The sequence below is a fragment of the Pan troglodytes genome, chromosome 16 (assembly GCF_028858775.2).
Source record: "Pan troglodytes isolate AG18354 chromosome 16, NHGRI_mPanTro3-v2.0_pri, whole genome shotgun sequence".
NCBI lineage: Eukaryota > Metazoa > Chordata > Mammalia > Primates > Hominidae > Pan > Pan troglodytes.
Window position 1 is genome coordinate 28,132,112 of NC_072414.2, and position 144,179 is coordinate 28,276,290.

At 36.7% G+C, this 144,179-nt stretch overlaps 1 long non-coding RNA gene across 1 annotated transcript; it reads right to left on the reverse strand.

The window, feature by feature from the left end:
- Nucleotides 1-25,721: 25,721 nt before the first annotated feature.
- On the reverse strand, nt 25,722-109,649 carry LOC107968584 (uncharacterized). Its single transcript, XR_001709861.3, has 3 exons — nt 109,562-109,649; nt 107,124-107,232; nt 25,722-25,970 (listed from the first exon to the last, which is right to left on the reverse strand). It is a non-coding gene; the product is annotated as an uncharacterized LOC107968584 (long non-coding RNA).
- Nucleotides 109,650-144,179: the final 34,530 nt, after the last annotated feature.

Sequence of the window (144,179 nt, forward strand, 5' to 3'; positions counted from 1 at the left end):
GCATAATTTTGCATGTAACCGTGGGCTTGTTTTTTGCATTCATACGGTTGTATATTATTCCACTTTATGCATATAGCACAATTTATGTATCCATTCTATAGATATTTGGATTGTCATGAATAGAGTTGTTTTGAATATTATTAAACATGTTTTTGGGTGAATACACACACACAAATATACACACACATACACACGTCTACTGAATATAAGCATGGGAGAGGAATTGGTGAATTATTATGTTTATATTTACTACTTAATGTAATTTCGTATGTTTAGTTTTACAAGAAAAAGGTTTTAGATTGCTTTTGCCAATTTACATTCCCACTAGTAGTGAACGAGAATTGCAATTTCTCCATGTTGTCATCAATCCCTAATATTACCTGTCTTTTTTTTTTTTGAGACGGAGTCTTGCTCTGTCGCCCAGGCTGGAGTGCAGTGGCACTATCTCGGCTCACTGCAAGCTCCGCCTCTTGAGTTCACGCCATTCTCCTGCCTCAGCCTCCCGAGAAGCTGGGACTACAGGTGCCCACCACCACGCCTGGCTAATTTTTTGTATTTTTAGTAGAGACAGGGTTTCATCGTGTTAGCCAGGATGGTCTCAATCTCCTGACCTCGTGATCCACCCACCTTGGCCTCCCAAAGTGCTGGGATTACAGACGTGAGCCACCGAGCCCGGCCTTACCTGTCTTTTTTATACTTTAGCCATTCATATAGTATGTGTAATGGTATCTCAATGTACTTGTCATTTGCATTTCCATAATGACTAATGAAATTGAGAACTTCTTATGTCTCTTCAACATTTGTTAATTCTCTTTTGTGAAGTGCCTACTTGAACATTTTGCTCATTTGCCTACTGGGTTGTTTTCCCTTTTCTTAGAGAGTTATAGATATTATTTGTGTATAATGTAATCACTGATATATTTAGAGTTATTTCTTCCATTCTGTTACTTGTCTTCTATTTGACCTACTTGTCCTATGTTTTTTTCTCTTCTCTTGTCTTCCTTTGGATTAATCAATTTTTTCTTATTCATCCTGCAATATTAATTTGTTTGCTATGTATTTTTAATTACCGTTTTAGTGATGATATTAAAGATTGTAATGTTTTAATATATTCTTGACCTACTACAAAATATTGCAAATTATTACTTTTACCTCTGTCTGCAAATGCTAGAACTTTAGAATATATTACATTTATTTATCTCCTTCCTGTCTTTTGCATTTTTATGTTTACATCTGAGACAATTTTTTTCTAGTCAAAGAATTTCCTTTAGTAGTTGTTTTTAGTAAAGTTTACTGGTGAAAATATCTCTGAGTTTTTGTTTTCTTGAGAAAACATGTCACTAATGATAAGACCTTTTCAACTATAATTTTACATTTTACTTTCACAATTGATAGATCTTGTATTACATTTATTCTATTTTTACTTCTGATGAAGGATTTGGCAGTTTTTTCTCAGCACTTTCCATTTCTATCAGCTTTCATAGTTCATGTTGAGAAGTCAACTATAAGCTTGTTATTTATATGTAATGTCTTTTTTCTCTGCATATTTTAAAGAATATTATCTTTATTTTTGGTCTCAAACAATTTAATTGTAACATTCCTGAGTTGGGCTCTCTTTGCATTTATTTTGCTTGCAGTTTTGCTGGGCTTCTTGAATTTGTGGGTCATTATGTTTAGTATGTTTTGAAATATTTTCCACCATTAGCTCTTCAAATAATGCTTCTGCCTCATTCTCTCCCTCCTTACCTTAAGGTACTGTCATTACATGTGTACTGGAGTTTTGGAAATTGTCCTAATGTCTCTCATGCTCTTTTCCATATTCTCAATTATTTGTCTTTCTATGCTCCAATTTGGATATTTTCTATTAAATTATCTTTCAGTTTACAAATCCTGCCTTCTGCTGTGTTGAATATGCAGCTAAATATAACTGTTGAGTTCATTTCAGATACTGTGATTTCATATTTAGAATATCTATTAATTTTATTTCATATATTCTAAATTCTCTCATAAAATTCCCTTTCTTTTAATCCATATTTCTTCATTGTTTTGTTGATGTCCTTGAAACTGTTAATCTTTGCTAACTTTAAAGTTCACATCTGCTAACATCAATAGATAGATTGCTTTTTGGTTAAGTTTCTTATATTCTGATTATTCTCTTGATTTCTAGTCTCATGATTTCATCTTTTAACAGGCCTAATGACTTTTGATTTAATGCCATACCTTTTTCATAAAGACATTGCAGAGGCTATGGATGAGCTCATCCTTCAGAGTGGTTCCACCCTCTCCTCAGCTAGGCAGTGTGAAGACTTACCAGCTTGGGAGTTAACTGAATTCAGTCTAATTTTCATTCACTTCTTTACATGGCATAGCTCTCCAGGGCTTTCAAATGAGAGTCATTTTCCCTGGCAGGACATGAAGTCCTTATCTCTTTGCCAGGAGATTGAAGAAAACTCTACTGTTTTCCCATTTTATTCTGATTTTCTCACACCCCCAAATTTCAGAATTCAGCAAATATCTTTAGAGGAAAAAGAACCATAAATTTAAGGTCTCTCAAGTGTCAAATTTTGTTAATGTGGTCCTGCAAGACTGTCAAATGTTTGGTTGACTTCTCCATTTAGCAGCTGCTGATTTCTGCATGGGCAAAGTCCAGAAATGTGACTTCTTGCTCATACCCAGAGTTTGCAAATATAACTATAGAAAATAAACTGCAAAATGCCAGCCTACTTCTCTATGACCCTCTTCTCCCCATATTCCTTAGCTCCCTTATTCTTATCATTTCAACAGCTCTCTCTGATGCTGTTAAACATGTGATATTTTAATGAATCTATTTTTTCTAGTTGTTTTTGGTGGAAGCTTTGGTATGGCAACAGCTATTCCACTTATTCGTATATGGAAGCCCATACAATAATGTTTTTGAATGAATTAAAATACCTTTTCATTAAAATATAAAATTTTGTTTGAAAACTTGGCAGATAATGCCTGTCCATATGAAAATAAAATATTGATGTGGAATGTACAGTGGTAGTAAAATATTTTCTTTTTTAAACTCAAAAGTAATGAGCTTTTAAAAATTAAATATTAAACAAAAATGTAAAGAGGTCAAGAACTCTCATTCTTTTTCATTCTACTTTGTCACTCACTTACAGAGCAGCAGCAAAAGCATTTGCAGAAGTAAAGGCTTATTTTGTGAGAATATCATCTTATATTCTGAATATGTGTTAGCAGTTTAGCTTTCCTAGGTGCTAAGCTATGGGGTCAGGTGGACTAAACATTCTTAAGCAATAATTGAATGGGCGCACATTCATGGCATTTTTCAGAATTAGATATGTAAGCAGGAGTCCAGATGTAAGATGACTAAATAAATTCATTATTATTAAATTTGAAAACACAGCCATGGATCAATGTCGTTTAACTACATGTGGAGCTTCAGTTAAATTAAGCTTGAACATATGACAAAAATGTTGAGATCTCAATCATGTGGCAAGACATTTGGCCAATGACATGATGGTGGTAGCTGGCAATTGGTTAGACCTTATTAGAATACTATGTCAAACCAGCTAAATAAATAAGCAACATATTACTTATTTATTTTCCTAGAAATCTTAGCCAGACTGTGTTCTACAAGTTAAATATTTAAGATACAGTAAGTAACTCAAATGTGACTGTTGAATCCCGTGGATTCTCAGCTAGATTCAAAGTTCAATTGTTGATCAACTTTTCCTTAGATTCCATAAACCCAACAAATTCTTTTCACAAAATTGAATTTGCTTTGATTTTCTGTTATTTATAAAACAAATAGCCAAAACCAGTGGTCATCAAGTCATACATGAAAAATTAAGTGGTCATATATGAAAAATACAGTGGTCATATGTAAAAAAATAAAGTTGAAATAATCAATGGGGAAAGAAAACATGTATCAGAACCTGTATTAGTCTGTTCTCACACTGCTAATAGAGACATACCCAAGACTGGATAATTTATAAAGGAAAGAGGTTTAATGGGCTCACAGGTCCACATGGCTGGGGAGGCCTCACAATCATGGCGGAAGGCAAAGGAGAAGCAAAGGCGTGTCTTACATGGCACAGGCAAGATAGCTTGTGTAGGAAAACACCCCTTTATAAAACCATCAAATGTCATGAAATTTATTCTCTATCACGACAACAGCATGGGAAAGACCCACCCCCATGAGTCAGAATCCCTCCCATGACATGTGGGGATTATGGGAGCTACAACTCAAGATGAGATCTGGGTGAGGACACAGCCAAACCATATCAAAGCACAAGAACCAATCATTAATAAGTGGGACAAAGCTGCTGAGAACTTCCAGAAATAAGAACTTAGACAAGTAGATAAATAGTGCTTGTCTGTGATTGAAAGCAGGGCTGTGGCCTTTTGAGGTATGGATTCAGGGACTGCTGGCTGTTCCATTCCTTTCTTCAAGGGACCTTTACCCTCACTGAACTGAGAATCCCTCTGCCTTTGACAAGAATTTATTCAGAGGACATTTTTCCTAGCTATTAATTCAGGGTTTTGTTTTTTTTGTTTTTTGTTTTTTTGGTGGCATTTGCGCATCTGGTAATCTTCCCAACTTTAGCCAGCTTGATTGTTAGCAGAGAAATCTAGATGGGTGGGGAATAGGAAGAGGACTAGACACACTGAGAATCAACATTTTGTTGACAACATTTTGGCACTCTTAAAGACCGCCAAATCATTGGTTCTGCTGTTTTCACTTTGTCTCAAAATATTATTTTGTAACAGCTACATAGATATAAGATGCAAAGAAAGACAAAAATATTAAAGGCAAACACTTTCATTGAGTTATTAAGATTATTTTGATTTACTCTTAAAACACTGAAAAAGTAAGAATTTTAAAAAACAGTTATATTATTTTAAGGCTCTTAATTGAGCTTTTTCTGGAACTGGCAATGAAAATTTAGGCTTGGAAGACTCACTTCCAATGATCCTCTAAAAACTCTTTTCCCATAAAAGAATTTGGCGACCAAAATCTTCATTTTTTTATTACATTAATATATTTATTAACCCATCATTTCTTAATCACTTTTGTTGGAAGAAGTAGAAGACACTTATTTTTACTACAGACTCTCCAAGAATGTACACAATAAAAAGAGAAAGGAATATACTAAGGTATAAAGATCACTGTATTCTTTCTACTTTTGGTCTGCCAGAAATTGGACCTATGACCTAGGGAAAGTTATTTATTCCATCCTAGTATCCTCTTCTGATTAACAACAAACCCCTGTGACACGAGTTTACCTGCATCATAAGCCTGCATATGTATCCCCAAACCTAAAATAGTTTAAAAAGTTAAAAAAATCAAATTTTAAAAATAAAATTAGGAAAAAAAAATTGATGCGGCTCTGAAGTGTTATTTTAAAGACTGAGATAACAGTTTTATAATGTTAATACAAGACTACACATAATACCTGTTCAATTAAACTTATTCCCTTTTTCAAAAACGCACTCAGATATCATTCTAGCATGACAATCTATTAGAAAAGCCCTGCAAATGTGTGTTTTATTACCCTTTAGATGACAAATTTATATTTTCAAAATCTTACCATATTGGAGGAGCCAAGATGGCCGAATAGGAACAGCTCCGGTCTACAGCTCCCAGCGTGAGCGACACAGAAGACGGGTGATTTCTGCATTTCCATCTGAGGTAGCGGGTTCATCTCACTAGGGAGTGCCAGACAGTGGGCGCAGGTCAGTGGGTGCGTGCACCGTGCGCGAGCCGAAGCAGGGCGAGGCATTGCCTCACTCGGGAAGCGCAAGGGGTCAGGGAGTTCCCTTTCCTAGTCAAAGAAAGGGGTGACGGACGGCACCTGGAAAATCGGGTCACTCCCACCCGAATACTGCGCTTTTCCGACGGGCTTAAAACACTGCGCATCACGAGATTATATCCCACACCTGGCTCGGAGGGTCCTACGCCCACGGAGTCTCGCTGATTGCTAGCACAGCAGTCTGAGATCAAACTGCAAGGCGGCAGCGAGGCTGGGGGAGTGGCGCCCACCATTGCCCAGGCTTGATTAGGTAAACAAAGCAGCTGGGAAGCTCGAACTGGGTGGAGCCCACCATAGCTCAAGGAGGCCTACCTGCCTCTGCAGGCTCCACCTCTGGGGGTAGTGCACAGACAAATAAAAAGACAGCAGTAACCTCTGCAGACTGAAATGTCCCTGTCTGACAGCTTTGAAGAGAGCAGTGGTTCTCCCAGCACGCAGCTGCAGATCTGAGAACGGGCAGACTGCCTCCTCAAGTGGGTCCCTGAACCCTGACCCCCCAGCAACCTAACTGGGAGGCACCCCCAAGCAGGGGCACACTGATACCTCACATGGCAGGGTATTCCAACAGACCTGCAGCTGAGGGTCCTGTCTGTTAGAAGGAAAACTAACAAACAGAAAGGACATCCACACCAAAAACCCATCTGTACATCACCCTCATCAAAGACCAAAAGTAGATAAAACCACAAAGATGGGGAAAAAACAGAACAGAAAAGCTGGAAACTCTAAAAAGCAGAGCGCCTCTCCTCCTCCAAAGGAATGCAGTTCCTCACCAGCAACGGAACAAAGCTGGATGGAGAATGACTTTGACGAGTTGAGAGAAGAAGGCTTCAGATGATCAAATTACTCTGAGCTACGGGAGGACATTCAAACCAAAGGCAAAGAAGTTGAAAACTTTGAAAAAAATTTAGAAGAATGTGTAACTAGAATAACCAATACAGAGAAGTGCTTAAAGGAGCTGATGGAGCTGAAAACCAAAGCTCGAGAACTACGTGAAGAATGCAGAAGCCTCAGGAGTAGATGCGATCAACTGGAAGAAAGGGTATCAGCAATGGAAGAGGAAATGAATGAAATGAAGCGAGAAGGGAAGTGCAGAGAAAAAAGAATAAAAAGAAATGAGCAAAGCCTCCAAGAAATATGGGACTATCTGAAAAGACCAAATCTGCGTCTGATTGGTGTACCTGAAAGTGATGGGGAGAATGGAACCAAGTTGGAAAACACGCTGCAGGATATTATCCAGGAGAACTTCCCCAATCTAGCAAGGCAGGCCAACATTCAGATTCAGGAAATACAGAGAACGCCACAAAGATACTCCTCGAGAAGAGCAACTCCAAGACACATAATTGTCAGATTCACCAAAGTTGAAATGAAGGAAAAAATGTTAAGTGCAGCCAGAGAGAAAGGTCAGGTTACCCTCAAAAGGAAGCCCATCAGACTAACAGCAGATCTCTCAGCAGAAACCCTACAAGCCAGAAGAGAGTGGGGGCCAATATTCAACATTCTTAAAGAAAAGAATTTTCAACCCAGAATTTCATATCCAGCCAAACTAAGCTTCATAAGTGAAGGAGAAATAAAATACTTTACAGACAAGCAAATGCTGAGAGATTTTGTCACCACCAGGCCTGCCCTAAAAGAGCTCCTGAAGGAAGTGCTAAATATGGAAAGGAACAACGGGTACCAGCAGCTGCAAAATCATGCCAAAATGTAAAGACCATCGAGACTAGGAAGAAACAGCATCAACTAACGAGCAAAATAACCAGCTAACATCATGACAGGATCAAATTCACACATAACAATATTAACTTTAAACATAAATGGACTAAATGCTCCAATTAAAAGACACAGACTGGCAAATTGGATAAAGAGTCAAGACCCATCAGTGTGCTGTATTCAGGAAACCCATCTCACGTGCAGAGACACACATAGGCTCAAAATAAAAGGATGGAGGAAGATCTACCAAGCAAATGGAAAATAAAAGAAGGCAGAGGTTGGAATCCTAGTCTCTGATAAAACAGACTTTAAACCAACAAAGATCAAAAGACACAAAGAAGGCCATTACATAATGGTAAAGGGATCAATTCAACAAGAAGAGCTAACTATCCTAAATATATATGCACCCAATACAGGAGCGCCCAGATTCATAAAGCAAGTCCTGAGTGACCTACAAAGAGACTTAGACTCCCACACATTAATAATGGGAGACTTTAACACCCCACTGTCAACATTAGACAGATCAATGAGACAGAAAGTCAACAAGGATACCCAGGAATTGAACTCAGCTCTGCACCAAGTGGACCTAATAGACATCTACAGAACTCTCCACCCCAAGTCAACAGAATATACATTTTTTTCAGCACCACACCACACCTATTCCAAAATTGACCACATACTTGGAAGTAAAGCTCTCCTCAGCAAATGTAAAAGAACAGAAATTATAACAAACTATCTCTCAGACCACAGTGCAATCAAACTAGAACTCAGGATTAAGAATCTCACTCAAAATCACTCAACTACATGGAAACTGAACAACCTGCTCCTGAATGACTACTGGGTACATAACGAAATGAAGGCAGAAATAAAGATGTTCTTTGAAACCAACGAGAACAAAGACACAACATACCAGAATCTCTGGGATGCATTCAAAGCAGTGTGTAGAGGGAAATTTATAGCACTAAATGCCCACAAGAGAAAGCAGGAAAGATCCAAAATTGACACCCTAACATCACAATTAAAAGAACTAGAAAAGCAAGAGCAAACACATTCAAAAGCTAGCAGAAGGCAAGAAATAACTAAAATCAGAGCAGAACTGAAGGAAAGAGACACAAAAAACCCTTCAAAAAATTAATGAATCCAGGAGCTGGTTTTTTGAAAGGATCAACAAAATTGATAGACCGCTAGCAAGACTAATAAAGAAAAAAAGAGAGATGAATCAAATAGATGCAATAAAAAATGATAAAGGGGATATCACCACTGATCCCACAGAAATACAAACTACCATCAGAGAATACTACAAACACCTCTATGCAAATAAACTAGAAAATCTAGAAGAAATGGATAAATTCCTTGACACATACACTCTCCCAAGACTAAACCAGGAAGAAGTTGAATCTCTGAATAGACCAATAACAGGATCGGAAATTGTGGCAATAATCAATAGCTTACCAACCAAAAAGAGTCCAGGACCAGATGGATTCACAGCCGAATTCTACCAGAGGTACAAGGAGGAACTGGTACCATTCCTTCTGAAACTATTCCAATCAATAGAAAAAGAGGGAATCCTCCCTAACTCAGTTTATGAGGCCAGCATCATTCTGATACCAAAGCCAGGCAGAGACACAACCAAAAAAGAGAATTTTAGACCAATATCCTTGATGAACATTGATGCAAAAATCCTCAGTAAAATACTGGCAAACTGAATCCAGCAGCACATCAAAAAGCTTACCTACCATGATCAAGTGGGCTTTATCCCTGGGATGCAAGGCTGGTTCAATATACGCAAATCAATAAATGTAATCCAGCATATAAACAGAGCCAAAGACAAAAACCACATGATTATCTCAATAGATGCAGAAAAAGCCTTTGACAAAATTCAGCAACGCTTCATGCTAAAAACTCTCAATAAATTAGGTATTGATGGGACGTATTTCAAAATAATAAGAGCTATCTATGACAAACCCACAGCCAATATCATACTGAATGGGCAAAAACTGGAAGCATTCCCTTTGAAAACTGGCACAAGACAGGGATGCCCTCTCTCACCACTCCTATTCAACATAGTGTTGGAAGTTCTGGCCAGGGCAATTAGGCAGGAGAAGGAAATAAAGGGTATTCAATTAGGAAAAGAGGAAGTCAAATTGTCCCTGTTTGCAGACAACATGATTGTATATCTAGAAAACCCCATTGTCTCAGCCCAAAATCTCCTTAAGCTGATAAGCAACTTCAGCAAAGTCTCAGGATACAAAATCAATGTACAAAAATCACAAGCATTCTTATACAGCAACAACAGACAAACAGAAAGCCAAATCATGAGTGAACTCCCATTCACAATTGCTTCAAAGGGAATAAAATACTTAGGAATCCAACTTACAAGGGATGTGAAGGACCTCTTCAAGGAGAACTACAAACCACTGCTCAACGAAATAAAAGAGGATACAAACAAATGGAAGAACATTCCATGCTCATGGGTAGGAAGAATCAATATCGTGAAAATGGCCATACTGCCCAAGGTAATTTACAGATTCAATGCCATCCCCATCAAGCTACCAATGACTTTCTTCACAGAATTGGAAAAAACTACTTTAAAGTTCATATGGAACCAAAAAAGAGCCCGCATCGCCAAGTCAATCCTAAGCCAAAAGAACAAAGCTGGAGGCATCACACTACCTGACTTCAAACTATACTACAAGGCTACAGTAACCAAAACAGCATGGTACTGGTACCAAAACAGAGATATAGATCAATGGAACAGAACAGAGCCCTCAGAAATAATGCCGCATATCTACAACTATCTGATCTTTGACAAACCTGAGAAAAACAAGCAATGGGGAAAGGATTCCCTATTTAATAAATGGTGCTGGGAAAACTGGCTAGCCATATGTAGAAAGCTGAAACTTGATCCCTTCCTTACACCTTACACAAAAATCAATTCAAGATGGATTAAAGACTTAAACGTTAGACCTAAAACCATAAAAACCCTAGAAGAAAACCTAGGCATTACCATTCAGGACACAGGCATGGGCAAGGACTTCATGTCTAAAACACCAAAAGCAATGGCAACAAAAGACAAAATTGACAAATGGGATCTAATTAAACTAAAGAGCTTCTGCACAGCAAAAGAAACTACCATCAGAGTGAACAGGCAACCTACAGAATGGGAGAAAATTTTCGCAACCTACTCATCTGACAAAGGGCTAATATCCAGAATCTACAATGAACTCAAACAAATTTACAAGAAAAAAACAAACAACCCCATCAAAAAGTGGGCGAAGGACATGAACAGACACTTCTCAAAAGAAGACATTTATGCAGCCAAAAAACACATGAAAAAATGCTCACCATCACTGGCCATCAGAGAAATGCAAATCAAAACCACAATGAGATACCATCTCACACCAGTTAGAATGGCAATCATTAAAAAGTCAGGAAACAACAGGTGCTGGAGAGGATGTGGAGAAATAGGAACACTTTCACACTCTTGGTGGGACTGTAAACTAGTTCAACCAGCGTGGAAGTCAGTGTGGCAATTCCTCAGGGATCTAGAACTGGAAATACCATTTGACCCAACCATCCCATTACTGGGTATATACCCAAAGGACTATCAATCATGCTGCTATAAAGATACATGCACACGTATGTTTATTGTGGCATTATTCATGATAGCAAAGACTTGGAACCAACCCAAATGTCCAACAACGATAGACTGGATTAAGAAAATGTGGCACATATACACCACGGAATTCTATGCAGCCATAAAAAATGATGAGTTCATGTCCTTTGTAGGGACATGGATGAAACTGGAAATCATCATTCTTAGTAAACTATCGCAAGAACAAAAAACCAAACACCGCATATTCTCATTCATAGGTGGGAATTGAACAATGAGATCACATGGACACAGGAAGGGGAATATCACACTCTGGGGACTGTTGTGGGGTGGGGGTAGGGGGGAGGGATAGCACTGGGAGATATACCTAATGCTAGATGACGAGTTAGTGGGTGCAGCACACCAGCATGGCACATGTATACATATGTAACTAACCTGCACAACGTGCACATGTACCCTAAAACTTAAAGTATAATAATAAAAAATAAATAAATAAATAAAAATATTTTAAAAATAAATAAATAAAATAAAATAAAATTAAGCTATGGACAGAAAAAAAATTCCAATCTCTGAAATTCTCTACATTAAAAAAAAAATCTTACCATATTATCTAGCAAAGCAGCAATTATGACACAGGGTAAAAAAGACTTGGTAAATAAGAAAAGACAATTTCTAAAAGTAATCTAGCCATCGGGAGGCCTATAGGTGCCATATGAATGTCATATGACATGCATATCTATGACTTAAAATTCTGACAACAAAAGTTGATGCTTATTTTGTACCAAACACTATGCTATGTGCTTTAGTTATATTTGCTTATCTAATATTTAAATTAATGCTCCTGGGACGGTATTGTTACTTATCCTCATATTACAAATGAAGAAAATGAGCCTCAGAGATGGAAATTAATTTGCCCAAGATCACATAGCCAGTAAGTGCCAGAGCTTGGGTTCAAATCCAGGCAGTCTGCTTTCTGAACTAGTCCTCTTCACATTATGCTGCTTCCCATAGACAGGAAACCCTAGTTGCCACCAGTTCCATGTATTTGCTTCTCTTTGTTAGCTGCATGAACCATGTAGGAGCCTGTAGATCCTCTCTGAAAAGAAGGTCTTAGGAGATATCAGCAGAATAATGAGAGCCTTGGATGATGAAGGGGACAAAAAGTAGTACAAAACAAGAGTGAAAGGGTGGAAGATGCAGTCAGTGCCCCACAGCATCATGCCAGTTTCGAGTGAAAGGAATAGCTTTCCAGTTATTGGTGTCTTCTTCAATTTCTTTCATTAATATTTTGATATTTTTAGTATACAGATTTTTCACCTCCCTGATTAAATTTATTCCTAATTATTTAATGCTTACAAATGGGGTAGGTTTTTTTTTTTTTAATTTGGGAGGAGATGGTAGTTTGTTGTTAATATACAGAAACACAAGTGATTTTTACATGTTAACTTTTTTTTTTTTTTTTTTTTTTGAGACAGAGTTTCGCTCTTGTTGCCCAGGCTGGGTGCAGTGGCGTGATCTTGGCTCACTGCAACCTCCGCCTCCCGGGTTTAAGCTATTCTCCTGCCTCAGCCTCCTGAGTAGCTGGGATTGCAGGCATGTGCCACCACGCCTGGCTAATTTTGTATTTTTAGTAGAGACGAGGTTTCTCCATGTTGGTCAGGCTGGTCTCAAACTCCAACCTCAGGTGATCCACCTGCCTCGGCCTCCCAAAATGTTGGGATTATAGGCGTGAGCCACCGCGCCCGGCCTACATGTTAACTTTTTATCTTGCAACTTTAATTAATTAGTTTATTAGTTCTGGCAATTTTTGTATAATCTTTAGGATTTTCTAAATATAAAATAACATCATCTGCAAACAGATAATTTTATTTCTTCCCTTTTAATTTGGATGTCTTTTTGTTTCTGGCCTAATTGTTCTGACTAGGACTTCTTATACTATATTGAACAGAAGTGGAGAGAGTGGGCATCCTTGTTTTGCTCCTGATCTCAGAGGAAAAGCTTTCAGCTTTTCACCACTAAGTATGATGTTAGCTGTGGGCTTGTCACTATTGCCTTTATTATGTTGAGGTACATTTCCCCTATATCTAATTTGTGAGAGTTTTTAATCATGAAAGTTTGTTGGATTTTGTCAAATACTTACTCTATGTTTATTGAAATGATCATAAAATTTTTTATCCTTCATTGTTATGGTGCATCACAATTCTTGGTTTGCATATGTTGAAACATACTTGCATCCAAGGGATAAATCTTACTTGATTATGGTGTATGATCATTTTAATGTGCTGTTGAATTTGAATTGCTAGTATTTTGTTGAGTATTTTTTGTAGTTATGTTCATCAGGGATATTGGCCTATAATTTTCTTTTCTTGTAATGTCCTTGTTTGCCTTTGGTATCAGGGTGATGCCTCATAAAATAAGTTTGGACATGTTTCCACTTCTTCAATTTTTTGGAAGAGTTTGAGAAGAATTGGATTATTTCTTCCTTAAATGTTTGGCAGAATTTACCAGTAAAACCATCAGTTCCTGGGATTTGTTTGTAGAAAGATTTTTTTATTATTGATTCAATTTCCTTACTCATTATTGTTCTGTTCATATTTTCTATTTCTACATTATTCAGTCTTGGTAGGTTGAAATTTTCTAAGAATTTATGCACTTAATATTAAAATTTCCATACTATCCAAATGATCTATGGATTCAATGCAATCCCTATAAAAATTTCAATGAAATTTTTCAAAGAAATGGGGAAAAAATCTTAAAATTCATATAGAACCACAAAAGATGCATAATAGCCAAAGCAATCTTGAACAAGAAGAACAAAATTAGAGGTATCACACCACCTAATTTAAACATACTATGATGATATAGTAATGAAAACATCATGATACTGGCATTAAAACAGACATATAGACCAATGGAACAGAATAGAGAGCCTAGAAATAAATCCACACATTTATGATCAATTGATCTTCAACAAAGATGCCAAGAACATACAGTGGGGAAAGGACGGTCTCTTCAATAAATGTTTTTGAAAAACTGAATATCCACTTGTAGAAGAATGAAATTGGACCTTTGTCTCACATCATATACAAAAGTCAACTCCAAATGATTTGAGACTTAAATGTAAGACCTAAAAAGGCAAAACTACTAGAAAAAAAAAAAAGAAAAAACTTATTAGTATTGATCTGGGCAATGATTACTTTGGATATGATCCCAAAAGCATACACAACAAAAGCAAAAATAGACAGATTAGATTCCATCAAACTAAAAACTTACGCACAGCAAAGGATAGAATCAAGAGACTGAAAAGACAACCTACAAAATAGGGGAAAAAATGTTTGCAAACCACACATCTGATGAGGGGTTAATATCCAAAATGTGTAAGGAATTCAAACAACTCAATCACAAGAAAACAAAAACTCAATTTAAAAAAGTGCAAGGGGTCTAACCAAACTTTCCCAAAAGAAGGCATACAACTGGCCAATAGGTATATGAAAAAACTGTTCAACATCACTAATCACTAGGCAAATGCCAATTGAAAACTCAGTAAGACACCACTTCATGCCTGGTAGAATAGCTATTAGAAAACAGACAAAAGCTAACAAGTGTTGGTGAGTATGTAGAGAAAGGGAACCCTGTACACTATTAATGAGAATGTAAATTAGTACAGCCAATATAGAAAACAGTATGGAGGTTCCTCAAAAAATTTAAAACAGTACTACCATATGATCCAGCAATCCTACTTCTGGATTTATATCCAAAGGAAACTAAATCAGCATGTGGAAAAGATATCTGCACTCCCATGTTCATTGCATCATTATTCACAATGGCCAAGATACAGAATCAACCTAAGTGTCCATCAGTGGATGACTGGATGAAGAAAATGTGATATATATACACAATACAATATTATTTAGCTTCAAGAAAAGAAAATCCTGTCATTTTGACAACTTGGATGAAACTAGAGGACATTATGCTAAGTGAAATAAGTGAGGCACAGAAAGACAAATATTGCATGATCACAGCTACATGTGAAATCTAAAGAAATGGAACTTACAGAAGTAGAGAATATGAAGGTGATTAATAGAAGCTGGGTTGGGGAAAGGGGGAGATGTTGGTCAAAAGGCACAAAGTTGTATGGGATGAATAAATTCTGGACATGTAATGTATAGCATAGTGACTATAGTTAATAACATTGTATTGTATACTTGAAATTTGCCAAGAGAGTAGATCTTAGATGTTGTCACCACAAAAAAAAAGCATTTTGTCATGTGGCAGATATATTATCTTGATAATGGTAATCATTTCATGATGTATGTGTATATCAAAATATCACATTGTCTACTTTAAATATATACATAAAATTGCTACTTGCCTATTATACCTCAATAATATCTGGCAATAATATTGAGAGGCCCAGAGACATTAGAAATAACACCCAAAGTCACGATGCTCAATTTGAATAAGAAATAACATCTATCAGTCTGGTATGTTGCATTTGGAGGCCATAATATAGACAGATCCTTGCAGGAGAGAAGAATGTGTCTTGAGACCAAGAGAATACATGGCTTTCTAAGATGAACACTATTCCAGTAAATTAACGGATTGTATTTATTGGAATGACAGAAAAAAGCCTAACAAGTTTTCCAAAACTTTCAGGATAGATAAAAACCAGCTGAAGGAAAGCAGAAGCAGGTTTTAACTACAAGAAGTAAGTTTTAAACACAGTTTGAGAATATTGGTTTGGGACGTGAGTGAAGGAAAGGGTGATCAGTGGTGCATTTAACAAGGTTCTTAGACTCTCTTTGTGGTGAACTAGAGAACCGATGAGGATTTATGATAGAAACTGATTAACTAAACATAGTAACAATACTAGGCCTGTAGAATAAATAAGAATTTTAAAAAAACATATGGGTACAAGTAAACCTGGGGAAATCCAAATAAGATCATGAGAATGTATTAATGTCAGTATCCTGGTTGTGATATTGTATAATAATTTTGCAAGATATTATCATTAGGAGAAACTGGAAAAAGAGGAAACAGAATTTCTCTTCATTATTTCCTATAACTTGCATATAGATCCATGTTTCAAAATAAAATGTTTAATCTTTAAAAATAGGTTCCTTATTGAAGTGTAAGATGCCAATACCTACAACAGTGATAAATATTGTGGAATTAATTAATTAATGACATTGTCAGGTCATTATGTGTTAATTTAAGGTGCTATATTGAATGTTTGTGTCCCTCCAAAATTCATATGTTAAATCCTAAGGCCCAATGTGATATTTGGAGGTGGGGCCTTTGGTAGGGAATTAGGTCATGAAGAGCCCTTATGAGTGGGATTAGTGTCCTTACGAAAGAGGCCCCAGAGAACTCACTTGCCCCTTCTGCCATGTAAGCTACAGCAAGAAGACAGTTGTCTATGAACCAGGAAGCTTGCCCTCACCAGATACTGAGTCTTCTGGAGCTTTGTTCTTGGACTTCCCAGCCTCCAGAACTGTGAGAAACAGTTTTCCATTGTGTATAAGCCACCCAGTCTATGGTATTCTGTTATAGCAGGTTCAACAAACTAAGAAGTAGGTCACCCTATGTCATTTCCTTTTATCTTCCTATTATAGTAGTCCCCCTTTATGTGTTAGGAATACATTCCAAGACCCTAGTGAATGCCTGAAATCAAGGATAGTACCAAACCCTATACAGTCTTCTCTCAGTATCCTGGGGAGGGGACTGGTTCTAGGACCCCCCCACTGCAGATACCAAAATACAAAACAGCTCAAGTCTCTTATATAAAATGGCATATTATTTACATATAGCCTAGGGTACATCTTCCCAAATACTTGAAATAATCTCTAGATTACTTATAATACCTAATGCAAAGTAAATGCTATGTAAATTGTTGTTATACTGTATTATTTATTTGTATGATTTTTATTGCTGAATTTTTTTAAAAATATTTTTTATTTGCAGTTGGTTGAATCTGCAGATGTAGGACCCACAGATACAAAGAGTTGACTGTTTATATTATGTTTTTTCCAATACACATATACCTATAGAAAGTTTAATTTAGGCACAATAAAAGATTAACAATAACTAATCATGAAACAGTACAATGATAACAACGTCCTGTAATGAAATTCATTGCCCCTCTCCCTCTCTGAAAATATCTTATTCTGCTGTAGTCACTTGTTTTCAGACTGTGGTTGACTAAGGGTAACTGAAAACACAGGAAGCGAAACCATGGATAAGGGGGGCTACTGTAGTATCATTTCTGGGCTATTGTAATAGTATTTAACTTGGTCTTATTGTTCGCAATGTCCACTTTGCACAAGACTCCCAGGCTTCTTTCCCTAAAACACAACTTCGATGACCCTTCCAATCTTAAAAAGCACCAATAATTCCTCATTGTGTACAGAATAAAATCAAATAATTTTAATGCAGCATTCAGGGTTTCAATCTTACTAGGCCCCTACCTCAATATTCCTTATGAAATTTCCCCTCCAGACAAGTAAATTGACTTCCTGTTGCCAGTGTGTGCCTTAAGCTCACTTGCTTCTGTAAGCCATCTCTTTAGACACACCTGGACACGTTCCTCATCTTGACTGTTATCTGCTAAGTAACCTCAGGGAAGTCCCTTGTTCTCCTAGTCTTAGTTTATTCGTCGGAAAAGTGAATATAATTAGAATGACTTCCACAGCTTTATGAAGAATGGGATAACATGTTCAAAATTTCTTACACAATGCCTGGTACATAATAGGATTTTGGTAAATAGTCATTTTCTTCCTACCTTTTACCTTACAACCAAACTAATTGGTGCCCTTTTCTACCCACTGTGGTCCTTTCACAATGTATTTTATACCTACCAGCCTCCAATAGATTGTCTAAATCACTTTCATCTTTAATAATCACTTATTTAGGAAAAAACTGTTAAGAGAAAACAATGATTTTTCTTAAAGCACTCCAGTCCCATCATCATTTGCAGTAAAGCTTTGTATGGCTGAGTCTCACATCCATACAACGTCAATCCATAAAGTCAAAAGTTGTAACCCCTCATTGAATGGGCATCTGATGGGAACAGGAAACACATATTTGTGTGTTTATTAAAGCAGGTTATGTTTGCTGAATGAATAACATTGAATAAACACTGAGTGAGATGCTCAGCTTTCTAGTATTACCACTCAGCCTGCTTTAGGGCTATTTCAAAGATAATAAGGAGATATGACCTGCATAAATCTAAAGAACAGTTCGGACGTAAATGGTGCCTGAGTGAATGAAGGAATTGATGTCTCCTAGTGCAGAAGCTATAAATCTAGATAAGTAAAATAACATTCAATTGTCCTCTTACTAAAACAGGACAAAAAGACAGACAGTCCTCCTCCCTGTTCCCCTTTCCAGGCCACTAGTTCCCATACCTTCTCCTCTCCTGAGGGAAATGGACAAAGAAGTTGACTGTTGCCGATCCTTTCTCAACCTAGGCAACTTGCTTTTTCAGGAGGTGAGAGGCAAGAGGAGTGATGAGAGGCATGGAGGAACAAAGATGCCTGTAGGGAGGTTTATGTTTTTTTAAATGCCATTTAAAATGTCTGTAGCCCAGGGGCAGAAATATGAACTGTGCTTCTAGAAGGTGCATTTTGCAGGAAAATAATATTTGACCACGGGTTGAGAGGCAGGTTTTGTTACTGGCTTTGCTATTGACTGATTCCATGGCTCTAGATGTTTCACTTCTCTCTGTGTCTCAGTTTCTTCACTTGTAGAATCAGGGAATTGGACTGGGTCATCTCAAGGCCTTGTAGCAATGACTTTATCTGCCTTAAATCTTGGCCCCTTGAGTTGAGCTGTGTCATTTAAAGGGTCCATTCTATTTCATATGGGAAGAAAATAAAGAATTTCTCATAATCTTAGTTACAAATGTATTAGTTGAAATGAAAAGACTAAGACTAAAAAGAGATACACAGTAAAGGTGGAATAGATGTGGAGCAGAACAGAAAGGAATAAAATCAGTTAGACATTTATATATGAGGAATATGTGCTCCTCTCTGGAACCTCTTTGATGGGAATGTAAGACAGACAGAGGCACCCTGTTTGCTGGCTTGGAGAAGACTGGCTTTCCTCCTGAAGCATTAGAATGTGACTGGGGTGAGAGATGGCCCTGAGCCCGGGGGTGAATGAAGCAAAGTTCAACAGTGAGCAAAGAGGAACTAGGTAATTTTTCCCTCCTGTGCTACCCAGAAAAAAGTTGACTCTACAGACTGCTCGTGGTCTTGGTCACATTTTTTAATGTTTCTCCTCCATGGAGGTATTTGGAAAAAGAAGATAAGTCATGTTTGATTCCTTTATGATAGTTGAGGCAGTGCTTGCTCAAAATTAACAAACTCCCCTTCCTTGCAAAGGATTTAATTTTATTGTCAGGTTTTTCTTCAAAACATCTTGGTGAGAACTGTGGGGAAAAGATTATTCAAAGAAACAGTGGATGGCAGTATTGGTTTGCTGCTCTAAAGCAGAAAGCAATGGAAAGTACAATTTTTTAAAGAAGAAAAGTAACATATACTCGATCTTCTGAAAGAGCTTCACACAGACATGGGTCTAAAATCATGAAAAGTTCATATTTGCAGTTTCAAAACCAAATAAGGGAACTATGTCAGATGATTTGAGAATATTGCCTTAAAAAATGTGAAGAAGGGAAAATGTTGACCTAGAAGAAACAATGGCCTCTTTAATTTGGTTTTACATATCATCTTCACACAGGTAAGTGTTGGTTAACATACAAAAATAGCCAGTCAAGAGACTACAACCAAAGTAAATGGCATTCTAAAGCATAATAGCAATTGCATGTCTTTTGTAGAGGTGGAAGATTTTAGATTAAAAGGGAGGTGAAGATAGAGAGGGAAGAAGGATGGGATACATACAGTCAACTAATTATGAATGTCATTTTTAGCTATGAATATACATGTTTCACTACTTAAATAGCACTTATCACCTTAAAAATTGCAGGTCATTTTTGCCTAATTATTCCCCTTTTTGTGTCCCTCACATCTCCCTTGGTATACTGATTCAAAGAGTGACTTATTTGTACATGTTATCCCCCATTAATTCAATAGATATTTTTGAGCATATATGAAATGCAAGGTACTAGGGATACAGAGACCCTGGCTAGGGAAATAGACACGTAAGTAAAAAAACATCATACAGTGTGGTTAAGTGATAACTAGTTTCTTCAATTGTCTCAGAATGGTGGGGTGAAAGTACAGTTTTTTGTCTTTATCATTGCTCCTCGCACTGTGTCAAGTTTCCCTATCTCGTGGACCTATGCTAAATCACATCTTGGGCAGATTTCAAAATCTCCCAAGCACTTCCAGTTATTAAAGTTACAATTCTTCATTTTCAGTTTAAAACTTCTTTTTTTCTACCACATTTAAAGAGATCCACTGCAGCCCAGCTGTATGGCTGCGGAGACCTGAAGAAGGAAAGCTTAAGTCCCCCTTTTGATTTTGTTTCTGGGGCTATGATATGCTCAGAGACACAGCTCCACCCACAGACACATCCTGCACCTTCCCTTTTCAAGGCCTAATTCTATATACATCTCTTGGGGCTGCTGGTCTCTGTTCCTCTGGCTGTTGTGAATCTCTGTGTATAGACACCAAGCAGCTCCATCTCAATGTCTTCCAAATCTTTTAGTTCCTGCCCCCATCAAATTATCACAGTCCCTTTGTGAGTCATTTGCTCCAGCCTCCGGGCCTCTGTGATGCCCCTTGACCCAAAGAGAACTCATGCACTTTCGTGATGGCTGCTCTGCCACTCTTCTTTTGCTCTGTGCTGTCATCTCTTTCTCTCAAATTACTTTTGCTCTGCCCAGGTAGATGCAGGGCAAATGAACAAGTCAGCTGCCTGGCCAAATGACCAGCTGAGAAAAGAGATGCCAACATCCCTCCCACAAGCATCTTCAATCTTTTGGAACTCCCTTTACACAGCTTAACTCTATAAAGATTACATCTCTGGAAGTGAGGGAAGGATATGAATTGAAATGGGAATGTACAAGCCAAGGCTGTGGCAATGGGGATGCTGACCCATTGGAAGATGAATAGGAAAGGAGAGGCTGAGGGTGTTGCCAAAATTTCTAGCAGCAAAGACTGTGGATAATGATATTATTATCTAAGAAAAAAAGAAATGTTGGGGTAGTCTGAAAAAATTAAAAGGAAAATGAGCTGTTTTCTTCTGCTTTCACACCACAAAAATCATCACAAAAGACTTCTGAATGCAGGGGTTTCTCCCCATACACCAAGCAAGCCATCAGTTCTGCAGCACACCCAGCTGGTTGTCCTCCAATTCAATTCCAACACTATCTACCTGGAGATAGTGTCAGATCCCATAGGTTGAGGGCTCAGTCCTGCAAGACTGTCCTCTACCTCACTTCCTACCAGTTGCATGTACCAGTTGCATTCTCCAGAACTGACTGACCTACTTCAAGTTGAGGTTCCCATGACGCCATCTTGGGGTTCAATTAATTTGCTAGAGCAGCTCACAGAACTCAGGAAAACACTTATGTTTACTGGCTTATTACAAAGTATACACATGAAGAGATGCATGGGGTGAGGTATGAGAGAAGGGACACAGAGCTTTTATGCACCTGGGCACACCACACTCCAGGACCTTTTATGGAGACTTCATTGGATAGGCATGACTGACCACTGCGTAGAAATGATTGAACAAAAAGGGTATGATCTAATGTTCATAGGCTGAGTGGGGAAATCCAGCAAGTTCTGTCCAGATTCTTCTTGGCCTCTCTATGCAGCATTTCTTCCTCTGGGGCATGGGAAGGACCCTTTCTGAAATGAGGGTCTTATTACTCACAATCAGAAAGTCAGAGAAAGATTAGAGTCCTGCTTTGGGCAAGCAAAAGGAGGGCAGCAAAAGTTTAGAGAGAGAGAGGTTATGTTTTCGAAGGCCTCCTTCTGGGGCCTAAAGTGCCCCCAACATTACAACAGACTGCAACAAGGGCTATGGAAGTTATGAGCCAGGAACTGTGGATGAAAACCAATATATATAACCATATGTCATGGGTGGGAAGGGAATACATTTAGTTCTGGACATAAGGTAGTGGACATCCAGACATAAATGGACTAAATGGAATGTTATTTAAACCTAAGAAATAAATAAGAATTACAATGTAAGTTGGAAGAGATTCCAAATCTGAATAGAGAATTTAGGCCTTGATGAATATGCAATAAAGAAAATGCAAAAAGAATAGGGTGAGCAGAATGTTGATTTCAGAAAGATCTTCTCAGGATGACCATGGACAAAATGGAACATTATGAGATCAAGCAAACAAGATCAAAGTCTAACATAAGGCATTCCAAACTCGGAGAGATCAGGAAACAAAAAATTTTTAAATGCGTTTTCAATTTAGCAGTCCAAAAATAATAGGAGAAAAAAATGGGGTCAAACAATAAAAGAAGTAAGAAAAGGATTAATTCCAAAATCGCTCATATTCAGACTTTTTAAAATTCACTTTAAAAAAGGCAACAAACACAAGAATGGGCAATCAGAAAATGGTAAGGACTACACAAAATTAGCTTCGAGTAACCACGAGCTCATCTGAAAGCTTGGGAAATGCTTACGAAAATACACAACTCATAGATTACTAGCAGTTAAGAAAATTTGAGATTTGAAAGTATTTACAAATTGAACTCAATCTCTTCAACATCAAACTCACATCCCAGGCAGTGTAAATGAATTGCATAGCTAGCGAGGAGCAGAGGCACAGGAGAAGCCAAATGTCCCATGCCAGGACCAGCTCTCCTCCACTAGCCATCAGTGTCACTTTTACTAACCAATTTAAAATGCCACTGAAAGTCGCTCTTGGAAAGTCATTAGGTGTCTTTGAGAAGAATGGGTGACACGGCCTTCTTTTGAAAGAAAATGTGAAATCATCTAGGTAATCTTCCCCACCATACCCACCCTGGATTCCCATGACATTAGTAATCCCTCAACATTTTCACCCATCGGCTGACTCAATTATATGGAGAAACACATTAAAGACTACAGTCCTTTGGAGTACATACAGACACCTTTTGAAAGCTTGGTTTGTACATTATGACCAGTATCTATTCCTACTATTTCTGAGGAAAATGAAGAGTTTTAATAATACGTAAATATCCAGTAGATGCAGTCATATTTTCCTTGTCTGTATCAGGATTATTTAATAAAAGAGAGAACTTTCTGTAATTCTTGATGAGACTGTCACATGGAAAGGAAGGTAGCAGCTATGGTCTGGGACCTTAAGATCACTACATATTCTGGCAAGAATCTGCCGTCTTTAAATATCAAATAAAAGAATAAAACATTTAAGAATGCTGTAAGTGGCTGCCTCCCATGATTTTTTTAAATGTCTGTTCAATAATTCAATTCCACGATGTAAATAGCTGGCAGCAGCAGTGTTGTGTGCTAAATATCTCATTACAAAATGCTAGAAAACTAGAGAATTACTGACAATTAAGGGTTGGTACACACAAGTGGCCAAAATTGTAGTTTACAAAAGAATGATAACTGCTCAAGAAGATAGAATTGATGCATATAATTGGATTTGGTCATTTTACTTTTATCATGAGTTTGCATTACCTCAAATGGATGAATGCAGTTGCTATATGAATTAACATGCACCATTTCTATCCCAGCTTTCCTTTCTACACCATTGCCCCCTAACCCTCAGCCACAACTACACTCAGAGTTTTTACTTTCTATTTTTATTTCTGTATCAGTGCTTTCTTTTCTTTGTGCATTCTGGGATAGCATTGGCAATCTAGTTAGATAGCAAATTTCAAAATGCAATAAAGTTACAAATATTTGAATTAACATATGTAATGGAACATGATTGATTGATTGTATTCAATTACTGGTGAATTGCAAAAACAAATTTCAAAGTGTAGTGTGAGGACCACAGGTTATATTAATGTTTGTAGTATTTGCAATGCTCACCCTTTTATGAGTGTCACCAGTAAAATATTGCACTATTCATTCGATTCAAAAGCACCATTGTTCTTAATACTTATTCTGGTGAGTAGACTCATGATTTTCAAGAAGAAACATAAATAAATTTGTTCATGTGGCAAATTTAAGGGGTGTGATAGTATACTACTGCAGAGGTTTAACAAAACAAAAATTGTTGAAGAAGGCAAAGAATATCAGGACAAGACAACGATTGATCTTTCAAAAAAGTTGATCCTCATAATTTTTTCTTGCTTCCATTTCCTACCAAGATGAAAAAGTTTCAATGTTAAGACTGTTAGGGAAACAAAGAATCCTTACTCAAACATACTTGCCAATTTGCATAACTGGTTTTGTGTTAGTCTGTTTTCATACTGCTGATAAAGTCATACCTGAGACTGGGCAATTTACAAAAGAAAGAGATTTATTGGCCTTACAGTTCCACATGGCTGGGGAGGCCTCACAATCATGGTAGAATGCAAGGAGGAGCAAGTCACATCTTAACGTGCGTGGCAGCAGGCAAAGAGAGGGTGTGTGCAGAGAAACTCCTGTTTTTAAAAACATCAGATCTTGTAAGACCCATTCACTATCAAGAGAACAGCATGGGAAAGACCCGCCCCCATGATTCAATCATCTCCCACTGGGTCCCTCTCACAACATGTGAGAATTATGGAAGCTACAAGATGAGATTTGGGTGGGGACACAGAGCCAAACCATATCAGGTTTCATGTACTGAAATCAGTTCTACACATTTCTGACAATTGCAGACATTTTTTTCATTATATATATATAACTTTGGACATTTAGGAGACAATTGAAACTTGGGTGGCTGAGGTGGGCTGACCCCAAGTGATGGTTAAAATTTGTGTATCAACTTAACTGAATGCCCAAAGAACTGTTAAACTTGATTTCTGGGCATGTTCATAAGAGTGTTTCTAGAAAAGATTAGCATTTGAACTGGTAGACTGAATAAAGAAGACTGTCCTCACCGATACAGCTGGACATTATCCAATCCACTGAGGGCCTGAACAAAATGCAGAGGAAGGGCAAGTTTGCTCTCTGAGCTAATGCATTCACCCTCTCTTGCCCTTAGACATTGGCTCTCCAGGTTCTTGGGCCTTTTGGTTTGGTCTAAAACTCTACCATCCACTTTCCTGGGCATCCAACTTGCAGATGGCACATTGTGGGACTTCTCAGCCTCCAGAATCACATGAGCCAGTTCCTAATAATAAATATCTTTGGGTGTATATATACATACATGTGTGTGTGTGTGTGTGTGTCTATGTGTGTGTGTGTGTACAAAAGCACACATACACACAAAAAGATATACGTGTGTATATATACATATACACGTATACACAAACGTACACACACACATATATATACCATTGGTTCTTTCTCGAGAGAACCCTAACTAATACAAGCCACCCCCAACAACACTGTAATTATCTATATAATTATCTACATAAATAACATTTTGTTTAAAGGTATTTTCTGTATACTTGAAGGCTTTTTATCTTCAAAATGTTTTAAAATTTGAACTTTCCCACAAAGGATAAAACTTCAATCTCTTAAAAGCCAGCTCCAAATACAGGTAAAAAGAAGAAACTGCTGAGAAGGAGGAAAGAATGCTGAAAGATATCAAGCGGGTGGGAGGTTGTTGGCTTGAGATTTGGAATAGCATTAAGTGGACCTCCTCTGGGTCTCTTGTCCTTTGCAAACACTGATTTCAGTGTTCTAAGACCTCGCTCCTAAGTAAAGGGCATTTTCTCCTCCAAACTGCTATTAAAGACTTTGTTCTTACCTTTTCTCCTCACACCGTCATCTGTCTTCCATCACTCCTTTTATTCCAGCAGCACCACCAGTCTTCTTACCTAGAAGTAAAAGAAAATCAATTTCGAATACTATCTTTGTCATTTCAGTCCAAGGTTCTATTAACACAAAATAATGACAATTTAAGTCATTTATTGTGTGTTTTTTTGTTTTGTTTTTTTTTTTGAGACGGAGTCTCGCTCTGTCGCCCAGGCTGAAGTGCAGTGGCGCATCTTGGCTAACTGCAAGCTCCCCCTCCCGGGTTCACCCGAGTTCACGCCATTTTCCTGCCTCAGCCTCCTGCGTAGCTGGGACTACAGGCGCCCGGAACCATGCCCGGCTATTTTTTTTTTTTTTTTTTTTTGTATTTTTCTAGTAGAGACGGGGTTTCACCGTGTTAGCCAGGATGGTCTCGATCTCCTGACCTCGTGATGCACCCGCCTCGGCCTCCCAAAGTGCTGGGATTACAGGCGTGAGCCACTGCGCCCGGCCATTTATTGTTTTATTGTAAGCCTGTGCACCCAAAGACAGTGTTAGTTCTTCCGTTTTCCATTAAGTGTATTGTATTTTTGTTGTGATCATTTTTGTAATTTAAATATAATTGAAATAGTTACAAAGCTTGTGAAAAATAGCAGCTCAAAGGCAAATAACATGTAATTCTCATTCTATTTGGCAAACCCGGCATCATCATGAAAAGTTACACTTTTTGCACAACAAAGTTCACTTGAAATTTACACCAAAAATTCAAAGTCTTTGAATATTCAAAAGGAAGAGATGTAACAAATGGTTAACATTTAAAAGCTCTCAGTATCTGATTTTCAGGAGTATGTTGTCTTAGGCTACAATGTGAGACATTCAGTGTTTACACTTTCTTCATACAACTTATAAGAGCATAATTAAAACACTCACTTCACAGCTCTACCTTCCACCAAAAAAAATCAGTTTGATATAAGAAAAATAAATACCTTTGACTGGAGGAATTCAATCATAATGAAATCATAAAGGACTAAATGTAGCTTGAATGGGTGGACATTAAAGGAGTGTATGACTAGGCAACTAGTTTTTAAAAGAAATAAACACATAAGAAATGTAGCAGAGGGTGAATAATTGGGAATAATTGAATGAAATCGAGCAAGAGAATATTAGTTGCATATTAAGAAGTATTTCCTAACACTGAGGTTTGATGGAGTCTGGGAAAATCACCCTTTCAAAGGAAATGGTGGAAACTCTTTTTCTTACCTCATTTAAACTAGATTGGCTCAAGCTTCCCTCTGTGGGTATAGGCCTATTTGGACAACTGTAGGTAGATGATTCTAATAAATTGTTTTTACTCCTGATTTCTATGAACCAAACATTTTAAGTCATCTGGTCCTTGATTCTGAAAATAAGTTATTCCCCTTCTAACCCTCTATCTCCTTTTTCTCCTACCATTTCTTTGACCTACTTTTAAAACAAACATCAGGAAAATGTACTATATCATTCTTTTGACAGAGTAAAATGAACTGAGTAAATAAGAGTATTTAAATGTGGTCCAGTTTTAGTTTGGAATATTCTTGGAATGGAAATTTGTATCTATTAAATAAGAACTAGCTGTTTGAGCCTTGTTAAGAAAATGTTTACTATGATTATTGTAACTCTAAAGTAATACAGAATTCAGTTCTAATTACAAAAGTGTTCTATTCAACCAACCACTCAGAACACCCTCCATTCAAATGCTCTTGTTATTCCATAAAATTTATGGTAAAACCTCAATTTTTATTTCACATATGTAGTAAAAAATATATTTATACAATTATACTTATAAATAATATGAATACATAAAATATATTTTTATTTTCTATAAGTACTATATATTATTTTACAATAATATATAACAATTTCCACATTTAATAAGCTAAAATTCTGTAAGTATAGTTGTTACAACAAATAGCATTATTTCCTTGGATTTATTAAAATTACATAGCTTTTCTATATAAACAATAAGAAGTTTCCAGAGACACAAGTTGGGAAATTTATTTGTTTGTAGTAGATGACAAATTTTGTATATTGAAATATAAATAGCAAGTAGAATTTTCACATTTTTCCTTCAACTTAAATGCCTGTGCTATGGTATATAGGAAAAGGAGATTTCTCAAATATGAGTCAGAAAAGGTTACCTTATTTTTTCCCCAGGTAAGACTAGTGATTTTGATGGGGTCAAAATTACCAAAAATGATTTAGGATGTAGAATGAAGGGCCACATCTTGTAACCAAACAACAATTGACTGAAGTTTCTCATCTATTCACGTTGCTGTTGGAGAAGCTGTTTGGGAAACCCCTTTCCATATCTTCTTGTTGACCAGTTTGAACCAAGAACATTATTTGATCATTCTAGGCAAAGAGCAGTCTTGTTTCCATAAATGTTGTTTATAGAGCCGAGTACAATGGTGCAATTGGCCTCCTCCTTATAATGAATGAAACACTTGGTAATCTTGGGGGTTTCTAATCTGTTTATCAGATGGACTGATGAGCTGGATTTATTTAATTGTTATCACCAAGCTGACCTATGTCATAATGACAGATAATGTTTCAATGAACAAAAGTATCATCTGTCTCAGGTTTTTCTTTTCTATGAAAAGAGAAATTTATGTTCAAACATCCCACTTTTCCCACTTTTTAAATGTAAATATGTCAGAGATATATTAAAATGGCATTCAATATAGACTACTATTTTTAAAACAAAGTTGTCATTTGACTCCTGGTGAATTGCTCATAAATTCAGGACTGAATAAAGAGATCAGATTACATTAAATGCATTTTGGTATCTATAACTTTCTGCAATGAATTAAAACCGGCTGATTGTGTCTCCAGTGCATTTCATTTTCCGTTGATTCATGTACTGTAATATAACCTTCAAAATTCCCTTATGCCAACAAACTCACTGAGATATGCTGAGTGCAGGAGGAGATTAAAGTGGCTATAAGATTGAAAACTGTATGAAGGCATCAGATAATGCAGTAGAGGTATAATGAAAGTGTAAACAAAGCTGGCAAATGTAGAAATTACTGTTCATATAATCCACTGTTGAATTCAATGGAGAGTTTAGCTCACTGCCAAATATATATTAATATCCAACAAATTGGCAAGATCAATACACCAAGCCCGTTTCATTCTTATTAAAGTATTTTTTCTCTTTGAGGTTAAGCATAAGTAAGGCATGCCATTCTTCCTTGGAAAACGTAATATTTCCCCAATAGGAATTTAGCATTCAGGTATACGCAGACTCCTAACTCTGAGACACTCACATCAGAAGATTTTCTGCCACTCTTTAAAATTGAAGTTACTTATAGAAACAACCTCTCATATTTTCCTGAGCAGTAGCTTTTTGTTTCTGCGTTGTGAAAGCCAAACCATCCCTTAAAGGCTCTTTAAACTGGCCAAAAAACAAGGCATTATTACTGTGCTAGGAGCCTCTATTGTTTCGGTAGTAGCTACAGCTATGGATGAATGCTTTCAACAGAAGTTAAAAGAGATAATGAGTCTTTAATGATACAAAATCAGAGCCTTGTGTGCCTAGTGAAGCCTGACACAAGCTCCAGCTTGCAGCTAGCAAGGAGAGCTCATCCGCTATCTGTTTTATAGGCCAAAAATACCCACAAAGTGCCTTATTGGAAAATTATGTATCCCTTAAGATAGGATCAGTGGTATTTGTCTGTTAGGTTAAACTCTTCTGAGATGCAAAACAAAATAGGAAGGTAAGCCTATATTCTTTTCATCTCCATATATCTCTTTGAAAGTTTAAGGTGAATACATCTCTACCCTCAAAGCAGCAGTTTCTGTTTTATTCCAGAGTTTTTCAGTATCAATTTCCGTTTGTGTGCATATGATTCTCTTTTCTCTACCAAAAATGCAAACAAGAAACTCCAATGTCACCTGCCCGCACATACTTTCTGTTATGCTGACCAGAGAGTAGATTCCTTGGCTCAGTCGAAAGAGATTTTTGCCCATCAAGTATTAGGAAACTGGGTTGAATCTTAACTCTGTAAATGTGTTAAGTAGCAGCCAAAAACTTCTGGAGATCAGTCAGGGGAAATCTCCTCTGTGAGCTCAAGCCAGGCTCCTTGATGTTAAATCAGATTTGCTTCTGAAAGGATTGGCATGTTTGATATGATTAGGAAGTGTCAGTTGTGCTGATTATAAATTTAAAAAAAAAAGATCTGGAAAATAAGAAACATAAGGCCACATTGCTGTGCTCTACTTCTTGCAATGATGCTTTAAAAGTGATGGAAATGGGAATTATTTATTGTAGGAATACTAACTAGGTTATTGTATAAGGATTTGCGTGTTATCATCACTGTATTAAGGTGCCAAAATCAGTTACAGGAGTGAAGAGAGAAAAATATCAACATAACATGACTTGGTGTGTATTTAGTATGCATTTTTCTTTTATTTTCAAAAATGATTAATGAGTGTGAGTGAATTTGGGGTCTTGGAGGAAGATCAAATTAGGTACGCAAATAGCCCATAATTTGTTGAAAGGAATGAAATTATCCATTTTTTTTTTTTAAGAAAATGTGTTGTATTTTTGCCTCTCTTCTCATTTATTGTCCCTCATTCCTATTCCAGCCATTTACTTTCTCTCTTTTGGACACAGTGGTGCCAGTGAGGGCTAATCATTAAAGTTGCCACTAGAGAAAGCAGATGTGGGGAATGTTTAGAAGAGCTAGAAGATAGGGGGTGCCAGGCGTGTTCACTCATACCTGTAATCCCAGCACTTTGGGAGACTGATGTAGGTGGGTCACTTGAGGGCAGGAGTTCAAGACCAGTGTGGCCAACATGGAGAAACCCCATCTCTACTAAAAATACAAAAATTAGCAGGCCCTGGTGTGTGATGTTCCCCTCCCTGTGTCCATGTGTTCTTATTCTTCAACTCCCACTTATGAGTGAGAACATGTGGTGTTTGGTTTTCTGTTCTTGTGTTAGTTTGCTGAGAATGATGGTTTCCAGCTTCATCCATGCCTCTGCAAAGGACATGAACTCATCCTTTTTATGGCTGCATAGTATTCTGCGGTGTATATGTGCCATATTTTCTTTATCCGGTCTATCATTGATGGGCATTTGGGTTGGTTGCAAGTCTTCGCTATTGTGAATAGTGCTGCAATAAACATATGTGTGCACGTGCCTTTATAGTAGAATGATTTATAATCCTTTGGGTATATACCCAGTAATGGGATTGCTGGGTCAAATGGTATTTCTGGTTCTAGATCCTTAAGGAATTGCCACACTCTCTTCCACAATGGTTAAACTAATTTACACTTCCACCAACAGTGTAAGAGTGTTCCTATTTCTCCACATCCTCTCCAGTATCTGTTGTTTCCTGACTTTTTAATGATCACCATTCTAACGGGCATGAGTTAGCATCTCATTGTGGTTTTGATTTGCATTTCTCTAATGACCAGTGGTGATGAGCTTTTTTCATATGTTTTTGGCCACATAAATGTCTTCTTTTGAGAAGTGTCTGTTCGTATCCTTTGCCCACTTTTTGATGGGGTTGTTTGTTTTTTCTTGTAAATTTGCTTACGTTCTTTGTAGATTCTGGACATTAGCCCTTTGTCAGATGGATAGATTGCAAAAATTTTCTCCCATTCTGCAGGTTGCCTGTCCACTCTGATGATAGTTTCTTTTGCTGTGCAGAAGCTCTTTTGCTTAATTAGATCCCATTTGTCAATTTTGGCTTTTGTTGCCATTGCTTTTGGTGTTTTAGTCACGAAGTCATTGCCCATGCCTATGTCCTGAATGGTATTGCCTAGGTTTTCTTCTAGGGTTTTTATGGTTTTAGGTCTTACATTTAAGTCTTTAATCTATCTCAAGTTATTTTTTGTGTAAGGTATAAGGAAGGGGTCCAGTTTCAGTTTTCTGCATATAGCTAGCCAGTTTCCAAACACCATTTATTAAATAGGGAATCCTTTCCACATTGCTTGTTTTTGTCAGGTTTGTCAAAGATCAGATGGTTGTAGATGTGTGGTGTTATTTCTGAGCCATAAATTTTAAAATTGAGACGGTGGTTGGTCATTTTGTCATTCTATTTAGATACTTTCACTGTTATTGAGAGTGGCAGGAGGCAGCCAGATGCCTAGGCAGATAGGAACATCCCCAGAGAAACCCCACCTTCAAGCCAAAAACAGCCTGAATGCTGAAAGAGACCAGACTGCTGGTCCCAGATGAAACCTGCCACCCAGAGTGAGAACTTCTGTTACTGTTTGCCCACCCTTTCCCAGTTGATTCTTTCTGAATAATGCCTTCTAACCAATTGAATGTTGCCTTTTTCAATATTAACTATGGGCTACCCCTCCCCCATTCTGAGCCCATAAAAAGCCATGCACTCAGCCATGTTAAGGAGACTTTTACACCTTGAGGTAGGGGGACCACCCCTGCATCCTCTCTCCATGGAAAGCTGTTTCATCACCCAATAGAATTCTCCACCTTGCTCATGCTTTGATTGTCAGTGCATCCTCATTCTTCTTGGGCGTGGGACAAGAACTTGGGAGCCAGTGCACAGGCCAGACTCAGACCAGGTGGGCCAAGTGGGTGGCCATCTCCTGCAGCAGGCAGCATGGCTGAGTGAGGCCCAGGTGAGGCATTGCCAGCCAGAGGTCCCTGGCTTGCAGTGACTGAGAAGAAAATCCTGTGTCATTATGATTTTTCTTTATGTTATATTGTTAATAATGCAAACAATATACAGGATATATTGATTCATATAATTTCCAATTGTTTGTAGTAAATAGAGTTATGTTGAAATATTGCAAATCATTCTGTATTATACTTAATAACAGCAATAAAATTTTAAAAGTTAATCAACAATTCAGTAAAATACATAATGAGACTTAAAATGCTCTTTGTTCAAGAATTAGACCATAACTTCCAGCAGAATTGCAGATTTGTTTCATTACCTGAATGTCAGTTTGACACACAATAAAAACTGTTGGTTTCATTGGATTACATAGAGAAGCAAACAAACTGATGAAAGATAAAAGAGAATAACACTTTCTATCAAAGCAAATAATTTAAAACTATTTTTGCTTTGCTTTTCTACCACCAAATTTGATAATATATCCGTTTTAGTATTTTTGAGCAGTATGGATCCTATACTGCTCCTGTTTTCCTTCCTGTTTAACTAACATTTTTAAAAGCTTACGTGTGCACTTTTACTAGAATATTATTTTTATCTTCATAATCCATTGCTAAATAAATAAAGGCACTTTTCTCTATAATCCAATGCCTTAATTTATAGTATTAATAAATTTTCTAGTAGATAAAATGAATATATATACACTTGTGTCTGTGTAATCAGAACTTGATTATTAATCAACATCAAAAAATGTTAATAAAGTGTACATTTAAAAGAGAACAGGCAATATCATTCTCATACACAAAATATGTATTTTTTCCTACTACAGTATATATCAGGTGCTTGTTCTGCTCTAAGAAAAAGATAAAAATGAATACTAAGTTCTTATTTTAAAGTTAACGCTATAATATATTGTTATATTAAGGAAGGAAGTGGCAGTAATAGCAGACTTTACTAAGGCCTTGGTAGCAGTAGCACTTGATCTTGAGTCCTCATTTTGACACCTACTATTTTTCTGACTTTTCTTTTGCTTCTTCGTTTATCAATTCTAAAAATTTAACCTTGGGATCCAGGCTGGGTGGACCAGCAAATGAACTCAGGAGAACTGTTATGGATCAGAACAGGGGAGAGTTGGGAAACTGGTGGTTCCCATAATGACAAAGAGCAATTGTAATTTAAAAAAAGGGATAAATTAGCCAAAAATTAAACATATATTAGCTTTTATTTTTTACTTTGTAGGCTCAATGCATCAATATTTGCATGTATATGAGTATCACATATTTTTAAAAACTTAAAAACTTTTAAAAACTGAGAGAATATATTGATTTATTCATTAAAGTTTCCCTTAAATGATTCTCCTCTTACATCTTAATTTCCATGTCCTTCATCTCTAACTATAGTTGATTATCAAAGAGCACATGCTTCATACTCTACTGAAGGAACAACACAAGACAGAAGTAGTGGTATTTAGCATTCTTTAACATTTCATTGTTTTGAATTAATATTCCATTACCTGAGACATCTTAGCACACATTTTATACCCGACCTCTGTATAATGAAACATTCAATTGTAATGGAAATTTCTTCTTCTGCAGACTTTACAAAGAACATCCACACCAAAGCTGAACCAAAGACAAAATTATTACACACTGGTATCCTGAAAACATCTACTATATCATAAGGTAGCCATTTCCAATGAAAACATTTGTCTTGTCAGAGAGCACCTAATAATACCTAGTAAAGATTATATGATAAGCAAGTGTCCTAGTTTTCCATTCAGAAAGGGAATTTACATGGAATAGATTTAATGTTTTAGTTATGATTAGACACTTTCTTTAATACTTAAACTTGGCACACAATTTCTTTATCTAATCTAATCTATTTTCATTTTAAAAATACATACACGAGATTTCAATTTCACACAGTGAGTGTTCCTATGAGTTTATTTTAATAGTATAATCCATCGTAATTTTAAATAATTTTCCGTTTGCTATAATTTTCATTATTTTGGCTTTATTAAACATCTTTGTTCTGCTCCTTCTAGCATCCTGTAATGATACCTGATTATCCTTGATGTAAAATAATATTGTGCTGATAAATAACCATATTATTTTTCAGATTGTTTTAGTAGCAAGAAACAGAAATTCAATTAGAACCAACTAAAGCAAAAAGTACGAAAGTCACCAAATCAAGGGAAGGGCAGGGAAATATCAATACAGTCTGGCTCTCTGTTGCCTCTCATTCCCTCTGTGAATCAGTGTTAATCTCTTTTAGTCACTGGTATGATTATCTGAGCCCAGAATATAACTGTTTTTTATAAAAATAAAGTATGGTTGTGCTTTAAATATATGTTGATATATTCCAGGAATAAGCATGCTTTCTTTTATTCACAATTTTACCCAGAATTATTAACTATTTTAAAAATATTGCATCAGTAAAACAATTTGTGGTATCTGAGTCACAAATACAATAACATATCAGTCTGAATTGGAAACTGTCATATTTATAATTTTAAAGGTAAATAAAAATTATGACTTTAGATGGCAGAAATAAATCTTAACATAATAGTAATTATAATGCATTTAAATGGATTAAACTCACCAATTAAAGCAGATTCTCCAGTTAGATCAACAAAACAACCAAGATCTAGCAATAGTTTCCCACAAAGGGGCTATACAAAGTACATGCAGATTAGTAACTGCCTGTAACCTATTTGTTACTAATCTGTGACAAAATAACTGTAGAAATTGAGTTAGAATGTGTTCAATGTTACAGAAATTTGACAAAGTAATTCCATGTCTGTCTAAGCTAATAATAACAAGTAGGCTTGTATTTTGAATGGCTTTATTTATTTTCTTTTTTTAGAAAACATACTTATTGCATTTTACAAAAGGAAGATACAGAAATAGAATAGAAAATTTAGAAAACCTGGATTTTCCCCCAGATGGTTTGAGAAGCACTGGTCTTTAAGGTACACACTTAAAGAATATCAAAAACTTGACAACTTAAGACTGAAAATAATGTGTCGGGCAAACATAAGTCAACAGAAAGTTGGAGTAGTGAATATTTCTCACAAAATAGAATTCAAGGCAAAAAGGTATCATAAAGTACAAAATGTGTTACTTACTGGTCAAAGAAACAATGGAGTAAAAGTAACATACCTGCACCTCACAATATTGTTTTAGACTATGTAACGCAGTAATCTTATTTACAATAGCCACACTGCAAAAACCCTAGCGATACATCTAACCAAGATCTCTACAAGGGAAACTACAAAACACTGTTGAAAGAAATCATAGATAACACAAACAAATGGAAAAAATATTCCATGCTCATGGATTGGAAGAATCAATGGCATTAAAACAGGCATAGTGCCCAAAGCAATCTACAAATTCAATGCTATCCCTATCAAACTACCATCATTTTTCACAGCATTAGGAAAAGTTATTCTAAAATTCATATGGAACCAAAAAAGGAGCCAGAATAGCCAAGGCATGCCTAAGCAAAAACAACAAAGCCCCAGGCATCATGTTACCCAACTTTAAACTATACTATAAGGCTAAAGTAATGAAAACAGCATGGCACTGTACAAAAACAGACACATAGACCAATGGAACAGAATAGAGAACGCAGAAATAAAGCTGCACACCCACAGACACCTTATCTTCGATAAAGTCAACAAAAATAAGCAATAGGGAAAGAACTTCCTATTCAACACATGGTGCTGGGATAGCTGGTTAGCCATGTGCAGAAGAATAAAACTGGACCACTATCTTTCACAATACACAGAAATTAACTCAAGATGAACTAAAGATTTAAATGTAAGACCTCAAACTATATGGATCCTAAAAGAAAACCTAGAAGGCACCATTCTGGATATTGGCTTTAGGAAAGAATTTATGACTAAGTCCTCAAAAGCAATTGCAACAAAAACAAAAATTGACAAGTGAGACCAAATGGCTTTCTGCACAGCAAAAGAAACTATCAGCAGAGGAAGCAGACAACCTACAGAATGGGAGAAAATATTTATGAACTATGCATCCAACAAAGGTCTAATATCCAAAATCTATAAGGAACTTAATTCAACAGCAAAAGACAAATAACTCCATTAAAAAGAGGGCAAAAGACATGACTGAACACTTCTCAAAAGAAGACACACAAGCTGCCAACAAACATAGGAAAATGCTCAGCCTCGTTAACCGTTAGAGAAATGCAAATCAAAACCATCTCACACAAGTCAGATTAGCTATTACTAAAAATTCAAAAAACAATAGATCCTGGCAAGGCTGTGGAGAAGAGAAATGCTTATACACTCTTGGTGAGAATGTAAATTAGCTCAGCCACTGGGGAAAGCAGTTTGGAGATATCACAAAGAACTTAAAACAGAACTACTACTCAACCCAACAATCCCAATACTGGGTATATGTCCAAAAGAAAATAAATCTTTCTGCCAAAAACACAAATGTACTTGTATGTTCATCGCAGCACTATTCGCAATAGCAAAGACATGGAATCAACCAATGTGCTCATCAACAGTGAGTTGGATAAAGAAAATGTGGGACATATACACCATGGAATACTACATAGCCACAAAAAAGAACAAAATCACATCTTTTGCAGCAACATGGGTGTAGCTGTAGGCCATTATCCTAAGTGAATTAATGCAGGAACAGAAAACCAAATACCACAAGTTCTCACTTGTAAGTGGGAGCTAAGAAATGGGCGCACATAGATATAAAGGTGGCAACAGTAAACACTCGGGATACCAGAGGGCAGAGGGAGGGAGGAGAGCAAGGGTTGAAAACCTAACTATTGGGTACTATACTCACCATATGGGTGACAGGATCATTCCTACCCCAAACCTCAGCATCACACAATATACCCAGGTAACAAACCTGCACATGTACCTCCTGAATCTAAAATAAAAGTTGAAATTACCAAAAAATAAAAATAAAAACAAAATAAATTAGCAGAGAGACAAAAAGAATATGTAAATTTAAAAAATTATATACACGCAAATCAATAATTGTTATTGTTGATTTTCATGTATCCCTCTCAGAAAAAAATAGATAAATCCAAGAAAATACTAGGTGGGATATACACCACCTAAATAATTCAATTAATAACCTCAAAATATTATTTATTAAAATATTTTTACTTAAAAATATAGAATACACATTTTATTTTTGAGCAAACACAAAACATTACAAAAATTGGTTCTGAACTTGGCCACAAAAGAAACTTCAATAAATTCCAGAGAAGGTCAGGCGTAGTGGCTCAGGCCTCTAAACCCAACACTTTGGGAGACCAGGCAGGAGGAAGGCTTGAGACCAGGAGTTCAAGAGCAGCCTGAGCAACATAGCGAGACCCCCCCATTTCTACAGAAAAAGTAAAAAAAATCAGCCAGGTGTGGTGGCATGTGCCTACAGTCCTCGCTACTTGGAAGGCTAAAGTGGATTGCTTGAGTCTAGGAGTTCAAGGCTACTTGATCTTCCTAAACCTGTTTTGTTATTGTAAAAGACAGAAATAATGATGCCTACTCCATGATGTTTTTAATGATAATTAAATGAGGCGAGCTCTCATCTTGCCACTGCACTCCAGCCTGGGCACAGAATAAGACACCGTCTCTTAAAAAAAAAAAAAATTCCAGAGGATGAAATCATAGAGTTTATGTTCTCTGAAGACAGTACTGTAGATCAATATAAAAAATCTAAGTAAAAGTCCCATATATATGACATATAAGTAATATACTTCTTTGCATTTAAAAGTAAATACTAAAGAAAAAATAAAATATTTAAATTAAATAGTAAAAACCCTGCAGTCCACAATGTGTGTTACATATACAAAGTTGAAAAACTAGAAAGATAAAATAAAATGAAGCTAACCATTCAACTCAAAAAGATTAAATGATAGTCACAGAGAAAAACTAAAAATAGAAATGAAAGAAATAATAAAGATAAAAGAAAAATTAATAAATCCAGAACAAAAAACAGTAGAGAATATTTATAAAACAGAAAACTGAGACTTAAAGTTACTCACATGAACCTCTGGCAAGACAGATTCAACAAAAAATAAAAGAAGACGCAAATGAAAGAAATTCCAATTATATAAAAAAAAATTCCAGACCAAAAAGGTAGTTCTAAAATAATACAAATAATATTATCAAAAGCCCATAGGCTAATAAGTTTGAAAACTGAGAGAAATAATATGCTTCTTACAAAAATAGTCCAAGAAGAAAAAAAATTTGGATCAGTGTTTATTAGCATAGACCAATAACCTCAAAACCTATATTCAATTGTTTTATAAGTAAATTCAATAAATCATTCAAGGAACAGATAATATGTAATTCCTATTTTATGCAAAGATGAAAAACTACCTATTAATATAATTTATGATGCTAGTATATTAAGAAGATAAATTATGATTATCTCAATATATACACAACAGAAAAAAACTTAGCAAACCAGTAAAAGGAAAATTTCTCAGTGTGGAAACAGTCACATACCAAATAGATTGTGAGGTACAATATTCATTGCTCTAAGAATAAACTCTCCATTTATTCCAGTAACGGTTTGCCCTGTGTCACCTGCATTCTCACTTGGTTTTCGTTACAACAAAAACAAACTGTGTGTGAGTGCATGTATGTATGTGTGTATGTGCCTATATCTATGTAACAAGTATGTATAATACATATACACATCATCTATATAAGTAACAACTCATAACACATTTATTAAGATTGTCTTGTGTTCTGGTTTGACAAAATTGCTTTCTTCTCATGCTATGCAAGTTGCAAAATTGGCTGGGTGCCCTGAGATGCAATTTAAAGTGTCATATAAGTTATCATGCTCTGTTCTGTTATTTACAAAAATATCCCTCCAAACAAAATTGACAAAAAAATGGACTCTGTTATTTCTGTTGAAGCTGTCTTCTTGTCAATAAAGTTTACACATTTCAATGAATACTACTCTGTATAATTTTTAGATTATATTACACTTTTGCAGCTGGAGTAGATACTAAAAACCACCATAAAGTATGCTCACTTTCTATGCATAACAGCTGCTTGTAGAACCGTAATATCCTGCATACTTCCATTTTTTTTCTTGTTAAATATACATTTATGAAGAGCTTTGGTTTTGAGAGTCCAGGATTCTTTCTTCGGATTGGGTGTGGGACAATAGTTATACAACTGGAAACAAAAAGACAGTATCCATCTGTGTCACTGCTCAGTGAATGCACAGGTTTAATATCATCATTGTTTAAGGTAATTTGGGCAGTAATTACATATGAAAGGCAGTACCAAATAATAACATAATTCCAGAAATGCGATAGATACTGATAATGACTATAAAGCTGTTCACAAAATGTGGCTTATAATCTCAAGGGTCTCAGAAAGCTAAGATTCATATATTCTTCATGACACTAAATTAACTATATGATCATGACTAAGCTACTTGATCATCCTAAACCTCAGTTTTGTTATTTGTAAAAAACGGAAATAATGATGCCTACTTCATGATGTTCTTAATGATAATTAAATATGATAATATAGAAGAATACCTAGTACAATGTAGTCACTTAAGAAGTTTGATGGATTTAAATTGCTATCTAATAAACCATTTATGTTATGTGTTATTAAAAGCACAGTTGTGAGGTGCATGCTTGCTGCACAACTGAGTGAAGTGTGACATTCATAAACCCAGGGAATCATTCCGTCATCAGTGGTTTTCAGGCATTTTCTCATGGTTCATTTCAACCACTGGGAAACTTGAAGAGAAAAGATGTTAGTTGATAATAATAATAGTAATCATGTTTACTGATGCTGTAATCTGAGTGGCCATGAGTTCTCCACCATTCTGAGTTCATCCTTTCCTTTGGTATCCAAAAATATTAAGTCACATCCACCTCTGGAAAACTGTAAGAAATCTAGTCTCCATACAAGTATTAATTGAGTGTCTCTAGGGGAGAAATTTTTTATTACTATTCATATTAAATATCTTCTTCTAGTTTTCTCCTTGGCAATCTTTGTTCATTTCATTATTGCCTCTATATGTTTCTGTAGCTTCTAATTCTAAATCAAGGATTTAGTTTTCCATAAATGTAATTAAAGATTGAATTTATTTATTCATAATTTATCCATTCAAAAATATTGTCTTGGAACTCTGCTGGTACAAGGGATACAACAGTGAACAAGACAGGCAGTCCCTAACCTCCTGGAGTTTATAGTCCATTGAAAAGATAGACATTAAACACATAGTTACATGATAATGTAAATAATTAATGACAGTTGTGATACTTGCCAAAAAATACGTAGTGTTCTGTGAACACTTGCAATGAAGGAGTTTTAATCTTGATCTGAAGACCCAAGAAGCCTTCACTGAAAAACTAGTAAGCTGCAAGTTTAAGTATGAACTAAAGTTACCCAGGGAAAGGAGGAATGTTATAGTCATAGGCAACTGCACATGTGAAGGTTATGAAATGGGAAAAGATGCTTAAGGACTTAAGGAGGCCAGTATGGATACAGGTTATTGAATAAAAGGAACAGTGGAATTGACCGGAGCAGGAGTCAGGAGCAGAGCATGGAATAACTCATTTGCCTGACTAAGGGTTTTGGTCTGTGTCCTAAAAAAATGAGGAGCAACTACGTTTATTTAGGTTGGGGTGTGACATCATCTAAAAGATCACTCAGTGATATTTTACAACAGCCAGCACTGTGAGTGGGTTGATTTAATTGTGCATACTCAACTGGAGGAAACATTCTTGGAATTTTGCCGTCGTACATTTTGTAGACAGTCTTTTGATTGGCTGGCAGAACCAAAACACCTTTGCTCTTTCAGAGGAATATTTATGTGAGAGGCAGAGTTCAGTGTCCTGTTGTTAGAGAAGCCTGTTGAAAGGGAGGACTCTATACTGACCAAGTGACACGACAGTTTACTATATAATCATCAGGAATTATTTCAATGGATCCAAGAGTTCAATGAGGAACTTACAGTTTCAGTTCTGACATAGAAATAGCATGGCAGTCTTAATTCTGTCCTTAAAACAAAAAAGAGCTGGACAAATGAAAATGAATTATTTCTCATATCTATCAGAGAACTTAGGTCTCCATGTAAACAGCTGCAACAGAATCTGGAGGCATATCCAGGCAATCACAGCTGAGATCTGCTTACCCAGAACAGAAGCTGCTCGTGTCATTAACTGGTAGAAACAGTTAAATGGTAATTTTAACCTAGGAATAGAGGCTTAGTTTGAGGCTACTGTAAGAGTGAGAAACTTCTGGAAGCCACAGGTTTAAGGGTGCTCGCATGTTTTCGTCAGCTTTATCTCCAGGGAGTCTAAAAGGTTTTTATGGTAAAGATCTGAGAAAGATGCCCTCCTGAATCTGGCAGAAAGAGAAGAGTAATCATCGTGAAATATGCCCACAGCTTTGTCATAACCAAGACCTGTATTCCAGAGGAAAAGACTTTGCTGGAGCATTCTCTCAGCTAGAAGAAAAGAATTTGTAGACAGTTTGTAGTTAATCGCCCTAAACCTCAGTTTTGTTATTTGTAAAAAATGGAAATAATGATGCCTACTCAATTAAGCTTTTAATGATAAGTAAATGGGATAATATATAAGAACACACCTAATACAATGTAGTCACTTGAGAGGTTTCCTGGATTTAAGTCTCTAATTAAACCATGTGTTATATTAAAACCACAGTTATATTATTAAAAGCACAGTTGTGAGGTACATGCTTGTGGCACAAGTGAATGAAGAGGGATGCTCATCAAAAGCAGCTGTCAAAGGCCATCTTCAAACATGACATCCTGAGATGACTTCAGAAGATTCAAGATCACCACAAACCTGGCCCAGGGAACCATTCCACCATCAGTGGTTTTCAGGCATTTTGTCATGGTTCATTTCAACCATTGGGAAACTTGAAGAGAGAAGATTAGTTAGTTGATAATAATGATAATTTTTACTGCTACTTTCTCCCTCTTCAAATTTCTATCTCACCTCAGCAGGAGGCAGAAAACTACTCAACTGTGGTCATGTATCTGAAGGATATAAAAAGGAAATACTGCCACCAAGAAAGAAGTAGGAGGCAGGGGGTAAAAGTTGTACCATCAAAAAAAAAAAAATAAAATAGAATTAAAAAAAGATTGTGAAGGTCAGCCTTAAGACACAAGCCAACAAAAAGACTGAGTATTAATTGGAATAGGATGCTTCCTCTCCCCCACAATTCACAACCACAATAGGGCTTCAGTAAAATAACAGTGGTTTACAGCTGAGCAAACTGCCAGACACACAATATCTCTGAAGAGGAATACTTAGGGAAGCCCTAAGAGGGAAGAGATAAACAAGGATACCAGGAGAATTTGAAGCCTCTAGCACCTACAGCTACAGCAAACATTAACACAACTCAAGTCCTAGTCACATTAACATAACTCCTACAAGGGCTATTTACATTAGTCCCCATTACCTGAGTCCACGTGCCTGGCTTCCAATAAAAATTTGCAAAGTCTGTTAAAAGGTAAGAGAAAACACAGTCTGAAGAGAAAAGGCAAGCACCAGAGTCAGACTCAGACATGATACTGATATTAGGATAATCAGACAAGGAATTTAAAATACAACAATTAATATATTAAGGGCTCTAATGGAAACTGTAGACAATATGCAAGAACAGATAAGTAAAGTAAGAAGAAATAAGGAAACTTTAAGAAATAGTTGAAAGGAAATTCTAGAAACAAAAAACACTATAATAGAAATAAAGAAAGCTTTCGATGAGTTCATCAATAAAATTGACAGCTTAGAAAAGAATTAGCGAACTTAAAAATAAGTAGATATTTCCCAAACTGAAATTCAAAGAGAAAAAATAATTTAAAATGGTGTACATACGTCCAAGAATTGTGAAACAACTTAATAAGTTATAATATGCATAATTGGAATATATGAAATGAAAGAGCATGGAGCAGAATAAATATTTGAAGTAATAGTGGCTTAGAACTTTTCAAAATCAATCAATGACAGACAGAAGCCATAGATCCAGGAAGTTCAGACAACACCAAACGGGAAATATACCCAATACACACACACAAACTCACACACACATATGCATGCACACATAAGTGCACACACACTCACACACCTGGCCATGTAATATTCTAATTTCAGAAAGCCAAAGACAAAGAGAAAATCATGAAAGAAGTTGAGGATCAGAGAAAAGAAACACCTTACCTAGAGGAACAAGAATAACAATTATAGCAGACTTGCACAACACACAAAAGTCGATTACTGTCCTATGTAACAGCAATAAATAATTAAAATTTTAATTTTTAAAATTACCATTTACAACAGCACCAAAAATTAAAGTATTCAGGTATAAATCTAATAAAATATGGCTCTGCATTCAGACTACTTCAAAATGCTGAAGAAAGAAATCAAAGAATACCTAAATACATGGAGAGATATTCCATGTTCAGAGACTGGGATAATCTTAGGTTGTTAAGACATTGGTTCTTCCCAACTTTATTCATAGATTCAATGCAATCCTAAACAAAATCCCAGCAAGGTGCTTTGTGGCTATCAACAAGCCAATTCTAAAGTTTATATGGAAAGGCAAAAGACTGAGAATAGCCAACACAATACTAACAAAGTTGGAGGACTCACATCCCAAAACTTCAAGATTTACTATAAAGCTACAGTAATCCACAGAGTGTGGTACTGATGAAAGAATAGACTCAATGGAACAGAATAGGAAGCCTGTAAACAGGCCCACACAAATTTAGTCAACTGATCGTTGACAAAAGAGCAAAGGCAGTTCAATGGAGAAAGGATAGTCTTTACAAGAAATGGTGCTAGAAAACTGGAGGTTTATGTGCAAAAATAAAATGAATTTAGACATAGATTTTACATCTTTTGCAAAAATTAATGGGAAATGCATTATAAACCTAAATGTAAAACACAAAATATACAAATTCTAAAAGAAAACATAGGGGAAAAATCTAGGTGACCTTGGGTTTGGTGATGAATTTTTAGATACAACACCAAAAGTATGATTCATGAAAGGAAAAATGGTCAGTTGGACTTTATTAAAATTAGATACCTCTGCTGTGTGAAAGATACTGTTAAAAGAATACAAATAAAAGCCAAAGACTGAAGAAAAACATTGCAAAACACATATCTGGTGTGTTTTAGATACAATATCTAAAATATGCAAAGAACTCTTAAAACTCAATAATAAGAAAACAAACAATCCTATTTTTAAATGGGCAAAAGCTCTAAACAGACATCAATTCAAAGAAGATATCCAGATAGCAAATAAACATGTAAAAAGATGCTCAACCTCATTTGTCATCAGAGAATTGTTGGTTAAAACAACAGTCTGACACCACTGCACACCTATTAGAATGACTAAAATCCAAAAAATTGAAAATAACAAATGCTACAAGGATGAAACAACAGGATCTCTCATTCATTGCTGGTGGGAATGAGGTATGGTACAGCCATTTTGGAAAGCTCTTTGGCAGTTTCTTAGAAAATTAAACATAGTCTTATTATTATATGATCCAGCAATTGCTCTCTTAGCTATTTGCTCAAATGAGTTGTAAATTTATGTCCACATAAAACCCCACAAGTAAAGGTTTACAGCAGCTTTATTCATAATCATCAAAGACTGGAAGTACCAAGATACCCTTCTATAGGTGAGTAGATGGACAAACTGTGATACACCCATATAATAATATATTATTCATCTATAAAGAGAAATGAACCATGAAACCACAAAAAGACATGGCAGAATATTAAATACAGGCATACTGCTAAGTGAAAGAAATGAGTCTAAAAGGCTACACAGTATATAATTCTAATTATATGACATTCCGGAGAAGGAAAACTATAGAGACAGTAAGAAGATTAGTGGGCCAACTCTGGACACATTGCCTATGGCTTAGCCCTGCTCTAGGAGAAGCAATTATTACAAATAACATTAAAATTAAAAAAGATGAGTGGTTATCAAGGAGGAAAAGGCAGGATGAATCAGTGAAGCACAAGGTAACTTTATGGTGGTGACACTATTCTGTGTGATACTGCAGGGATGAGTACATGATATTATGCACTTACCAAAATCCATAAAAGGCCAGGCATGGTGGCTCATGCCTGTAATCCCAGCACTTTGAGAGGCCAAGGCAGGAGAATTGCTTGAGCTCAGGATTCAAGACCAGCCTGAGCAACATAGTGAGACTCCACCTTTGCAAACAATAAAAAAATTATCTGGGAGTGGTGGTGCATGCCTGTGATCTCAGCTACTCAGGAGATTGAGGCAGGAGGACTGCTTGAGCCTGGGAGGTCAAGGCTACAGTGAGCTGTGATCACACCACTGCACTCTAGCCTGTGTGACAGCGCAAGAATCTGCCTCAAAAAAAAAAAAAAAAAAGAAAAAAGAAAAAGAAAAAGAAAAAGAAAGAAAACCATGAAAACACATACAAAAACCAACAACATAAAACCTTATAACACCAGAAGTAAACATTAGTGTATATATTTTTAAAAATCATTTAGAAGATCAGGGATTCCAGGAAGGAATGAAGACAACTGTGACAAGAGATTTCAAATGTATTACAAAGATAACAAAGAACCTCATTGAAGAAGATGAGTGGAAAAGTTGTTGAAGTAAGTAATTTTGGAAATGAGCAGAATCTGTAAGACTAAAAAAAAGGAAGTACATATAAGCACTGCATTTGATAAATGTACAATAGGAAATGGGTTAAAAATTGATATTATTTTACATGTATATGAGAATCGAACAATTAAGTAAGTGGATGGGTATGAGCCAGTTTTCTCACTGTTGCAATCAGAATTTACAGATAAGCAAAGGGAGAAGGCTAGAAATATTTATGCAGTAATTGATTAGATTTGTTGGTATCAGAAAACTCAAGTTTACCATACTATAGTTATGGATGGTTACACAGATAAATATAACATATATAGATAAATGTACATATACAAGGGTTAGTTTATACACATATATTTTTCTGCTCTGTCAGCTGAGATACCCGAAAATAAATGATATCCCAGTAGCCATAAGCATATCTAGAACCCAAATCTTGGTTTCTAACGCCATTTTCTAATAAAAGTAACCAAGACTTATTGGAGAAGCAGCTGATTCTAGGGCTGGAGCAGGAAATAAATAAAATGACACAGAGCATTCTGTAGTGCCAAAAAGTAATGAAGTGCTTAAAACACACACACATATTCACAGGGAGATGTCAAATGGACACAGGAGCCAACTGAAAGAGCTCCCAAAGCTGGAAAAATTTGAGTAATGAGGTAAAGAAAATAGTATTGTATTAGTTCATTTTCATACTGTGATGAAGAAATACCCAAGACTGGGTAATTTATAAAGAAAAAGAGGTTTAATAGACTCACCATCCCACATGGCTGGGGAGGCCTCACAATCACGGCAGAAAGCAAAGAAGGAGAAAAGGCACATCTTACATGGTGACAGGCAAGATAGTGTGTGCAGGGGAACTGCCCTTTATAAAACCATCATATCTCATGAGACTTATTCACTATCACAAGTACAGCATGGGAAAAACCTGTCCCCATGATTCAATTACCTCCCACCAGTTCCCTCCAATGACATGTAGTGATTATGGGAGCTACAATTCAAGATGAGATTCGGGTGGGAACACAGCCAAACCATATCAAGTATTGAGGCCAGGCATGGTGGCTCTCACCTGTAGTCCCAGCACTTTGGGAGGCCGAGGCTGGTGGATTGCTGGAGCCCAGGAATTTGAGACCAGCCTGGGCTATATAGTGAAACCCCGTATCTACCAAAAAATACAAAAATTAGCCGGGCATCGTGGCATGTGCCTGTAGTCCAACCAACTTGGGAGGCTGAGGTGGGAAGATCACCTGAGCCCAGGGAGGTCAAGGCTGCAGTGAGCCATGATCAGACCACTGTACTCCAGCCTGGGTGAAGAGTAAGACTCTATCTCAAAAAAAAAAAAAAAAAGAAAAGAAAAGAAAAAGAAAAGAAAAGAAAATAGCTTTAGGTAATAACCCAAAGAATAAAATAAATACCAGTGAGTCCATATTGCTATAAATGAGTGATCAAACAACTTAATAAATTGGGCATGAGGGACAAATCCCCTGTGCGGAAGAGTGTCAAACAACATCTATAGATACTCCATTCTAAAGGAGAGCAATATGACTCCCTTTTCCTTAGGAAGACACTGCACATAGTGACTTCTTTCCATAAAGTATAAATGGGAAAGGGGAAAAATAATAACTTTACAGTGGAGAAAGCTGGCAAACACTAGCTTAGCCAGGTGATCAAGATTAACATCACAGTCTTAAACCATTTTGATAGTAGGTACCTTTGATATAATGTGATAAGAATAGCAATTTACGTCTGGGGTCTTCCTCTCAAAAACTGATAACCCCAGTCTAATCATGAGAAAAATCTCAGACAAATTCCAATAGGAGGGCATTCTACAATATACTCAACCATTACTTTTGAAAACTGTCAAGGTTATTAAAAGGAATATCTATGAAACTGTCACAGCTAAGAGAAGCCTAAAAAGATATCACAAATAAATATAAGGTATTATACTGGATGAGATCCTGTAACAGAAAAAGGGCATAAGTAGGAACTAAGGAAACCTGAGTAAGTGATAAACTTTAGCTAATTTGGATCAATATTGATTCATTGATTGTAACAAACACACCATATTAAAGTAACATCTTAATAACAGGAGAAACTGCAAGGACAGCATGGGAACTCTCTGTACTATCTCCTCAATTTTTCTGTAAATCTAAAACCATTCTAAAATAAAGTGTTTATTTTTAAAAAGAGAGAAGTTAGTGACATGGCCATGAATACCCAGTGGTTGCAGGGGCAGCAACGATAGCAACAAATATTCAATGATGCTGGCTCTGGCATCTGGATGTGGGATTGTGGCTGTACCTTGCCTTGACTATTTCTCCAGCCTTTCTATGGATTCTGTGAGTTACCAGATAGCTATAAAGTCTTCTCCTGACTAACTTAATCACAGTCAGTTTTTGTTGTTCAGGAATACAATTCTTGACTACTAAGAGGAAATCAGATGCAGACAAGAGAACCTCAAGGAAATGAGGAGAACCTTGGACTGGTTATTGAGCCTAGTTGAACCTAAACACAGTTACAATCCAGAGTTCCTTGGGGACTCTTTTACCCTCCGCTGAGGGAGTTATCTATTAAGAAGAAATCAGTTCTTCTCTGCCCCACTCCCTCACCCACACCCCCCCTACACACACACACATAATTCTCCATTACCATCTCCTAAACTATAAATTAAATCAGAACCCAGAAATCCTCAGAAAGAAATTACAAAGTCAAACCCAGAAAAAGAAGGCTTATACTCCAAGTAAGTTTTTGAGCATCATGATTTTATTTGGAGGTATTTGAAATTTGAGGTTTGTGTGGAAATAGATTCAGAGCATGATAGAGAGAAGAACAGATTTTGAGTTTACCTTATTTTATAAAATAAATGTGCTTATTTGAGCTATTATAGATGTGTTAATTGGTTTATTAAGAATGGGGATAATTTCTAAAACAATAAGTGCCTTTAAATTAAGACAAAATGCCATAAATCTCTTGGTTTAAAACAGAAGATGAGGCCGGGTGTGGTGGCTCATGCCTGTAATCCCAGCACTTTGGGAGGCTGAGGCAGGTGGACTACGAGGTCAGGAGTTTGAGACCAGCCTGGCCAACATGGTGAAATTCCGTCTCTACTAAAATACAAAAATTAGCCAAGCATGGTAGTGTGTGCCTGTAATCCCAACTACTCAGGAGGCTGAGGCAGGAGAATTGCTTAAACTAAGGAGGCAGAGATTGCAGTGAGCCGAGATCATGCCATTGCATTCCAGCCTGGGCAATAAGGAGAGATTCCATCTCAAACAAACAAAAAAACAGAAGATGAAATCCAAGGAACGAAAAAGATAGAAATATTGGAGTAGGTTTTTCATGTGTCATGTACCTTCCAAAAAGCTAATTATATCTCCCAAGAGAATCTATAGATGACTCTCAAAGAAATCTTGGTAAGATAACCTCAATAGAGATGGCAGGATCCCATGGACAAGCAGGAACATTTAACCACATGATTACTGTAATAAGCAGCAAGGCCATAGTGATGATTATAATGTTCCAAACTAGAGATGCCTTTGGTGGTGATTAGTTACCATGAGATCCCTACAAATGAAATAGATGAGAAATTCACTCAGGTCCTACTTTCTTTGTATAATCAAAACTCCAGATCTAGTGAATAAAGTCTTAGTTCTAACTACCAAAATGCAAAGCAAGTTTTCCTCAACCTGTTCCCTTACTTGAGTCAATTCCCAGATCCAGAGAAGCTTTAGCAAAGGAGAGGCCAGATACTATTAAGGAAAAGCTTCCAATAATAATACTATGAGTAAGCATTGTGATAGATCCCAAGAAAAACGACATAGACCTTTTGGGAATTATTAATATGCTTTCACTAGTTTCTGGGGACCCATAATGCCACTGGTCAGAGAAGGGGCCTTTAATACATCACTGTGTTCTTTCATCTTCTTTTCCCGTGTTTTTCCCCAGTCACTATTGCAGCAGCTTCATGGAGGTGTCATCTGACACTACAGCTGTACCATGTCCATGTATTGTTCTTACTTTCTGGACTAGCATTAGTCCGGCAACATGGTGGAACACTTGTGTGAACTATTTTGACTTTCACACATACAAGAACTGAAAGCACCAGGGACTTACCATGCCACAGGGCAACCCAGATATTTGGAGAAGTGAACAAGTGCATAAATACTTTCTTAAAATATGTGGGTGGACATTTGTGAGGTACATTCTATAAAGCCACTTAGAAGGCCCTGGCAGAACTGAGTCCCATTGCCCACAATAGTGACCAACTAAATATTGTAAATATTTTATACATTCTTCTCTCATTCCCAACACCTATTCCCAAAGAGTTATGTCCCCCAGTAGATTACCTTTATCCAAGCCTTTGAATCAGCCTTTGAATCAGAGGCTTGCTTAAAGGTAATTTATTGGAGGACGTAATTCCCAATTCAGCCTAAAGTAAGAGATTTATGATAATCAGGCAACAAATAAAATTTTGAACCAAGTCTATCTTAGAGCAGAGGCAGTAGAAACAGAACCATTCCGTAATTGTTTCCCATTTTCTGGAATACAGAGTTATGATAGATGAACTCAGCCACCAACATAATCCTCAGATTAGCTCCCTGGCTCACAGAATAGGGATAATACATTTAAAATGGTGAAATAAAAGTAATTATATCACCATTTCCTAAAAATTTAAAGCAAAATTACATCTCTGGGTTTATTCCAAGGATCTGTGTGCATCATCCAAGATTTGAAAGATGAAGGAGTGATGACTGTGGTCAGTTCCCTCATTTAATATTTCAGTATAGTTAAAGTAGATAACAAAGCTAATTTATATAGTCTATGTCATCTGGCATATAATAATTGATCTTTCAAGTGCTTTTGCCTCTCTATTCCAATAAATGATAGCACCAGATGCAATTTGCTTTTCTTATCAGGGGCATCAATATACCTTCAAATCTTCCCTCAATATCACATTAGCCTCTTAATCTTTGGCTGAATTTTGTCTGATGGAACCTTTACTATGTCAACAAGCCACAGGATCTCACCCTGGTTCACTACATTGAAGACATAATGCAGATAGGACCTGAAGAGCAGTAAGTGGCAAGCAATCTGACACACTTAAGTGAAGCAGATAAATCCCATGAAAATCATGGACCCACCACCTAAAGTTTTGGGGTTAAATAATGAAACATCCAATAATGGGAAGAACCAATAATTCTAAGAAATGTTCACTACCTGGAATGACCCTTCCAGAATGAAAAACATGTTGATAAATGATGAATTACATTCTGTATCACCAAGAAAGAGACAGAGTACTTTGAATACTGTTGCAGCTTATGCAACATTTCGGTGCGTTGCCTTGTTTTATTACAGCAGGGACCTTAAAGGTTACCTCCTTTCCGTGGGGTCTGGAGAAAAAAGTCACTCCAGCTGCTCCAGGTTGTATTGCCATTCATCCCCAATGATACAAAGACTAAATTATGCTCAAAGTATGTGTGGTAAATTGGAATCTGATATGGAACCAAGAGAAGGCAAAACCTCACCATCCATTCCTTCATTGGAATGGCTACTCTTGAAAAGCAACTTTTGGTTAGGTCGTGAATTCTGTTAAGATGGTCCTCATGAGGATGGCACATGAGGTGATCATGTGACCCAAGCCACATATATGAAGTAGATGATATAGATTAGATGTAAATCAGTCATAAAGCCAGATATACACTTCAGAACTCCATCATCAGGTCAAAGTAATATACATCTGACCAAGTGCAGGTAGGTCCTGAACCCGAATAAATTCCATGAGTAGTTTACACACAGTGCCACGTGCTGACACTTATAGAACTGCCAGTTCTCCTTTGACTCCTATCTATGACCTTACAAACAATTATCTATATCCTGTTGACTCAAAGAAATATATTTGAACCTGGCACATAAATGACCCCACATGATTGGATGGTATCAGTCAGAAGTAGACTGCAATTGCCCGCTGAGGAGCCCCTGAAGGACAGTTGAGAAAAAAAATTTCTCAGTATATGAAACTTTCATTATTTTAAATGCAACTTTGTCTTGATGAATACTTATCCCTACACCAAATTATAATAGATAGTAGTTTGGCTGGCTAAGTAGAGAGACAAGATTGGAGGATTGGTGCCAATAATGTTTGAGAAACAGATATATGCACAGATACCTCAGAATAAACCCAGAATATAAAAACAATTTCATCCCATATGAGGACCTAAAGGCCTCAGTTTAAAGGGGTCTCATAACAATTAAAAGGACAAGAAAATCTGGCCATAAATAAATCTTCTTCTCAACTGGTCCAATGCCTGGTCAGTGAACCCTTGAAGAGGGCAAGGATGGATACCCAAAAACATGAACTTCCCTTACCAAGGCTAATTACCTATTACCTAATTTTCATCACTGCTGAACAAATCAATTTGCCAGAAACTATGACCAACCCAGAACCTTAATATATTGTCATACATCACGGGATACTAGTCAACTAACTACCTGGAGGGTGGCAAGTTAATTATATATATAGAACCTCTTCCAGTTCACTAAAATAGGTACCTATTTTGAGTTTGGAATTGCTTGCTTTGCCTAATATATATATATATATATTTTTTTTAATTTTATTTTAAGTTCTGGGACACATATGTAGGACGTGCAGGTTTGTTACACAGGTAAACGTGTGCTATGGTTTACCTAGCTATTAGGTAAACCATTACCTAGCTATTAAGCCCCGCAGGCATTAGCTATTTATCCTTATGCTCTCCCTCCCCTGGCACCCTCCAACAGTGTGTATTGTTCCCCTCCCTATGTCCATGTATTCTCACTGTTCAGCTCCCACTTATAAGTGAGAACATGTGGTATTTGGTTTTCTGTTCCTGTGTTAGTTTGCTGAGGATAATGGCTTCTAGCTCCATTCATGTCCCTGCAAAGGACATTATTGTGTTCCTTTTCATGGCTGCATAGTATTCCATGGTGTATATGTACCACATTTTCTTTATCCAGTCTATCATTGATGGGCATGTGTGTTGATTCCATGTCTTTGTTATTGTGAATAGGACTGCAAAGAATATATGCATGCATGTATCTTCATAATAGAATAATTTATATTCCTTTGTTCATATACCCAGTAATGGGATTGCTGGGTTAAATGGTATTTCTGGTTCTAGGTCTTTGAGAAATCACCACACTGTCTTCTACAATGGTTGAACTAATTTACATTCCCACCAGCAGTGTAAGAGCATTCCTGTTTCTCCACAGTCTTGCCAACATCTGTTGTTTCTTGACTTTTTAATAATCGCCATCCTGACTGGCGTGAGATGGTATCTCATTGTGGATTTGATTTGCATTTCTCTAATGATCACTGATGGTGAGCTTTTTTTCATGTGTTTGTTGATCTCATAAATGTCTTCTTTTGAGAAGTGTCTATTCATGTTCTTTGCCCACTTTTTAATGTTTTTTTTCTTGTAAATTTGTTTAGGTTCCTTGTAGATTCTGGATATTAGACCTTTGTCAGATGGATAGATTGCAAAAAAAATTCTCCCATTCTGTAGTTGTCTGTTTGCTCTGATTATAGCTTTTTCAAACTGTCTGTTTGCGATGACATGATCCTATATCTAGAAAACCCCATCATCTCAGCCAAAATGCTTCTTAAGCTGATAAGCAACTTCATCAAAGTCTCAGGATACAAAATCAATGTGCAAAAATTACAAGCACTCCTATATGCCAACAACAGACAAGCAGAGAGCCAAATCATGAATGAATTGCCATTCACAATTGCTACAAAGAGAATAAAATACATAGGAATACAGCTAACAAGGAACATGAAGGATCTTTTCAAGGAGAACTACAAATCACAGCTAAAGGAAATCAGAGAGGACACAAACAAATGGAAAAACATTCCATGCTCATGGACAGGAAGAATCAATATCGTGAAAATGGCCATACTTCCCGAAGTAATTTATAGATTCAATGTTATTCCCATTAAACTACCATTGACATTCTTCAGAGAATTAGAAAAAAACTACTTTAAAATTCGTATGGAAACAAAAAAGAGCCCGTATAGCCAAGGCAATCCTAAGCAAAAAGAACAAAGCTGGAGGCATCACACTACCTGACTTCAAACTATACTACAAAGCTACAGTAACCAAAACAGCATGGTACTGGTACAAAAACAGACACATAGACCAGTGGAACAGAATAGACAATCCAGAAATAAGTCCACACACCTACAACCATCTGATCATTGGCAAATCTGATACAAACAAGCAATGGGAAAAGGATTCCCTATTTAATAAATGGTGTCAGAAAAACTGGCTATCCATATGCGGAAAATTAAAACTGGACCTTTTCCTTATACCTTATATAAAAATTAACTCAAGATGAATTAAAAACTTAAATGTAAAGCCCAAAATGATAAAAATCCTAGAAGAAAATCTATGTAATACCATTCAGGACATAGGCACAGGCAAAGGTTTCAAAATGAAAATGTCAAAAGCAATTGGAACAAAAGCAAAAATTGACAAATGGGATCTAATATACTTTTAAAAGAAGGCCATCCATTTACTTATTGAGTGCTTTATATCCTATCATTGTATCCTACAAGTATTACCTCTCATCAAAGATTCACTTTACATTGATAAAATGAGATGATGGGTGAGTACTCAATGGATTCACTGGTCTTGTCATGTTGCCTATAACCTAGAAGCAGCTGATCTTATAGACTGGGGAAATTACCAACCAAAGATTCAGATATGACAACCAACTGAGGAGCCACACCTTGGAAGGCTGAGGTTCTGTCCTGTAGGATGTAGTACATGCTCTTAACCATTAACCAACATATAGTGTCTTTTCTCCCATATTTAGAATTTGTAAGTATAAGAATTAAAGGATAGAAGGAAGAGTAGCTCCTCTCATGATTATATTTAATGGTACACTTGCAAATTTTCATCTGCCAGTTGCCATGGCTCTGAGTATTAAAAGTTTTTAAGCTTGAAGTCCCAAGAGATAACACACCAAGGGCACAAAAATGGTTCTATGAAATAATGCTCAACATCATTCATAATTAGAGTATTGCAAATCAAAACCACAATGAGATACCATCTCACACCAGTAAGAATGGCTATCATATAAAGTCTGAAAATAGCAGATGCTGGTGAGGTTGTGGAGAAGCAGTGTATAAGAATACTTATACACCATGTTTGGTGGGAATGTAAATTAGTTCAGCCATTGTGGAAAGCAGTCTGGCGATTCCTCAAAGAACTTAAAACAGAATTACCACTTGCCCCAGCAATCCCTTTATTGGGTATATACCTAAAGGAATATAAATTATTCGATTATAAAGACACATGTATTTGTATGTTCACTGTAGCACTATTCACAATAGCAATGCCTTGGAATCAACCTAAATTCCCATCAATGGTAGACTGGGTAAAGAAAATGTGGTACATATACCCCATGCAATACTATGCAGACATAAAAAAAGAACGAGATTATGTCCTTTGCAGAAACATGGAGCTGGAGACCATTATCCTAAGCATACTAAAACGGAAACGGAAAACCAAACACCACATATTCTCATTTATCAGTGGGAGCTAAACATCAAGTACATATGCTGACAAAGAAAGGAACAAGAGACACTGGGGCTTACTTGTGGATGGAGGGTAGGAAGAGGGTGAGGATCAAGAAACTACCTATCAGGTACTATGCTTATTACTTGGGTGATAAAATAATCTGTACACCAAACCCTGTCACACAAAATTTGCCTGTATAACAAACCTGCACATGTACTGCTAAATGTAAAATAAGTTAATAAATAAATATTAATTTGCCTAATTTTATAAAGCAAGGACATCAAACAGCCATCTATGAAGAAAATAAAGAACACAGAAAAACTGAAAGCAAAAAACTATCTGTTTTAATTACAAAATATTGGTGATCACTACTCAAATTAAAAATAAGGAGACCCTCAAAGGAAAATCTTCTTCCCTGTCCTTACCAACCCTTTCTGGACACTAATAGCTAATTTTGGAGAAGATAAGTAATATATATTCATTTAAAAGAATAACCTTGGCAAATAAATTGTAGGCCCCCCAAAAAGAGCATCGTAGAGCAAAGCACAACAGTGTCAATTGGATCAAAAGCTCCTGTACCACATAGATAGCTCCATATTGACTATAATTAATGTCCATTTTTTTCTTTCTAAATCTATTTGAATCTAAATCTATATTTGATCTTAACCAAAAGGCCAAAAAATGAACCTAAATCTAATTGAATCTAAAACTATGGCTGCATAGCAAAATATATCATGAATAGTGGCTTAAAGCAATCAGCAATTCTTTGGATCACAATATTGTGGGGTACAGGATTAGGTTTGGCTCAGCTGGTGGTTCTTCTGGTCTAGGCTAGAGGCCCACTGAAATGTCTGATGAGACAATGTGGATAAATGGGCATTTGCATCTTGTCATCTAGAAGATTAGTCCAGGTATGTTCTCTCAGTAAAGGAAGAAGAGTAAGAAAAAGGGTGGATATGTATACAAGATCTTTAAAGGCTTAGACTCAGAACTGGACATTAGATGAATAGAAGTCACAGTTTAACAGGGCCAATCCAGATTCAAAATATCTCCACCTCTTGATGAGTGTATTCACAGGGACAGGTGAATATTTGGGGTCATTTCTGTGCTTAAGGTTACCTATGATTAGATTAAAAATTTACAACAAAAGAAGAAATGGGGGAAGGTATATGTCTATAAAGCAAAATGTTACAAAAAGTTAGCTTGTGTTATTACAGCATTGTAAGATCAGACACATAAGACATACAAGGTACAAAAGGTATGAAAACTGGATTAAGTCCACTAAAGATAATGGGTGGAAAATCTAATATCTTTTTTCATCTGAGTAAAAATAGTAATGGTGAATATGAGCAATGTTGTCTAAACTTGTAATGAAGGGTTTATGTACTTAAACAGTGAAATAATATGATGAGCAAGAGTAAAATATTTGTGCTTAATTAACTGTGAACTCACATTGAAAGTAAATATCATATTAAGAATAGAAAGAGAAATCACATTTCCATCATTGCTCAAGTAAAAAACTGTGATCAATAATATCAGAAAAAGATGAGGGGAGAAATATTTCTTTCTCTGTGAGTTATTTTTTTCCTTCTTCGTCTTTGTTTTCACAGAAGTTCTTTTTTCAAGAAGACAATATAATTTACAAATTGTTATATATTTTAAAAAATACATTTAGGTATCACAAAAGAATACATTAACATAATAGACCAAAAAATGACAACATGCAAAATTTAAATTTACAACAAGAAAAATATGAAAATTATTTTTTGCTATGAAATTTTATTTTTTCGATATTCCTATGCCACCTTTAAGGCAAAATGAAATTCCTCATCTAGAATCCAAATTTATAGGTAAACCCTAAAAATGCAGCAGAAGATAAAAGAAATGATGAATTGTTGTTTAGTTGCTTTCTCAATCCTCTGCAAAAATATGCCTCTATGATTGGTTGATTGTTATAAGCCTTTGAGGCTTTAGATTTCTTTTGCAATCAACTATAATATTGGATTTTCAAAGGAAATATACGACAAAATATGAAGATTCACTCACTGCAAAGATCAGGATAACCACCAAATAAATACATTCTTTATTCATAAGGAGTTGGAATAAGAGCATAATGACCTCAGGATAACATGTCAACTGCAGTTGTTGGATCTAAACAAGAGACAAAATGTTAACACTCAGATCTTTGGTCTTCTGTTCTTAACCAGAAAATGTTCTGAATTAAGAATCCTGGCCAGGCACGGTGGCTCATGCCTGTGAGCACTTTGGGAGGCCGAGGCGGGTGCATCACTCAAGGTCAGGAATTTAAGAGCAGCCTGGCCAACATGGCGAAACCCCATCTCTACTAAAAATACAAAAATTAGCCAGGCATGGTGGTGCACGCTTGTAGTCCCAGGTACTTGGGAGGCTGAGCTAGGAGAATTGCTTGAACATGGGAGGTGGAGGTTGCAGTGAGCAGAGACTGGGCCACTGCACTCCAGCCTGGGTGGCAGAGCAAGAACCCACTCAAAAAAAAAAAAAAAGTCAAATTTTCATCTTATAACTTTTAACAAATAGTGAAGAAGCATATTTCACCAGAATCTAGAAAATAAGGAATAATAATGTAATATAACGCCTAAGACTTTATGTCTCAAAGAATATTTATGCTTATGCTTTTTATTTTTAATTTTATTTTCATACTCCAAGGGGCAATGGTATTGATTACCTGAGTGGAAATAAACTTTTTAGAAATGAGGTGTACAACACTGACCAACAGTCTTTAGAAAATAATCTTTCATCTTGGAATGATTCAATGCTAGAAGTGTTGATAATAAAAGCCTGGTTCGTGCTCATGAGTAAAGCATCCACTGGTGTCTATTCTCACTTTCAAAATCACCCACTAGAGTTTATGGATGGCAAAGACATAAATGAGAAACTTGCTCTCAGAGGCCTGGTGGATTTGTCATGAAGCTTTTCTATATAAATAAAAGAGACACCGAGAATGGAAATTACATTATTTTTAGTGCCATGTTAAAGGAAAGGTCAAGTTAACCCCTTAAGAATTCAACGAGCAACATGATGTACTATGTGTCCAGCAAAGCAATCCCCGAATGGCCCTTATGGACATCTGGTGTAAATCATCCATCTTTTTTGCCCCATTAAAATCAGTGTCACCTCATTAAAACAGTTCAGCAGCTGAGCGCACACATTATTTGGTCTTCAAGGAGTTAACGGAAATAGCTGTAGGGATCAGGAAGGTTTCTGTCTTCAAGTGTTCATAGTCACCCAGACAAAGAAGCTAGTGGAAGCATTTCAGGAAGCTCTACTTTCCCTGTCAAGGTGAGAAAGGTATAGCCATTTTTGAAATGGGATTAAAAAAAAAAATCTCTCTCTCCTACAGCCCCTTATATTGCTAGCAATTACATCTTTGGGGGTCTGATAATTCTCTGGTCAGTAACAGTGCTGTCATATGTACCTTAACCCTGATCTGAAAGAATCAGTGGGTTGCTAAGAGGATATTTCAGCCAAACCAGACGAGTATTTTGAAGTGTTATATTCTGGTGACGCCAATCACTCAGCCTTCAAGACAGGGAAGTTTGGTGCCTTGAAAGTCAGGACCTGCACACTTTCTTTGACCAAACAGGGTGACTTAGGGGCACAATTGGGTAAAATCATTCAATGCTGCTTTGAACCTGCCTCTCCTTATCTTCCCTATCTTCTTCTGTATATTCTTCAATTCTTTTGCTAGGAATCCTTGAAAGCATGTCTACTCTGGCCTTTGAAAGAGAAATATGTCGGGTAACTAGTCTTTTTGAAAATAACCTTTAAAAATGCCTTTAGTTGAATAGTAACAATAGTAGAAAATAACTCCAGATGAAATACAGGATGTTGCCTGTTTCATAGAATCCCATATTCATAAAAGTTCATACATACGTTATATTTTAGCAAGGTAAACCATACTGAACTCAGTTATGAACAATTGGTTGCTACAATATAGAGTACTCTATTTTCTTCTTCTCTACTACACTTCCTCTATGGGTTTAGTGTTCTATCTTTAAAAATAGGTAATATAGATAATAAATAAGTAAAAATACATTAAGCTATTTGTTCAACTAAAATGAACCACCAACTTATTTAATCCTGCAGTTCCATATAAACATGACCACAATTCAAAATTCTTTCAGCTTTAAGAGAAAAAATTCCTTATGCACACTGCTAGCTGCAAAAGCTCTACTTCATGTCTACACATCTACATATGGAACGTAACTTACAGCTAGCCTTTTGTATCTATCATATTGACAAATTTCTAATAGTAATAATGATGTTTTCGTGAGTATAAGATGTTTTGTGAGTATAGGAACTCTCAGTCACTATACTTCATAGAAGTATAAATTGCTATATATATTCTGGAAGCCACATATATACAGTCAAGCATGACATCCTGACATTTTGGCCAACAATGGACAGTATATATGATAGTGATCCCATAAGATTATAATACCATATTTTACTATGTCTTAGATATTTTAGATGTACAAATACTTATCATTGTGATACAACTGCCTAAGTATTCAGTACAGTAAAATGCGGTACAGATTTGTAGCCCAGGAGCAATAGGCTATAGCATATAGCATAAGAGTATAGTAGGCTACGCCATCTAGGTTTGTGTAAGTATTCTCTATAATGTTTGCACAATCATGAAATTGCCCAATGATGCACTTCTCAGAATGTATCCCCAATGTAAAATGATGCATGATTGTATATCAACATCTTAAAAACATGCAAACCCATTAATCATCAAATTCACTTTTCAGAATTTTTCCTTTGAAAATATGTAAGAATATGTGCCGATCTTTATGTACAAATATGTTCATCACAACATTGCTTATAATAGTGAAAATAGTTACAATTTAGTTATTTAATGTAAGATAATTAAATTAGAAATTGTCAGCCGGCGCGGTGGCTCAGGCCTGTAATCCCAGCACTTTGGGAGGCCGAGGTGGGTGGATCATGAGGTCAGGAGATGGAGACCATCCTGGCTAACACAGTGAAACCCCCTCTCTCCTAAAAATACAAAAAATTAGCCGGGCGTGGTGGCGAATGCCTGCTACTCCGTGTCCCAGCTACTCTGGAGGCTGAGGCAGGAGAATGGCATGAACCCGGGAGGCGGAGCTTGGAGTGAGCCAAGATCGCGCCACTGCACTCCAGCCTGGGCGACAGAGCAAGACTCCGTCTCAAAAAAGAAAAAAGAAAAAAGAAATTGTCTAACTAAATTACAGTATATATATATATAATCAATTATGAAACCACTAAAAATAACATTATAGTATAACGATATATTAAAAAACGACTATAATTTTAGTAAAAAAGTTCACAAGGAATGCAATATTGAATCATTCCCATTTTAAAAATATTTCAATGTATACATGAACATACGCACAGAAATAGATGACTGGATATATGTATTCCAAAATATATGGTGGCTTATTGATATAAAGATTATAAACAGAATGTATTTTTTTCTCCTTGCTTATTTCTAAATTTTTAATCATCAACAAGTGTATCATTAGTATCTTTAAAGTTTCATAAAACCCAATCAAAACTAGCTTATACAAAGAAAATACATTTAGGGGCACACATAACCAAAATGTCAGGTAAGGCTCTATTCAGACAAGTTTTCATCTTACTAATGAAGTTTTGCACATAGTGAAATAATATGGCAAGCAAGAATAAAACTTCAGTGTGCTTGTTAACTGGCCAGTGCAGACCGAAAGTGACAGATTGTCCCACTGTCACCTTTCTATGCTCTGCTTTCGCGCTGTTGATCGCTTTATTCAGGCCTTTTCTACTCTGCCAATCTCAAAGCTCTCACTTCTTTTTTTAAGTCCGGAGGAGAAAAGGGAATCCATGCCCCAGCATTCCAAGCAAAGGTCTTGAGACATTTAGAAGGCTTACAGGTTTTCAAGTGCCGGCTCCAAAATCATTCCCTGTTAAAAGATGTAATTCCATGGACCAATTGGCTTAGCTATTCAAGGTGCAGCCCCAAGGAGCAGAGTGTAGCATCAATCTCATGCAAACCACTTGGCTGAGACCAGGAAAGGGAACAGATTTTTCTCTAAAGGACATTAGGGGGTGCTCTCAGAAAAGATGGAAAGGATCCTGACAGAAAAAATATCAACATCCACTATAAGCACATAGGATAACTGTAATATTAGAAAAAAAATAAAGTTACTACAATAAAATGTATTTTGTCTCACAATACCATCTGGATCTGAAGGATATAAGGTAATTTCCCACTTCGTTCAAGGCAGGCTGTCTCCTGGAGCCTGCTATCATTAAAAGGTGGAGTTGTTACAATTCACCTTTTAATTTCACTTAATATATCTCTCTACCTTTCATGCTTTAAGCTTTCCCTAAAGCTTTCTGCTAGCATGTGCCCCTCAGCCATGCCCAGCACAGATAATGCCTCATGTCTCCAACTTCTCTGTTTATGACACCCTAATTAACAACTCCAGAGATTTTCAATTTACCCCTCTGCATTAGTCCATTCTCATGCCGCTATAAAGAACTCCCGAGACTGGGTAGTTTATAAAGGAAGGAGGTTTAATTGACTCACAGTTCCACAGTGCTGGGGAGGCCTCAGGAAACTTACAATCATGGCAGAAGGGGAAGCAAACATGCCCTTCTTCACATCATTGCAGGAAGGAGGGTAAGTGCCAGCGGGAGAAAGGCCGGAGGCTTATAAAACCATCAGATCTCATGAGAACTCGCTCACTATTGCGAGAACAGCACGGGAGAAACCATGCCCATGATTCAATTACCTCCTACGGGATCCCTCCCACAAAACGTGGGGATTATGGGGCTTACAATTCAAGATGAGATTTGAGAGAGAATGCAGCCAAACCATATCACCCTCAAAGGACACATGTATTCAGCTACTCCAACTGATAATGCTGCTACCATTTTTTGCTTATTAAGCACATAATTTTGTCAGGCGAAAATTATATCCAATTCTAACAATGACCAGGTAGGTATTATTATCCTCCTTTATAGTAAAAGGAGAATAAAGAGGCTCAGAAAGTTTAAATTTTCTATGGTTAATGTTTTAGCAAATGACACAGCCAAGATTCAATCCCAGCTCATTTGGAATCAGCATGCTATCACTCCAATGACGTATTGTGCCACTGGGCACAAAGTAAGCCATGTACCCTGACCAAAAGCTCCCAAAGCAATATAGATAATCCTTGTTAGGGTAAGGGATAAGGGGACTTCTTCCTAATTTGTATTACCAGTCTGCCAAACTGAAAAATTAAGACATTTAAATATTTTTTAAGAAGTCTTTTCCTTTCAGAATCACTTAAATCTCTGTCCCTATTACTCTCTTCTAAAGTGTGCCTTTGGGTTTGGCCGTCTCTATAATAATTTGCTGCAAATTCATAATGAATACCTACACAAACCACATCTGGTTTCTGAGCTTTTAGCGCTCTTGCAGAAAATTTTTTTCTTTTATTTGGGGCGAGAGAAATGGAGTAAATTATGCTTGGTGTTAAAATATGCAGTCCAGGCTCCAGATATGGAGGAAGGGGTACTGGAATCAGGATAATGATAGCAATACAAGCCAGGTCAATGAGGTTTCCAGCAAAAATTTATAATCAGAAAATAGGTATTTATAGAATGATAGAACATTAGAGCCTAAAGTGACCACTATTAGAGATGGACATTGAGACTTAGAAGTTCAGTGCACGATCCATGTTCACAGTTCATAACAATGCCCCACTATAATCCAGGTCACCCAAATAATCAAATGACATTTTTCTATTAAACCACAATGCCTACTGTTAAAAGAAAAAAAAAAACCCTACATTTTCTTAGTCATTTAATATTGTTCCTTTCCAGAGAAATATATTAAAAACTAAAATGTTGCACAAAGATTTTTCAGTAAAAAAGATAAGTAATATGAATTTTACTTCTCATTCAGTCTTGTTATTACCTATAAAATCATTTAACACTAATAAAAATATCACATTGCTCTAAGATCCCATAATATGACAGTGCCTAATTATTTCTTCTAGCTAGATTATTTATTTTTTTCCAATTTCAATATATTTTTGAAAACTCAGGTAAGTTAGTGATTTCTTTTAAAAAAAAAACTTACTTCAAGATTTAAACACCTTCCTTAAGGAAGCAAAAAGACTATTCAGCCTTTCAAATTGCATCTTCTGTTTCTGGAAGCATCAATAAAGCTCTTATTCAAGACTGGCCCATTGTGAAGTTGCCTCGTCTCCTACTTTCCAGATAGAGTACATTCTTAGGTCAGATACATAGTTGACCACTGATATGATTTTTCCAGAAAAAAAAAAAAAAACAACTTTAGAACTACTTTGCTTATTCATTATCGAAAAAAAGGGTTAGGGGTTGGGGAAAGATGCAAGAACTATGTGTCCAAAAGAAAGGCAACATTCGAAACAGAAGTTTGTAGCTTCCTCTTACCTCGATCTGACAACAAATAAATGTAAATTATGATCCTTGCTGTGCATTTCAGATTAAAGACATATGACACAAAAGTTGGCTTTAAAACCAAAGGGTCAGAATAGAAAGTGTAACTTTTAAGTAATTCGTCTCTTGGATTGGTATCAGACTACTGTTATACTAGAGGAGACACATGCAGAAAACCTGTGTTCTCTCCCATAAGGGCTTTGATGTGGATTCTTCTTTTTTTCCTTTTCATAAAAATGTAACTTGAAAGAAAAGAATACTCTACCTCTGAAAAACGATCCTGCCCTATTAAGAAGCAGACAAGGCAATAAGTTTAAAACAAAATTTAGGTGGGAAGGGTAGAAACAGCTGTAGGAGTTAACCTAAAAGTTCAGCAAACCCTGCCAAGACATGTGACAGTGCTTAACTTGCCAAGAGTAGGTACTCTCCTTAGAGACCTCTCCAAACATTATCAAAAGCATTTCCTTTGAAACAGACCAGCCTCTGATAATAATACAAGGGAATCAAACTCAGGCATCTCCCCATAATGGGATTCAGATTCCTCACAAACTTGGGAGTGTTGAAGGTTTAATTACCCAGTAAAACAATAAAAATGCATTATACAGTAGAGATAAATGAATGGGAACACCAGGGAAACATGCTTCTCCATAAGTCATTTGGTCACATGATTTCTTCCCTATTTCCTTTCCTTATTATTACAGCTATTTTATTACATTGCCCCTAAAGACAGAGGGCAAAAAGCAAAATACTCATAGCTTCCTCAAAGTACTTCCCAGATTAAATGTAATAGAGCATAAGTTTCTCAAGTGGCTTACAGCTTTATAAAGGTTTCTTTTTAGAGTCTCACAGAGATTAAAAAAAAAAAAAAACTGACCACCACCAAGCACCAAGTATGATAAAACCATGTAGACACCAGGAAATGACAAGAAAAAGAGAAACAGTAGATTGAATATGTTTCTCTCTCTCTCTCTCTCCACCCCCCCTCACTCTCTCTTCCCCCGCCCCCCACCTTCCCCACTCTCTGTTATCCTTTACTGGGACATTTGTGATTTCACTGTTACTCTTTCAAAGCTCTTTTAATTATTGAAAAATACTAAAATCAGTTAAATTATAGGGCTCAGTAACAGGGACTAAAATCTAGATTACTCCTTTTCCAAGCCTTACCCAAGAGTTGATAGATTTTAAAAGAATACCTTCTACTTTTTCACCATGAACCAGTCCTAGTCTCTCCTTCATAGTATCTGCTCCCCTTATACTCTACTTTCCTGGGCAACTCAAAGACTTACACTTATTGATGGATGTTAAACCGAGCTTCAAAATAAAGATTCAACATTGTGCAATCCAGATATAATAATAATGATGAACTGCAACATTTTTTATCCGTACTATTGTGGAGCATTGGAATATGTTGCCAAGGAAAATCATAACACAGATTTCAATGGCTATATAATATGCCACCAATAAGTTTTGGACAGAGATAACTAAAGTAAGAGAAAAGCAAAGTAGGAAAGAAAATCTTATAACACTGTTATATTTATAATTTCCTCCTAAACTATGAAAGAATAAAATAGAACAATAAATATTACTAAAAGTAAAATGGCATCACAAGTTCCAGAATTGATAACCATATAGAAATATACTCCCACGAAGTTGTTTATGATTTCTTTAGAGGGGCAATATATACAATAAAAATTGAGGACCAAGATATAAAAAAAGGGAAAATGCTGACTGTTTCTGTTACAAAGTAGAAAAATACTGAAATTTTACATGAATACTGATAAGTACATAAAAAATCTTAAAACAAATATAATTTGTAATTTAGAAAACCCCAAGAATGTATTTTAAATAAACATTGTAATTCATTTCTCTAAAGTGGTGGTTCACTCTAAAGAATAAAATTCTTACAGAAAAACTACTTTTCTGTTCCCCATGACTATATATAATTCTTAGAAGTATCCCCAAGTCAACATCAAAGAGAAAAACATGATACACAGTTGAATCTAATTTGATATTCCCATAATTATTGTCACGTGAAGAGTCAATAACTGTAAATTGCTCAGCAATGTAGAAGCTCTGATAACACTTCCAGTAAGATTTGTTTTCTCTTATCTCATCTCTTTTCTGTCTTTCTAACATGGCCTTCAGCAACATCCTGACAGTGCAGAATGAAGCCAAAATGCCTCAACAAAATAGTCTTTTTCTCTGGTAGCTGCCAAATCATAGCCATTTGGCTATAATTTTAGAAGTAATGGCAGGCCTAAGTCCTTTAGGCAAGAAAGTCTAAACTGGGATTTTGCTTGTGCATGTGTAGCACTGAGTTAATTCACAGTGAGAACAGTCAGGAACCCTGAACAAGCTGTCTAATGTGCCCACTCCATTTCTGGTTGACTACAAGGTGCAGAGATTAGTACTTGTGCTGTGTCAGCAAGAGTGACAGGAGTTTAACCTTTCTCCATAGCAGGAAGGAGGCTGAGCTCCCACAGCCTTTTCCTGCATGAGCTCTTTGCAGGGCATTGTAACATATCATTACTGTGGCATCACTGCCAAGGGTTGCCATTTTAGAGAAAACATACAAATGGCCCAATAATGGGTTTCTTCATGCGTCACTGGAAGCCTGTAAAAGGAGCTTTGTTTGTATCCTTATTGTCTGATGTATTGGAACTTGAGTGCCTTTTTGACCTTTGTATTGTCATTCACATCTTTCCAACACAATACAGCCAGACTAAGAGTTGAAGAAAAAAATGCTGAAATCAGAGGTAATGGTGTTGCTTCGTTTGACCAGTCTGAGACCAAATGTGCCTCCTCCTGTTCATTTAGATTCTTTCCATTTAGATTGTCTTCCTTCATCTTGGTGCAGAGCTGAGTTCAATTCCTGGATATCCTTGTTAACTTTCTGTCTCGTTGATCTGTCTAATGCTGACAGTGGGGTGTTAAAGTCTCCCATTATTATTGTGTGGGAGTCTAAGTCTCTTTGTAGGTCTCTAAGGACTTGCTTTATGAATCTGGGTGCTCCTGTATTGGGTGCATATATATTTAAGATAGGTAGCTCTTCTTGTTGAATTGATCCCTTTACCATTATGTAATGGCCTTCTTTGTCTCTTTAGATCTTTGTTGGTTTAAAGTCTGTTTTATCAGAGACTAGGATTGCAGCACAAAACGGACCTAATAGACATCTACAGAACTCTCCACCCCAAATCAACAGAATATACATTCTTCTCAGCACCACACTGCACTTATTCCAAAATTGACCACATAGTTGGAAGTAAAGAACTCCTCAGCAAATGTAAAAGAACAGAAATTATAACAAACTGTCTCTCAGACCACAGTGCAATCAAACTAGAACTCAGGATTAAGAATCTCACTCAAAACCTCTCAACTACATGGAAACTGAACAAACTGCTCCTGAATGACTACTGGGTGCATAATGAAATGAAGGCAGAAATAAAGATGTTCTTTGAAACCAACGAGAACAAAGACACAACATACCAGAATCTCTGGGACACATTCAAAGCAGTGTGCAGAGGGAAATTTATAGCACTAAATGCCCACAAGAGAAAGCAGGAAAGATCTAAAATTGACACCCTAACATCACAATTAAAAGAACCAGAGAAGCAACAGCAAACACATTCAAAAGCTAGCAGAAGGCAAGAAATAACTAAGATCAGAGCAGAACTGAAGGAGATAGAGACACAAAAAAACCCTTCAAAAAATCAATGAATCCAGGAGCTGGTTTTTTGAAAAGAGCAACAAAATTAATAGACCGCTAGGAAGACTAATAAAGAAGAAAAGAGAGAAGAATCAAACAGACGCGATAAAAAATGATAAAGGGGATGTCACCACCGATCCCACAGAAATACAAACTACCATCAGAGAATACTATAAACACCTCTATGAAAATAAAGTAGAAAATTTAGAAGAAATGGATAAATTCCTCAACACATACACTCTCCCAAGACTAAACCAGGAAGAAGTTGAATCTCTGAATAGACCAATAACAGGCTCTGAAATTGAGGCAATAATCAATAGCTTACCAACCAAAAAAAGTCCAGGACCAGATGGATTCACAGCCGAATTCTACCAGAGGTACAAGGAGGAGCTGGTACCATTCCTTCTGAAACTATTCCAATCAATAGAAAAAGAGGGAATCCTCACTAACTCATTTTATGAGGCCAGCATCATCCTGATACCAAAGCCTGGCAGAGACACAACAAAAAAAGGGAATTTTAGACCAATATCCCTCATGAACATCGACGCAAAAATCCTCAATAAAATACTGGCAAACTGAATCCAGCAGCACATCAAAAAGCTTATCCACCATGATCAAGTGGGCTTCATTCCTGGGATGTAAGGCTGGTTCAACAGACAAAAATCAATAAATGTAATCCAGCATATAAACAGAACCAGTGATAAAAACCACATGATTATCTCAATAGATGCAGAAAAGGCCTTCGACAAAATTCAACAGCCCTTCGTGCTAAAAACTCTCAATAAATTAGGTATTGATGGGACGTATCTCAAAATAATAAGAGCTATTTATGACAAACCCACAGCCAATATCATACTGAATGGGCAAAAACTGGAAGCATTCCCTTTGAAAACTGGCACAAGACAGGGATGCCCTCTCTCACCACTCCTATTCAACATAGTGTTGGAAGTTCTGGCCAGGGCAATCAGGCAGGAGAAGGAAATAAAGGGTATTCAATTAGGAAAAGAGGAAGTCAAATTGTCCCTGTTTGCAGATAACATGATTGTATACCTAGAAAACCCCATCGTCTCAGCCCAAAATTTCCTTAAGCTGATAGGCAACTTCAGCAAAGTCTCAGGATACAAAATCAATGTACAAAAATCACAAACATTCTTATACACCAATAACAGACAAACAGAAAGCCAAATCATGAGTGAACTCCCATTCACAATTGCTTCAAAGGGAATAAAATACCTAGGAATCCAACTTATAAGGGATGTGAAGGACCTCATCAAGGAGAACTACAAACCACTGCTCAACGAAATAAAAGAGGATACAAATGGAAGAACATTCCATGCTCATGGGTAGGAAGAATCAATATTGTGAAAATGGCCATACTGCCCAAGGTAATTTATAGATTCAGTGCCATCCCCATCAAGCTACCAATGACTTTCTTCACAGAATTGGAAAAAACTACTTTAAAGTTCATATGGAAGCAAAAAAGAGCCCGCATCGCCAAGTCAATCCTAAGCCAAAAGAACAAAGCTGGAGGCATCATGCTACCTGACTTCAAACTATACTACAAGGCTACAGTAACCAAAACAGCATGGTACTGGTACCAAAACAGAGATATAGACCAACGGAACAGAACAGAGCCCTCAGAAATAATACCACACATCTACAACTATCTGATCTTTGACAAACCTGAGAAAAACAAAAAATGGGGAAAGGATTCCGTATTTAATAAATGGTGCTGCGAAAACTGGCTAGCCATATGTAGAAAGCTGAAACTGGATCCCTTCCTTACACCTTATACAAAAATTAATTCAAGATGGAGTAAAGACTTAAATGTTAGACCTAAAACCATAAAAACCCTAGAAGAAAACCTAGGCAATACCATTCAGGACATAGGCATGGGCAAGGACTTCATGTCTAAAACACCAAAAGCAATGGCAACAAAAGCCAAAATTGACAAATGGGATCTAATTAAGCTAAAGAGCTTCTGCACAGCAAAAGAAACTACCATCAGAGTGAACAGGCAACCTACAGAATGGGAGAAAATTTTTGCAATCTACTCATCTGACAAAGGGCTAATATCCAGAATCTACAAAGAACTCAAAGAAATTTACAAGAAAAAAACAAACAACCCCATCAATAAGTGGGTGAAGGATATGAACAGACACTTCTCAAAAGAAGACATTTATGCAGCCAACAGACACATGAAAAAATGCTCATCATCACTGGCCATCAGAGAAATGCAAATCAAAACCGCGATGAGATGCCATCTGACACCAGTTAGAATGGCCATCATTAAAAAGTCAGGAAACAACAGGTGCTGGAGAGGATGTGGAGAAATAGGAACACTTTTACACTGTTGGTGGGACTGTAAACTGGATCAACCATTGTGGAAGACAGTGTGGCAATTCCTCAGGGATCTAGAACTAGAAATACCATTTGACCCAGCCATCCCATTCCTGGGTACATACCCAAAGGATTATAAATCATGCTGCTATAAAGACACATGCACACGTATGTTTATTGCAGCACTATTCACAATAGCAAAGACCTGGAACCAACCCAAATGTCCAACAATGATAAACTGGATTAAGAAAATGAGGCACATACACACCATGGAATGCTATGCAGCCATAAAAAATGATGAGTTCATGTCCTTTGTAGGGACATGGATGAAGCTGGAAACCATCATTCTCAGCAAACTATCGCAAGGACAAAAAAACCAAACATCGCATGTTCTCACTCATAGGTGGGAATTGAACAATGAGAACACTTGGACACAGGGTGGGGGACATCACACACCGGGGCCTGTTGTGGGGTGGGTGGAGGGGGGAGTGATAGCATTAGGAGATATACCTAATGTAAATGACGAGTTAATGGGTGCAGCACACCAACATGGCACATGTATACATATGTAACAAACCTGCACGTTGTGCACATGTACCCTAGAACTTAAAGTATAATTAAAAAAAAAAAGATTGTCTTCCTTCATCAAAGTATATCAGCTTAGACTTCAGTACAAGGGGGGTTAATGATAACATCTCAGCCTCAGAGCCATTTACACAAAGAGCTGGTAGACAAGGAGATTGTGTTGTTAGCTCATGAATATACTTATACATAAATAATTTGAAAGTAGACTATTTCAACCTATAAGAGACCAGAGTTCTCTGACATTTTAAAGGATACATGTTAGAGAAAAGGGAAGGCCAGTCTAGAAGTGTGGTGGGCATCCATTACCTCTTTTACGGGCAATAGCCTGGATTTAATTTTTGCCCCGCTAGTCTCCCACTCTCAGTCCAAATGCTTGAGTGAGGCACTGCCACTATCTTGGCAGTGGAGTTTGCATCAAAGGCCTGAGCCAATCTGTGGATGGCCTTGTCCTGGTTACAAAGACAGGAGGAAAAAATCAAAGGCATGCATGCTCATACAAGCATTTACAGATCTAGAGCTTCAACCCAGTTCATTGATTTTGGTAGGCTTTTCACATGTTTGACTACTCCTATCAGAAAAAGGGAACTGGATTTATAATTTTAAGTTTCTAAGTATATCTGCTAAAATTAATAGCTTAATGTCACAAACCATCTAATATTATTACATTTTGATCAACAGCACGTAGGCTTATATATTCCTAACAATATTGAATAACAATCTAGACTGAGGTGCCCTTATAAAACTCAATTGCTAAATAATAGCTCTATGCAACACATTCAGTTTTATTATTCTGGAAGAATCCCAAGCAGAATCCTGGAGAGATACTTTAAAGCCAACTATGAACAAAATTTATAATATCTTCAGTAATATGCCTTTTATTTTTCTCTAAAATTAGAGGTTATCCTTTAGCAGATAAACTGCTAAAGATGCTGTTTTTGTGACTGACCATATCACTTCTTTAATGCTAGGGAGATAGCCAAGGCAAATTTTACAGTCAAGATCAGAACTGTGAGAAAATGCTATTTATTCGTGCTCCTATAAATTATGTATCATTTCATTTCAACTGGGCTGAAGTTGGTTTTTGTTCAAATTTTTTAACCTTTTTATTGTGAAGTACACTGTACATACAAAAAAAAGCTGTACAATGAAAAGATGTACAACTCAATGATTTTTCATACACCAAACACCTGTGCACTGCATCGAGAATTAATACATTGTCTGTGCTCCACATGTGCACCCTTGTTTCCTTTCCCAATCACTACCACATCCTTTTTCTCAAAGACAATCAGTGTCCTGAGTTTTACGGTCATTGCTTTTCTTGTATTTTTATACCTAAGCATGCATCCCCAAAAACAATAGTTAACTTTTGCTTGTTTTTTTCAAACTTTATATAAACGGAATTATACAGTATATCTTCTTTTGTGCCTGGATTTTTTTTCACTTCATATTACCTTTGTGATATTCATCTATGTTGTTTCATATAGCTCTAGTTTCATATAGTTCTGGTATCTTTATCGACATACATATATATCCATTATTATTGAGTGACATTTTGCTTCTAGTTTTTGTCCATTGATAATTAAGTTGCCGTGAACATTCTTATACATGTCTTTTAGAACACTTAGACATGCACTTCCTTTGGGTATATACCAAAGGGTGGAATTGTTGGGTCTCTAGTAGGTGAAGTGGAAATGTAGGATCTCAGGCCCACATTCCTTTAAATCCAAAACCAATGCAATGCACTAAATTCTATAATTGGCTACACTAAAATAATAGAAATGGAGATTAATAAAGTATACTTTGGTAACATTGTGTTTTTCAGTTGGTTTATCAAGACAACTCATTTTAAATAATAAATAGTGATATGTAATGTCAGTTACTTTCTTTACTATTATTGAGGGCAAAAGATCTAAGCATTGAGAAAAACCAGGGAAGTGATTTTCTTGGTTACTAATGTCAATCATATTAGAGAAATTTCTGAGGTTTTCATCTCTCCTGTTTTTCAGACAGGTAGATGCAGTGACCCAATGAGTGTTCAGCAATTTACATTTCAAGAGATCAGTACAACCAAAGTCTTATAGTACGGTGTTTAAAGACGCTACATCCCATAATCCCGAGGTCTTGGCCATCTGCAGTGAACTAGGCCATATTGTTGTGGTTTCCAATTTAGCAGCTACAGAAAGTTTGCTTGCCTCATGAGATAACTAGTTAGTAAAGATAACTGCTACACTGAACCCTAATCTTCTAGAACTGTCATCTGCAAGACTTTGAATCTATGACTTAGGATGTTCTGTGGGTTTTTTTTTTTGTTTTTTCTTTTCTTTTTTGTTTGTTTGTTTTTGTTTTTTTTGTTTTTGAGATGGAGTCTCACTCTGTTGCCAGGCTGGAGTGCAGTGGTGCAATCTTGGCTCACTGCAACCTCCGCTTCCCGGGTTCAAGTAATTATCCTGCCTCAGCCTCTCGAGTAGCTGGGATTACAGGCATCTGCCATCATGCCCAGCTAATTTTTGTTTTTTTAGTAGAGACGGGGTTTCACCACGTTGGCCAGGATGGCCTTGATCTCCTGACTTCGTGATCTGCTCACCCTGGCCTCCCAAAGAGAATTCACACTGTTACCATTCAATGTATTATCTGAATGGTTGCTTTATCCCCACAGGAAATCCAGGGTGAAGGTTGCCAGATAAAATACAGGACACACAATTAAATTTGAGTTTCAGAGAAACAATGGACATTTTTTTTTTGATGTGAGTATGGAATATTTTCATTTTCTAAGTCTGGCAACCCTACCTAGGCTTAAGCTTTTATAGGCTGATCTGCCCTTACATTCACTATATGCTTGGGTCTATCTCTTTGCAAGCAATAGAAAATATGATTTAATAAGTTCTGTTCTTCTCAGTATTATTGATTTAATAGAAACAATAACAAAACTGGCATTGAATATTGTCTCCTATAATAACTTTAATATTCATGTTAAAATGTCTTCAAAAATGATAACAAGAGTTTACTAATATATAAGCCAGATATCAGCTGGGGGCCTCTATGACTCTAAGAAATTAATGAACTTTACTCAACCATTCCCATCTCTTCCTTCTCCCAAAGAAATCGGAAATACAAGTTCCTTGCCAAGACTTCAGCACATTCCTGAGCACTTGATTTTCATGACTCCTTTTTCCCTGGGCTCCTGTTTCCATGTTTACCAACTCAAGTGCTGCCCAACAGGGACCTCAAAATGATACTTAACCTCTCTTCAACTTCTGTGAAAAACTCCATGCACACAGCTTTCACAAGTAGAGTAAATTTAACTTTATGTGAGATGGGCTTCTATAATAGCAATGTAAACAATTTAAACAGTTATATTTTGTTTTAAGTAATGATATTCATGTACCCGTGAAACTCCCAAATTCATGGGGTTTTACTGGCCATTCAACTAGTCCAGGACTCATCTTACCTGATTCAAGATGAAAATGTATTTTTTTCTCCTGTGTCTCACACAAAGCAGTATTCCCCCTCCACTTAAACATTGACCCAATATAACCCCTAAGCCCTCAGAGTACTTACCTTTTACCACAAACATGTATTAAAGTGATTTACCAAACAAAGGCAATTTTATTCTAAAGTAAATTTCTATCCTAGCTGTCAAAATATCAACCTTTTCTCCTTTTCGTTATATAAAATTAATATACTTACACTCTTGTACGCTGCTTTTGGAAGAATAGTTTGCTATAATCTCTGGAAAATAATTTGAAGGTAAACGTAAATGAGAAAGCATACTTCCTATGGCCTAGAATATCTCCTTGTAGAAATGCATTTTAAAAAATAATCATGAACAGTTATGAAGATTTACTCCATGGATGTTTTTCCAACATTGTTTCTGACTGAAAAATCATAAACAACTTAAGTGTCCATTAATAGGAGATGACTAAATTAGTCATTTTCACCAATAAAGTGAAATACTATAAAACTATTAAAATGGTTATAGAGTAACATTTAATAATAGAGGAAGATATTTTTGATATACTATTAAATAGACAAAAGAAGCAGGTTCCAAATACTCGTAAAATGTAATACTAATGTTTTTTAGCATCATCTAAAACACTTATATAAGGTATATGTCAAACTAACATGTCACTTCTGATGATGAAATAAAACATGATTTACATGTTCTTAGTGTTTTGCAATATTTTCTAAAATTGCTATCATATACATTTCTTCATTTTTTTAAAAAAATAGTGATGATATTATGGCAGAGACACACCGCTTTTTAACAGTAATCAACTCTCAGATGTGTTTCCATTCTCTATTTATTTTTAACTAGTAACATTACTGTTGTGATTCCCTTTCTTTTTCAAAAAATGTCTATTTTTTCTAATGAAGAATGATAGTTTTATGGAAAAAATCTCAAGTTATTGTTAGCAAAACACGTTATTTTTCATGATGTGAATTATCACTGTTGAAGGTTGAGTGTTAAGCCATCAACAAAACATATGAGTGGACAGGGACTTCACTTACTGGGAATGCATTATAAAGTATATGCTTATTTCCTAAATGATAAGATTTTCTTTAAGAATCTTTCATTTCCATCTGTCCATAATTTCATTCATTCAACAAAATGTTTTGAGCACCTGCTGTGCATCAAGCAAAGTTCTATAATTGACAGGTGTTATGCAGAGAAATAAAGCAGGAAGCAGGGTGAAGACATCTACCGGGAAGAGATCTTGCTATTTTTTACAGAGTGATCAGAAAAAGCCTCTCTCATCAGATGACATTTGATCTGTACACAGTAGGTACAAAGGCAGGAATATGCTTGTAGTTTCAAGGCCTTGCAAGGAGTCCTGTTGATGCAGGATTGGGAAGCGAGAGATGAGTGTTTACATTTTTACAATAAACTCACTCTTTATATACTCTGAGTAACTTTAAAAGCTACTATTGTTCAATATCTCATGGTGAGCAATGTCTGTTTCCATTCTTTTCTATGACTCCTCTCTTAAAAATTATGGAGAGTTGTTTTCTCTTTCCATCCCACATGGCTATCATTTACCATAATCATAGTATCTTCTTTTAGTACCAAAAAGCATCCCCTCATAACAATATTTACTTTATATATTTGGCTTTGAATTTCCTAAGAGTAAATTATTCAAATAAACTACATAGAATTAAATAGGTCAAAATACATTAAACAAAAACAGCCACTAGTAAGCATAATGATTTTAAAAATATTAGTGTAAAGTCACATAGACTAAAAAAAAATAAATAAAAATAGAACCACACTAATAAAGGAGCCAAAAGCTTTTTCCTAAAGCTTTTCTTGCAGAGTTCCTTATGATTCAGAAAAAGATTGGGTATGTTTTTTAGTAGAGATGCCAGGTTCTTTACAAGAAGATTATGTTTTATGCTCTTCTTAGACTCCACAACATGAAAGTAAAGTAAGCGATATATTTATTTGTAAACATGTATTTACATTTATATACATTATATTATTTTTATAAATATTTATTAATGATTCCTTTCAGCTATGTAAGTATAATTTTGTCCACCAAAATTGTAAGATGACCCAATGCTTTATCAGCTATTTATGATGACCTTTTGAAGAAGTCCAAGAGGCTGGTTATGGTCAGGATAGTTTCCCTGTAATAAATCATTCTGAATGGAGTTTCATCACCACATGCAGTTTGATGTAAGTTCATTCTAAGTGGATTGTGTTTTTAAGGATATGCTCATCTATATTGCCAATAAGAAAGCAGAATAATGACAAAACTACCATTTGGGTCCACTAGTTCAGTCATCCTGGTCAAATAAAGCTGGTATTTTGTAAGAACAAAAACAAAAATAAAAATCACTTAAAAGGGCTGAACCTGTATTATGGAATCAACTGTATATAAATTACTATTAATCTCAAGAAGAAAAAGCCGGAATGATTGTGAAGAGAAGTACAGATGGATAACTAAATGGAACATTTGGGTGAGCTATACACTAAGGTTTTGGTGTGAGCCTTCACCAGTATAGCAGAGAGCCATATGTCTATTCTATGATTGTGTGGAGTCTCTTCTTCCTTTTTCATAATTCTGTTTTAGATGTTTCTATATGTTGAGTAGCATTGGGACTGCTAAAGTTTTGGTAATTTCTTTTGGATATCTCAAAAACACCTTTGAAAAACTTCTAATTACTACTCTCTGCACCTGTAGTGATAGAATTTTCCCTCATGTCCAGAGAAAAAGGACATCTTCTAGACTAAAAGGCTGCATGAGATACTCTTCTCCATTTTCCAAGACACATGTGTTCTATAATTCTTACTGGCCACCTGGTCGTGTGCTTAGAATTAAAAGTAAGTCCCTTTAGTTAGCTTGAAACTTTTAATAGAGTTTTGCATTTAGCTGTTTTATTTCTACTAAGTGAAGAGCTACAAAAGCATGAATGACATGTCTAGAGACGAATCTACACAAAGATTAATGAAGCAAAGATCTGGCAATGGTTCAGAGTTGGGACTATGCACAACAGCCTCTTGCTGACTCCTCATGAGCCAGAGTGGACCGCTGCATTAGTTCACAATCCAGCCAAGATTCATATATGACCTTCATTACGCTTCATTCATTGATTTAACGAAAACATTAAGTGCTTTTTATACAGTGGTCCCCACTTTAGGTTTTAAAGAAGACAGATATGGTTTCTGGCTTTGTGGAGCTTGCAGTCTATCTTGTGTGTTCATTGTATTTACTTGCATTGTCTAGAATGAGTGTAGACAGAAAACAAAACTGAAATCTAGAAGCAAAATGAGTAGGTAATGAGTAGTAGGTAATCAATGCTGTAAGATTTTCTTAGAGATAATCTAGTGTTATTTATAAAAGACAATCTAGTGTTATTTATAAAATGGTTTGTATGAGATTCATTTCAAGTTCTAGGTGTTTGTTCTTGTTCAAATGGCTGGAAATTTTATTATTTAGCTGGAAATATACCACTATTTTTACTTGTATTTGCTTGGTGAAGTGAAATGTTTTTATATCTCTAAACAAGTCTTGTAAACTATTTTTCAGTTTAAATAGTTCATGATATCAGCCTGTCAGAGGTTTAAATTTGCACAAAGAATCTTTCTAATGAGGCTTGACAGGGCATGTATCCAAGCAGAAGTTTGCCATCTTTTATCTTAAGCTTTATAGTAAGAGTTCACCATATCTTTTTAATGTGAGAGAATGTGAATTGGCAATACCTATTCCATATGTTATTTATTTATGAGACCTGCTTATCCAGAACTCACAGCCCAATTATTACTCTAGCCAGAGGCCTTATTTCTAGATTCATGTTTTCTCTTGGTGTACAACTGTAAACCACAAGTGAAGTTTCTAATGTTGACAAGGTGTATCCATTAGTTCCACTAAAATGCTCTAACCACCGGAGCTCATTGATTTTTAGTTTCATATATCTTTAATGAGGAGATTAAATACTTGTTTAGGAAGCAGAGCCTAGCTTAAGTGGTGTTTGTTCCTACAGCATGTACAGTTGAAGACCTCCGTAATCTCTCCCATAGGTCATGCCGTGGAATGAGCTTTTTCACACTAAAACACAAAGCTACAAATATTTCTATAAGTATACAAATATATGCATATTATAATTATTTTTTTACAAAGCATCAGAATAACCACAGGAGAGACAAAAATATTTCTACTTGTCTGGTATCTGGGTTTATCTTCTAGAATGTTGATTATTAATTCTCCATAAATGCCTAGCAAAATACTAAGTCCAGCTTTCAAGTGAAGATAAAATATATCTTGATCATGAATTGGTGTTGATTATGGGGTAAGAGAAATGACTAAGTCAAGGCCAAAGGCAGATGTCACCTAAGTTCCCCTGGGTCATCAAGAAAAATTAAAACCTGGTCAATGCCTAGAATATTTCTTAAACATTTGAGATAATTATAAAATAACTGCAGTGAGAGATTAGGCCAATTCACTGTTGGCAAACTAAACCAAAGTGAGATCAGAATAAAGAGTATCAAGCAACATTGCCTGGCTGATTACGCATGGTACCACTAAGTATGGGATGCTGCAAGTCCCTTAAAATAGGATCAAGCAGAGTGATATTAGCATTTTCTGCATGCAAAGCCTTTTGTGTGTGGTAAGCAAACCATACTCTAAGAGAGCTGCTGTGAGTCCCTAGGTAATCTAACCAGACAGTGGGAAGAGAAGATCAATTGATTGCTCACCCTACTTTAAAGAAAGAAGTTTTCTCCTTCAGGGAAAAACAGAAAGAAAGTGGTGATGGGGTTGGGGGAGGGGTGTGGCAGAGGCACATGTAGGGAAAATAGAAGCATGAGCATCCAGGGAAGACTAAAGTAGTTGAAATGTATCTAGTTTTAAAAAAAATCTATTATCATACCTTCAGCAATTTAAGGATCCGTTCTCCACAATACTGAGACAATTACTCATAAATTCTTAGGACAAAATTGTTTCTTATTTTAATAAAAATATACAGTTCTAAAGGAGGTCATTTAAACAGGTTCTTTTTTCAGATGCTATAGCAGCAGGGTAAGAATGTGATAGGAGATGCAACAAAATAGCACTTCTCAGCCTGGGGGAAGATATTTATAACAAATACAGAGAAAGGTAATATCCCCAATATGATGAGCTGTTTTTTAAAAAAATCTCTAAAAATAACACAAACATCCTCAAAAGAATACTCAAATGACTGGAGTACGGACAAGGAACATGAAAAAAATCTAAAAGATAATAAGCATATTTTCAAACATTTAACTTCGCTGATTGTATAGATTATTTCTGAAAAACATTTGAATATATGTATATATTCAGAATCTTTAAAATAATCAGAATTTATGGCCCAATGATTCCAGTAACTGTTGCTTTTTTCTTGTTGTTTGAGACAGTGTCTTTCTCTGTCACTCAGGCTGGAGTACAGTGATTCAATCATAGTTCAAACTCCTGGGTTCAAACGATCCTCCTGCCCCAGCCTCCTGAGCAGCTGGGATTACAGGTGCACGCCACCACACCCAGCTACATTTTTTGTTTTTATTTTGTAGAGATGGGCTCTCACTTTGTTGCTCAGCCTGGTCTCTAATTCCTGGTTTCAAGCAATCCTCCTGCCTTGGTCTCCCAAAGTGCTGGGATTACATGTGTGAGCCACCACATCCGGCCCAACAACTATTTCTAACAAATAGAAACTATGTATCATGATGTTAAGAAAATTCTAAATATCTAATCAAAAACAGAAACATTGAAATAAATTAAGGTATATTCATAAATGAAATATTCTTCAGCCATGAAAATTACATTCAGTTACAATTTTAATGACAAAGAAAAATGTTCATGATATAGCCTACATGAGAAAGCATTTATTTATAGTATAGTTATAATTATTGAAAAATATGTACAGCAAAAAGAAAAAGGAAAATCTCGACATTTGAACATTGGTTACATAAAGATTGTTGAATTTTATGTATAATTTTCATTTGATTCTTAATGACTGTTTTTTCTAAGTTTTCTAAAATGAACATGTATTTTTTTCAGAAAGAAAGGACAACAAAAATGTCTAAGAAATACAGTAATCCTCTAAGTCAAATGTATTTGGAAAGTACTAGTTTAATATCCCAAAATTTTTGTAAATATGAACATTTTACTTTAAAATATATCATTTGAGCTACTTAGGAGAGAGTAAACATAATGAAAAATAGTAATATATTCTTGTATCACTTTGCAATGACACAAAATGAAAGATTTTGTTCACTTCATGGAAATTTTTCATATGTATAATATTAAGTATTTCCACATTAATTTCTGCTGGTCCCAGAGATCATTTTCAGTGGACACAGTAGCTCAGGACAACTTTATTCCTTCTATATCCAAAGACAGAGCGGCTTAATCTCTTTTCTGGTGTTGAATTAGTGTGCAGAATTTGGCATAGAACTGTTAGGCATTGAAGGACCACTACAAATCACTGCTTAATTTTCAAATACAATTTTTGGGTTATGTTTGAAGGCAATATACACTAACTGCAGTTCCTAAGGGTTAAAGTCTACAAAGCAATCTGGTATCAACTTGCTGCACAGCTAGTACAACAATCAGTATTCAAAATTCTCCATTCTAAAATGGCATGATTAATTCAGAGATTGGGCTGTACAGTGGTTCAATATTTATGTATAATCTTTGTACAAATTCTAAAATGGCCTTCATTTTGTTCTGATTTTCTGCTTTCTACTTATTGAGCTAACAATACTTTAGAGGACAACTCAGAAAATTGTCTTTTGCATGACCTAAAGGCATAACCATAATGCCCCTTTTACTGAGCCCTGACCCCTAATATTTTTCTAGGCAAGACCTTAAGAGAGGTAGAAAATTGAGAGGGTGAAGGGGAAAATCTTCAAAAGCAGCATGTCTCTAAATTGATACCATGTAAACCTCTCATAGTATTGGGAAACCACTGCTGGGGGTAAATGAAATGAATTCACTGGGGCATCTAATCCTATTCTTGGAACATTTAAACTGTTTAAATGCACTGACGAGCAAACAAACTTCAAAGCGATCATTACACCCCAGACACTGTTGCTTGTGTGGCTGAAATCTTTATGAGATTAGCCCCCCACAGAGAGAGAAGTTAAACACAGCCAGAACCACTTTGAAACTGTCGGGAGGATACCCATTTACCGGCTGAGGATCAGGGCAAATGTGCCTAATTCCCAATGTGGCTCTGCCCCAGACCCAAGAGTAACCTATTGAGCTTAAAACCCCACTTCACTCTCTGCAGCCTTCATTTCTTGCCTCTGCAACCTCAACAGCACTGACAACCCTGGACCTGCACAAATATTCAAAGTTTCTAAGCACATCTTTGACAAAGTATTCATTTCCCTGTCACTATTGTCTTCACCAAAGAATTAAATGATGGATAGCACATATCGAACAAATATTGTAAAACAGTACAACTAAGAAGTTGTTGTTGTCGTTGTTGTTTTCTTCTGTTTGGTTTCAAATATATGAAAAATAATTAGCAAAAATAGAAAAATGTACTGTCAAGCTTTTTTTCTGTCAACTTTTACACTATTTTCCTCAAGTATCTCCCCAATTTGTATTCCTTCCTTATTTCAATCTTAAATTCATAATGCAACATCAATATTTCATTTGTTAACCAATTTAAGAATAAAACTTCTAGTTATTCCTAAACTAGCAACGTGATTTTTACTTATATAGAAGGGGCTTAAAAAAAAGCAACATTAATTTATTCAACCAGCATTGACTTGCCTATCATGAGATTCGTTCTAATTGCTGGAAAGACAAATCCAGCGGAATCATTCCATCATCAGGTGCCCGTTTAGAGGGTGAGGCAAGGCGGACAAATCTGAGGATCTGAGGAATGCAGAACAGATACATAAAGGAAGAATGAATGGCAATGGAGGCTTGGATATATTTTCTTCCCCTGATCTTTTTATTTCCATGGTTCTTAATTTCTGAAATTCTATATTTCTTAGATAAGTTTGTGCTATCAATTTTCAATCTCAAATTTCAGAGATGGAAGCTATTTCCATTTGATTCACTTTGTGGAGTCACACTGAAAAATTTGAGAACATGAATTAGTTTTTATTTATTCCATGACATGATACCGTCAAGTTAATTTGGTTCCCTCTGAACATCATGGCCAAGAAGAGCCTTTTCCATAACCTGGAAGAGACTGAGGGAAATTTTGGCCATCCTGAGGTCACTTCTGTGGAATGCAGAATGGCCTTCTAGGTGTTCTTGTCAGGCGCCTCAATATTCATGGAAGTATGTTAATTTCACTCCCAGCAGGACTAAATATTGAAGCCTATGGCTTGGCCATAGGCCAGCTACCTTGTCCAGGTACCTAAAAATCTCAAGTTTAAAAGAAAAAAATAAGAGAGAATGAGAGAATTTAAATAGCCTAAAGAGAATATAGAGCTTATCTAGTCCATGTTATACTTTAAAATCTGTCTTTCATTATGCCACTATGGTGGGAAACATTACCCCTCAAACACATTCTATTAGTTCCCCAAAGATTTATTACTTCATTGCTTTGGGGTATAATTCTATCAGGCTATGTAGTAGAAAATTATATGTAAGCTCATTGTGAAAGCACTGTTAGAATATTGTTTCCCATGTTTCAACGTGCTCTCTCTCTCTCTCAGAATCCATGAGATAAATTTATATCTGGGCATAGAATGGGAAAAATTAGAATATTTATGAGCAATGACCTGTTTTGTTTTTTATCTATTTAAACACTGTGAATCATAAAGCTTATCAGGTCAACTTTAAGTTGGCTGCTCAAAACTTCAGTGTCACATCCATGGCTCAGTTCACTCAAGAATGAAAACTCCCAACATTTGATGCGCACAGATTACTCTCAAGCCCAACTTTTTATTAATATTCTAATTTTCTTGCCCCTTTCCTTCATCTATTTTAAATGTTGATTCTGTCTTATTGGATTCTGTGTATTTTGTTGAGTAATCTTAAATCTTTTGCTGAGAATAACAATTTATATAAAAATAAAAACAAAAATTACATATCACCGTTCTCGGAGATGCCCCTTTCCCTCTTATACCTGGAAGACTCTAGCTTTTGTTTCTTATCTGACGTTGCTGTTAATATTTGCCACTCCAGCAGAAAGTTTTACACAAATGAACTGGTGTAATAGGATGTTAACCTATAATAAGAGTTTGTCACACCACAGTCACACTACAGGAGATCTGCCATTGATTTTTCAGTAAATATGGCAAATGGTGAAAAATATAGTGTGTGTTCCTCAGCACTAAATTTTTTAGTGACCATTTTTCTTTTTGGCTGTTTTCTATTCTGCTGTCTTTGGGTGATATTTAATAAAATGTTCTTTCCTTAGTGTTTGAACTTGTACTGACATGGCTAATGGGGCTTGTACTAATTTGTAAAGTTTGCCTTCATTCTTTGATAAAGCATGAAAAACAAATTAGGTATGAAAAAAACCTACTGAGTCATGGAATTGAAGAGCAAACACGGACCATGGCTCTCTGGCTATTTAGGTTACTCAAATCCTTACAGGCCAAAGGACAATGTCTGAACATCATATAAAGCAAAGCTCAGAATATGATTTTTTTTTAAGTATAGCAATTGTTAAAAGATTCTTTTTTCCATTTAGCCTAAATTTTTCCTTCTGGAACTCAGGTACTTTGCCTTATTATTCTTTTCTTAACATAAGAAAAATGATCAATATTTCTAATTTGAACCCTTTGGAAAGGCAGGTGTGATGAGATCAAGGTGTCACTCACTCTTGAGGACTGCTCACTCTCAAGGAAGATGGCATTTACCTCACAAAATTGTTCTAGTGCAGGGTCTGCTTCTCTGACTTGTGCAAGCCCAGAAACTTGAGTCTGTCAGCAAGGGGAGAATGGATATACCTATTACGGGACGATACAGATCAAGAAAGTTCACCGAGACTAACACATAGAAACAATTTCTTTTCTTGGTAGGATGAGTAGTCTTTTAGTAAATCTCTCTATTTCACAGGGCATCAGAAAGTTGGAATATGGGGAGCCTATTCCTCAGTTATTGTACAGATTTTGAACATCAAGTATGTAAAGACACATAAGATACCAAGTCAAATAAGACCTGTTCCCTGACCTCAAGAAATGTGTATTCCACTAGGCAGACACAGACATATAAACACGATCAATGAAAGTCTACACCATGAACGTTCAAGACGTTAAATCAAGTCAGCCTCAATAATAGGAATATGCTTGCCTGTAGAAGAAGAATATTTTAAAACTACTGCCCAGGATTCCCTCTTCTACAGAAGGTGATGATTGATTGGAGATAATTCTTTGTATGATTATTTTATACTTTATCCATCAGACAGGAAACTTCTTTCCCTTACTGTCAATTTTTCCACTTTTATCTATGTGCATGCTCCCATTATGTAAAGCAGATAGTTTTAAAGTCATGGTATGCATCTGCTCTTGGATAAATAACATAATTAAAAAATATATTTAATGGCTCTCTATATCCTTGAGAATAAAATCTAAATATGAATGTTGGGATGCCACAAAAAGGCCATATTTCCTACCTTATGTTCTTCATCTCTTTTCCCCTTACTTTATGCTCCTTGTTAAGTGCAGTTTATCCCATTCATTCAGTCAGTCTGCAAACATTTATTAAACACTAACTATGCCTAGGCACTGGCATATTTCTGATCATAAAAACATCACCAAACTTCTAAATAAAGACCCAAACCACTTCTTTTTAAATTGATACATAATAATTGTACATTTTATGGGGTATATGTGACATTTGGATACACATATACAATGTGTAATTATAAAATCAGGGTAACTGGGATATTCATCACCTCAAACATTTATCATTTCTTTGCATTGGGAACATTTCAAATCTTCTCTTCTGGCTATTTTGAAATATACACCAAATTATTTTTAACTATAGTCACTCTACCATGCAATTGACACTAGAACATACACCTTCTATCAAATTGTATATTTGTACCCATTAGCCAACCTATCCTCATCCCTCTCCCAACCTCTTCTTTTCCCAGCCTCTGGTAACCATCATTATACTCTCTACCTCCATGAGATCAACATTTTTAGCTACCACATATGGATAAGAACATGTGACACTGATCTTTCTTTGGCTGGCTTATTTCCTCTTACATATGATTTCCAGTTCCATCCACCAAAACTCTTCTAAAATTAAACATTGAAATAAATGTGGGCTATACAAACATTTAAAACAAATTAATTAATAAAAACAAGTAAGATAATTATTTCCTTATTCCAGTTCAGGATCACAGGTGGTTGGACCTTATGCTGGCAGCTCAGGGCACAAGGTGGGCACCAACCCTGGACAGGACACCATCCCATTGCAGGGCACACTCACATACACACTAACACTCACTCAGACTGGGAAAGCTTAAACACACCAATTAACCTAATGTGTACATCTTTGGGATGTGGCAAGAAACCGAAGAACCTGGAGAAAACCCACATAAATATGGAGAGAACGTGCAAACTCTATATAGATAGTGGCTCCAGCCAATTTTTTTTCTTCTCATCAATGTTATAGCAAAGTCATGTTGAGTGAAACAATGTTATTCAAGGACCTGCTGTACCTAATTACCTCCTGGTTGTCTTTGCCTTAACTTGTCAACTCATATGAAAGTCTCATGAGAAAAAGATTTGTATGTGATTCATCTTGGTACTCCCATGGCATTCCAGAGATTTTGGCATGTTGTATCTCTGTTTTCATTTATTTTATAGAATTTATTTTGTTTCTGCCTTAATTTTTTGTTTACCCAAAAGTCATTCAGGAACAAGTTGTTTAATTTTCCTGCAATTGTGTGGTTTGGGGAGATCTTCCTGGAATTGATTTTTATCTTTATTTCACTGTGGTTGAAGAGAATGGTTGGTATAATTTTTTTTTCAGTATACTGAGACTTTCTTTACGAGCAAGCATGTGGTCGATCTTGGAGTATGTTCTGTGCACAGATGAGAAGAATGTATATTCTGTTTTTGGTGGGTGGAGTAGTCTGTAGATGTCTATTAGGTCCAATTAGCTAAGTGTCAAATTTAAGACCAGAATTTCTTAGTTTTCTGCCTCAATGATCTAACACTGTCAGTGGGGTGTTGAAGTCCTCCACTATTATTGTGTGGCTTTCTAAGCCTTTTCTTAGGTCTATAACTACTTGTTTTATGAATCTGGGTGCTCCAATGATGGGTGCATATATATTTAGGATAATTATGTCTTCTTGTTGAATTGAGCCTTTTATCATTATTGTCCTTTTTTACTGTGAGTTTAAAGTCTGTTTTATCTGATATAAGGATAGTGACCCCTGCTGTTTTTCTTGTCTGTCTGTGTGATATATCTTTCTTCAACACTTTAATTTGAATCTGTGTGTGTTTTTATGTGTGAGATGGGTCTTTTGAAGACAGCAGATGGATGGATCTTGTGTTTTTATCCAACTTGCCACTCTGTGCCTTTTAAGTAGGGTATGTAAGTCATTCACATTCAAGGCTAATATGATATATGAGGTTTGATCCTATTGTGAAGTTGTTAGCTCATTTCTTTGTAGTTTTTAATTGTGTGGTTGTTTTATTGGGTTGGTGGGCTATATAATTAAGTGTGTTTTTGTGGTAGCAGATATTCTTTCAATTTCATGTATAGAACTCCTTTAAGGATCTCTTCTAAGGTTGGTCTAGTAACAAATTCTCTTAGAACTTGCTTGTCTGGTAAATATTTTATTTCTCCTTCACTTATGAGGTTAGTTTTGCAGGATATAAAATAATAAGTTAGAATTTCTTTTCTTTAAAACTGCCAAAAACAGGCCCCCAATCTCTCCTGGCATATAAGGTTTCTGCTGTGAAGACCACTGTTAGCCTGATGGGGTTCCCTTTGTATGTAATCTAACTTTTTCTCTGGCTACCTTTAAGATTTTTCCCATAGTATCGACCTTGGATAGTCTGGTTACTATGTGCCTTGGTGATGTTCATTTTGTAAAGTATCTCACATGTGTGCTCTAGATTTTTTTGATCTGAATGTCTACCTCTCTAACAAGATTTGGAAAATTTTCTTGCATTATTTCTTTGAATATGTTTTACAGGTTTTCCATTTTTGTCCTTCTTTCTCAGGAATGCCAATAATTTATAGGTTTAGTCACTTTATATAATCCCATATTTCTCAAAGACTTTGTTCATTTTTTAAATATTCTCCTTATTTTTGTCTGACTGGGTTAGTTTGAAAGACTCATCATAAAGCTCTGAAATTGTTCTGTTTGGTCCAGGCTATTGATAAAGCTTTCAGTTGTATTTTGAAACTCCTTAAGCAAATTTTTTTCAATTCCAGATGCTTTTGTTGATTTCTTTTTAAGATGTTTATCTCTTCCTTCATTTCATGGATTGTCTTGAATTTCATGGAGCTCCCTTGCAATCCATGCTTTGAATTATTTATGTCATTTCTGAGTTTCCATTTTGGTTAGGGACCATTGCTGGAGAGCTAGTGTGATCCTTTGGTGGTGTCACTACATTCAGATTTTTCATGGTGCCAGAATTCTTGCATTGGTTCCTTCTTCTCTTGAGATGCAGGCACTTCTTATCTTGTAATTATTTTCATGCAATTAGAATTTTTGTCTCTTTCTTTCCCTATTACATATATATTCTCATATATGTAATATATATGTTATGTGTAATAGGTATATATGTAACATATATATGATATATGTTATATCATCTATATATCATATATATCATATCATATATCATATATATCATATCATATATATCATATATATGATATAGATATATATCATCATATATATAGATGATATATATCTATATCATATATGTGATATAGATGATATATATCTATATCATATATGTGATATAGATGATATATATTCTTTCCCATGTTCCCCACCACCTCCACCCAGGTAGTGTAACTGTAGAAAATGTGGATAGGTGTGTTTTGGCTTTGTTTCTATAGCCCTATGCACTTCTGTTGGCAGGCTTTATATTGGGCTATGCAGTTTGACCTACAAGACAGTAGATGGCACTTACAGGTAAGAGTTGAATGCAGCCAACATGGCTGGGTATATACTTTATCTTTGTTTACTGGAGAAGCTATCAGTTGCCTCAGGCAATGGGCTGATTCATGGAGTGCACAGTGGTATGAGCCCCCTGCTCCCTCTGTGGGAAGAGGGTCACTATGGGAGGGGCTTTATGAGGCAGGTTTGCCTACAGGATCCCCTGATGGCAAGCACAAGCACCAGCACCTAGGAAGAACATGGCAAATGGCCTAGTGCTCAGAAATGTGCCCAAGTGTGGAGCTGGAAAACCTCCTTGGCCCACATTCTCTGAACAGAGATGAGAGGTAGCCTAAACTCTCAATCCAAAATAGTGGGTACTTGGAATGCCTAGAGATGTGCCTGAGCATGGAATGGAGAGGGACTTGCTGCACCATGATCTATGTCCAGCAAAGGTAGGGCAGTTCTGGCTGTTGATCCAAATAAGTGAGTCCTCTGAATGCCTGGAGATCTGCCTGAGCATGAAGCAGAAAGGGCCTCCCCATATCTGGATCTCTGAACAGAAAGAATGGGGCAGGTCAGGCTGCTGATCCAAGTGAATAGGTGCTCCAGATACTTGGAGATCTTCCTGAGCATGAAGCAGAGAGGTCCCTCCTACACCAAGATCTCTGCACAAGAAGGGTGGGGTGACTTAAGTGAGCTGGTTGTCTGAATGCTTAGAGATTTGCCGGGGCATGGAGCCAAGAGGGCATTGCTGTACCACAATCTATCTCCAAGAAGAGTGGGGCAGTTCAGGCTGCTGAACCAAATAAGTGGTGCTCCAAATGTCTGGACATCTGCCTGGAGCCCCCCTGCACCAGGATCTCTGCACAGGAAGGATGGGGCAGCTCAGGCTACTGATCCAGCCAAGCTGTTGCTCCAAGTACCTGGAGATCTGCCTGGGCATGGAATGGAGAGGGCCCCCCTGCACCAAGATCTCTGCACAAGAAGTTTGGGGTGACTCAGGCTGCTGATGCATGCAAGCAGGTGCTCTAAATGTCTGGAGATCTGCCTGGGCGTGAAACAAAGAGGGTCCTGCTGCATCACGTTTTATGTCTAGGAAGGGTGGGGTGCTTCAGGCTGTTGACAGGTGAATGGGTGCTCCAGATGCCTGGATTTCTGCCTGGGGGTGGAACAGAGAGGGACCCACTTCACTACAATCTATGTCCATCAAGGGTGGGGCAGCTCAGGCTCCCAGTCCAGGCAAGTGGGTGCTCTAAATGCCTGAATTACTACTTGGGGATGGAGCAGAGAGGGCCCCACTGCACCATAGCCTCAGAGAAGTAGGGTGGGACACCCAAGAATAGTATATGCAGACTGATTCCAGGTCACCAAGCTTCCCCTGTCTGCAAATCTCACTGCTCAGGGGTTATAGATGTTTAACTTGTTGAATTGTTTAAATTCATCATAGATTCTGGATATCAGATCTTCTTTCATTGGATTCATAGCTTGCAAATATTTTCTCTTATTCTGTAGGTTGTCTGTTTACTGTTGATAGTTTTGTTTGCTGTGCAGGAGCTCTTTGGTTTAATTAGGTCCCAGTTGTCAATTTTTGTTTCTGTTGCAATTGCTCTTGAGGACCTTACATTCTTTGTAAAAGTCAATGTCTGAAAAGTCAATATTTTCTAGGTTTCTTTCTAGGATTCTTATATTAATAGTTTGAGGTCTTACCTTTAAATATTTAATTCATCTTGAGTTAATTTTTGTGTGTGGTAATGGTAGAGTCCAGTTTCATTCTTCTACATATGGATAGCCAGTTATCCTAGCACCGTGTATTCAATAGAGTATCCTTTCTCTACTGCTTATTTTTGCCAACTTTGTCAAAAATCAGATGGTTGTAGTTGTGTGGCTTTAGGAAATGTATCATTGAATGGATTTACTTCCCTGTTTGCTATTGGCTTGAAAGAGTCCCAGGATATTCATTTCTGGATAGTTTTACACCATAAAGAAACAAAATAGAGTATCTTAATTTCAAGTTGACCCAAGAGAGAAAGAAAATATGAACTCCAAGGAATTGCCATTTAGGCATTTATGACCAGATCAATGTAAATTTTACATGACCACCTGTTTTTCTCTTTACGTCAGCATCTTGAAAGTGGCAAAGTTTTGCTGCTCAATGAACACCTCGGAAATATGTGCCTTAAATTAACCAGAAAACTCATATGAATGAGAGAGTCGGGACAGCATCTCCTCCGAACCTCTTTGTCAACGTTTTTTATTTTTGTAGAGGTAAATACTCTGTTTTCTGTGATTTCCCACAACCTGGCTACCCTCTTCCTTTCCTAAATTTTATATTTGACACCTCCATTGACAAAGGACTGCCTCTTTTCTTCTGTCAGATAAGCTACAAACTTGCCATTTTATTTTTTATTTATTTGAGACAGGGTCTCACTCTGTTGCCCAGGTTGAAGTGCAGTGGCATGATAGCCTGCCACAGCCTCAAACTCCCGGACTCAATAAATCCTCCCACCTCAGCCTCCCTAGTAGCTAGGACTACAGGTGTGCATCACCAAGCCCAGCTATTTTTTTTTTTTTTGTATTTTTTGTAGAGTCAGGGTTTCACCATGATGCCAAGGCTGGTCTTGAACTCTTGGACTCAAGCAATCCATCTACCTCAGTCTCTTAAAGTGATAGGATTACAGGCATGAGCCACCACACCTGACTGAACTTGCCCTTTTAAATCCCAATTCCTAAGGCTTTCTTGCTCCAGTTCACAAGACCTAATTACCTCCACCTATTTACTAAGTGTTTTCCCTCAAATCAGTCCAGAAAATATGGAATTCATGAGAACGTTCTTGGATTTTATGCCATTTTGGTATGAATCCCAGTAAGATGGTACTTTGAAAATATGGGATATCTACTTATTATCAACTACTATTATATTTTCTTTATACACTCAGTGACCCACTGCAGGCATGTTTTTAAATGTCCTCATGATTATTTTTAATTCCAAAAAGAATTCAACTTGTCTGGTGTGCTTAGAAAATTGCCTTGCTTTCCTCCAAAAACTTTACCAGTGAGGTTCATTGATGTTAGCATTATGCACCTAGAAAAGATATAGATAGAAGGAAGTAGACTTTAAATAAAAAAGAATTCTTTTTTCTTTTTTTTAAATTTTACTGAGACGGAGTCTTGCTCTGTCGCCCAGGCTGGAGTGCAGTGGTGTGATCTCAGCTCACTGCAACCCCGGCCTCCTGGGTTCAAGCGATTCTCCTACCTCAGGATCCTGAGTAGCTGGGACTACAGATGTGCGCTACCATGCCTGGCTAATTTTTTGTATTTTTAGTAGAGATGGGGTTTCACGGTCTTAGCCAAGATGGTCTCAATCTCCTGACCTTGTGATCCACCCCCTTGGCCTTCCAAAGTGCTGGGATTGCAGGTGTGAGCCACTGTGCCCGGCCCCTTTTTTCCTTTTTAAAAATTATGATAGGCATTTTAAGGAGCATGACTTTAAATATTAACTTAGCCCTTCTTTCTGAATTAGTTAATACTGAAAGGAAAAAGAATTGGCCTCTCATGGGGGGAAAAAGTTTGAATTCAGTGAGAATAGAGCAGGGATTTTTTGAAACAGTAACTCTAGTTCTAGTAGAATTTTATTACAAGAATTTGAACACTTGAGAGATTAAGACTAGATACCCCTATCCACAAAGAGGAGCTGCCAATTTTCTGGCCAAGTTGAGCAATTAGTTATGTTTTGAATTTAACCAATTTAAAAAAATAATAATTCTAGCTTCAAACTCCTACCTTCTCCTCAATAGTGGATTACTTTCGTTAGAGACATCTGGTTAATTAATTCAGTTTTGCATTTCATTTTGCCTGTGTGGACAGAGGTTGAATGCCATGTCTGATTCAATCCCAGAGGCAAGGAAGCATTGGGAGGACATCATCTACATCAGTTTCTTAGAACGAAATTATAGTCCAGAGAATGAATACAGAATGTACGAACTTGCAAATTCAAACAATTTTTGATTATTTAGGAAAATAAAGGTAAAGCCTGGCATGGATTACCTTAAGCCATAGACATTTGACAGAGAATCACATTAGGCACCAAATCAACTGTTATGAAAATTTCCATTTAAAAGGAGAATTGTGTTGAATATATTTGTGCATCAGCTCTGACATTTCTGTATATGATTTTAACATCTTGAAGCCCAGATGAAGGTATTATCATTGCTGAGAAATAGAAATATAATCAGCAAACGTAAGATCTTTTTATTATTCTTAGTAGAAAAATAGATCCAAACATTTCAAAGTGTTGGCAAGACTGTAAATCAACATGTGAAAGCAATAACTACAAATTCCTCTCTTCTTGCCTCCTTTGCTCAGCCGAGATGTAAATTCAAATCATAAAATAGTAAAATAGTTAAAGAAATATTAACAAAGTTGAAAGGCAAAGGACTGAGTCAGGGAATAAACTAGATAATATATTTCTGAAAAAAAAATAGAAATTCTTCAAGAAGTTTTTAGGAAAAACCATAATATACAAGAAGAAAAACATGCCAAAGTCTTTAAATAGCCATTTTTTTTTACAACAACCTACCCTATAATTTTCCCTCTTAAATTCATTAAAGGACAGAAAGCCCTTGAAAACCTTTAATAATTCTATAAATGTAGGATTATAGTCATAAAGCAGTGGAATTCCTTTTCAAGCCTAGCCACTTATACCAACAAAAACCACAAAAGAGAGTGTAGTTTTTGTTTCTTCTTCAACGACCTTGCTATATTTGGGTTACAATGTATAGATAGCCATAAAGATATTTTGGGATGTGGATATTAGAATGGAGAGTTGGCTTACCTGAGGCTAAATCGCTCTTTGAAACAACAGCCCAAGTAATATTCAAATTTCCAACTTAGAAAATGAAAATTATAAATTGCCATGGATCTTTAGTGTGGAAACTGTTACAGAACTAGCTAGTAAAGAAAAAGGCACATACCACTCAACAATAAAGTTAATCTCACCTCAAACCAGCCAAGTTACATTAAATAAATGCCTTCTAGACTGCACGTTTAGCTGGAGACTATGAACATCAAGTTATTTTCCAGCATAAAACTTGAACAGTGTATCCTAACACCCCACCACATCCCCGCATTACTATAAAAAATATCAAAGAGATTATACACAGTCTGTTGGTTGGCAAGACCTGGCAAATTCTCTCCACTTTTAAGTATATGCAAACAAACAAAATACATGGATAATACATTTTACAAAAACCTGTAACATAAAGGAAAAATTGGTCTAATGAGGTGGAGGGAATCAAACCTAAAAAAGTGATTTTAAAATAAAACACATAAGAAAAACTAATAATACATTTATTTCAGAATGCATCTACTTTGTGTTCTTAAGAAGATAATACAATCAAGATAAAGTGAAAGAGAGCTTTATTAAAAGAAAAATGTCATGAGAACCAGCCGCATTAGGAAAGAACATGGTGCCATTTCCGTTTTTCTTTTCATCTATCACTCACTTTAAAAAAATAAATAAAAAGATGAAAACAATAATCTCCATTATTATGAAACCAGGAGACAGTCACAACCCTAGGCTTCAAGTTATAAAAAAAATAGCTGCCAAGCGCATTGAATTTAGGATGAAATTGGAGAAGAACCGTGAGAAAACACACAAAAGTCTACAGTTCTCTTACAAGATGCAGTTTCTTAAAGGTTCTAGATGCTAAGCACAGAACACCTGACCAGCCGTCCTTTAGTTAGAACAGTTAGTCTGATGTTGTGGACAATATGTAAGTTGGTCATAATGATGATTTTTCACACTATAGAGCATGAAGTGGGGTCAAGGGGAAAAAGTCTTCAGATGAGCCATGTTTGGAGGAAGCCAGTGGAGAGAATGTCAGGGTGAAGGAGCAATCGACTTGGAGGCAGCTGATGAAAACTAAAGAAATATATGCTAATTTGTGATATGAAGCGCACTTATAAATCACATAGGTTCATTATGAATCACATTTACCTTCTTCTTACTCCAAAGAGGAGTAGAAACATGTCATATAGCACAGGGGTGATGCACAAGTTATTTAAACAGTAGAGTTTATGTATCAACCAATCAGAACAAACACTGGCCAATAAGAAGGAAAGGAAATACAGGAGATAAACGTATTGGAAAGTGAGGGCAAAAGTATTCTTATATGCCAATGGTATGAATCCATACTTAGAAACCCCAAGAGAATCAACTGAAAAAACAAGTAGAGCATTACAGTAATTCAGCAAGGTGGTATATACAAAAATCAAAAGCTTACCCATATGCAAATAAGTTTGAAGAGATAAGAAAATTTGATATTTTAAGAAGTAACAAAACCAAAGTAGGTATATCAAGAAATATGTAGATTTACTTAAAGAATAATTTAAAATATTAAGGAACCTAATAAGAGAATATGTTAATAGAGATCATAGTTTATTATTTCCTCAAACTTGAGATTCCAGTCGTTCTAAAACATACCATTATTTTCAAATTCACTATTAAAAAACTGCTGCCAATGAAAATATTACACAATCCTTTCTAATCATTGATTGCGATGTGTATCCCAATTTAAGAGATAATAAAATGAAAAATGTTCATCTTATAATTGAAATACTGTATATAAGAAATAGCTAATACCTAGAAATATCCTGGCAACATTATTGAATTTCAAGAGTAAACACAAAATTCTTTCAGGAACTAGGCAATAAAAAAAATTACAAAGAAATTAGATCAGCCTTAGCTTTTCTTAGAATGTTGAGTGCCAGAAGACACTAGACTCATCTTTGGATTTCTGAATAGAAAAGGATGAGATCCAAGAATTCTGTGGTCTGCCAAGACTTTTTTATGTACAAAGGCAATTAAAAAATATTCTCAGATAGAAGGCTCAGAAAATATATTACTATGTTCTAGAAAAATTTACTCAATAATCATGCATCTGACAGTCATGCAGTGAATTAAAGGAGAAACACAAATTATAGTATAAAGCACTGAAGTGATTATTAATTTTATAAAATCAGAATTAGATTTATAAATACATTAGGCTAAATTAAACATAAAGTAAATTATAGTGAAATATTCCATATATAATATTAGAAATATTAATTTAAAAATAAGACCATAATAATCTTAACCTCTTCCGAGTATATATATCAGCCCCATAGAGAAGAGTTGGAAAGGCAGAAAGAACAAGTCACATTCACTATTTTATGTTAGTAAAATTGTCTAATTCACTTTTTTCACATTCTTTAAAATTAGTTTTTATGCCTAAGATTATAAAGTAGAAAATCTGACCCACAATGTCATCTCATAATATATATCTGTTAATATTTAAAATATTTTAAAATAAATGAATAAAATATTACCTGCTTAAGGTTTAAATTTTTGGATAGTACAGACAGGTATAAAATGCAAAGTAAAGCTAATTTAATGTTCTAGGCCTTCTTTCCATTGGTAACAATTGCTAAACAGTTTCTCATATACAGAAATGTCAGAGCTGATGCACCTGCTAAACAGGTGCTCAGTGGGGGTGCTTTTTGAGCCAGGATGAGCCAGGAAAAGGACTTTCACAAGGTAATGTCATCGCTTAAGGCAAGGACCGGCCATTTACACTTCTTTTGTGGTGGAATGTCATCAGTTAAGGCGGGGCAGGGCCTTTTCACTTCTTTTGTGATTCTTCAGTTACTTCAGGCCATCTGAGCCTATATGTGCAAGTCACAGAGGATGCAATGGCTTAGCTTGGGCTCAGAGGCCTGACATTCCTGCCTTCTTATATTAATAAGAAAAATAAAACAAAATAGTGTTGAAGTGTTGGGGCGGCGAAAATTTTTGGGGGGTGGTATGGAGAGAGAATGGGTGATGTTTCTCAGGGCTGCTTCAAGCGGTATTAGGGGCAGCGTGGGAACCTAGAGTGGGAGAGATTAAGCTGAAGGGAGATCTTGTGGTAAGAGGTGATATTGTGGGGATGTTAGAAGAAACATTTGTCATATAGAATGATTGGTGATGGCCTGGATACGGTTTTGTATGAATTGAAAAACTAAATGGAATAACAGAAGGAGAAAAACAGGTATAAAAGGTCTAAGAATTGGGATGACTCAGGATATCTGATTAGAGAGTGCCTAAGGAGATTCAGCATAGTCCTGCCAGCAAAGATTATTTATTTACTTCAAGAGTTAAGAGTGGCAGTTTGGGGATAGCACGAGGAGATATCAGCTGTGATGGCTTGGAAAAACAGGGTAAACCGGCAGTGTAAACAAGAGCAGGGCATGTGTGAGTAGTTGAGAATGGTGAATAGGAGTATGACTAGACTGAAGATAGTAGGGATGACAAGTTTTTTGGGGCGCAGTCTAAGTTGGTCTGGTGTCTGGAATGAGACTGGGGCCTAATAAAAAGGAGCATCTATACAGGAGCTTAAATGGGCTGTACCCTGTAGCATTCTGAGGACAGGCCTGAATTCTGAGAAGGGAAAGTGGTAAAAGTATTGTCCAGTCCTTTTTAAGTTGGTGGCTGAGCTTGGTGAGATGTGTTTTTAAAAGACCTTTAGTCCATTGTACTTTTCTTGAAGACGGAGGACAATAAGGGATATAAAGGTTTCACTGAATACTAAGAGCCTGAGAAACTGCTTGGCTGATTTGACTAATAAAGGCTCGTCTGTTATCAGACTGTATTGAGGTGGGAAGGCTAAACTGAAGAATTATGTCTGACAGAAGGGAAGAAATGACTGTGGTGGCCTTCTCACACCCTGTAGGAAAGGCCTTTACTTATTCAGTGAAAGTGTCTATTTAGACTAAGAGGTATTTTAGTTTCCTGACTCGGGCATGTTGAGTAAAGCTAATTTGCCAGTCCTGGGTGGGGGCAAATCCTCGAGCTTGATGTGTAGGGAAGGGAGGGGGCCTGAATAATCCCTGAGGAGCAGTAGAATAGCAGATGAACACTGAGAAATTATTTCCTTGAGGACAGATTTCCACAATGGAAAGGAAATGAGAGGTTCTAAGAGGCGGGCTAGTGGCTTGTGCTATAGCATAGCCTGCCTTTGCTGGTGTGTGGCGATTAGGCCTGGTGGAACTGCCATCAATAAATCAAGCGTGATCAGGGTGAGGAACAGGAAAGAAGGAAATATGGGGAAATGGGGTGAATGTCAGGTGGACCAGAGAGATACAGTCATGGGGGTCAGGTGTGGTATCAGGAATAATGTGAGAGGCCGGATTGAAGTCCGTGCCAGGAACAATGGTAATTGTGGGAGACTTAACAAAGAGTGAGTACAGCTGAAGTAGCCGGGGAGCAGAAAGTATATGCGTCAGGTATAAGGAAGAAAATAGATTTTGGAAGTTATGAGAAATGTAGAGAGTGAGTTGAGCATAGTTTGTGATTTTTAGGGACTCTAAAATATTAGGGCGGCAGCAGCCGCTGCACGGAGACATGATGGCTAGGCTAAAACAGTAAGGTCAAGTTGTTTGCACAGAAAGGCTAAAGGGTGCGGTGCTGGCTCTTGTGTAAGAATTCTGACTGCACTAACCATGCCTAGGAAGGAAAGGAGTTGTTGTTTTATAAGGGATTGAGGTTTGGGAGATTAATCGGACACGATCAGCAGGGAAAGCACGTATGTTTTTATGAGAATTATGCCGAGATAGGTAACAGATGAGGAAGAAATTTGGGCTTGATTGAAGTAATGGGGGCTGTCTGTGAAGCTTTGCGGCAGTACAGCCTAGGTAATTTGCTGAGCTTGATGGGTGTCAGGGTCAGTCCAAGTGAAAGCAAAGAGAGGCTGGGATTAAGGGTGCAAAGGAATAGTAAAGAAAGCATGTTTGAGATCTAGAACAGAATAATGGGTTGTAGAGGCAGGTATTGAGGATAGGAGAGTATATGGGTTTGGCACCACGGGGTGGATAGGCAAAACAATTTGGTTGATGAGGTGCAGATCCTGAACTAACTTGTAAGGCTTGTCTGGTTTTAGGACAGGTAAAATGGGGGAATTGTAGGGAGAGTTTATAGGCTTTAAAAGGACATGCTGTAGCAGGCGAGTGATAACAGGCTTTAATCTTTTTAAAGCGTGCTGCGGGATGGGATATTGGCATTGAGTGGGGTAAGGGTGATTAGGTTTTAATGAGATGGTAAGGGTTGCATGATTGGTCACCAAGGAGGGAGTAGAGGTATCTTATACTTGTGGGTTAAGGTGGGGGGATACAAGAGGAGGATGCAAAGGGGGCTTTGGATTGGGAAGAAGGGCAGCAATGAGATGCGGCTATAATCCAGGAATAGTCAGGGAAGCAGATAGTTTAGTTAAAGTGTCTCAGCCTAATAAGGGAACTGGGCAGGTGGGGATAACTAAAAAGGAGTGCTTAAAAGAGTATTGTCTAAGTTGGCACCAGAGTTGGGGAGTTTTAAGAGGTTTAGAAACCTGGCCGTCAATACCCACAACAGTTATGGAGGCAAGGGAAACAGGCCTTGAAAAGAAGGTAATGTGGAGTGGGTAGCCTCCGTATTGATTAAGAAGGGGACGGGCTTACCTTCCACTGTGAGAGTTACCCGAAGCTCGGCGTCCGTGATGGTCTAGGGGGCTTCCAAGGCGATCGGGTAGTGTCAGTCTTCAGCCTCTAAGCCGAGAAGATCTGGGAAGGAGTCAGTCAGAGAGCCTTGGGCCAGAGTTCCAGGGGCTCTGGGAGTGGCTGCCAGGTGAGTTGAACAGTTCAATTTTCAGTGGGGTCCCGCACAGATGGGACGCGGCTTAGGAGGAATCCTGGGCTGCGGGCATTCCTTGGCCCTGTGGCCAGATTTCCGGCACGTGTAGCAAGCTCCTGGGGGAGGAGGTTCTGGAGGAACACCTGGCTGCTGTGGTTCAGGTGTTTGGAAGTTCTTGTGTGCTGGAGATGTGGCTGGGGTTTGTCTCACAGTGGAGGCAAGGAATTGCAACTTTTTTCTGTTATTGTACACCTTGAAGGTGAGGTTAATTAAGTCCTGTTGTGGGGTTTGAGGGCCAGATTCTAATTTTTGGAGTTTTATTTAATGTCGGGAGCAGATTGGGTAATAGAATGTATATTGAGAATAAGATGGCCTTTTGACCTTTTAGGGTCTAGGGCTGTAAAGTGTCTCAGGGTTGCTGCCGAACGAGCCATGAACTGGGCTGGATTTTTATATTTGATGAAAAAGAGCCTAAACGCTTCTGACTTGGGATAAAGAAAAAGGAGCATTAACCTTGACTATACCTTTAGCTCCAGCCACCTTTTTAAGAGTAAATTGCTGGGCAGGTGAGGGAGGGCTAGTCACGGAACGAAATTGTAAGCTGGAGCAGGTGTGAGGAGGGGAGGTGATAAAAAGATTATAGGGTGGAGGAGCAGAGGCTGAGGAAGAATTGGGACCTAGCTTGGCCTGGCTAGGAGCAGCCTGGGGAGGAAGGGAGAGGTCAGATGGGTCTGTAGAAAAGGAAGATTAGAAAGACTCAGCGACGCTTGGGGTTGGTACTGAGGGGACAGGCGGGAGGGAAAGAAGGAAGATTTGGGACAAGTTGCACTGGGCACAGAGACTGGGAAGGGACTGATGTGTAAAAGAATGCCTGGACGTCAGGCACCTCAGACCGTTTGCCTATTTTACGACAAGAATTATTTAGATTTTGCAGGATGGAAAAATTCAAAGTGCCATTTTCTGGCTATTTCGAACTACTGTCAAGTTTCTATTGGGGTCAAGCAGCATTGCAGAAGAAATAAGGCATTTAGGTTTTAGGTCAGGTGTGAGTTGAAGAGGTTTTAAGTTTTTGAGAACACAGGCCAAGGGAGTAGAAGGAGGAATGGAGGGTGGAAGGTTGCCCATAGTGAAGGAAGCAAGCCTAGAGAAAAGAGAGAGTAGAGAAATGGAGGGAAGGGGTTTGGGGGTTCTTACCTTCCAGAAAAGTGGGAAAAGGGGTTGGGGCACAGAGATAAGAGGTTGGGGTGCGGAAATAAGGGATTGGGGCACAGAGATATAAGAGGTCGGGGCGTGGAAATAAGGGATTGGGGCACAGAGATATGAGGTTGGGCGTGGAAATAAGGGGTTGGGGTGCAGAGATAAGAGGTCAGGGTGCAGAAATAAGGGATTGGGGCACAGAGATAAGAGGTCAGGGTGCGGAAATAAGGGATTGGGGCACAGAGATAAGAGGTTGGGGTGTGGAAATAAGGGATTGGGGCACAGAGATAAGAGGTCGGGGTGCAGAAATAAGGGATTGGGGCACAGAGATAAGAGGTTGGGGCAAGGAAATAAGGGATTGGGGCACAGAGATAAGAGGTTGGGGCAAGGAAATAAGGGATTGGGGCACAGAGATAAGAGGTTGGGGCAAAGAAATAAGGGATTGGGGTGCAGAGATAAGAGGTTGGGGCATGGAAATAAGGGATTGGGGCACAGAGATAAGAGGTCGGGGTGTGGAAATAAGGGATTGGGGCACAGAGATAAGAGGTTGGGGTAAGGAAATAAGGGATTGGGGCACAGAGATAAGAGGTCGGGGTGCGGAAATAAGGGATTGGGGCACAGAGATAAGAGGTTGGGGCATGGAAATAAAGGATTGGCGGTTCTTGCCCCGTAGAAAAGCGGCACTTGCTGCTAAGGGTGAAGGAGAAGGGGTTGAGGGGTACTTGCCCCTCTCCCAGAAAAGCAGAGAAGGGGTAGAAACAAGGAGAGAAGGGGTTGAGGGGTACTTTCCCCTCTCCCAGAAAAGCGGGACTTGCTGCTAAGGGTGAAGGAGAAGGGGTTGAGGGGTACTTGCCCCTCTCCCAGAAAAGCGGGACTTGCTGCTAAGGGTGAAGGAGAAGGGGTTGAGGGGTACTTGCCCCTCTCCCAGAAAAGCAGAGAAGGGGTAGAGACAAGGAGAGAAGGGGTTGGGGTACTTGCCCTTTCCCCAGAAAAGCAGAGAAGGGGTAGAGACAAGGAGAGAAGGGGTTGGGGTACTTGCCCTTTCCCCGGAAAAGCAGAGAAGGGGTAGAGACAAGGAGAGAAGGGGTTGGGGTACTTGCCCTTTCCCCAGAAAAGCAGAGAAAGGGTAGAGACAAGGAGAGAAGGGGTTGGGGTACTTGCCCCTTCCCCAGAAAAGCGGGACTTGCCGCTAAGGGTGAAGGACGAAGGCAGGCGTCCCTGCGTGGTCTGACACCCTTGAAACGTGGGTGAATAATCAGAGAGGGATTATTCACAGCTGGAGGATCTTAATACAGCTTCCCTTACATTTTCCTTTTCTGTCGGGGCGGGGGGGGGGGTGGTCTTTGTCTCATTTATTTTAGCTCCTGGCCGCAGTTCCACTGTGTCTCTTTTGGTGGAGGAGGAAGATAAACTCATGAAATTATAAATATTTTACCTTAATGCTTCATTTCTTCCTGATCAAGAAGAATCAATGGGAAATCCTAAATATTGCCTTCCTTTGCTAAGATCTGTTGCTGATAGGTAATAGTTTCTATGTGTGACTATCCACTCACTTCTCAGAACCCTTTCTCAAAGTCAGGACATTATCAGTGAGATTTCTCTGGATTTTAAACATTTATCTTGTTTTCCTAGTACTAAAGAGGAAAATGGACAGTGGTTTAGAGATAAACTGAACCCCACCAAATCTTTTTTTTCCTTAGTCCCCATGTTTTGAAGATTATGACAAGATATAGTGTCCCTTTCCTTATTTGATTGCTACCAGTTCTTTTTTTTTTTTCTCCTCTTTCTTACAAATTGTTTTGGTTATTTTGTTTGGAACTGGAGAGGCAAATTTAGACTTGATGCCACTCAATCTATTCAGATTGTATTCAGAGTCATTTTATTACTTTTTTATTGATTGATAGCTCGTTTAGGAGAGTGTTAAACATATGGCTTCTGGGACCAGGACATTCATGTTTAGATGTAAGCAGGGCAACTTGCTAGCTGTGTGACCTGTAAAAGTTACTTATCCTTTCTGTGCCATCTGAATAATAGAATAATAACAGGGATTAACTTACAGGGTTGTGAGGATACATTAAGTAATATTTACAAAGCAATTGAAAAATTTCCTGGCACTTGGTCAGCTATGTGTTTGTTAAATAAATAAAATTAAAGAGCTTGCTTCAAGTTATTTTTTATTGTGACTCTTAAAGCTAACTACCAATAGAATTATCTGAATATATAGCTCCCCATCACTGGAACATTTACAAATTGATGTGGATAGACACAAAGAAAACTTTAATAAATTAGAACCGTCAGAATATATATATATATATATATATAGGTCATAACCACTTATTTAAACAGAAAATATTTAACACTTAGATATTTAAAAGCACATCCCAATATAACAAATCAAAGAGGATAAAATAATTTACAGATGATTATTAAATAATCAAAATGGTCATATACTAAAACTTTTGTAATGTGGACAAATGCAATATAAATTTTAGCCTTGAAGACTCTCATTTATGCTGCTGGTGGCCTACCCAAAAACCCCTTCTTTCTTTCTAAGAGAACCCCAAATTTGTCCATCAATCTAGCCCTTCATGACTGAGATGAAAGTCACCCCGTTGCCAGCTGTGGGCATAGATCCTGACAGGCTAATTGAATTAGTTATAACATTCCTTGCAAAATGCTGTTGAAGTAGGGATGCTTCCATGACTTGTGCTGGTCTAATCAGATGAAAGAAAGGGATCTGGAAGAGAAGCTTTCTGTCTTCCTCTGAAAATGAACAAGAAAGTATGTAACCTGGCTACCACATGGCCACCTTGTGACCATGATGTTAACCTGTCTGAAATGGGACCTGATGTTAAGGAAGACAGAGAAGAGAGATGAAAAGTAACAGAGTCCTTAATAAAATCTTCAAGTACGGATCCATAGCACCTACCCTACCTCTAGACTTACAGGGATACGAGATTAATATATATTTTTATTGTTAGACTCCTTGGAGTCAACATTTATACCACCTGTAGTCAAAAAGAACGTAACTGGTAGAATTTCAAAAAAATGAATAAATTTAAAGTACAACTAAAAATTAAATAACAATGAGAATAAAACCACAAGTAAAGATAGTAAAACTGAAAGCAGAAATGCATGAATTAGAAAGCAAACACTGAACCACAAAATGAACTAAGAAATTGTAGAGGTAGTTTCTTTCAAGCCTAATTATTAAATTAAGAAATTCAAAAAGGGTTCATCACCAAAAGATACAACAGAATTTAAGATGTATTGATTATGAGGAAATATATTGCAGAAATTTATTATAATCTGAAAATACTCAGGACACAGAAACATTTTGGAAAACAAAATATCCAAATTGAACAAGGAAGAATTTAAAACATTGAAGAGTAATAAAACATTGAAGATGGTATAAAATTAACTAAATGATTATTTTTAATAAACCCTCCAGGGCAAATTTGTATCAGTTCTGCGACATTCCTTTCCCACAGAACAATGTGAAGGTATTCAGGTGACACCTGGACAAGCGGGTTGAGTTACAGGAGAGGAACCTGAGTTTAAGGAGCCCTAACCTTTTCTCATGGGCACTAAGATCCTCTTTCCTATGCTTCCAATGGGGACACGATGTCTATTTTCCAGGGCTGTTTGCTGGACAAACATCCTTGAAAAGATAGTCCTAAAACAAAAAGCTGTTAGCGTCTCTGTTCACAAGATGTGCAGAAACAAAAAGATCCATGCAGAATTGTCTCCCAACATTCATAACTCCTCTACACCAGGAACAATTAAATACATAGGTCAATAAAACTTGGAATATAATATTTTCAATAACTGTGGTGCACAAAGTCCTGATAGATATCCTTGTTATGTAAAGAATTCTTAGAAATCAATATCAGAAGCACAAACAATTGAAAGAAAAAAGTGGCAAAGGGTATGACGAAGGGAGAACAATTCTCAGAAGAAATAGTAAAAGTGTGAAGCAACGAATGTTTAAGTACAAAACTTTGCTAGTTTATTCAGAACTCAATAGAAACAAAAAATAAAATAGCATTTATCAGCAAGTAACTTGTCTAACTTAAATTGGACAATAGTTCTAAACGTTTCTGAAAATGTGGGAAATAGACATTCTCATATACTGTTGGGGATGTAAACTTGAACAACTTCTCAAAGAAATATTTAGCTCTGTGTCAAGAACTTTAAAAATATTCACACGCTGTGACCTAGTAAATTCCATGCGTAGTAATAAATTCTAAGGAAATAATTACAGATAAAATACTTTTACATTAAAGGAGACTCGAAGAATTCTTATTAACAAAACTAAAATCAAAAGAGCCTTACTCTCCAATAATAAGAGAATGGTTAATTTTTTTCTTAAATCCAATTTAAATTTCTTACATTTAAATTCTTTAAATTCTTAAATTTAAAAATTTCTTAAATTTTCTTAAATGAGAAGGAATGTCATGTAGCTAATTAAAAATACGCTGTCAAAGACTTTTATAACATGAAAAAAGATGTAATGCTATCTCTATTACATGATCTCCATTATTAAACCATGTTAAAGCCTGGAAGGAATTTAAACTAAATATCAAGCACAGTTACTCCTTAGTTTTATGCTTACTAATTTTTTTATTGTATTCCTTTTTACTTTACTATATTTCTCAAATTTTCTACACTTTATAACAAAAATATTCAAAACATAAACGAATACCAGCTATTTTTTAGTTCCTTCTGGTTTAAAAAGTTATCATTACTTAACTGATGGACTCTGCATAATTCTGAGGAAATAAGTGAAATAAGATAATCAGTTGATCTGTGGATAGACTGTGTTATTTTTAGTGCCCAAAGGCTTTCCCATGCTCAGTTTACACTTGTGTTATGGGGAAAGGGGAGGGAAAGAAAACGCAGCATGAAAGCAGTGTGAGGCATGTTCAAATCCATTGCTCACAGCAGGGAAAAACAATTGCTTCCTCCCCTGCTTCCAGTGACCTTGTGGTGAGGATCACAGTGCTGGAAAAAGAATCCAAAATTGGCTTCAGTGTGGCTTCCTTCTGTTATTATTATGTTAGCAAATGCCTACTCCAAGGGACCCTCTGAGAAACCTAAAGGCCTTGTACTAGCCTCGTCCTCTTGGTCTAGAAAGTTTTCAAATAGACACCTGCTTGTTTTATGAGATGGACGGGCTCAGGAGAACAGTCAAGGACCTCCATGACAACCTAACCCCCAAGAATGATTGAATCCTTAATTTCTAAGGATATTACCACACTCTAAAATAATTCTCGGTGATTTTAAACCCCTGTGGATCGGGAGAACTCTTCAGTGAATACATATCCCTTCTTTGCAAAGAAAAAAATTTGCATATTATTCTTGCCCAATCACTTGTTTATTACTTCTATCAACTTCAATCATGAAAGCTTTCAGCATAGGTGCTGAGGACAAAGATGAAAATACGTGACTTTAAATGTTTGTTTATAAAGATGTTTGAAAGGATTAATTTTTATCTGGCTATTCAAATAGGATTAAAGGGATTAACTTGAATAATAAAGGCGCATTATAAATACGTATGTTGTTTCTAATTAATAGGTTCAGATATGAATATAAGATATGTCAAATTATTACAGAATCACCTGTAATTACGTTATTTTTAAATAATGGAAAGGAAACTCATGAGTCATTATTAGCAAAGAGATGACTTTGGAATAAGGCGAGCTCATTCAGCTAATATAATGCTTTGCAAGACACATTTCCTATTTATATGTACAGTTAATAACATCTATTATGTAGTCTTAGTCCTAGAAGCCTGTGTTTGTTGTGAGGAATACTTTAAAGCAGAAGCTTAATTACATAGTGCTCAAGTTTCTCTGGCAACATCAAAGTGAGAAAGTCATTTGTGCTTTAATGCACATTTTGAAAGAGAAAAATAAGTTTTCAAGTTGAGAACCCCACAAGTTTGAGACAAGGAGAATGGAGGAGGAATAAAATGTTAGATTAGAATTTATTTTTCCAGTATATGACAACAAAAGCAGTAAGAGGGAAAAACTGTTTTTCTTCGTCTTCATCTTATTATTATTATTAATCATAATAAAAGACTATAACCTTTTGATATTTGCTCCAAGGTTTTGTTCTCTGAGAATTACTCAGGCACATTAGAATTGGAAATATTCCTTTTCAATTTTGAATATACCGAAAGGGTTCCTTCAGTTCTCTTTACCCAGATTTCTCTCTAAACACTGCAACAGCCACATTTTAAAGAAAATTACTAAAGAAACTTAGTGTCCTATTGCAAGGAGCCTGCAGGTGACAATAGTTTTTGCAAAATGGTTTTAACCTAACTCAGAATTCTGACCCAAAAATTCACAAATTCATATTATAAAATGTTTATCAGTTTGTACATGCAGACAATAGGAAGTATAAACCTAGGGCTGTCCAATTTAATTTGGAGTTCATAGAACTGAATGGATACGTTTTTGCATTTTATAAGGCAGAGAAATTTTAGATACCATTAACTGTCCCTCATTTAATAAAATAATTGGAAAGATGCTGACAGCTCTTAAGTGACAGCCAATCTCCTGCCTCTGGTTCCATGGGTGTTCCACTTACCAGTATTTTATCAAACAAAGAAACTCAACTAAATTTTGAAAGGAGTAGTATTTATCTTCAGTACTATTTGATAGAACTTACGAGAACTGTGTTCAAGGCCAGCATTAGACAAATCCAAGAACAAAATCAAAATTGGTCTTTGGCGTCTGTTTCCTCCTCTTTTGTGTCTCTCTTCCCCCTTGTATTGGCCCTTGTCTCAATGAGAACCCCCTATCTCGAGCCACAGGATTCTCATGCCTCACCCACACCCATCATGTACACTATCATTGCAAAGTAAATTAATTTGCACAATACTGATAATATTCAATTCATTTTACCTTATTAAAGAGTATTCTCTTTTTAAACTTGGTATCTTGAAGGCACAATATTGTGCCTCAAAGGAGTGAATTCTTCCTTTTGTCCTTCCATCTTTTCTCTCTTTCCTTTCTGTTTTCAACCAGGGAAGAAACCAAATAAATTGAAATAGTCAATTAACTTCTGTTGCATATCAGAAATTTCTATTATAAAAACATCATGAGTGCAAAAAAGCCAGATAACTATTTGCTTCTTAAGTTTAATGTAGAATAATCGTCAATTACCAACAGCATCATCTGTTACTTTAATGCAATTACACTTGTGAGAATTTTCTACAAACCACCTATCAATACCCACCTGAAATCTCCAGGATGCTGAAATCACCAGTAACTTTTTGACTATGTCTAAAGTATCGTAATGCCAAAAATAAAATGAGAACAACATTTCAACATTTTGCCTAATTCTTGCACCTCTTTAGTGTGTGGTGATTTATCTATTTCCCCTAAAGTGATGACACCTCTGCCCTCCCAGGACATGGCTTTTAAAGTCATTGATTAAAACAAAATACTAGATGAAATGAAACATGAATGTCACAGTCATCCTTGTCTGGATTCCTAGTACTGTTTTCATACATGATGCTACACTTGAAGACCCCAAATATACCTCAGTTGTTGGAGCAGAAATCAAAAACTAGATCATCATTTAACTCTATGACATTTGATTTTGAATTTCACATCTTGGGCTCTCATGGTTGCCTTATTTAAAGCCCTTCTTTTTGCCATCACTTCTTTTGAACTCTGAGAAATACATCCATCATGGTATGAAATTGGATCTGTAGCTAAAGGAAGTGGGATAATAATCAGAGGTATATATATAAACCGAAAGCCTCTGTATTTCCCCAAATCATCCTCTGTTGTGGGAATACTAAAGTAATGCTAATGCAAGAAAAGATATTCCAGTGTCATTTTAGATTTCAGACACTGCACATTTGTACCCATGATTATGTCAAAATATACACATAGGCATCATTTGAGAGAGGATTTATTATAAAAGAAAATATTTTTAAAAAACCAAAGCTAGCCTGACCTTGCTTTACTTATTTTTTTAAATTGTACTTGAACTGGGGTTGAATAAATTTGTCCAGCTTAACATGAAATTGTATTCATCTGAAAATAAAAAATAAAACTGGTAAACCTATTCATATGGAGTGAAAAGAAGAGAACATAAAAGAAACATAAAACATCTCCCTTCTGGCATAAAAAATGCATTTTTTTAAATCAAAAGAAACCTACTTTTATATAAAAAAATAAAGAATTGAAAGTCTCAGAAGCAAGGACATTCACATTAAATGCCGGGGATATCTACCTAGGGGAAGAAAAGGGGAAAGCATAAAAATGATGATATTTGTAGGTTTGAATTTTCTTATTTTTTTAGGTCTGAGGGTCAGACACATCCAGACATGAATGCAAGAGACAGGAATTAATGAATGTTTATCCTTTCAGGTTTTCATACTCTTGTGAAGTAAATAACTTCTCTTATACCTGGACTTGTATACCTAGAAAAAATAAAATGACTTTTTTGGGGAGATTCATCAAATCATTTATCCTAAACCAAGTAGAGCTCAATTGATTCAAATTTGGCTTCCTGGACCCCAAGGATCAATAGAACTAAGGTAACACTTCTACTTAGCCTGTTTTTTGCCTTTGAAATGCAGTGTTCTATGAATTCAGCGTTCCCAGTTTCCCTCAACCAAAACTAAAAGAGATAGGCATAAATTGCTTCTCCTTTGCTATTTTCTGTTACTTTTTAAACCTATTGCTTGCCATCATTAACAGATGCTCTTTGGATCAGACTGCTAGAGGTGTGGCATAAATCTATGTGGGTTAGGGAAGCTCAGAAATAGCTAAATAGCTACAAAAATGCACTAATTTTGAGAAGGTATTTCTAGTTATTTTATTCATCATTTTTCCTTAGAGCATAGTTGGTGAAATATTATAGTAAAGACAAGACTCTTACAAACTCCAAACCTCATTTATTTCTAAATAGTCCTTTAAGGCATATATCTAACATTTAAAAGCTCAAAGTCTGTAAACTCAAAGTTCATTAGACACAATAGAGTTGAAACTAAAGGAAAATCCTCAGTCTAATTTTTCCCACATCAGGACCCTTTTAAGCTCAGCTGAACTTATCCTTCCTTTACAGAAGAGGAAAAAAATCCAACATGTAAAAAGATCAGATTGCAGTTTTCAAGTTTCAGCCTAGAAGGAATTTTTAGCCTTTAGTTATAAATTCCAGAAAATAGGAGTTTATAAGGGAAACAGTGACAGAATCTTAATTACGGCAAAGAAAAGAGCAATGCTACAATAAAAAGGAACTACTCCTGAGATGAAATGCTTCATGTTTGAGTGAGATGTGGCATAATAACTTAAAAGGAGAGTGGTGCGATGATTCAGGTCCTCACCTGTAGCAGGCTGTTGTGTACCCTTCATGAAATTGACTGTCACCTTCACCTTCTTCCTTACAGACTAAACCTCACTTCACTCTGGACAAAGTCGGGAAAAATGTCATAAAGAACCAATTGTGGCAAGTTGCTTTTTGACAAAAGCTGTTTTCCAAAACATGTATCAGAGAATCAGTGACAGTGGGAAGGACAAGAAGGGCCCTCTGGTCCAAACTCCCTGTCTACAGCAGATAAAAGCTAAATCATCTGACCGAGCGGGAGGTGGGCCAACGTTCACGTTTTCAAGTGAAGGAAAGTTCACATGCTCCCTTAAAAACTCTGTGCTGGTGGGAATTGAACAATGAGATCACATGGACACAGGAAGGGGAATACCATACTCTGGGGACTGTGGTGGGGAGGGGGGAGGGGGGAGGGATAGCATTGGGAGATATACCTAATGCTAGATGACGAGTTAGTGGGTGCAGCACACCAGCATGGCACATGTATACATATGTAACTAACCTGCACAATGTGCACATGTACCCTAAAACTTAAAGTATAATTAAAAAAAAAAAAAAAAAAAACTCTGTGCTGGCTCTAAAGTCAAGAAGTTTGTTATGAGAAGCTCAATTCTTAGTTGCCCCAGTTTTACCCACTTAGCCTCATGCTATTCTCTGTCATCATGAAGTGCCTTCTGTAAATATACCTCGACCACTTGGAAAAATTTTTGAAACCGAACCTTAGCTCTCTCTACTTGTCAAATAACTTCAAATTCCTTAATATTTATTGGTACAGACAAAGGTCAATGTCCTAATTTTTTGTATTAGTTTAGCTTTGTTTTCCCCTGGAATCTTCTTGGCATGTCCACATTTCTCTTCCCATTACAATTCATCACTGTAACCCAAACATCTGATACCGTGTCTAGCTCACAGTAGGCATCCGGTAATCATTTCTGAGAGAAAGAACAAATGTAAGGGTCTACACAGTAGACACTTAAGTACACGTTAAACAACAAACCAATTTAAAAAAAAGGTATTTTCGTATTCCCAATAGTCATTTCCCAAGCTTCGGTTTTCTTGATTTAAATCGTATCTAAAATACAATGAATTCACTGTCTTTGTTGGTTTCGAAGTTACACTAATAATATGCAAAACATGGCATCTGTCTGGCAGCAGTATTATAACCCAGAGAAACCACATTTTATACCCAACAAACCAATGTTTTTAGAAAGCATGTAAATTAGCAGTGGTCATTGTTTGACCCATAGGAAAGCAAAGCGAACAGATGCAAAACAGTGCATTCGTTGGTAGGGATGGTATCTATGGTATCCCATTCTCACATAAATCGAAGTTCTAAAATTCTGAATATTTGCAGCGGGACTCCAAAGGCATGACTGAAATAGTTCTGGCTGCTCAGCTCCAGACACGTATTGATCCCAAAATCTTACTAAAGAAATCTTGGAAGGACAAAGCCATAACCCACCATGTTTCAAATTCATACCTAGAAAATGAAATGATAAGAGAAAGCAGGAAATAGAGAAGCATCCAGGACACCATAGAAATGAAGACTTGCCCCTGATGGTTATTTCCCCCAAATAAAAGGAGACAACTCCTACACTTGTGATGTCTTGCAAAGGAAAGCTTCCGTCTGAGCCCACGGAGAGCTTTCTAACTAAGCACCAAAACTGAGCAACTCTCAAGAGTTTCTCCAGAAAAAAAATCTACTAGTGCTCTCCCAAGGGACAGATGTCTTCAGGCTAGCATTTGGGGACACAAAAAGATATAAAGGTCACCTACAGTGTATCACCTATGGGTGCAACTCAGAAATGAAAGACACTGAATTCCCTTCCTATCTGAATCTGAGACAGTGAATAATTCTGGAAAGGAAAACATCACAAGGGTAATCTTGAGTTAGTTGACTACATGACTGCACACATCAACATGGCATTTTGCCTGATTCTACAGTTAGGAGCATTTGTTTTTATGTTCATGTCTCTCATATAGGATTTTACTTGGATATACTTTTATGTGATAGCTTTCAAATTTCCATTTGCATACTTTTTTGGAAACAGTGAAAGAAAGGGTAGTTTATTTCCAATTCTAGCCAAGCACTGACACTTGGAAGAAAAGAGAGAAGAAGGGAAGGAAAAAGAAAGGAAGGAAGGGAGGGATAGAGAAAAGAAGGGAAGAAGGAAGGAAGAAAGGGAGGGAGGGAGGAAGCTTTTAATTTTTAACCAAATGTCATAGACAAACTATAAGTAGTCTTCCACTTGATTCTTTTATAGGGTAAAATGATTCTGACTGGAACAAATTAACAGATGTTTGACATGTTCAAATGAAGACAGATGAAAAAAAATCAGACTTTCCATAATTGTTGTAAGCTAAAAGCCAGGATAAAATATGCCCAACTATTACTAAGGTAATCAACTTTCCAAGTTAGGTATAAAGATAGCGACAGACATGGAAACACACACACATATACATATATATGTATATACATAGAGATATCCATCTGTGTTTATGTATGAAACGTTTTCAGCAGGTGTACATTAAACAAGGCTTGCACCCGAAATACTGGATTCATGTCTGGTTAAAAAAATTTCAAATTTTGTGGGGATTTTTTATATGCTTTGTACATTAAACTTACGATTTCCTATAATAGACTTATTGTGCTATATAACACTGTATTTCAAAGTACAGCATGAAATCTTTCCATTTTGACCCAAAAGATATCAGCATTATATGGCCATTGATAAGAATAGAGGCTTTGTGAAAGAGAACCTCAATGATTATTCTGTCTTTTTTTTTTTAACAAGAATATTAATGACCATTTGGAGACAACAGCTACGGTCACAAATAATACTATGCTAGAGCAGCTATGTGGCTTAACTGAAAGCATACATAGTACTAAAAGCCTTGCTTTAAATAAAAATGAAGCATTGACCATATTATCTAACTTGATTAGAGCAATGATAGAATCCTCAGGATGAAACATGAAATCTGAGTGGGGTGTTGATAACATCATGTCCAGAAGCTTGAACCTGGATGAGATTTTGTAGACCAGCCACCTGCCATTCATGCTTCCAAACACCACTGTTCAGACTTGCTCAAAAGACTCTCATAGGCTTTAATCCTCAAAATCTTGAAAAGTAATCAGTGTGCCACAGGCATTAAAGCTATAAACTTCTTTTAACCTTTCCATTAAATACCAGGAACCTTAGTCTGATTCTGGCAGGTGACCTGGGTGAAGATTTTCACGTTCATTTGATGCACACACATTTTTGCGTTCCACTGCTCGTGCTTGTTCACTGTTGGTAAATGCCAAACGCATCTGGGGAGAAGAGTTTTGAAAACAATTAGACAGCCTGAAAAGTCCCAACAATAAAACAGAACTCTTTACATTGCAAAGCCAAACAAATGACTCGGGCAAGTATAATTGAATAAATCCTGGGCTTCAGTGCAGATGGCTGTTTTTACTGTCTGTCTATGTCAGGATCTGCTGAAGGTTCTTTAGTTCGTGTGTGTGTGTGTGTGTGTGTGTGTGTAGAAGGCTTTTTTATATGAGATTTGGCATATTGCATGTGGCAGGCTGTTGAAAAATGAATAAAGACAGGGGAAAAAAGGCAATGCACATCCCATTGGTAATGAAGGAAAGCAGGTTGCTGACTGCCCATGTGCCAGTTCTCCAGGTTTGCCCAGGGGCTCCCAAGATCATTTCTTTGCCCCCAGATTTTCATGTTGAATTACCGCTCACAGTTTCTAAATGAACATGCCTCTTATTTTATTTAAGACACAGTGGGCACTTGTATTTGACTTCCTGCTAGGCAATACAATATTTAGCATTTGCTGCATACACAAATGGCAAAAGATAAAAAATGGCCTTATAAGCATAATTTCAAATTTGTTTTGTTTTTTTTCAAAGAGATATCTTTGCTCCAAGCTTTCAAGAGGCAGACATCAAGTGAAAAGCATTTGTTTTGTGCAGGTTTTGCCTGAGAAACTCTGACCAGAGAAGTCTATGAGGATTCATCAGGAGCTTTAGGCTATGGCCTCATGGCTTTGGCCTGAGGCAAAGCTGGGGGCTAAGGCCTTTTCATGTGGGGGGTAAAGAATAAAGAAGGAACACATCATGTCTCGACTCTTACTGCTGTTCTAACTGGTACCCAGAAGCCTCTCCTTCTAAAATGCAGCTCGCTGTTACCATGCTGCTGTTAAAATAGAAAGGAGCAGCATCATAACTTATTTGTGACCTACTTAGAAAAAATTCAAATTAGTCTACAATGGTCAAAAGGAATACACATTGAAAAGAACAAAAATGCTTTCCCTCAAAACGATAGCTAAAAGGAGAGTAGAGAGTGAGATAAAGAAAAACGTTTTACTCTGAATACGTGAATGTCACACTTGGCATTGACCACCTATCTTTTTATGTGATCGTCTTTTTTCCTACCATTCATTTTAAATGTTTGGTCGAGAGGCAAGGCTTTGTATAATATAGTAAACATTTTTTGAATAAAAGATTGTCATATCTAGATAATAAAATCCTATCTTTTTTTTTATATTTCTTTTGTTCCAACAAGAACTGCAAAAATAATCTGCAAGCCTGCTTATTTGTTAAGTGCTTCTTAACTCATCTCTGACCCAAAGGATGCTCTTGTCAAAATCCAGGCCTATCAATAATTAATGATGTTTTTAACTTTTGATCTCCAGCCACAACTTTTTTAATTTTTTTTTTTTTAGGGCCCAATTATGATTCTAACCACCTGCAAAATAGAGGGAGAGGACACCTGACAAATTTTCAGAGAAGGCTGTGACCTGTGAAAGCAGTAACAGCATTCCCGGAATGTTTTTGTCTTTTTGTGTTTTTGCCCCTTTCTGACTGTCTTTGCCCCCATCCCCCAAGAGAAGAGTGGCTTTAATAACAACGGGGTGAGAGAATGAAAGCATTTAACACAATAACCACTCTAATATGATATTTTCAAGAAACTATGTGCTTCATTTTAAAGCCCACTCTTTGGGGAGGGAAAGATAAATTCCTAGAAAGCAATTGCTGAGAAATAGCCCATTGCCACTGTAAATATACTCAGCCAAAGATAGTGGTGAGGGTGGGTTAGGAAGCTCTCTCTCAGCAACCCTGAATCTGAATCTTAAGACATATGGTGTCCCATACAACTTTATTACTTAAAATGTTTTTTTCTAGTAAGAAAACTTCAGGTGTTCTGTGCGATTATCCTAAGTGCTTCTAGATTTGTGGTAAATTAAGTATATAAACTTTAAATAGTGCAGTTGTCTAAAGCAGCAGTAATCAGCCTTTTTGGTACCAGGGACAGGTTTCGTGGAAGACAACTTTTCCATGGACTGAGTGGAGAGGGGTGCGGGGATTGTTCCCAGATGAAACTGTTTCTTGTTCCACCTCAGATCATGAGGCATCAGTTAGGATTCTCATAAGGAGCACTCAACGTAGATCCCTCACATGCGCAGTTCACAATAGGGTTCGTGCTCCTATGAGAAACTAATGCCGCCGCTGATCTGACAGGAGGCAGAGCCCAGGTGGGTGATGTGCATTCACCTCCTGCTGTGTGGCCCAGCTCCTAACAGGCCATGAACCTGTGCTGGTCAGCGGCCCCAGTGTTGGGTACCCCTGCTCTACAGCAATCACCTCCAGCAGGCAGGGAGATAATACAATAAAAAAGGGTGAAGGTAGAGGCACAATAGTGACCCATTAACTATAGATTCAAACCTGAAGAGGCCACTGCTTTAAATGCTGCTAATATGGAACAATTAATATGTTTAATCTTAGGATTTTAGGTCTATAGCTCTAAATACTACAGGCAAGTTAGGCTAATTTTTAGTCTGCACACATATTCAGCTCAAATGCAATGAGGCCACTTTACCATTAGCAATTCCCCATGTTAAAAACAGTACTCTGGGCATGCCAATCATGGAATGGGGGAGTCATTTACATGTATCACTAAAGTAATTATTAACCACTCTTATGAGAGGTTATTTTTACTTACAATTCAAACATTGGTATACAGTTATGAAGTAGGATAGGAAGTAGGGTTGGAACTGAAGAGAAGACTGCATTTAGGATCCTCCAATCATCTGTAATCTTTCCAAAAATTTACTTGTAAAAATTGCCAAAAATACAGAAAAGTTGAAAGAACTATATAGTGTTCACCCAATTCATTGCCAAGATTCTACAATTAACATTTTGCTGTTTTTGATGTATTACATATCTACCCATTCATCTATCCTTCTATTTATGTATCAATCTCTCATATGTATTGATGTAATTTAGTTAGTTGCGGACATTAGTATATATCACCCCTAAACACTTCAGCATGCATATCATTAGCAGAGTTTAGTATAAGTTTAAGTTTCTTCTTTATTTCTAGGTAAAATTTACCTACTGTAAATAGCACAAATTTTAAATGTGTAATTCTGTTTTGAAAATTTATATATCTGGATAATCCAAACTTCTGTCAAGATATAGAAAATTAATATCACTCTAGAAATTTCTCTCATGTTCCTTCCCAATCTCCACTGCCAGCACCTCCAGAGGCAACAACTATGCTGATTGTTTTCATCATACATTTGTTTTGCCCATTCTAAAAATGCACATAGATGAATTACTCAATAGGTACTCTGTGTAGAAAACTTCCTTTACTCAGCACAATGTTTTCAAGGATTTACCCATGTTGGCACTTAACATCAGTTGTCTGTTCCTTACATTGTTGATTAGTATCCCAATTGTTTGAATGTGCCACCATTTTGTTTCTGTCCTCTTGATGAATACTGGACTGTTTCCATTTTTTTACTATTATGAATAAAGCTTTAATGAACTTTGTTATAAAAACTCATTGATGTATACTTTAACATTTCTTAGATTGATTACCAGTAGTGGAGTTTCTGGGTCATAGGGTAAATGTATGTATAGTTTTATAATAAGTTGCTAGAAGTTTTCCCAAAGTGCTGTACCGTTTTAAACTCCCACCAACAAGTATATGATGGGATCTCTAACCATTCCTTTATTAAGATTTTCAACCATTCCTGTGGGGGGAATATAATGAGATCTCATGGTGATTTTTATTTGTACTTTCCTGATGTCTAATGCTATTGAGCTCTTTTTCATGTGCTTATTGTTCCTTTGAGGAGGGTCTATTCTAATCTTGTGCCTGTTTTTAACCAGGTTGTTTGCATTTTTATTATTGAGTTGTAGGAGTTCTGTATATATTCTGAACAGAAATTGTTCATCACAAATATGTTTTGCAAATATTTTTCCCCAGTCTTTGACTTGCCTATTTGTTTTCTCAATGATTACTTTTGATGAGTAGAAGATTTTAATTTTGATGAAGTCTAAATATGTTGTTTATTACCATTGCTTTTTGTGCCTGAAGATATTTGCCTATAAGCAAGATGCAAAGATTTTCATTTAATGGTTTTTTTATTTGTTTGTTGTTGAGACAGATTCTTCCTCTGTTGCCCAGGTTGGAGTGCAGTGGAACAATCTCAGCTCACTGCAACCTCCGCCTCCCAGGTTCAAGGGATTCTCCAGGTTCAAGTGATTCTCCTGCCTCAGCCTCCCAAGTAGCTGGGATTACAGGCACATGCCACTACACCCAGCTGATTTTGTATTTTTAGTAGAGACGGGGTTTCACCATGTTGGCCAGGCGGGTCTCAAACTCCAGACCTCAAGTGATCCTCCCACTTTGGCCTCCCAAAGTGCTGGGATTACAGGCATGAGCCACCACACCCAGCCTAATTTAATGGTTTGTTTGTTTTTTTTTTAAGGAAACTTTATTATTTGAGCTTTTATGCCTAGGTCAGTGATCCAAATGATTAATTATTGTGTGTGATGAGAGATAAGGACAGAAGTTAGTCTCTCTATCTCTCTCCAAAACCATTTGTTGAAAAGGCAGTCATTTCTCCACATACTGTCTTAGCCCCTTTGTGAAAATCTGTTGACCAGCTGACCATATATATGTGAGTTTTTTCCTGGACTTCATATTTTGTTTCACTGATATGAATGAATATATATATATATATATATATATATATATACACACACATACATACAGAGAGAAAGAGAGATGTGGAAAAATATATATATATAAAAAACGTATGTATATATATATCCTTATATATATCCTTCAACACCACACTGTCTTGATTACTATAACTTTATAGGTATTCTTGAAATTAGATAGGATAAATCTTCCAACTTGCTCTTTTTAAAAATGGCTTTGCTTATTATAAGGTTTTTAGTTGAATTCTCATACATTTTAGAATTAGCTTGCCAATTTCCACAGGAATTTTGATTGAAATTGTTTTGAAACTTTAGGTCAATTTGGAAATAATTGATAACAATAGTAAGTCTTCCAATCCATGAATATATTATTTCTTTACATTTCTTTAGGCCTTTTATTTATCTTAACAATGATGTATAACTTTCAATAAAGAGGATTTGCACATTTTGCTAAATTATTTCTAAGTATTTTATGTTTTGTCTACACTATCTTAATAGAAACTTTAAAAAAATTTCACCTTCTGATTGCTACTGGTATATGAAAATACTAATGATAATTGTATGTTGACATTGTATCCTATAATCTTGCTACATTTACTTTTAGTTCTAATACTTGTTTTGTACATACCTCGAATTTTTCTTAAGTAAATAGTCAGGGCATCCGTAAATGCATATATTTTTTACCTTTTTTCAAATAATTATGTCCTTTATTTTATTTTCTTGCTATGTCACACTGGTGAGAACTTCATGCAGTTTTCAATGGGAATGTTGAGGGTGAAAATATTTATTTTGTTTCTAAACTTAGGTGCAAGCTATTTGGTTTAATGGTCTATAAATATCAAGTAGGTCAAGGAAGTGGCTAGTGTTTATATTATCTATGACCTTGCTGATTTTTTACCAATTGTTCTATCAATTGTTGAGAGAGGAGCATTAAAATCTTCAACAATTATTGTGGAATTATCTGTATCTTCCTTTAATTCTGTAAACTTTTGCTCATTGTATTTTGAAACTCTTATTAGACACATACACACTTATAACTATTATGTATTTCTATGAATTAACTTTTTATCACTATGAAATATTTGTTCTTATTGCTGGCCTGATAGCTTTTGATATGTTAACTTGATTAGGCTTAGCTACAGTCATAAGACTTCTCTTTCCAGTAGATTTCCAGTTGGAAGTGTGGACTACAAGGATATTTCTTGGCTAGAGTTGGAGACTAGAAGGGAGGAAGAATACATTTTAAAGCATATATAAATCTTCGACTTTTTCAGTCAGACAGTGATGTAGGTGCTACTATGAAGGGATTTTGCAGATGGAACTAAAGTGTCTACTTAGCTAATCTTAAATTAATCAAAATGGAGAGTATTCATTTGAGGTGGGCCTGACTTAATCAGTTGGAAGGCTTTTAACAGAGAGCTTAGGTCTTCCCTAAGGGGGAAATTTCAAACAGCCACTGGGTCTGCAGTTATTATTGTTTCCCATGGATATTTTCTTCTAGATTAGCTATGGACAACAAGCCTTATTCCATGCTGGTAAGATTTGAACTTGTTCATTATCTTCCCTTCCTGACTGCAACCTCTACAGACTTTGCATTTGATTAACCTGCTCCCAAAATTGAATAAGCCAATTTCTCATAATAAATATAAACATAAATATAATTATATAAATAAATACACATACAGGTCCTACTGGTAAAACTCTTTTCTTGAATTCTACTTTAGCATTGCTAACCTATCTGTACCACTATATTAAAAATTTATCTATTATAAATAACATATAGTCTCCTTTTTATTTGGAGGATTAAGTCCATTTATATTAAATATAAATATTGATAGTAGCTCTCTCTCTCTATATATATAATTTTACCATTTGTTCCATTTTTTGTTGTTCCTCTGTTTATTCTTCTTCAGTTTTGCTTATCTATCACAAGCATATTTTCCTTTGTGTTCTTGAGCATGGCTTTCATAGCTACTTCAAAATCTTGTTTGCTAATTTCAACACCCAGGTAATTTGTGTCAGTCTTTACTGTTTGTTGTCTTGAGTATAGGTCATGTTTCCTGCTTTTTTATATGTATAGGAGTGTGGGATTTTGCATAATATCTTGTAGAGACTCTGGATTCTGTGATATTCCTCCAAAGATTGTTGAATATTTTATTTGTTTGTTTTAGTGGCAGTTAACTTCTCTGAATTCAAAGTCAAAATGTTATCGTCCCTGTGCTGGGCAACAGCTGAGATTTCTGTTCTGTTATTTTAGTCTTAGATGAGCTCCGTAGAACCTGCCTATGCATTCACAGTTTAAAGGGTTAGCCAGAAATTTGGGCAACATTTACACAGAGTGTTTAATTCTCCACCTCTTTGGTTCCTTCATTGTCAAGATTACTTCCTTCACTTTCCACCTACTATGCTAGCTCTGAACCCTGTCCTCTGGGACTTCAAGTCTATAAAACTACAGCATTCTGAGTCTTAGCCAGCATGCTCTTTCTGTGATTGAAGCCATCCACCCAGCAAACAGTGGTAAAATAAGAAATATTTAGTGTTATTTCCTTCTTTCAGAGGTCCACTTTTCTTCCATTTCTACCTATATTTGGTTGCTCTCTAGTACCTTTAAGTAGTTTTTTTTTTAATATCTTCTTCAGACTTTAACATTATTCTCTGCAGGAGGTTAACTAAGGTATTTCACCATCGCTTGTTGATTGTTCTTAATTCTGCCCATACCTTTGTAAATCCTTCTGTCTTTAAACATTCGATGAAATTCTTTACCTACTATCTTTAAGTGTGCCTTGAGAGATACACCAACTTTATATTTTTGCATATGCTGTATCTTTTACTAAAATGCTTCTCCCCTGAAACTTACAAGACTAGTTCCATTTTATCTTTCAGTTTCCACCTAAATATCTCTTCCTTGGAGGTGACCATGCTCTTGAATAGGTTCAACTCCTCTCACGCTTCACCATATTCTCACTTCTCTGCCTCAACATTTTGTTTAATTCCTTTATAACTCATCAGAATTTTTTTTTTTGAAACAGGATCTTGCTCTGTCACCCAGGCAGAAGTGCAGAGCACAATCCCAGCTCATTGCAACCTCCACCTCCCAGGCTCGAGTGATCCTCCCACCTCGGCCACCCTAGTAGCTAGGACTACAGAAACATGCCACCACGCCTGGCTAATCTGGGGAGCTTCTTTGGTGGGGGTGGGTTGGTTGTTTGTTTGTTTTTTGTTTGCAATAAGGTTTTGCCATGTTGCCCAGGCTGGTCTTGGACTCCTAGGCTCAAGCAATCTGCCTGCGGCAGCCTCCCAAAGTACTGGGATTACAGGCACGAGGCACCACGCCCGACCGGAATTTCTTATTTATTTATCTGTTTATGTGTTTGTTATCAGTCTTATGAGCTTAGATGGTGGATTTCATGAGTGCATGAATTATGTCTGTTTCATTCAACATTATGTACTTGGTGAGTTTCAGAATGTTTAGCACATATAAGCCAATCAATAAGTTTTCATTCATTTATTGCAAGGTATTGTCAGTACCTTTCATGAGAATTTTGGAAGATTTCATGCTGTTAGGTTTCATTGAATTGCTATAGTATTAACTAAAGTCATCACTTTCAACAATGTAGAAGGTGGAAAAATATACATCGATTATCTTACTTCAAGGGACAACAGATTAATAAGGGAGATAGAATGTATCATGTAATAAAGGATACAAAATCCTTTCAAAAATCTTCAGATCATAAAAAATGCAGCCCTGTAAAGTAAAATGTTACAGTATGGTGCCACTAAACAAAAACTCCAGCAAGTGAATAACTTTTAAAAATAAAGGTGGATTAAAAATCTATATACACTAACTAGTTATTTTTTTCCCACTTTGCAATTTATTTTCCCATATTTAGAAAGAATACTTCTTCCTAAGTGATTTTGAGTGTTTAGAAAAATGCTTAGAATTCCTTAGGGAATTCAGGAAGCAACTAGGATGCCTTTTGAAGCTGTTATTATGCCCTCAAAAAGAGACTGAGACTGCACTTCTAGTCTCAGGCCTTTGAAGAGAAGCTGCCCTTTTTAAGACCTCCCCTCTGGACTTTAATCATCTCCTAATAGGTCTTCTTACCTCTAGTTTTTCTTTTTCAAATTTTACTAATTATGCACTCCACCGCTTAATTCTTAAAATGTGAATATTCTTATGATATTTTCCTGTGAAAGAATCTGTCATTGTTTCTACTGTGTCTCAGATCAATTCTGATATCCAAAAATATTCATAAGATATTTAGTCTTCAACCAACTGATAAAATCAGCTTCATCACTACTCCATCATGTCCAAGATCAAATAAGTCAGTCATCTGCCATGCACCATGTACATTTTACACATTGCTGCCATTGTCCTTTTTAACACAGCATTCCATCACACTCTACCATACCCTTCCCTACTAGAATGCCCTTTTCTTTCCTTTTCTTCTTTTCTTTTCAGCTTACTGAATTCTTACAATTCTATCCAGATCATAACTCATAATTCATGAAGTCTTTTTTCAATTACTAAAAATACAATGATCTTCAAATTAGTTCAGTTTCCTGTAATAATTATCAATAAATTTGTACTGAGTGTCTATCATAAGCTGGGCCCTGGATATACAAACAGGTGGAAGATTCAGTGCCCAAACTCAGAGTTTCACGTTCATCTAACAAGATAAATAATAACGCAGAGGCAAAAAAAGGGCCTCATACTTTACTACCCCACCATGCAATTCCTTAAAATCTGTCTTAAAATTGTTCTCAAGTATTTTCATATTATCTGTCTTCCCAAATTAAACTCTCAAAAGGTTAGATTTCATATCATTTTTATTTTATATAGCTATCTTAAAGTTTGTTGAATTAAATAACAGCTAATGCTTACTGAGTGTTTACTATGTGATGGGTGCTATTTTTAATACTATAAATATATTAACTCATTTAATCTCCAGGAAAACCCTATGAAAAAGGATATTGTTACGATTTGATAGACAGGAAGACTGAGGCAAAGGAAGATTAAGCAACTTGCTCAGGATCACATAGCTACATTAGTGACAGAGCTACAATTTGGATGTAGGTATTCTACCTCTAGATGCTGTACTTTTTAATGTGGTGCCTTACTGCCATGTAGACTGCATGTCTATAGCACGCGTGCATCAGACCATACTGCTAAAATAAAGAAGGATCTACTATGAAAGCAGAAAATCTGCCTGGGGACAACAGAGAAGCTGTCGAAACCTGAGAGAAGCAGAGCTGAACTTGAAGGTCAGGAGTTCTCCAGCCCCAGTCAAGTATTCTAAGGTTTGGAAATCATGTGGTTGCCACTTTCCTTACCACTGCTTTTCTGATAATGCTGCAGGGAGTTCTAATATGTCACGGTCATGTTCCTAGAGTCTTCCCCTCAAGGAGAAGCCTAGCAAGGAAACCCATTCCATTGACTATGCTGATCAACATAGGCCATCTCCTCCTTTTTCCTTGCTAAATGAACTCCAATTCTGTTTAGGAAAGCAATGTTCTCAGCTAAAAGACAATCAGGTTTCCTAGGTTTTTGGGAAACAATGGATAGCTATGAGTCATGGATCCAGCCAAAAAGATATAAACAGAAGTATGTTGGATATATATGTTGGGTATATATTATACTCTAGAAAAAGACATTGCCTTCCATTTTTGCCTACAAAAAATAGACTGATTCAGATGGTACAGGCATTTTGGCCCTCTGCTCTTCCCTTTCTACCTGCCTGGAAATGCAGACATAGTGCACATTGGTACAGCAGCCAACCCCCAACCAAGACGCCAGATATCACACACCCAGATCAATGAAATTGGAGGGAGGAAAAAAAAACAAAAAAAAAACACCTCCTTGAGTTCTCCAGTCTCCCTCTTAGGTACAAAAAATTAACCCCTAATTTGACTAAGCTACTGTGTTTAGGATTCTGTTTACATGCAGCTTAATGCAATCCTAAATGATAACACTTATTATCAGGGGTTGATTCATAGGAACAAGTTCATTCAATTTTTGGGAAACTGGTGTTAATAAAACCCTCTACTATACTCAATCACTGTGTGTGGACTTTTGTATATTTTTGGAAAAAACCAATAAAACTTCCATTTGATTTTTTTTCAAGAGGAATAAGTATTTTGTTACCATTATCATCAGGGTAAAATAAAATGGAAGACAATTAAATAGAGCCTTTCACCATATCTGAGCCAATATTTTGAAGCTCAATACACTTTTACTTCAGGAAGGAAAGTTCACATCAGTAATAGGGTGATTCATCCTTCCTTAATCAATGAACAATTAATCTTCATTAGTATACCCAGGTAGTTTAAATGTGCAATGTGATGCTGGATCTTAGCAAGGAAGCCTCAAATACAATGGAAGTCATTAAAATTACATTACATTTAGCATTCTTGATGAGGCCAAGCTGGCACCAATTCCGCAATAATCATAAGCACTGAGGCTCATGGCTGAGTCATTCATAGACTATGGACAAATGTGTTCATTTAAGTATCATTACCTGCTCCCAAGGCCAAAGTATAAACTTCCTGTGACTCTAAGGGTCTAAGGATGGTTCCCTTAGTGATCCTTACACAGGTCACATTTTTGCCTCACTCACCTTTGTTCATACTTCAGGGCCCAGAACCACTGGGTTCTGATCCCATTAACTCTAAGGTGCCTTGCTCAACCACTCCAGCTTGTAGAGATATCCCTAATAGTCCAATTATTTTCTATCTGTCACTTAGGGGCATCATTATATCATTATTAGCATTATCATCACTGTTCTTATGTATTGAATGCTTATTATATACAAGGCCGTCTCATAGGAAATGCATCTTTGCCATTTCAGCCATAAGTTGATCGTCTTATTTTCACCTTACAGATACGAAAACTCAAGTTCTCATTAAAAAGTTTGCCCAAAATCAGGCTTCTCTGCTTCCAAAATGACGCATTGGTCTTTCAGTCAGTTATAAGTTACATTCTCTTTTGTTGTTTTTGCCTCTTGCTAGCATACAATGCTGTCAGCTCCCTGAGGGCAGTGATCATGCCATATATTTCTAGATATCCTTAGACTTCAACACATAAAGGACACAGTAGGGTCTGGCAAAGCCTTGATAAGTGCAGTGGGTTTGACTCTAGTCCAATCCTACTAATTCTTGGTGCCTCATATTAACTTATTTGATACAAGAATTATCTGTAAACCCAGAAGTAATTTTTAAGACTGCATGGTTGGATTTGGTAGATAGCAAGCTCTTATAGGCTGTTTATCCTTCTAATCGTACACATAAATAGAAGAGAAGCCAGAGTAAAGCCTTGAAAAGACCAAGTTGACTCATCAAGTATATGTCTCTATCAGTCTTGTGAAATAGACCGTCTTTTTTTTAAGACTTCAATTTAATTAGGATTCCTTCTTCCATTGAGATAACATCTTCAACTGGTTTAGTCCTTTCTTGTACCTTCTTGCATCCTGAGAGGTGGTAATGGTTTTCATTTTACTTTCTGGTCTTGAAGCATGATAAACAGCTAGTGTCAGTTTTACTTCCCCTGACCAGGGCCTGCAGCAGTGGCAGTAGGGGAAGGTCAGGGAGCTGGCCTCCAGTCATCTGCAATGTTCCTCATCCTCACTCTCCACAGCTTCATCCCTTCTTTCCTGTGGTCTTGATCCATCCTTTTACTCTCAAAGATTGTATGATCTGTGCCTAGAATTATAAAATAATTTCACATTTTACAGATGTATTTTATTGAAGACATTTATGAAATATTAAGCCTCTCCTTAAAATGCAGTTCAATCGCTTTTTACATGTCTTTGGTGTACCTCTGTTTTGTTTACTATGAAAAATAGCTGGAAAACAAAGTTGGTTTTATAATTTTTCTTCTTAATTACAGTTATTAATGAAGACTCTAAGGTTTTAAAAAATAAATATGATAAGGCCAATAAACCAAGATTGCAGATTTTTTAACATCAATATATTCAACATTGAATTTCAACAGAGTAACACAAGTCCTATGATTACAGTCAATAAATGACCCATATACAAATCAGCATGTCATGAATTTTTTGGAGGGCTGAGTCTCTTGATTGGGGATGCATTTGGCAGAGCCACAGATATGAAGGGTCAATGCCTGTAAATGATCCTTCAAATTTTACTTCCATTTTATCTAATGTGGTCACCTAATTCCAACTAGTTCTAAGCTTTTCCCATCTGAGTCTATTTCCAAGAAAGAAGATTTTCATTGGGATAATCTGGGGATATTTTTATCCAGGCATTCTTTATACCAGGAGGATTTTTGTTTTCCTTTTGAATAAAAATAAACTAGCCAGTTCCATTTTTCTTATATATTAATTTTTAAAATAATTTGCGACTGAGCACGTGGCTCACGCCTGTAATCTCAGCACTTTGGAAGGCCAAGGTGGGCAGATCACCTGAGGTCAGGGGATTGAGACCAGCCTGGCCAACATGGTGAAACCCCGTCTTTACTAAAAATACAAAAAATAGCCAGGCATGGTGCCACGCGCCTGTAGTCCCAGCTATTCAAGAGGCCGAGGCAGGGAAATCACTTAAACCCAGGAGGCAGAGGTTTCAGTGAGCTGAGATCATGCCACTGCAATCCAGCCTGGGTGACAGAATGAGACTCCATCTCAATAAAATAAAATAAAATAAAATAAAAAATTTGCTAGCAAAGAATAAAATATGGCACACAAAAGTGCAACATTTTATTAATTTATTTATTTTAAGAGAAAAGAGGCAAATACACTCTCACTGACCTGTATAAAAACAAACCACTGACATCCAAATTCTTGCCTCTACTTATTCCTTTAATTAAACAAGTTGCCAAATACATTTTAATACACAACTCTATATTTAATACTTCTGTAATTTATAACATTTTAATATTCTGTTACATAAAGTAAACACTGAGACAAATTATATATTACTAATAAGCTACTTTATCTAAATAATTATTCTGTTCACTTGTATCTAAAACAGAGGACACAGGTTTTTGATTTAGAAATCTTAGGTCCAAATTTTCAAGTTTTGTGTACTTACATCATTTAATCTCCCTGAGCCTCAGTTTAACTATCTGTAAAATGGGGACAGTGATATCTACACCAAAAAAATTATCCTGGATGTCCAATAAGATTAGATAACATGCTGAGAGGTTGTCCAGGTCGGTAAGGAGTATGGAACCTGAGCCGGGCAACTTGCTTCACTTCTTTGTTTTTCAGTCTCTTTATCTGTACAATGAAAATGATGGTTATGGGGTCAGGTGTTAACATATGGAAAGTGTTTCAAATAATGTGAATTTCAGTAAGTCTGCTTAAATATGGGTATTATTATTATTTCGTGTGAAAGTACTTAGCAAATACCCTGGAACATAGTTCTACTTTCCTCTTGTCTTGTTATTAGCAAATTGGTTCCCCATTTAACTATTATCATTTGACAATGGCGGCTACAGAATTTCTTTATGAGGGTGTCTGGGGGTGGGAGAAACCTTGTAGAAAAAAGAGTTGGTAGAAAAAAAGAAATCTGTCTTGAAACTATGTTTGCACACTCGTTTAAATATGATCAAGAAAATGTTATTTTCCAGAGGAAACTACTGAGAAAGGTAACTGCGGAAGGTAACCTACTGAACACTCTGGATCATGCAAATATTTCCAAGTAGCAGAATAGTGATCAAAATAATGAATTCTCAATTAATCAATCCTGTATTTTCCATATTTTTCCATTGCTTAGCACAAAACAATAATGGGAACTTAAAATACATGAACTGATTGGTGTTTGGCCCATTAAGTGATCCAGAGAAATTCGTTCTACCCAAGACATTCTACCTAAGAGACATATAAAAATGGCACCCTCTTCATTTATTATTGATGTCAAAATTAAAAGCATTACAATTCATATAAAAAATTGTACCCCAATCTAAAATATCATGATTTACTTTTATATATGGGATTAATATGTTAGGTAAGAAACTTTGATATCCTGAAAATGAATTGGTAAAAGCCAATGACATATTTATTTTATTTATAACACATACACACACACACAGCACACACAAAGCAACACCCACACACACACACACATTTTCTACACAGCAAATGTCTATGATAAGATCAACCCACCAGCAATGAGCACCCCAATACTCAGATTTTCCCTCCCATTACCATTTTCTATAAGAAGGAAAAAATAATATTTTAAGTGGTTGCTAATTCCAGATGTGAGACAAGAAATATACAAGATTATCCCAGCACAAGCAAGAAAGCTATCAAGGATACTCAGCAACCAACTTGAATAAACCCATTTTAATCCAAGATAGAACAACTGAGCATCAATAAAGATATATCTGCAACGCACTGTGAAGCATTAAGTATGTTAAACCCAGGCACCTTTGATAATTCTTAGATAAAAATTAGTCATCTCTGGAAGATGCTAGGGTTCCACCTCTTCATTTAAACAATTGATAAACTAGCAGGGAAATAAACAATTGATTCTGTCTTTCCTACATGAGCTATACCACAGAGTAACTACATATGAGATAAGGGGAAAATTCAATTTTGATGTTTTAGGATAGCAAATTAAGACGAAATAATCAATTGAAGTAAAGTCAAAGTTTAGAGTTATATCAACAATAGTTGGTGTAAGTGGATAATTGTTAAAACTGAAAGGTGGGTTCATGAGTGTTACATTATTATGCTATTCAGTATCTTTTATATATGTTGATGTTTTCATAATATGCAATTAAAGAGAAATAATAATATCCTGGTTACAAGTAGCTTGGTAGTAAGTCTTTAAGAAATGTAGCATGAATTCTCTAAATGTATTCTTTTTCAGGATTATATTGACTATTATTTTTTGTTTCTATATATATTTAGAATTAACTAAGCTATTTCTACAACACAGATCATTTTTATATCATTGAATCTGTAGATCATTTGAGCAGAACTCACATTTTAACACGTTTGAGTCTTCCAATCCATGAACAGCTCTTCATTTATTAAGTCTTCCGTGATTTTTTTAATATGGTTTATACTTTTTGGGGCTGCATTCTTGCACATATTTTGTTATACTTATCCATGAAGTTTGTCTTGTTTTTACTATTTAACTTGTATTTGAAATTTTAAATTTAATTTTTAATTTAATTTAATTTGTTTTCATCAAATATATAAAACTATAACTAATATTTATTTGTATTTTGAGTTTGTATCCTGCAAATTTGACTTATCAGATTTGTACTTGCCATGGCTAGTAATTGCCTTGTAGATTCCTTAGCGTTTTTATGTGTCATAGAAATATCATATGTGCACACTTTCACACAGTGTGCAAATACAGACGGTTTTGCTTTTCCTTTCTAATTTTTATTGCTTTGATTGCTTTATATTGCCTTATTGCAAGTGCAATATTAAATAGAAGCGGTGGATGCAGGCAATTTTGCCTTTCTCCAATCTTGGGAAAATGTTCAATATTTCACCACTAAAACTGATGTTAGCTATAGAGCATAGCTATACATAAATGCTGTTTATCAGATTGAAGGAATTCTCTTTTATGCCTAGCTTCCTAGGGGTTTTAAAAAAATGTTTGCTGTTGTTGTTGTTATTTTTTAATTGCAGAGAAGAGGACAATGTTTTTGTCAGATTTTGGTATCCAGGTTATGCTAGCCTCATAAAATGAATTGAAAAGTGTTTCTTCCTCTATCTTATGAAAGAATTTGTGTAATGCTGGCTTTTTTCTTTACTAAATATTTCATAAATTTCAGCATGAAAATTATCTGAGCCTGAGATTTTCTTTATGGAAAAGTTGTTTTAATTATAAATTTAATTCATTTAATATATTCATTATATATTTATTTAATAAATGTAGTTCTATTTTAATTTTGTATTTCCTTTTAGGCCAATGTTGGTAAATTATTTTTTAAGGAATTTGTCTCTTTCATATAAATTGTTGACAGTATTGAAATAAGTTATTCATCATATTATCTTACTATCCTTTTAATATCTAGATCATATATAATGATGTTCCTTCTTTCAATCATATTTATTTCTCTAGTGTTTTTCTTTAAACAGTCTTGCTAGAAGTTTATTAGCTTTATTAATATTTTCAAAGAATTCACATTTTGCTTTATTCATTTCTCTATTGTTCACTTAATTTTTATTTCACTTGTTCTGCTTCTATCTTTGTTATTTCTTTCCTTCTACTTAACTTTGCATTTAATGTACTCTTTACCTAGTTTAAGAAGGCAGCTTAGGTCATTTATTTAAAATGTACTATCTTTTCTAATAAAAAACTATAAATTTTTCTCCAAGCACTGTCTTAGCTGCATCACGTAAGTGTTTGGATGATAAATTGTAATTATTATTGCTCAAAATATCTTCTAATTTCCCTTGCAATTTATTCTGTAACCCATTGGTTACACAGAAAATATTCTTTACTTTCCAAATACCTAGAATATTTCTAGATTTGTTATTGCTATTGATTTCTAATTTAATTCTAGAGGACATTATCTATAAAATTTAATCTTTTAAAATGAGTTGAAACTTACTTTTATCCCATTTATATGGTGTATCTCTTTAAATAATCAATGATTATTTGAAAAGAATGTGTAATCCTGTAGTTATTAAACTAGTGTTCTATAAATTGTTAGGTCAACTTGATTGCTAGTGTTACTGAAATCTATTGTCTCAATAATTTTTTTGTCTACTTTTTCTGCCAATTACTGAAAAAAGGTTAATACCTCCCATTATTATCATAAATTTATCTGTTTCTTCTTTCTATTATGTAAATTTTGCCTACACATTTTGAGAATCTATTATTTGATGCATATGCATTTATGATTGTTGTGTCTTCCTAATTAATTGCACCCTTCCTCATTACGAAATATCCCCTCTTTTTCTCTTGTAAACCTCCTTGCCTCTGACAATCCTTATGCCTTAAAAGACTACTTAATCTAGCCGGGTGCGGTGGCTCACGCCCATAATCTCAACACTTTGGGAGACTGAGGCTGGCGGATCACCTGAGATCAGGAGTTCGAGACCAGCCTGGCCAACATGGTGAAACCCTGTCTCTACTAAAAATTAAAAAATTAGCCTGGCATGGTGGTGCATGCCTGTGGTCCCAGCTACTTGGGAGGCTGAGGCAGGAGAATCACTTGAACCCTGGAGAAGGGGGTTGCAGTGAGCCAAGTTCATGCCACTGCACTCCGGCCTGGGTGACAGAACAAGACTGTTTCAAAAAAAAAAAAAAAGAAAGAAAAGAAAAGAAAAAGAAAAGACTACTTAATCTCATATCGACATAGCCACACCAGCTTCCTTGTACTTATTCTTTGCATAATATATTTTCCATACATTAACTTTCAATTTCTAATGCTTTGATATTAAGATATATCTCTTTAAATGTAATTAAATCTTGTTTTTATCCAGTCCGAAAGTCTCTGAATTTTCATATTATTTAGTATATTTCCATTAATATAGTTACGATATGAGTGAGTTTAAATGTACCATCTTGTTACTTGTTTTCTATTTAGCCCATCGGATGTTTGTTCCTCTTTTCTTTACTTCTTTGGTGTCAATATAATATTTTTCAGTATGCCATTCTATTTCCTTCTTAGACTTTTCTGTATACCTCTGTGTATTACTGTTTTAGTACTACTAGTCTAGTTATCGAAATGCATAACTTATCAAAGTCTACTTTGAACTAATATTGTATCACTTCACATAAAATACAGGAATCTTATAACATTATAATTAATATAATGTCCATATATTCATCCCTCATCATGAGTATTCTTGTTGCTTATATTTTACTTCTAAATGTGTTTAAAATGTACAATAAAATGTTACTACTGTTGCATTAAACAGACCATAGTCTTTCAAAATTTCTAAGGGAAGTAGAAAGTTTCACACTTATCCACATATTTATCATTTCTAGTTCTTTTCATTTCTTGCTGTAGCTCTGATTTTCCATTCTGTATCATTTCTAAAGAACTTTCTTTAGCATATCTTAGAGTCCCAGTCTTCTGGCAAAGAATTCTCTCAGATTTTTTTTACCCAAACTGCCTTTAATTTGCCTTCTTTTTTTATTTTTCATTTTTGTAAGTATATAGTAGATATATACATTTATGGGGTACATGAAATATTTTGATACAGGCATGTAATGCATAATAATCACATCAGGATAAATGGGGTATCTATCACCTCAGGCATTTATTACTTCTTTGTGTTATAAATAATCCAATTATTATATTTTAGTTATTTTTAAATGTACAATAAATTATTCTTGACTGTAGTAATTCTGTTGTGCTATCAAATAAGGGATCTTATTCATTCTAGCTAACTAAACTTTTGTGCCCATTAACCATCATCCTCTTTCTCCTTCCCCCCAACCCCCACTACCCTTCCCAGCCTCTGGTAACCATCATTCTACTCTCTATCTCCCTGAGTTCAATTGCTTTAATTTTTTTAGCTCCCACAAATAAGTGAGAATATGCAAGCTTTGTTTTTCTGTACCTTAATTTGCCTTCATTTTTGAAGAATGTTTTCTGGATGTTAAACTCTGGACTGAGTGTTTTATTTTCTTTTGGCACATTATAAGTATTTTTCAATTGTCTTGTAAGCTTCCTGGTTTCTGATGAAAGGTCAGCCATAATTTGTATATTGTCATTTCCTTGTATGCAATGCTCTTTTTTCTATTATTAAGATAGCTTTTAATTTTTATTATTAAACACTTCGACTGTAATGTACCTAGGTTTTTTTTGTATATGTTTTTCCTGGGGATTACTGATCTTCTTAAAACTGTACTTTGATTATTTCACCAAAGTGTGAAATTCTCAGCCATTATTTCTTCAAATATTTTTGTTCTATTTTCCTTTTCCTCTTATAAACTCCAATTACAAATAACTGAGACCACTTGATATTGTCCCACAAGTCACTGAGCCTCTGATCATTTATTTTCAGTCTGTTTTTACTCTGTTCTTCATATTTGATTATTACAAATGATCTCTCTTCAGGTTTGCTAGCGATTTTTCCTATAATATACAATATACTGGTAATGTGAATTTCTCATTTCAGATATTGTCTTTCTGAGTTCTAGGATTTCCATGTGGTTTTTTTTATAGATTCCCTTTTTCTGCTTAGATTCCCCATCTATTCACTCATTCTGTCTTCTTTTCCTTCAAATCTTTGAACATATTTATAATGGTTGATTTAAAGGCAATGTTTGCTAATTCCAACATCTGGGTCATTCCAGTCTCTGCTCCTAGTGACTAATTTTTGTTACTTGATCATCAGTCATATTTTCCTGCTTGTTTGCATGTCTGGTAATTTTTAAATTTACGTTGTAGAGAGCATAGATTATGTTTTCTGCTGTATTTATTTTCAGCAAGGCAATTAAATTACTGGAAGATCTTCTTAACCTTATTAAACTGTTTATGCTTAGTGAGGACTACTCTGTTTTAGATTTTGCTTTAGTCCTAGAATATGGTTCTTTCTCTAGTGCACACTATCTATGGCTTAGGCATGGCCTTTCTCATGCCTCCATGTAATGCCAGAGGTACCCAGAAAGGTCTTTTCACTTTTGGTGGGCCAGAAACCCAACATGTTTCAGCCTTGCATGACCTCTGATAGCTTTGCTCACCTCTCAGCCCCAGAGCAAGCCATCTTCTCTAGACTTCAGAAAGTCTTGCCCTATTTATACACACCCTGGCACTTGGGAAACAACTCAAAGTAATTTCCCAAGCTGACTTATGGGCCCTCCCTTTACACAGGTCTCTCCTCTCAAATACCTTTTGCTTTAAAATCTAGTCACTTCAGCGTCTCTAAATTTTGATCTCTGCCTTTTCATCAGCTAAACTGTGCTTGGACTCTACCTCCCACCATTGGGAAAGATGTTCTTAGCAGGAAGGTGAGGTAAATGCGGTTTGCCTTATGAATGTCCCTTCTTTCAAGGACCGTGGTTCTATGCAGCCTGTTGTTAGATGCTTGAGAACAGTTACCTCATACGCTTTTTGCCCAGGCCTACTGTTCTTTAGAAGAGACATGGTAAGTCTAATATCAGTTACTTTACCATGTCCAGAAGCAGAAGTTCTCATTTTATATTTTTAAAGGGAAGAGCCATCTAATCACATTTGCTCCTTTTGTATTTTAATCTGGCGCTGTTAGAGAGGTTGGATATGAAAACGCAGGAAGACCTTTAAGAAGAATATTGCAGTAGTCCAGATGTCAGATAAGGATCATGGTAGTAGAGATAGAGGAGAGACAAATCTGAGAAACACTTAGAATGTAAAACCAGCAGGAGATTAAGAAAATATAAGGGCTAGATTTGTAAGGTCAAACCTGGTGATGTCTTAAATGCTATGGCCTACCCCTTCAGTCTAAGTGTTTGTTTCCCAAGGCATTGTCTTTTAAGTAACATAAAATACTTTCTTTGGTTTAAATATAGTATCAACAAACTTACCAATAATTGGTTTGCACAGTTCAATCCAAACCAGTTTGCATGTGTTTATAGCCCTCCTGTTCTTAGCCAGCATCCCAAAATTCAGAATGTCAGCATGACAATCTCAGACCTTAGAGTTTATCTTTTCATTCAAAAAGTTGATTGAGGTTTGTGTGAATAGTGAAAACCATTAATTTATTATTCTCATGTCCTATTTCAGACTTATCTCAGGGAAGTACTACTATGAACATCCTGTGCAATGATGGGAGTGGGATAATTGTAAAACACAACATTCACTGAACACTTCTATGTGAACTGTGTTAAATGCTTTATTTAAATCATTTCATTTTATCCTTATAATAACTTGTGAAATGGGATCTATTATTATATTCCTTTTAAAGAGGAAAAGTCCTGTGGCATAGTAAGTAATTGGCATACCTGAAATACAAATTGTGGTCAGTTTGACTCCTAATATAGTTCCACAGCATCTCATTCAACCACTGTGCTAGAAATAAGAGGTTTTGATCAGGAGAGAAACATGGGCAGAAATCCAAAACTGGTTTCTTGATTCAAAAGTTGGGTACTTTACTCATGAAAATGTCAGGCAGCATAAAATGTAAGTGGAGTAGACGCAATGAGTCAACATGGGCAGATCTGAGATGAAAGGCATTAGATTTGGCACACAGATGCTAGCACAAGGAGGACAGACACTTGTCCACATAGCCATTTTCTATCATTTTCTTCCCAGCAGGGTGCCAGTTTTGTATGGCCGTTCTTCCCAGCAGCCACGTGCTGGGGAAAGGACATCTCTCAGTTCCAAAAAATAAATTTTGGATAGCCCAAGTCAGTCACAGTCATTCTGCCCTCCTTGCCAGTAATTAGCCATGAGTATGTGATGCAATTCTCTCTAGTGAAAAGTGAAGAAAAAAAAAAACAAGTTTCCTCCAGGGTCAATGTGGAGGTATAAGAAAACCATCCTTCCTTGATAAGGAGTGACCTGTGAAGGAAGGGCCCCATTCCTCTGCCTGTGATGAGGTACATGAGCGTGTGATGCCTGGGAAGGTAAGAGCCAGCCTAGGACCATGAATAGATGAGCCAACCTGCCAATGTGGCAGAGAAGAAAGGCTGAATGGACCTGGGTCTTTGATCATTTCTTTGAGGCATGTAATGAAGAAACCTTACACTTACTTTTCATGCTATAATACTTTTCTTCATTATTTAACCACTATTAGTTAAACATTCTGTTACTTAATACTGAAAGCACCTTAACAGATACTGCAAGTTTCCTGTTGGCTCAGACCAGAGGTTGACAAATGTACTCTGTAAAATGGTCAGATAATTAAGTATTTTCTGCTTTTTATGCCATACAGATTCTGTCACAAATACCTAACTCTACCATTATAGCATGAGAGCTGCCAAAAAAAATTATGTAAATGAATGTGTATGGCCGTATTCCAATAAAACTTTATTTATAAAAACAGGAGGCTAGATTTGGTCCATGGGCTATAGACGGCCAACCCTTACTTAATAAATTCATATGAACCTAACTTAGTAAATTTAGACACAATCTCTTTGGTCAGCCCTAGGCTGAATAGACTTGGGGGTACACCTAACAGTCTCTATCACAGTACTTTTATCGAACAAACTAACCCATGAATGTCACAGAGCATTCAGGACCAACATTATTCCATATACTTATTCTGACAATAGGGTTCAGTCTTCTACTTAGTACTTCCTATTTAACAAGCATGAAGTTGTCTACATACTTTTGAAATAGTCATGGAACAATTGGCTTCCCTATATTTTTTCCAAGAGATTAGAGAGTAATCTGACACAGAAGGGATGTTAAATAAATATTTCATACATATGTAAATAATGAAGAAGTAGAGAAATAGACAAATGGGTGAATGAACAAAAAAAGTGAGGAAAGATTGAACTGATAAAAACCTTAAGATAAAGTTCTATGACTAAGCAAAAGGAAGATAATTTGTGGGGATGGAAGAGCAGAATATATTAATGAGTTAGGCAGAATAATGGCTCCCCAAATATGTTCATGTCCTAATTTTCAGAAACCATGAATTGGTTCCCTTCCATGAAAAAAGGGACTTTGCAGAAGTGATTAAGATTACAGATTTTGAGCTAGGGAGATTATCCTGGATTATTCAGGCATGCCCAAAGTAATCAAATGAGCCATTAAGCATAGAATTTCTCCCAGTTGTGGTCAAAGAGCATGATGATGAAAGAAGAGTCAAAGAAGTGGTATGTTGCTGGCTTTGAAGATGAAGGGGTCATGAGTCAAAGGAAGTGGGAAGCCTCTAGAAGCTGGAAACAGCAAGGAAAGGAACTCTGCCCTTGTGCCTCCTGAAACAAACATAGCTCTGCCAACATGTTGATTATAGCCCAGTGAGACCTGTATTGGATCTCTGACCCATAGAAATGTAAGATAATAAATTTGTGTTGTTTTAAGCCAACAAGTGTGAAGCAATTTGTTAAAGCAGCAATTGAAAACTTATACAACTAATAGACCATATCATATCTCTAATTAACAGTTTCTTAGAGATCCGCTATGTTGATTGCCATTATTCCTCCTTATTCTCTTACTACTCTTTTGCCTACCCTATTCTTCACACACATCCTGTAGCTCTATATTTCAACAATATTGTTGTCTGCTTTAATAACACCAAGACTAAATTTTTTTAATCTGAACAATATAATGGTTTAATTCATAAAAACTCAATAGATAGACCAGGCATGATTTCCAAATGGTCACCATAAAGAGACCAAGGGAGAAGATTGCTATCCTTGATCCAGTGTAATTGGTCTGCCTAGATCTCACTTGCTCTACTAGGAAGACAACAGGTTTGGTAGCTCTGCTACTCAGAGACATTGTGGGGAGCCTTCATAAATAGTTTTCTGCCCGTGCTTCATTTCCCTGTTTAAAACTGTAAGTGAAACGAATAACTTTCATTCATCTCATCCCATCTCTCAAAGGTATTATATATCATTTAACAACTTGTAAGTATGCCACAGACAGGAATTGACAGGACAATGTCGATTTACAATAATAATATTAATAAACTTGTGAAACTGTATAGACTTAATAAACTTGTGAATCTGTGTAGATCTCAGGTTGATTCTTCCACACTGCTGTTCTCTCTCTTCAGCTAGAATAAGCAGAGTCTGACATATAATGCCAAATTCATTTTCACCGAGGGCTCACTCTCCACAAGGACTTGATCAGTTCAGAGTGACCAACTCAAAGACAGTGGGTCCCTGCCCTCCACTTTCATGCCTGTCTGCTCTGGGTGGCCAGGCTAGAACAGGATGAGCATTTCTACACATATAATGAAGGTATGGCCTTCATAGTGTTCCTCGTCTTAGCCATCTGTGCCACATCCACTGCTGCATGTATTTGAGTATTCTCCCACATCATTCCCCATTACATGAAGCTGGCTTAACTCAGTGCTGTGCAGAAGATAGGTTGTTAGCCTCAGCTAAGTCCCCACTTCTCCAAAGCAGTGGAATTCCCAAATAACCTCACTTCATATGCTGCTTGTTCAACTCTCTTATCCTTCCACCATGTTATTTTGCTGTAAGATGCCTGACAATCCAAAGAAAAATAAAATAATTTTTATTGATGTATAACACACATCAGGCCCATATTCATGACATGTGGAATGAGCTAGTGGCTAACTTGCACTGCTTATACTAAACACTCTCTAAGGTAACATTTGAACTCTGGTCTTTTCCCAAGTGTTTGTCAAATAATAAATAAAATATAAATTCATGATATTACCAAATATTAACCCATAATTCTCCAGCTTCCAGGGGATCCCCAGGCTTCAATCACCTATTTCAGTACCAATTTCCAGACTATTCCCAAAATACAAAAACAGCAATACAAAAACACTATTCAAATATTTTAAGAAGTCACCTTAAGGAAAATAACAGGTTCCTGGCTTGTCCAGGAAAGATGGTACTCGACCTTTGTTAGTTTTCTGGACTAAGCTTTGGTTTTAGGTTGGGGGATTCTAGGGAGGCCTAGACAATAGGTTCTAGAGCCTGGCTCTAGAGCCTCCAGTTTGCAGGTTCTCACAGATTGGTCAGGGAAAGCTCCAGAAGTTCCTTTCTTGTGGACTATCATCAAGGTCACCTAAATGAAAAGGGAGATATTTTTTCACAGATTGCGCAGGCTAATTCCACAAAGAAGATGGAGACTCAGAGCACTGTTATGCTCATATAAGGTTAAAGGAAACAAGGAGAGTCATAGACTAGATTCTACTTACTGAATTGTTGCAAAGTTGAACTTCTGTGGCTCACGATGTCCCTCTTATTTATTTATTTATATTTTTTGAGACAGGGCCTCACTCTGTCACCCAGGCTGGAGTGCAGTGGCACAATCATGGCTCACTGAAGCCTTGACCTCCCAGGCTCAAGCCATCCTCTTGCCTCAGCCCCCCAAGTAGTTGGGACCACAGGCACATGCCACCACGCCCACCTAATTTTTATTTCTTTTTTGTAGAGACAGAGTCTCACTATGTTGCCCTGGCTGGTTTCAAATTCCTGGGCTCAAGCAGGCCAGCCAGGATACCTCTTTTGATGCATGAATTAAAAACAAAAGCAAAACGTGTTCTCAATACCAATATCTTATAGAAAAATGTCATGAAAAAGATGCAAGCTGCCATGTTAATACAGAAAACTAAATCACCCTTACCCTCATGTAATGCTCGGCTGCCTAAATCCTAATTTTAAAAAACTGACTAAAATAACAGCAACATCAGTTACATGCTATGAAATGAACATTCTAGTCAATTCACAAATGTTAATGTGTACATTGGCAGTGATTTTGATTCACCCAAAGAACAGTTTCAAAGGAGCCTATGTCTCAAAGACTGAGTTTGACGTTCAATAAACTTTCCTATCTCAGTTTTCCTAACAATGAAAATCTAGGTTTAAATCATATAGAATTTCATAAAATGGCCTAGACTATTTTGGAGGCAGGTATGGTTAAAATGTATTATATTTGTGCTGAATTTATCAAACTCTCTTCAAATGTTCTTTTTCCTTGGTAGTGGGCTAATCCTATATTTCCCTCTACAATTAATGATAGTTTCGATTGCTAGTGTTACAGGATTTTTTTGGTGCCAGTTTGCCAGCAAGAAATCTTTGCGCCTGCCATATCCTCTGCCTAAGGCCTTGCTCGGGCCTGCCACTCTTGCTCTGCCCACTCGGCCCAGCAGGCTGCACTCAGCCCGTGTCCCAGCCCAGATCCCGCGGCAGAAAAGGGACTCTGCTTAGCCCACAGATGGACCAGGTGTGTCACGAGTAAATTTCGTGTTGGGCACCAGTGTCTAGACAAGGGGAACATGGTGGCGCTTGAAAACTCAGAGATGGCGGCAACCGCAGAGCCCCAAGGGGTGTCACAGCTCTCACCCAGGGAGTGGTGAGGTCTCAGCCCCCAAGAAATGTTGCAGTTTTTGTAGTTCTGCAAGACAGCCAGGACGGAATGGCGCCCAATGGCTTCACTTCTTCACACCCACAGCTAGGCCAACAGGGGCGTGTTATAGCTTTCTTCCCTCCCACCGCCCGTACCGTGGTAAACTGGGGGCCTGTTACAGCTCCCTTCGCACCTGCTGCCCACAGCTCAGAAAACGGGGGCGTGTTACAGCTCGTTTGTTCTCACCACCCACAGCTCAGCGAGTTCCAGGTTCTTGTACCACGACCAAGAGGAATAAAGTACACAGACACTGGAGAGTAAGGCAGAGAAGAATTTTACTGAGTGACAGAAGGAAAGCTCTCAATAGCGAGAGGGGACCCTGAAAGCGGGTTGCCCTCAGCTGTGAGAAGCGGCCTGAGGGCAGGTAGGCCTCTGTGAGGCTGAGTCCAGAGTTTCTGTTGGCTCAGAATGGGGGAGTGCATGCTGATTGGTCCATGGGTAGGCTTTGGAAAAAGCACCATTCAATTGGTTAAAAGCCATCATCCAGAAGGAACCAACTGAGAGAGAGAGAGAGAGGGTAAGTCTCACTCCAGCTGTGGGCTCTATCCAGAACCACAGCTCAGTTTTCAGGCTTTAAACTATCTTTGGGTTGAAGGTTGGATTTCACTGGGGACCCATCCCTGTCTGCCTAGAGATATGTCTGCCTCTCGTAGCTAAAACTGGCACAGTCAAATTTAACCTGGTTTTCAAAAATTAATATATGCTCTGACATAAGACCAACCCTGAATATAAGATCATCCTTGATATTTCTGATAAAAATCCTGAAGTCATTTTTGGACAAATTGAATATATATAAAGATCTTAGGAGTGTAGATAAAATTGTCAAATGTCTACTTTCAGTGTTTTGTTGATTTAGTTATACTTTCATATTAAAGTTGACTATATTAAATATATTACTGGGGAATATTGCTGTATCCACTCACATATTTTACAAAATAATTTCATTCATACTTTTCACATGCGTGTTTAACATCATTATATTGATTTTCACCAAGGCCACTGAGTCATCTGACACAGCTTTCCAGGGTGCTCTCTCCATTCGCATCTGCCTGAGTTCTTTGAGATACTGCCCTATGTCAACCCACATATAATGCTGACACTTGCTATTTTATCTCAAGCACCGATTCACATAACGTTAAAGCTGATAATTTTTTTTTATGTAGTTGTATACTCTTGATTCTTGATTTCTACAACTGAAGTGCTGTGCTACGATTTTTGTGTTTTGTTTTTTTGAGTCTCGCTTTGTCACCCAGGCTGGAGTGCAGTGGCGTGTTCTTGGCTCACTGCAACCTCCGCCTCCTGGGTTCAAGCAATTCTCCTGCCTCAGTCTCCTGACTAGCTGGGATTACAGGCGTGCGCCACCACGCCTGGCTAATTTTTGTATTTTTAGTGGAGACAGGGTTTCACCATGTTGGTCAGGCTGGTCTCGATCTACTGACCTCGTGATCCACCTGCCTCGGCCTCCCAAAGTGCTGGGATTACAGGCGTGAGCCACCGCGCCCGGCCAGTGCTGTGTTTATTTAATGACATCAAACACTTGCAATTTTAAAGTCATGTTTCATGAAACCATTACTAAATCCGTGTTAAATTTCTTTGTCTCATTTTGGAACAATTGACTAAGGCACTCTCAGGCTAATGTGTCTTATGCTAATAACCATTCGTATAAAAAAAAAAATAACAGAAAACACCACAGAAGATGAGATACTTTGCAAGGAATTGATTATAAAGAGTGTGTGTGTGTGTGTGTGTGTGTCTGTGTGTGTGTGTTTAAAAATCTCACCCTTCTCTGTGTATATAGTAACATCATTTTTTCAAAACTAAGTTATAGTTCTTTAGTATATTCAGTTTTTCTTATATCCTGCTTATTAGTATGGCATAAATAGCAAACCAGAATTTTTATCAGGGACTAAATACAGGAATAAAAAAAATACTGCATTCAGCTCTGGATTCAGCTTGTTAACAAGTGAAGAGGGCTAATGAAAACCACAGATAATCCTCAAACCTCATTTCGGCCATTAGTTTCAATCTTGTCCCCTGCTCCTTCTTTTACCAGAATTGCTGACAAGGAGTAAAGTGGGGCTGACTAGGATTTCTCATCCCACACACCTCTGGTAGAGGTGCTAATGAACAGCAGAATGGCCACAAGGCAGCATACCCAACGTAGCGAAGAGGCAAGGGAGTGAGGTAATCCTCCAGCTGAATATAAACCACTGATAATGCCAGCCTAATCTCCACTTCTGTCACCTATCCAGAGGCAGCAGTCTTACCATTTTACTCAAAAATACTAAATAATTAGAAAGACTTGGCATAAATGATACAATTCAGCCATTTTGTACTCAATAATAATTATTTACCTTAAAAGATTTAATTGAAAATGAGTGTTTTAACAGAACATACAGCAAGGTGCATAGCGATTTCTCATTCATATTACCAATTAATAACAGAAGAATTCTCTGAAAACCGAAAACATTTTGTTCCTGCTAAAATCATCTGTTGGTTTAACCAAGCTGGCACAGACTGAGCTCGCGTTATGCTTATTAGAAGGATATGCTGCATCCAAGCTGTGTTTATTAAATATATACAGTGCCTACATTACCGGGATTTATAACACACATCAACAGTTAAAAATTAAAGACTGTAACATATCCATTCATATTATAGTGCTTCAACAAAATTCAGCATAATTGTGAAATTTATTAAGCATCTGCAAAAATATCGATGGACTATAAAGCTTGACTTTTCTTATTTCAGGATAAACCCAAGCTCCATAAAATTCCATTCATTTTCCTATTTATTTTTAACCCCAAAGTTAAGTGTCCTCTGACAAAGTATTCAAGCCGTTACAAACCCTCATATGCCCTGAAATGTTTTCTTTCCATGACCGTAAGCTTGTTGAGAATATAGACAAAAATGCCAGGACCATGTAAGCCCCCAAAACAACATCATTCAGTGAGCTCATGGAAAATCAAAAGTGAAACTCATTAGAGACAGGCAAAGTATAAAAGAAACGAACCAAATTTAGCTTCATTACTCAAGCTGAGTGAAATGCAAAACACAAACAATGTAAGGAGGTACAGGTCCTTTGTATTTTAGCAATTCTTAAATTTTTTATGATTCTGGGTTTTTGTGGTTGCTTGGGAGAAATGTTTTAATGTAAGATTCATCTTGACAAGAAGGCCTATAACAATGGTACTGCTTAGAATAGCCCAATTAAAATGTTCACATTTGGTAACTTTGCATTATATAAAAAGTACACAATGGAATATGGATCATTATCACTTTTCTTTCCTGGAATCAAAATACTGAATGTTGCATGGCACCAAAATTGCCCCTCCCACCCCTGAAAAAGCCCCAAACCAAGTCTGAATATCAACCAAGTTAATTAAGTCCATATGGGGAGACAGGCGTCCTGGGGACTTTTTACTTCTTAAGAGAAAATACATTGATTGTAACCCACATATGTCAGCTTCTCTTATCTGTATCTTTGCCCAACTATTTTTAACTATATAATTATTTATTTTTATTGTCATCCCTCCCTCAAGATCGTACGTAGCATAAGTGTAAGGACTACATCTGGTTGTCATTTTTAAAACTATTATAGGTCCAAATGCCTAGGGCAAAAATAAGGCAAAAAAATAGACTAGACATTGCTGAACTAGTTCTGGTTTATCTAAAAACTTGCATCAGTTCCTCACATCTCTTGGCCACTAAGGAACCAGCTGGTAGGCTGATTCTCAGCCTCCTCTTCCCCAGCAATGACATCACTTGTGAAATTCCATTTAGGCTCCAGCACTTCCTTCTCTTACCATATACCCCTGAATTCCTAGATTCTAGACTAAACCGAGAGGTTTTCAGCCTGAAAGTGAGACCTGATGAGTAGAAGGCTATGTAAAAGAGTCAGCATTTTCTCATGTAAGTCATGCAAAGTGTCAGATTTCAAGGATGGAGGTGGCTTCTGAGGTAGCTGCCCTCCTAAATTGGTCATTGGGCATCATTTTACCATGGCCACTGGTTTCCTACCATTAACCTTCCTGTTACCACATAAGAAATCATTCTGGGGTAAATCAATTTCACTGTCTCATTGCACAAATAAGTAATTCAAGTCAATGAGAAATCTATAGGCCTTTCTTCACAACACTAAAGACCACCCTTGACATTCATGACCCATGAGCATCTGGTTACCATTTAAATCACAGAGAACAACCCTAGAAAATCTGAGCCATTGCTCTTACTCCTGCATACAAATATCCTCCAACTCAGGGGTCCTCAACCTCCAGGCCATGGACCAGTGCCAGTTGTGGGCTGTTAGTAACTGGGCTGCATGGCTGGAGGTGAACGGCAGGAAAGTAAGCCAAGTTTCATCTATATTTACAGCCACTCCCCATTGCTTGCATTACCACCTGAGCTCTGCCTCCTGTCAGATTAATGGCAGCATTAGATTGTCATAGGAACCCAAACCCTATTGTGAACTGTGTTTGGGACCTAGGTTGTGCGCTCCTTATGAGAATCTAATTTGTGTCTGGAAGACAGTGATGATTTGTCACTGTCTCCCATCACCCCAAGATGGGACTGTCTAGCTGCAGGAAAACAAACTCAGGGCTCCCACTGATTCTACATTATGGTGAGTTGTATAATTATTTCATTATATATTACGATGTAATAATAGAAATAAAATACATGATAAATGTAATG